General features: G+C 44.4%; 6 protein-coding genes across 7 annotated transcripts; 2 read left to right on the top strand and 4 right to left on the bottom strand.

Moving 5' to 3' along the window:
* Positions 1 to 23,927: 23,927 nt before the first annotated feature.
* RGR (retinal G protein coupled receptor) lies at positions 23,928 to 34,498 on the bottom strand (the record flags this gene model as incomplete). The annotated part of the gene is made up of 7 exons (XM_080693582.1): positions 23,928 to 24,059; positions 24,441 to 24,554; positions 26,522 to 26,639; positions 28,010 to 28,163; positions 31,507 to 31,628; positions 32,544 to 32,700; positions 34,420 to 34,498. The coding sequence occupies 7 exons, from the start codon at positions 34,496 to 34,498 to the stop codon at positions 23,928 to 23,930; spliced, it is 876 nt and encodes a 291-aa protein (XP_080549708.1).
* Positions 34,499 to 36,021: 1,523 nt separating this feature from the next.
* On the top strand, positions 36,022 to 46,567 carry LRIT1 (leucine rich repeat, Ig-like and transmembrane domains 1; the record flags this gene model as incomplete). Its single annotated transcript, XM_080695265.1, has 4 exons — positions 36,022 to 36,143; positions 40,569 to 41,035; positions 44,001 to 44,306; positions 45,591 to 46,567. 4 exons carry the CDS (start codon positions 36,022 to 36,024, stop codon positions 46,565 to 46,567), a joined length of 1,872 nt encoding a protein of 623 aa, XP_080551391.1.
* Positions 46,568 to 53,955: 7,388 nt separating this feature from the next.
* LRIT2 (leucine rich repeat, Ig-like and transmembrane domains 2) lies at positions 53,956 to 58,181 on the top strand (the record flags this gene model as incomplete). Its single annotated transcript, XM_080694789.1, has 3 exons — positions 53,956 to 54,065; positions 54,346 to 55,127; positions 57,424 to 58,181. 3 exons carry the CDS (start codon positions 53,956 to 53,958, stop codon positions 58,179 to 58,181), a joined length of 1,650 nt encoding a protein of 549 aa, XP_080550915.1.
* Positions 58,182 to 72,306: 14,125 nt separating this feature from the next.
* Positions 72,307 to 93,632, bottom strand: CDHR1 (cadherin related family member 1; the record flags this gene model as incomplete). 2 transcript variants are annotated; one of them, XM_080694265.1, is made up of 17 exons in its annotated part: positions 72,307 to 72,915; positions 73,678 to 73,941; positions 75,583 to 75,811; positions 76,710 to 76,777; positions 77,209 to 77,373; positions 79,375 to 79,527; positions 80,228 to 80,431; positions 82,602 to 82,702; positions 83,950 to 84,028; positions 85,845 to 85,988; positions 86,972 to 87,088; positions 88,300 to 88,386; positions 89,667 to 89,756; positions 90,808 to 90,858; positions 91,882 to 92,027; positions 92,908 to 93,003; positions 93,578 to 93,632. In XM_080694265.1, the coding sequence occupies 17 exons, from the start codon at positions 93,630 to 93,632 to the stop codon at positions 72,307 to 72,309; spliced, it is 2,658 nt and encodes an 885-aa protein (XP_080550391.1). The 2 variants fall into 2 exon arrangements, with proteins under 2 accessions (XP_080550391.1, XP_080550392.1); XM_080694266.1 differs by having other exon boundaries at positions 72,307 to 72,843; positions 73,684 to 73,941.
* Positions 93,633 to 97,833: 4,201 nt separating this feature from the next.
* Positions 97,834 to 103,209, bottom strand: GPR15LG (G protein-coupled receptor 15 ligand; the record flags this gene model as incomplete). Its single annotated transcript, XM_080694788.1, has 3 exons — positions 97,834 to 97,919; positions 101,335 to 101,415; positions 103,140 to 103,209. 3 exons carry the CDS (start codon positions 103,207 to 103,209, stop codon positions 97,834 to 97,836), a joined length of 237 nt encoding a protein of 78 aa, XP_080550914.1.
* A 12,304-nt stretch (positions 103,210 to 115,513) lies between these two features.
* GHITM (growth hormone inducible transmembrane protein) lies at positions 115,514 to 126,153 on the bottom strand (the record flags this gene model as incomplete). Its single annotated transcript, XM_080693984.1, has 8 exons — positions 115,514 to 115,650; positions 118,272 to 118,443; positions 118,849 to 119,037; positions 120,652 to 120,760; positions 122,596 to 122,737; positions 123,185 to 123,296; positions 124,972 to 125,071; positions 126,028 to 126,153. The coding sequence occupies 8 exons, from the start codon at positions 126,151 to 126,153 to the stop codon at positions 115,566 to 115,568; spliced, it is 1,035 nt and encodes a 344-aa protein (XP_080550110.1). The 3' UTR covers positions 115,514 to 115,565.
* Between the last annotated feature and the right edge of the window lie 18,026 nt (positions 126,154 to 144,179).

Here is a 144,179-nt window from a genome sequence, read left to right as displayed (position 1 = left end):
CAAATTTTTATTGACTACCCCCAAATGATCTTCAGTTCTTAGATAGATTAAAAGTCTGTGGTGATGTTGACTTCTTTTGAAATAACAGAATCTGAAATGTAAGGATCTGTCTAGGTGCAGTGGCACACACCTGTAGTCCTAGTGACTTTGGAGGCTGAGGCAGGAAGATTGCAGATTTGAGGCCAGCCTGGGCAACTTATTAGGGCTCTGTTTCAAAATAAAATACAAGAAGAGCTGGGGATGCAATGTAGCTCAGTGGTAGAGCACCCCTAGGCTGGATGCCCCCACAAAAAAGTGTAAGGAGCTGGTGCTTTGGACAGAGAGACCTGGAATTAGATTCTTTCTCCACTGCAGATTAGCTGGGTGACCTTCAGTGAGTAATTTAAATTCTCTCATATCCTTCATCAGTAAGGAAAATGTCACATAAGGGTGGAACAAAGTGCATAAAGCAACTAGATCAAGGATGAACATAAACTATAAGCTCTATCAGTGTCTATTATTTTCTATCTCCTTATTGAACAGAGATATGGCATTTCCCAACAGGCCAGAAGCCCTTGACTGTTTGGGTTTCATTTCTGAATTTTTAGGAACTTCTTGCTCATCGGGTCTCCAGTTTTGCTAGCCATTGTTCCCTGTGGTCCTTGGGAGGAAGTTGACTCCATCTGCTGCTGGTGGATAGAAGTCCAGCCCCTTCCAGGGGACCACTGAAAGCATTCAACACCGAGCACAGGGACAGTATGACTCCCAGCATTCCCTTGTTCCAATTCTGGGACACAACTTCTAGCCATGGTGCTGAAGGACAGATTCTTTGGCTACTCCCCGTCTCTTGGTGTATGCATGTGTGGTACTGAAGATTAAACCCAGGGGTATTCTACCTCTAAGCTAAACCCAGCTTTTTTATATTTTGTATTTTGAAGCAGAGTCTTACTAAGTCATCGAGGGTCTTGCTATGCTGCTGAGGCTAGCCTTGAACCTTTAATCTTCCTGCCTCATCCTCCCAAGTACTGAGATTACAGGTGTGTGCCACCATACATGCCTCTTTGGACTCTTAAATCCACTGCTTTGGGTCACATGGTGGCTTTCAAGTTTTTTGGCCTGGCTTCTGGTCCATCCCCACAGCTCTTCATCAGAATCATTTGCCAAATTCAGGAAGATGCTGAGTCAGTTTGGACATTGGGAGATAGGCCAGCTCTAACAATTTCTGATTCAGCATTCACCCTTAATGACCAGCTACCTGCTCAGGAATGTATAAGAATAACAATGCTGATAGCTAGTATTTATTGAATGCCTACTATTTTACCTGTATCATTAAATTAAGTAATGACATCTAATAAGCTCAGAATCTGCCCTGATATATAGTAAGCACTTAACTTGCTCTAGCTGTTGTGATTTTATTTAATATTCTTGCAACTCTGGTGAGCAGATATTACCATCTTTATTTTACATATGAAGCATCTGACACTTTTCATCAATAAGTAGTATATATAGAATCACTCAGCCGGAAAACAGCAGACACAAAATTAGACCTCAGGTCATTTAGTGCTAAAGCTATTGTCAAAACATTCCATCCCTTTTTGGGATGCCTCTGGCTACCTGAGCAGAGGTGAACATGACTACCCAATTGTATCTGTTTCTTCTAAGCTCAATTTAATGGTGCATCTGAGCTGGCTCAGATGGACTTGAAAGAGATGATTGGTGCATTTTTTTCCTAATTCTGTGTTCAATGACAACACATTTGTAGCATGAGATTAGCTATGGTGGGAATATTTACTCCATAGAATTGGGTGAATATGACAAATCAGAGCTTTCTGAGTTTTTCTAGAGATCTGTCTTACTAGTACACATCAGGTTTATTAGAATAAGACATGAACAATGTCAAGGACTATTATTTATGCCTGTGGTTTTATGACTATGAAAGGGAAATGGGAATTAGTGTGATTGGCATATTAGTTGTATTAGTTATTCATTGCTGCATAGCAAATTATCCTGAAACTTCATGGCTGAGAAATGACAATAAATACATATTATCTCTATGGTTTTGGTTGTCGATGATTTGTGAGAAACTTAGCTGAATGGTTCTGCTTGGAGTTTCCTATGGAATTACAGGCAAGATACCTGCCAGGCCTCCAGTCATCTGAGCAAAGTTGACTCATTCACACAGTTGGCAGAGGCATGCAGCAGCTATCAGGAAGCCTCAGGTCCTGGTCAAAAGGGACTTCACCCCAGAGACACTTGGGTGTTGTTTTAGTTAGCATTCTCATTGCTGTAATACAAACAACCGACATGCAACACTTAGAGGAAGGAATATTTATTTGCTCACAGATCTGGAGATTTCAGTCCATGTTAGGCCAACTTGTAAGCAGGAGCTAGGGGTATGGGTCTTCAGGGCATCATAGTGAGAAGCAGAAAGGAGAAGAAGGGAGTTTATTATGAGCTTATGGTGACAGGGGAGACAGAAGCAGAAGCTGCTGCAGCAGTGCCTGGGAAAGCACAATCCTTTGCCACGCTCTTAGGGAACTTTCCCCAACAACCAAGTTTCTCCTCCATCATGGCTGCCTTGTCTACCACATGAGGCATAGGGGAACATTATATATCCAAATTATCAGAGGAATTTTCACAGAATGGCAGCAGAATTCCTTCTGGATAACTAACCAAAATAACAAGGTAAAAGCAGCAATGTGTTTTATAATCCAGCTTCTCAAGTCAAATTCTACTGTTTCCACAGCATTTTATTGACCACAGGTCACCCCATCCAGTGTAGAAGAGTATACAAGGGAAGGAATTCCAGGAGGTGAGAATCATTGGAGGAACCTTGAAAGCTGGACAAATGTCTAGATAAATTGTGGTTTGTTCATCCTTCAGGGCCGATTGCAAACCATTCTCTCCTGCATCCCAGGGCTAGCTGCCTGATAGCTGTAGCAAACAGCTTTTTTTCTAAGCAATAAAGGAGGATGGCTGTTGGCTAGGCAAATAAATGATAGTGTCTGCTACAACATTGTACACACCCCAGAAAGAAACTCTTCTTGTTCTCAGCAGACCGTTGGCCTGTGCATGTTTTCTCCCAGCTTATTAACCAGAATAAATCACTCTTGTGTCTTTCATGCTTGGTTTGAACAAGCCAACATTGTGTCTCTCTAATTGGATAGACAGCCTTTTCATAGGGGTGGAGCTGGAACCAAGAATGGATCTCAGGGCAGTGAGTTAAGAGAAAAAATGAGACTACAGAGTTAGTGTCTTTGAGTCTGAGGAGACAGAGATAAGGAATGCCTCTGCCTTTTTGCTCTCATCTTGGGTGTGTAATTCTGAAGCTGCTGCCTGCTGGGTGAGTGTCCAGAATGAAGGAGACTGTCATGGGGCTGCTCACAAGGGAGCTGTCTTTGGAAGTATTTAAAACATTTCCAGAAAGCATATGATGAAGGAAAGAGAAGAGGGAGCAGTTTCTATAATAAAGTTTTGATGATCATTAACATTTTATTTTTTTCATGATGTTAATAGCAGGAATGAGCTCCAAAGAAGGACAATATTGTCACCTTGACAATCTAGTCTGTGATTCTCACTCAGTGTTTTAATGCAAGAGGCTCAAAAAAGTAGCTAATATATCTTTACATTATAAGAAGGCTAAAAGCAGACATCACAAATTCCCCCTCTTTATTCCCACCAGCCCCTAAATGAAAGGTTAAATTTGAGGGGTCTCAAATAGAAAACTTGTTTTCCTAACCAAGAGAGTTGGATATGGGACAAAATGCTTTGAATTTAGCTTTTCTTACTAGATCAATTTCCATGTCCTCCTAGAATGTGTTCTATGTAGAAAAATAATACTAGCATAAGACTCAACTGAGCCATTTGTGATGGGATCATTACACAGCCAGATTAAGGAAATACTTAGAGGTATCTGAACTTCAAAAATCACATGGTAAGTGTCTTCTCATTACTATGAGGACAGAGTAGGAATGGGGGCTGGACAGCAGGATTGTGGAGAGAGTCTCCATCGTTTCCCAAAGGTCTCAAATGACTATCTCTACCAACCTGAGGTGGGATTACTTTTTTCTTCCTAAGTAACTGTTAAATGTGTTCTTGTCAAAACTCCTACCTCTAACAGTAAAGGTTCAATGAGAGAAGCAGACACTATGCCACTATGTATAATAGTGCTTTATGTTAAGGATTTGACTTATGCAGGCTGGATAGTTTCTATGAGGCTGTCATCTGCATCCCTGATGCTGAGGTTTGAAGTCTTTGTGGCAAATTAGGAAAGGAAAGGCCGGGCGTGATGGTACACGCTTGTAATCCCGGGGCTTGGGAGGCGGAGACAGGAGGATCGCGCAGGTTTGAAGCCAGCTGTGCTGGCTTAAAAGACCCTGTTTCAAAAAAAAAAAAAAATAGGTCTGGGAGTGTAGCCTAGAGGTAGATGGGCTTCCAGGAACCCCAGTACCACCAAAAAAAAAAATAAATAAATAAATAAAGGAAGGAAGAAAGGGAAGGGAAAGAAAGATAGATGTAAAGTTGGAAAGAACAAGGACAAATTGGTGCCCATAGGTGAGCTGGAGTACACACAGAAAGAACCAAGTTAGTATAGCACTGCCTCCAAAGCTAAATATATGGTGTCCTCTAAGACAAACTGGTGCCCTTCTTCATGGAGCTAAACATGTAACTGTCCCATGAGTAGACGCTGAAGTAGGGTGCAGGGAAGGAGGCCACAAGCCTGATAGGTGTCCCCAGACAACAAGGTGACCCAGCAGGTAAAGGACAAGTGTATGAACTGCCTGATGCCCTTCACAGACCTTCCAGGCTGTCAGTGAACCATGACTATGGTTTCATTTCTGCTCTCCAAACACCTTATGATTACAACATTTTTGGCATTGTTTTTTCTTCACTCAGCAGAACTCTTTGGAGATACATTCAGGTCATGTGAATTGATGGTTTATTTATTTATTTATTTATTTTTACTACTGAATAATATTCTAGGTATGGATGTACCACAGTTTCTTATTATACTTTTGAAAGATAGCTATAGTGATTCCAGTTTGGAACTAATTCAAGAAAAGTGAGCAGTTGTGTGTATAGTATGTTTGCGTGTGCGTGTGTGTGTGCGTGTGCATGTGTGTTGTATATGCGTGTTAACAGAAATCTTCAGTTCTCTGGAACAAATGCCAAAGTTTCTTATAGTTACCCATTCAGTTTTTAATTTTTCTTTTAACTCTTTAATGAGACAGGGATCTCACTATGTTGCCCATGTTGACCTCAGGCTCCCAAGTAGCTGGAATTAAAGGCATTTGCCACCACACCTAGCACAAGTTCAGTCTTTAAAGAAATTCCCTAGCTCTCTTTTAGAGTGCTGAACAATTTTATATTCCCACCACCAAGACATGAGTGATGTTATTTGGATTTTCAGCATTTGAACATTGGCTCTACTTTTAATTTTAGCCATGTTGACAACTGTGTGGGACAGTCTCATTGTGCTTTTAATACTTTTTTTTTTTTTTTTTTGGTGGTACTGAGGGTGGAACCTAGAGGCTTTCTACCTCCAGGCTATACTCCCAGACCTATATTATATTTTATTTGAAAACAGGGTCTCACTAAGTTGCTGAGAGCCTCACCAAGTAGCTGAGGCTGGCTTCAAACCTGTGCAGTCCTCCTGTCTCAGCCTCCCAAGCCCAGGGATTACAAGCTTGTGCCACCACGCCTGCTTTAAGTATTTTCTTTTTTATATATGTTTTTTCTTTTTTGGTGCTAGGGATTGAACCCAGTGGCATTTTACCTTCAAGCTATACCCTCGGCCCTTATTATTGTTATTATTATTATTTTTTTTTTACTTTGAAACGGGTCTCACTAAGTTGTCAAGGGTGTCATTAAATTGCTGAGGCTTTGAATCGCATCCTCCTGTCTCAGCCTCCTAAGCTGGGATTACAGGTGTGGGCCACCACCCTCAGGTAGTAAGCGTTTTCTTAGTGGCGAATGCAGCTGAATATCTTTTCATGTGATTATCTGACCTTCTATGCTTAGTCCTCAGTAAAATAGGACTTCTTATGTATTTTCCCACTTTCTAGTTGCATGTTTTTGTTTTGTCTGCTCCCTTTCTGGAGCCTGTCTTTTCTTTCTCTAAATAAAGCCTTTCACAGAACGACAGTTTAGACCCCACTGAAGTCCAGTTAGTCAAGTTTTCCTTCTGGTATGGCCATTCTGCTATCAGATCTAAGGATATGTTACCTGGCCCTATAGCCCCTAGATCTTCCCCTACGTTTTTTCTTCAAAAACATCTAAAGCTTTACAGTTTATATTTACGAACCATTTTGAGTTAAATTTTCTATAGCATGTGAGACTTAGGTCAAGTTTTGGTTCTGTTTGTTGCTTTTTATTTTGCCTTTGGGAATCCATTTGTACCATCTGTTGGAAAGATTACCCTTCCTCCACTGAATGGCTTCTAAACTTGTCAAATACCAGTTAGACCTTTGGTCTGGGCTTACTTCTGGGTTCGCTGGTTGTTCCTATGATTGATGTGATTGTCCTTCTGTCAATACTACAAGTCTTGGTTATTGTGGCCCTGTGAGTCCTAAATTTGGTGAACAGATTCCCTCTATTTTCTTTTTCTTTTTCTAAAAAGTTAAGATATTCTAGCCCCATTGCCTTTCTGTATAAATTTTAGAATAATCTAAATCTACTGTTTTTTAATAGTAACTGCTTTGCAGATGCACATCAAATTGGGAAAACTTGTGTTCTAACTGTATTATTTCTTCCAATTTGTGAGTGTGCCATGTCTCCCTGTGTGGGGCATTCTACCTCTGAGTGACACCCCAGCCCTATATATATATATATTTTTATTCTTTATTCTGAAACAGGGTCTCACTAGGTTGCGGAGGGCCTCACTAAGTAGCTGAGGCTGGCCGTGAACCTGTGATCCTCCTGTCTCAGCCTCCAAAATACTGGGATTACAAGCATTTGCCACAATGCCCAGCACTAATCATTTTCTTTAGCAATTGTAAGTGGCATTGCATTTTTGATGTCAGCTCCATGTGCTAGGTACTAATATATAGTTTAATTATTTCTGTATCTTTCATCCACACTGAACTCACTTATTACTTACAGAAGTTTATTTGTAGATTATTTGGGAATTTCTATGTTGAAAATTATGCCATCTGCAAACAGAGACAGTTTATTCCTTCCTTTCCAATCTATATGACGTTTATTTCTTTGTCTTACTTTAACCATATGATCTAGAACTTTTAGCACTATGTTGAATGAAATTAGTGAGAGTGGGCATCTTGCTTTGCTCCAGTAGAAGGAAAGCATTCAGCTTTTCACCATTAAATGCAATGTTATCTGTAAGTTTTATAGATATTCTCTATTAAGTTAAGGAGGCTCCCCTCTATTCCCACATTTTAAAAACTTATTTTCTAACAATCTCTGCCTTCCACTTGATATGCTTAATTCAGTTACATTTAAGGTAATTACTAATAAATAGGATTTATGTCTTTTATTGTGCTATTTGTTTTCTTTTTTTTTCTTCTTTTTGATATTGGGAATTGAATGAAAGAGCATTCTACCTCCAAGCTGCACCCCTCGCCCCTTTTAAACTTTTTTTTTAGACAGGATCTTACTAAGTTGCTGGGGGCCTTGCTAAGTTTCTGAGGCTGCCCTTGAACTGTGATCTTTCTTTCTCCATCTCTAGTCCTGGGATTCCACGTGTGGGCCGCTTTGCTTGGCTATTTGTTTTCTTTATTTGTTTCTCTTTCTCCATCACTGCCTTCTTTTGTAGAGTACATATTTTCGAGTCTGTCATTTTCCTTTGTCATTTCTTTTACTATATGTTTGTAAATTATATTCTTAGTGGCTTCCCTGGGCATTACAATTAATATCTAATTTGTAATAAGTTCAGATTAATACCAACTTAATCGCTTGTAAAAATTTGTCCTTAATGTTGTTTGAGTCTCTTCCTCCATTTTCTGTGGAAATTATTTTTGTGCAAAGTGCATATATTGGAAACCCATCAACGTAGATTATTATTGCTCTAGCAATTGTCTTTTAGATCAGCTGGAATGAAAGGTTACAAAAATAATATACAATAACATTGTCTTGTATTTGTCTACATAGTTACCTTTACTGGTTGCTATGAACTAGATTGTATATCTTCCCTCTCCCCAAACTCATATGTTTAAATTATAACCCCCCAAATGTGATTTGGATACAGGACTTTTATGAGGTAATTAAGGTTAAATAAGAAATGAGGTCATGGCTATGAAGTCTTTTTATTTTATTTTTACTGTACTGGGGATGGAAGCCAGGTGAGCACTACCACTGAGCTATGTCCTAGCCGTGTGTGTGTGTGTGTGTGTGTGTGTGTGTGTGTGTGTGTGTGTGATGGGGTCTCATTAAGTTGCTCAGGATGGCCTCACACTTGTGAATCTCTTGCCTCAGACTCCTGAGTTACTGAGATTATAGGCATGTGCCACCACGCCTGGCAGTAACTTGCTTGAAAAAATACTTCCAAGATTGTTGCAATGTTTTGGATAATTTCCAGGATTATGAGAACATTGATTTTTTTGACTTTTGAAAATATTCTCATTAATTTTATGAAAGAGAAGATTTTCAATGGTCCTTACTCTATCATCTCTGATAACATCCCATGGTAGTTGTTTTTTTTTTTTTTTTTTTTTTTTGTGTGTGTGTGTGTGTGTATTACTAGGGATTGAACCCAGGAGCATTCTACTTTTTGGCTACACATTCACTCCTATTTTGTTTTGTTTATTTGAGATAGGGTCTCACTAAGTTTGAGATAGGGTCTCAACTGAGTTGCTGAAACTGGCTGTGTACCCACAATCCTCCTGTCTCAGCCTCTCAAGTACTGGGATTACCAGTGTGTGGTACCACACCCGGCTGTTTGTTTTGTTTTGTTTGGTGGTGGTGGTGGAGGGGGATGAATAGTACTAGGGATTAAACCCAGGGGAATTCTACTTCTGTCCTACGCCCTCAGCTCTTTGAAAAAAAATTTGTTTTGTTTTGAAATATCGTCTTGCTAGGTTGAGGTTTCAATAAATTGTTCTGGCCTCAACCCTGTGAACCTCCTGTCTCAGCCTCCCAAGTACTGAGACTATAGGCATGAACCACCATGCCCAGCCCCCATGGTGCTTTGAATTATCTTCTATTATAGTAACTGTAATAAGGGGCAATGCAAGACCTAACTTATTCTCCTGTTAGGCTCTGAGCTTCTGTAGGACAGAGACTATGTCCTATTCTTTCCTTATTCCCTGTAGGACAGAGACTATGTCCTATTCTTTCCTTATTCCCTCTTTCTTTTTTTTTTTTTGTTCTTTTGGTCTGAGGATGGAACCTGGGGCATTCAATCTCTGAGCTACACCCCCTGCCCTGATTTTTATTCTTTATTTTGAAACAGGGTCTCACTAAGTTGCAGAGGGCCTCACTAAGTGGCTGAGGCTGTCTGTGAACCGTGATCCTACTATCTCAGCCTCCCAAATTCTGGGATTACAAGTGTGCGCCACCACGCCTGGCTTATTATTCCCTCTTTATACAACAAAGCAATATGCTTGGTAAATAGCAGACCATTGTTGGAAGAATAAGTTATCGAACCTCCAAAGAAGGCAAACTTTAAAAAGTCGTTGTATGCCGGGCGTGGTGGCGCACGCTTGTAATCCCCGCACTTGGGAGGCGGAGACAGGAGGATCGCGCAGGTTCGAAGCCAGCCTCGCTGGCTTAAGAGACCCTGTTTCCAAATAAAAATATAAAAATAGGTCTAGGAGTGTAGCCCAGAGGTAGAAGGGTTTCCAGGAACCCCAGTACCACCAAAAAGAAGAAAAGAAAAATCGTTGTGATGTCTTGGGATCCTGGAACAAAACTCTTTTTGCATTTGTATCTAGAGAGTTCTGGGGAGTTCTATCCCAACTGCATCACTTATTAATAGGATTCTTTAAAGCATATTTAGAACCTCAGCTTTTATATCTGCAATACAGATAATAAAACCTAAGATCATAATATTGTGATCCCAGCATTGCTCAGAGGATTCGATGTGTCGATACATGCCAAGCCCATAACAAAGTGTCAGGCACTGCTGCTTCATAATTATGAGTATGCTTTTCCTAACTTCAGGGAGTCCTTTAATTAGTTCCTGTTTAACCTGAGTGAGGGTTTGGAAAATGCACCTGCCAACAGCAACGATGAACAATGGTGTCTGTGGTTTTCTATTGTACGCAAGCTTCCATAAAGGCCTCCTCTGCAGCTCAGGTAGTCGAACAACCAGAGGGTTCCATCCACAGGGCTCGTGCACTGACAGAGCTGCAGAGAACACCAGTCCCCTGTGACTAGGCCAGGTGGGAAGAGAGGGAAAGTGTGAGGTGGCTTTCCCAGAGCAGGTGGTAGGCACTCCTAGGGCTCACCAAGAAAGGGAAAACACTCTTATAAAGCAAAGCAGCGTGGGCCTTAGACCTTCAGCGTTTGGAGTCATGGAGAAGAAGTGTCTCTCCATGCCCTTCTAACCTTATCTTACCTTTTCAGGAAAATGGATCTGATATTTGTCCTAGTCTCCAGTTGTCAATGGCCAGATTAGTTTAGATAAGAGTTACTGGAACCAATGGCTGAAAGGTGGATGACATTTTCTTAACCTCATCAATTTCTGTGAATCACTGCAGGGATTGACAGTCATCTGTTGCTGTTGGCAGATTATCTTTTCTTTTCTTTACCCTTTCCTTAAACGCCTGATAGGTGAAGTTATACTGAAACTATTGAAACTATTCTAATGTATTTATACATCCTGGAATGTTTCTCCCCTCAAAGAAAATGCTTCACTTTTTTTTGGTGGTGGTGGTACTGGGGTTCCTGGAAACCCTTCTACCACCGGGCTACACCCAGACCTAATATATATATATATATATATATATATATATATATATATATATATATATTTTTTTGAAACAGGGTCTCTTAAGCCAGCAAGGCTGGCTTCAAACCAGCGTGATCCTCTGTCTCTGCCTCCCAAGCACAGGGATTACAAGCATGCGCCACCACGCCTGGCTTCTTCACTTTTTTTAAGTTTGAAAATTTCTAACTCCTCAAAAAAAAAAAAAAATTCTAGCTTCCAAAGGTCACACAGGAAGGGAGGAGCAATGCCGGGATCCATAGTACGTGTCTGTTGTGACTAGGAGTCCAGGGTTCTTTCCAACACACCCGCCACCTCCCTGCTAAGCAACCTCCCACAGCACCTGCAAGACATCTTAGCATGTGCTGACGTGAGTCACAGGGCATCCTTGTTTGTAGGTACACTGCCTGCTATCTAGATTTATCTGACCATGGATATTTGAGTCTGTGGGGCTTGGGAACTAGATTCAGGCTCTGCTGTGAACTTAGGTACCACTTAACCTCTGAACTTTTTGCGCTTCTCAGTTTTCTCATCTGAAAAAAATAAAAATGGAACTCTGGATCTGCTTCCTCCTTGCCTCCTTTGGTCTTTCTGAGGAGCCCTAAAACAAATGCGGTGAAGAGTTTTCATTGTAATTTTCTTCAGGTCACAGTTCCATGAAAACCCTTGTCCATTGCTTTAGGAGCAGAATGTTGATGTTCATAGCCTTATTTGTTTCAGAGTCACCGCCCTGGGCCTCTCATCTGAGGATTATTCACATTCTCATTCTGAGCCGTCAAGAGTGGCTAGGAGTGTGCCACTCTGTCATACACCTAGAGATACCACTGGTGTGGCCAACCTCACCCAGCACAACCTGCTTCACCCCCTGCTAGGATTTCCAAGTTCTCACTGCACTCAGATACTCACGTATCTAAGAGGCATCTACACTTACCCCTCTCCAAGACTGGCTGTCTTCCTCATCTTTGCAGTGAGAAAGCTGGATGCATTGGTCTGAAGCATCCTGCAGGCGAGGGAGACAACAAACAGCCTAGCTGGCAGCTTGGAAGTAAAGGAAAGGCAGCTGGGATCACAGACTGCTGCTTGGACCCAACTGACCACGACTGCAGCAGCACTGGCATTACCTGGCAGCCCCATAGAAACCCAGACTCCTGCCCCTCCCAGACCCAAGGAACCAGAGTCTGCATTTAACAAGAACCCAGGTGATTCCTGTGCCCCATTCAGTTTATGAAGAGCTGCTCCTTGCCCCCCTGGACATGTACTGTCTGCCCTGAGATCTGAAACTCCCGGGGTCCAGGAGTCAGGAGCCATGCTTTTCCATTTATTGTATGACCTCAAGCAGTGTTTTTTTTTTTTTTTAATCCTCTTTGCTGCTCTGCAGTCTCTCTATGGCAAGACGTGACCCTATCATCTTATAAATGAGACCAAGGTGATAAAACAGAAAGCCTTGGACTGAGGCTATCCTGCTGGCCTATGAGCTTGGGAATTTTGGAAATTAGTAAGTGAAAGATGGGGGCAAGCCAATGCCAAACGGGGGTGAGCAAAGGGGAAGTGAACTTGGAGAGGGAAGTGTATGCACAGGTATATGTGGCATATGAATATGCGCGCATGAGTGCGTGTGCGTGCGCGTGTGCGTGCGTGTGCGGTACCCAAAATAGCAAAGAATAGCTCCAGAAATGACTCAGAGTAAATCGCAGCTAACTTACACTGCATGAAAAAGACAGATTCCTAAAACCCTCCAAAGCAATGGGTCTCAAACCTAGTGGCATACTAGAATTCCCTTTGTACTTTATTTTTATTTTATTTTGTCTTTTTTTTTTTTGCAGTACTAAAGATTGAAACCTAAGCATTCTGTGTCTGAGCTACACCCTCCGCCCTATTTTTTAATTCTTTGTTTCAAAACGGGGTCTCACTAAATTGTGGAGGGCCCTGAGACTGGCCATGACCTGCAATTTTCCTGTCTTAGCTTCCCAAGTACAGGGATTACAAGCGTGTGCCACCACACCCAGCTCCCCTGGGTACTTTAAAGAGTCCTATGGCCAGCCAGTTCTCTGACCAGCTATATTAGGCAGGACCTGGATAGCTGTCATCCATATAGCTCTGTGGTACTGGTTGAATTTTAAGGTGCACACAAACTATGTGGGGGTGAGAGACAGGAAAGTGTTAAGTTCAGATTCAGGAAGTTTGGGGTGGGCCTAAGAGTCTACCTTTTTTTTAATTAAAAAAAAAGGTGCATTGTAAACATGCATCATAGTGAGATTCAAAGTAATACATGCCAGCCATGCGTGGTGGCACATGCTTTTAATCCCAGTGTTTGGAAGGCTGAGACAGGAGGATCGGGGTTCGCAGACATCCTCAGCTATTTAGTGAAGCCCTTTGCAACTCAGTGAGACCCTGTTTCAAAATAAAGAATAAATATTAGGGCTGGAGGTGTAACTCAGAGGTAGAATGTCCCCTGTGCTGTAAAAACAAACAAAAAAAACCCCACAAAGTGATACAGGCCTAAATGCACACAGCACTTGGCAGGGGCTCCAGGTGAGGTTGATGCTTCCAATCCAGGGGCCAGAGCCTGGGGATTCTAGTGTGCACAGCAGGCTGAGGGTGATGCTCTGGAGGTTGTGGTAGAGGCTAACTGAGCTAGCCATAGGACTCAGGTTGCATGAGATTGTCACTTCACATCACAATTCTACCACACATCCTTTTCTTGAGTGACTAATAAAAAGTTCAGCGGATAGCAAAAAGTAAATGGTAAGGTTCTCAAAGGGGGATATTCAATAATTATTGACTACCTACTATGTGCTATGTACTTTAAAATATGCTTCCCTAATGAGTTCATTTTTGGGAGAGTGGAGCAAACTCAGAGATAAGATTTCTTTTGGGGGAGGTATTTAACTCATGGGTGTTCTACCTCAGGGCTACATCCTAGCCTTTTTAATTTTGAAACGGGGTCTCGATAAGTCGTTGGGGCTGGCCTTGAATCTGCGATCCTCCTGTCTCAGACCCCGAAGTACTGGCATTACAGGTATGAGCACCATATCCAGCTCAGTGTTAAGAAATTTGCTCTACCATGATCACACATTTGTTAAAGAAAAAATCAATGATGCTTGTCAAAGCATAGAAAGAGGAAACATCAGGAGTAAGGGGGATTCTGACTGAGCCGACTCTGTTGGTTTTTTGTTACTGTAACAAATACCTGTGGCAATCAACTTATAATTAGGAAAGGTTTTGGGAGTTTCAGTCCTGTTGCTTTGGGGCTGTGGTGAGGAAGCACATTACGGCGGGGAGCATGTGATGGAGCAGAGCTGCTCACCTCTTGACCCAGAAGCAAGGAAGAGAACGGGGCCAGGCTTCCACAACTGCTTACCAGCAAACCCTGAGTCACTTGACTTTATTCCACTAGGCCCCACTTCTCAAAGGTTCCAACACTTCACACGGGGCCTTTGGGGGACATTTAAAAGATTCAAGCTAAGCCAGGCACGGTGATGCATGCCTGTAACCTTAGTACCTGGGATACTGAGACAGGAGGATTGTAGGTTTAAAGCCAGCCTCAGAAACATGGTGAGGCTCTCAGTAATTTAGTGAGACCCTGTTTCCAAATAAAAAAATAAAAACTAGGTCTGAGGGTGTAGTTTGTCAGTAGAATGTCCCTAGGTTCAATCCCTAATGCTAAAAATAATTCAAAACTATCTCACTGATCTGACAGAATTCTTGCTGCAGATGGGGCAGGGTAATGAGACATATCCTGGGGGCTGCTGGAGGATATGGGACCTGCTCATATATTGAGGGTGTTGAATGAGCTGACTTAGCAGGGTTTTTGTAAAAGCTGGATTTTTCAAGGAAGTACTCAGATGAGTCTAGAAGGTTCAGGAGTCTGGCTAAAGTCTGGCCAATCAGCAACTGTCACGTTGAATAAGCAGTAAATCCTGGATTCGTGCCCAGGTCTTCCCGACACCAGGGCCCAAGTGCTTTCCAAGCTGTCAAGCGTCTCTTACCTAGGAGGGGAGGGCGGAGGAGTGAGTGCTGGGCAGCTGCAGAGGGAAGGGCAGCTGAGCCCAGGGTGCTGCTCAGGGAGACAATGGAGGCCATTGTAAGAGAGCTGGGTGGACAGAGAGAAGAACAGGTGTGCGGTGTTGGGGCCAGGGAGCAGCCTAGAGGGGAGGGAAGACTTGGGGATTATGTCTCTGGATTCCACCCAGGGCTTTTCATCACTCATCACTTTAGAAACATGGCTCACCATCACTAATGCTGTTTACAGCGCACCCGCAAGAGCCACTGTACCCAGAATGTCCTCCAGTGCCGTACCTCACAGGTTACAGTGTGTTCACATCACAGATGTAATTTCAGCATAAGGGGTTAGCATCCCCACTTTCCAGATGAATAATATAAGGTCAGAAAAATGCAGGGATTGCCCCAACTTCTCACGTGTGTGTGTGTGTGTGTGTGTGTGTGTGTGTGTGTGTGTGTGTGTGTGTGTGTACTGGGGGTGGTCCTGCACTGGGAGCCTTATTCTATTTTTTTATTTGGAAACAGAGTCTCTAAGTTGCTGAGGCCAGCCTTGAACCTGCCATCCTCCTGTCTCAGCATCTCAAGTAGTGGGATTACAGGCGTGAGCCACCACACCCAGCAACTTCTCAAATTTAAACAAAGGGAAAACCCAGACCCAGACCTTCTAACCAAGTCCTGGGGTGTGTGGGAAGATGTTGGAGTTTTACATCTGGCTGGACTTTCAACAGCTCTTTTATAGGTAGAGAAAAACACTCCATTGGAACTGTCTGGGACTCCTCTGAACCTCTGAACAGGCATGCAATTCTGTTTCTTTCAAGGAGAAACGTAGAATCATATCATCCCTTGAGGTAGAAACGGTTAGACATACGGTTTTCATATCAAGAATAGACAAAGGACAGCTTGTCAAAGATCCTGAGCAAGAATCAGTAATCCCTCTCCTCTGCCAGGAGACTCCCAGGCTGGTGGCCCAGAATGAATTTATCACTGAGCCAGCACTGCCCCCTGGTGGCAATAACTAAGCACTGCATCACTTTAACCTGCCAGGGGAATATTAATGCTTATCAGATCTTTTCGGTTTTTTCCCTCTTAATTTGGCTTATATAATATTACAGATAGCAACAATAGTTACTTTGACAGGCAACATAAGAATCTAGGCAATTGTGGTAGAAAGGAGAGACCGCTTGTATTCCAGTAAATGCAGATTGAACCAGGAGTGCCTATTACAGCTACCATCAATTTTATGGTAACAAAAATGTATAAGTAAATTAGATTAACTTCCTTACTGTTTTATAGGTACATGTAATTTTTGTGGTGCTGAGGATTGAACCTGGGGGTATTATACTTCCAAAATACACTCCCAACCCTTTTTTATTTTTATTTTGAAACAGGGTCTCATTAGGTTGATGAGTCTCATTACTTGCTGAGGCTGGCGTCAAACCTATGATTCTCCAGTCTCAGCTTCCCAAGTACTGGGATTATAGGCATGCATCATAATTCTAGGCTGGCACATATATTTTTTATATATAGAAAATTTTCAGAATTGAATTTCCCTTTATATAAGAAATATAGCTTAGACAATATCTAATTACTATTTCCTTGTTTGCTAATTAGTTGGATGTAGGATAACCACCCCAGGGGAAGTCTTGGGGATGCACCTATCCTTTACTTTGAAGGCAACTTGCTAGTTTATTCATGACTGTAATTCAAGTCCATTCCGTAAGTTAGAGCAATCCTTCCCAACAAGAAGATGAGGTGGGGAGAGGAAGAGTACTTGTCAGTGCTGACATTTCTTTGCTAAAACATTTGAGCATATTCTAGAATTAATGACTCTCAGAATATGAGGAGATCTTAGCAGCCAAATTCCATGTCTTTTTAAGTTGGATTCCATTGAGTTCAGTTCTGCACAAGTAGCACTGTGTGGGTATTCCAGGGGACAAGGAGCACTCACCAAGCTCTTGGTCTCCTCCATGGTCATCTATCTTAAACAACAAACTCTGATAGTGTTGTTGTATTTGTTTGCTAGAGATGCTATAACAAAATACCATAGTCTGGGGGCTTAAACAGCAGAAATGTAGTTTTGCACAGTTTTGGAGGATGGAAGTTTAGGCGGGGTTGAGGTATGATGAGGGGTTTCTTCTTGGGGTGCCGATGGCTGCCACTGTACACTCAAGTGGACTTTCTTTGATCCTTGAGTGTGGGACAAGGAGGAAGAAAAGATTTAGTTTGGTTCCATGGTTTCTCTCTCTTTTCTTCATTCTTTCTTTCTCTTTCTTTCTCCCTCCTTTCTTTCCTTGCTTTTTCCTTCCTTCCTTCCTTCCTTCCTTCCTTCCTTCCTTCCTTCCTTCCTTCCTTCCTCTCTCTCTCTTCCTTTCTTTCTTTCTTTTTTTCTTTCTTTCTTTCTTTCTTTCTTTCTTTCTTTCTTTCTTTCCTTCTTTCTTTTCTTTCCTTCTTTCTTTTTGTGGTACTGGGGATTGAACCTAGGGGCATTCTACCTCTGAGCTATACCCCCAGCACTAATTTTTATTATTTTATTTTAATTTTTTGCGAGTCTGGGGATGGAACCCAAGGGCGTTCTACCTCCAAGCTACAGCCCCTGCCCTATTTTTATTCTTTATTTTGAAACCAGATCTTACTGAGTTGCAAAGGGCCTCACTAAGTAGCTGAGGCTGTCCGCGAACCACGATCCTCTGGTCTCAGCCTCCCGAATGCTGGGATTACAAGCGTGCACCACCATGCCCGGCTTTATTTATTTATTTATTTTTTAATTTTGAAAACAGGTTCAAAGCCAGCCTTAGCTACTTAGTGAGGCTCTCAGCAACTTAGTGAGACCCTGTTTCCAAATAAAGTATAAAATAGGTCTGGGAGTATAGCCTGGAGGCAGAAAAGCCCCTGGGTTCCACCCCCAGTAGCACGCACACACAAAAAACAGGATCTCACCAAGTTGATGAGAGCCTCACTAATTACTGAGGCTGTCCTCAAATCTGTGATCCTCTTGTTTCATTCTAACAAGTACTGGAATTACAAGCATGTGCCACCACACCAGCCATGGTCGGTCTCTCTTCTTCTTCTTCTTCTTCTTCTTCTTCTTCTTCTTCTTCTTCTTCTTCTTCTTCTTCTTCTCTCTCTCTCTCTCTCCTTTCTTTTTTTTTTTTTTTGGTTGTACTGGGGTTCCTGGAAACCCTTCTACCTCCGGGCTACACTCCCAGACCTAATATATATATATATATATATATATATATATATATATATATATATATATATTTTTTTTTTTTTTTTAAACTGGGTCTCCTAAGCCAGCAAGGCTGGCTTCGAACCTATGCGATCCTCCTGTCTCTGCCTCCCAAGTGCAGGGATTACAAGCGTGGGCCACCACGCCCAGCCATGGACTTTCTTTCTATAAGAATACTTTGTTATTAAGATCAGGGCTCTACCCTCCAACCTCACAGACCTTTACTTCTCTTGTAAGTAAAGATAAGAGGCCTTATATATCCAAAACACAGCCAGGCAATGTGAATTTTGGGAAGTATAAATATTCTGTCCATAACAAACATCTTGTTTAAAAAAGAGAATTTTGGTAGAGTTTTAGAACTTCCTGCCCTTGTCAGGACCCACTGAGACTGAGGAGAGAAAGCATGGGCCAAAGGGGGCTTTCAGCTCCCATGGACACCTAGCCAGGGTGCGGCAAGGCCACGGTGCATGGATGGGACCTTTCTCACTGGTGGGTTACCTTTTAGGAAAAATGGTTCTTAGAAATAATGATGTTTTTAGCAGGGTGTGGTAGCGCACAATTGTAATCCCAGCATTTGGGAGCCAGAGACTGGGGGATCACAGTTTGCGGACAGCCTCATCTACTTAGTGAGGTCCTCTGCAACTCAGTGAGACCCTGTTTCAAAATAAAGAATAAAAAATAGGGTTAGGGGTATAGCTCAGAGATAGAATGTCCCTGGGTTCCATCCCCAGTACCAGAGAGGGAGGGAGGAGAGAGAGAGAGAGAGAGAGAGAGAGAGAGAGAGAGAGAGAAAAGAAAGAAGAAAGAAATGACATATTTTAGGTTCTTGGGTCAAACCTAAGAAAAACATAAAAAAAAAACAGAATAGAGGCTGTGCATTAAATGTCAGAAGGGACAATTCTGTTGGACATGCAATTGAACCAAGTACACAGTGAAGCTCAGAGTGTGTGTTTCATTTACCTGGACTGAGAGAAAATGGTTTAGTTTTTAGGTAAGTGTTACAGAGTGATCACCATAGAAGACCGCTCAGACTTAGTTTAAGCCAAATAGAAAGTCTTTTATTAGCCAGCCAGTGACTCGCTGCAGGGTGTTTTGTCCTGAGTGCAGCCCCGAGCCATTTTTCAGGGCTCCTTTTATACATCAAAATCACAAGCTCAGGAGTAAAGAGTTTAGGTTTCTATAGATAATGACAATTTCCAACAGGTTTTGTTTAGTGGGTGTGCAAAGCAAGCAGAAAGTATGGAAACCAGAAGCAGCATTGTGCAGAAGCACAACAACCCACGCCTGTCCCTTTTATGGTCCAGCTTTTGATTGTTTTAATGATAGAAAGTTCCTAATGGCCTTTGTTTTTCTGTTTTTCTACAAGTGCAAGCTAAGCAGGAGTTACAGAAGCCAAACCGGCAGTTATGTATGACCAGCAAGATACCTGGTGGTGAACATTAATTCACAGGCTGATGAACATTAGTGCCTTGGGGTCACCTAGGGTAACATCATGGCATTACTGAAGCTAAGGCCTAGGCTTACCTGATCTCATAAGGACTTAGAAAGATTCTGGATTAGCATGAAACTCCTTATGAAGCCTAGTTGCACTTATTTTTGAGCACAGTTGTACCATAATTTCTACTTTTGACTGCCTTGCCATTGTTAGTATATTTCTCTCTCTCTCTCTCTCTCTCTCTCTCTCTCTCTCTCTCTCTCTCTCTCTTTCTCCTCTCTTTTTTTCTCTCTCTCTTTTCTTTTCATACTGAAGATGGAATCTGAGACATTCTACCTCTGAGATACACTCCCCTATTTTATTTTTTATTTTGAAACGGGGACTTGCTATGTTGCTGAGGCTGGCCTCAAACCTTCAATCCTACTGCCTCAGCCTCCCTAGTACTAGGATTATGAGTGTGTGCCACCACACCTTACCTGGCTTACCTTATGCCATGATAAGGTAACAAGGTAATGGACATTTTCTCGAGGTGTCTAGAAAGGATCTTTGCAGCATGATTTCATCTCATTGCTCAGTGTGTCTGACACACAGCAGCTGTTCATTCAATATATATTGGACAAATCGATGAACAAGAACTAAGTGACAGAGACAGGGATCACGGGGGTCAAGTGGATGCCAGCTTGCAAATGAGGAGGTTATTGCGTGAGGCGGCATTAGCTCAGGCAGTCTGCCTGCCTCCGGGGTCTGCCGAGCGTGGATCGAAGCCAAAGGGCTTGGAGCACAACGGTGCCTCTGGGGAAGTTGGGGCTGGTTGCCCAGGACTCTGATGAAGATGCTGGAGCCCCCAGGTTCTGCCGTGAGGCTCCAGCACAGTCTCGGTCGCTTCCACCTTTCTTTCCTGACTTCTCAGGGCCTGAGTTGGCTTCCAAGCGCTTGTCCTTTCACAGCGTCACCCCAGTCCTCTTGGGGCAAGGGAACTTAGAGAATGTGGAGGAGCCAGGGATGGGTGATGTGTGCTGGGGCACCTTGCAGGTGTGGCGGCTCTAGAACCATGTGTCAGCAAGTGGGGACAGGGCATCGTGCTAGCAGGTGTCAGTAAGAACACTCATGAGTGGATGGAAGAGAGAGACCCAGGAGTCTCCAGGAAAGGACCCCACACTACCTCACAGAAGCCTGGGGGGAGTGTGGGGGTCATGGGGGACTTTAATCAAAATCGAATGTGGAGTAAATGGCCAAGAAAGGAACTCTCCATGGAGGTAGAAGCTGTTTCTTTCTTTGTTTTTCTGTTTCAAAAAGAGATACGTATTCATTGAAAGTTTACAGACTTGGAGGGCTGTGAATCCACCCTGGCGGGAGGGCAGAGCAAAGCCAGCTGAGGAAGCTCTGAGTCTTTGGGGACAGGGACCATGGCCACCACCTGTCAGGTCCTGGCCGAGTGCCAGCAAGGGCCCAGGGTCTGTGCCAAGGGCCTGCAGGGGGTGGGCATCCTGCAAGACTCAGCCCCCTCCTTCATCCCTCTTTCTCTAGAGTCTGTTGAGTTGCTCTGTGGAACAGCAGAGTGAGGCTGGGGTACTTAGCAGAAAGGAGGGCAGGAGAGGCCTGCTCACAGTGTCTGTCCACGGAAGACTCGTGAACCTGAAAGTGCTTTATAGCATGGGCAGAAAAGCCTCGAGGTGCTGAGGGCCCCTAAGGCCATTCTGTGAGTAGGATTGGGGTTGAGGGCAGACATGGGGATCCAGAAGTGGCTAGCTTCCGGCAGAGCTTTGACCATTCCCAGTGGATATTGTTTCAGTCCTCTTTCCAACTGGGGCCAGGAAGGATTGACCCACGGGTGCTCTACTAATGAGCTATACCCCAGAACTTTTTTTTTTTAATTTTGAAAATCTTACTAAATTGTCAAGACTGACCTCAATTTGCAATCCTCCTGCTTCAGCCCCCAGAGTACTAATTCCAGGCGTGTGCCACCCACCACGCTCAGCTGACACAGTCTACTCTTGCTGTGTCTTCAGCCTCTTGTCTCCCTCCCTTCTTTCCCTGAGTACAGTCATCTCCTCTCTTCTCTTCTCACCCTGTCCCCTGCTAGGGTTGGGGGAGTATTAGTGCCTCTATTGTGGAGTGAAGGGTGGGTCCCCAAGGGAGGCATTCCAGGACAGATGGACTGAGGGGGGCGGGGTCAGCATCTCCCCAGCCACTTTCCTGGTCACCACTCTGTCCCTGTGTGAGCTGAGCTCTGACTCAGGCACTGGGATTTCTCTGCACAAGTATCCTCTGTCAGCACTGTAGAGTGGTCAAGTGGCATTTTGTCTCCACAGCACCCGTCCCAGGACATGGTTTAGGAATCAGCGCTATGGAAAGGCTGCCTCCCCCCTCCTCCCTTCCCCACCCCACCTGGTTTTGCAAAATGATGGGACCAGCCTCAGTCCTGCACTTCTCGGGTATCATGTTTATGTGGTCTCATTTCCTGTGTCTGCGAAACTGATAGACAGATCCTGGTTCACAGCGACCTCAGAAGCTGTTCATTCACCACTCCCATCCCTATCCCTGGAAATGTATCTACCCATCTCCTCAGTTCCAAGGAGTTTCTGGCCTCTATACTACCTGAGCCAGCTGCCCCTCCACCATTAGACTTCTGAGATGGCCTTCATTACCGTCTCAATCATCTCCACCTCCTTCCAGGGCAACAGGTCCTGCTCAGGACTGTGTACCTGCTGCACCTCGTCCCTGAAGTGCTGACTCTGTGTGTGCAGGAGGCGGGTGCACATGTGCATCCAGGGATGAACAGGGGTCCCTGAATCATGTCACAAACCCAGAGACACTTGGCTCTGCAGGCAGCATATGAGCTGCCACTAATTGGCAAGTACATGTCCCCTGCAAAGGGCAGAGTCAGCCCGAGCTCTGAAAACTGTCACCACAGAGGAAGGCAAGCTGGTGGCACTTCCTCTTCTGACATCTAGATTTTTTTTTTTTCAGTACTGGCTGTTGAACCCAGGGGCATTCTACCTCCAAGCTACAACTCCAGCCCTATTTTTTATTCTTTATTTTGAAATAGGGTCTCACTAAGTTGCAGAGGACCTCACTAAGTAGTTGAGGTTGGCCATGAACCTGTGATCCTCCTGTCTCAGCCTCCCAAGGATTACAAGCATTTACCATCATACCTGGCTGACATCTAGAATTTTAAACAAATAAACTTCTGATTTTTAAATATTGGTAATTAATCCCAATCATTTTTAAGCAACTGAGCTCCACCTAAGCAGGAAAGGCTCTTGTCATAGGGTGCTGGTGGCTCATTCTCAAAAGAATGCAAGATGTGTCCTGGTCCCTCTGTGGACAGCCAAGTCATCATCTCTGTCATTTCATCTCACAAGTTGGGACATGGATACAGGGGGCAGAATAAATAAGTTATGGATGCTAGATTATGCTTTGATGAGTGGGCTTAGAATTCTGGGAGGCTGGATTGAGCTCCCACAGGAAAAGTCCAGGTCTTTTTCTCCTTTATTTATTTATTTATTTATTTATTTATTTATTTTTTGGTGGTACTGGGGTTCCTGGAAGCCCTTCTACCTCCAGGCTACACTCCCAGACCTATTTTTACATTTTTATTTTGAAACAGGGTCTCCTAAGCCAGCGCGCGCGGCTGGCTTCGAACCTGCGCGATCCTCCTGTCTCTGCCTCCCAAGCGCGGGGATTACAAGCATGTGCCACCACGCCGGGCTCTTTTTCTCCTTTCTACATAAGACTCTGAGTTCCAGGAAGACATGGCAAAAGCTTATATCAGTAGTTCTGTTTTAGTGAGCATTCTTTATGTGCTGGGTTTGCACAAATTATCTTGTTAAAGTCTCACAACTCTGGAAGTCCATATTTGTGTGTGTGTGTGTGTGTGTGTGTGTGTGTGTGTGTGTGTGTGTGTGTTGCTGGGGATTGAACCCAGGGGCATTCAGCCTCTGAGCTACATCGAGTCCTATTTTCTTTTTATTTTGAGACAGGGTCTCACTAGGTTGCTGAGAGTCTCACTATGAGGCTGAAGCTGTCCTAGAACCTGCCATTCTCCTGTCTCTGTCTCCCAAATTTTGGGACTATAGGCCTGTGTTCCCATGCCTGGCTTTATATTACTATCTTTCATTAGAAACCAAGTAGTTTGGGTTAGAGACAGTGACTTTCCTAAGCTTTCTCAGCTTCTGTGTCCAGGGCTATAAAAAACATTATTTCCATGTAGCCTGATATCCTTCTGCATCCATGTGTCCGGCATAAGACTAGGCTCAACAGGGCCACTGGGCTGGTGGGTAAGTGTCTGGGGCTTGGCTTCCAAGGCTGCAGGGCAGGATGCTGGGACAGCCTCCCAGTGGGGGGCTCAGTCCAGACTGTCAGGGATGGCCTGGGTTTGAGCAGCCTCTCCGGGAGGCTCACTGGGCGGTGTCCCTCTCCCTCCTCTGTGGTGAGAGGCACTGCCAGATGGTTCTGCGGACCATCTCGCTGTGCAGGGCATAGTTGATGGCGTTAATTGTGGGCATTGTTTTGGCAACGAGGGCAGGCACCTGTGGAGGCAGAAAAGTCCAGGAAAGATACAGTGAACCCTCAGCTCCTCTCCCTGGTCCCACTTAGTGGCCCCAGCCTCCCCTCTCCATGTAGCCACCAATTATTTGTCCTTGGTTTGGTCCTGCAGCGCATGATTTATGGAGCCACACAGGAATAAACTTCCACCCAGACACACCTGCTCCCCACCTGGGCACTAATTTTACCATCTGGCTGTCTGTATCATCCCAGCCTGCTCTGGCCCAGGAGATAGGCATGATGAGAATTCAAAGGAAGAGAAAAAGAGGGAGACTGAGGCCAGAAAGCCAGAAGAAGAGGCGGGTGAGACAGAGAGATGCAAAGATTGAGAATGCCCTAGATTTGGGTTCTGGAAGAAGCCATACCATCTGCAGTTTGGGAGAGATGGAGCTCACATCTGCTATGGCTGCGTATAGATAGAGGATGGCATAGGGGCCCCAGCCAAGTAGCAGCATCCTGGCTGGCATGGTGGTGTTCACCTGGGGAGAAATCATCACAGGAGGCATCAGTTCACTTTTGGTGGCTGCAGCCCCACAAGGAGACCAGATTTGTACCCGGCAGTCTAAGCAGCCTAAATAGGCTTCGGGAAAGAGCTGAGCTGCAGAAGAACTTGGGACCTGATGGACCTCTCTGACCTTTAAGCCTGTGTGCCCCTAAGCATGTTGCTTAAGTTTACTTGACCTCAGTTGCATTGTTTATAGAATGGCCGAATAACACCTTACTTGCCAGGAGGTAGGCACTCTGGAGGTGAGGAATGGAGAATAATGAACCTCCTCCCAGGTTTCTGCTCTGTAAGAGAATCCTGAACTCCATGATCATGTGAACATGGGTTCCTAGGCTGAGCTGTCCTCAGATTTCAAGCCCAGCATCACCATCAGCAATTGCAGCCACCTGGTGATATCAAGCTATCTGGGATCTAAGGTTTTGGACCAGAAAGCAGGGCACACCTAGTGGGTGATGCTAAAATACCACCTGGAGCCACGAGGGGGCACACAACTCGAGCTCTGATTTCAGGGTGAATTTGCCATCTCCTTACTCCCTGCATTCATTCCAATACTAGGATTTTGATGCAGAACTTTGCTGCCTATTTTCTCATTGGCATGCCTCTTTTTAAAAAGGTGATGATTTAAGTTGGAAGAGGGTACGTTTTCATTAATGCTGTATTTTTAAAGTATGTTTGTTGATTGGGAGACCTATTTTTCTCTTGTCCCTCTATCTCGGGGATGATGGGAAAGAAAGGGTGTTCAATATGGATGGAGAGTCTCCCGGGGAGAAGCTGAGGCTGCAGGAGAAACTGGCGCCCAAATGGGAGATGATATCATCTCCTGAAACCACTCCGCTTAGGCTGAGGTCCCTGAACCCCTGCATGGCGACCTTTGCTGTTATCATGTGACCTCTCTGAGGTCATGGTGGCCCTTGGCTCGGTTATGATGAGTCTGTGTATCCAGGCAGGGGTTGAGGTGAGCGGGGTGGAGGGCAACCTTGGAGGCAGGGTCTGTACTAGTGCAAGCTGGGGGCCAGGAGTCAGGACTCTGGTGTCAGCACAGCTCCTACCCTCTCCTGTGACCTCAGAGGAATATGGGTCTCCTGCTAAAATCAATTTTTTAAAGTCCTTTTCTAATTCATAGGAAAAATAATTAAGTGGCAGATTAAGTGCCTTAATAAAGAGAGTGTTTCTTTTATGTACTGTAAGTGAGCACTTGGGTGGTAGAGCCCTAGACCTAGATTTAGATCTATGTCTGCTATTACGAGGCGTGTGCCTTGTGGCGAGCTGCTTCATTAACTTCTCTCTGCCTCCGACCTCCATTTGGTCTGTGACACAGGGATAATAAAGCCTTCCTTCCCCCGAGAGTGCTCACAAAGATGAAGTAACAATGCACATAAAAAATACTGATATCTTTTAAGACAACTATGCTCTTTGTTATGACTCATTTGCTAAACTATCCAGGTAAAGAGTTAAAAGAAAACTGGGACACATGAATATCAATGCAGAAATGGCCGGGAGGGTTTATTTCGAAGCATCGTTTTTCTTGGATGAATGTGCTTGCAGGTGTGACTTTATGTTGTGGGTAACAGCCCATGACTGTGATTAAATTAAACATCTCAAAGCAATTTAAAGGCGGTACTTAAAAAGCCTGTAATTTTGTGCTAAGCCTCAAATCCTTGGGAAGAACTGAGTGTAGCAGTGTGGATGGTGGATGGTGTACCACCGGGAGCGCTGGGCTCTCAGAGTTACAAGGTCTGGGTTGAGCCATCCTGGTCCTTGATCCCAGGGAGAGTGTTTTTCACCTCTAACGGCCAATATGCTACACAAACTGCATTTTCTCCTGATCATTGCAAACAAAGGAAACCCCTGATCGGCATTGATCACACCATGGGTGCTTCCTTGTATTCCTGAAAGGGACTGAGAGATGTCTGTTGCCCTAGTCGCTGGGTGGGTCCTTACCTGGAGATGGCCGCTTCTTGCTAGTTTCTGTTCCATGAGGCAGTAGGATGTGAATGTGATGAAGAGGGGGATGAGGAAGTTGAAAAAGGCCATGGTGAAGAGGAAGCTGGTGAAGTTCCTGCAGGCAGAGGGGTGGAGGAGAGGGAGTAGGCATCAGGGATGGCCAGCTGCCCTCTCCAGCCCACTTGGCCTCTGTTTGAGACAGTCAGGGGCGGGAAAGTAACTGGTCCCGCCTTTGGTGTTCAGAGTGTGGTCACTCTTGGCCTCAGCTGAACTCTCCTCCATGGTCAAGGAGCTACAGGGTCCTTGGCAGCCTGGAGCTGACATGAGGGAGGGGCCTCTGTCAAGTTCCAGGGCTCAGCCTTGCTCACCTATCTGGTCTCCAAGCCTAAAGAACGGGATGCTTTAGTTTGGCAAATATGTTTACGAATGGTGGAGATGCCAATAAATGAGGAGAAAGAAATATTCAAGGATGTTCTGGGATCAGGGATTTGAAAGACGCCTGTAGATAACAAAGAGTCTGTATGCTGTGCTGCTGAAGGAATGTTGAAGGGACCACAGAGGAACCTGAGGTCTCAGCCAGTCACAGGAGTGTGCGAGCGCTGACTCGCAGGTGAGATTCAAGGGTGGTAGGTTCCCATTTCATGAAGAGAAGACCCTCCAAGGGACCCTTTGGAGCTGTCCACTCCCTGGCAGGGAGGAAGCACTGTCAGGAGAGCTGGGCCACAGCTGGGGACACTTGGAAGAAACTCAGGTTCTCAAGTGGGTTTCACCTATAAGTTTGTCACCAGGTGCAGGTGCTTTTGAGTAGCTATCACATGTAAATGTAAAATGTAGGTCTGGTTTGTGGAGGAGGATGGCAGACAAGACGGCAGAACTCATGTGACTGCTTCCCAAGGTAGCCCCTAGAGGCTTCTCTAAGCCCTTTTCTCTCCAGAGCCATATGGAGGGGGCAGTACCAGAACACGGCCTCCGTGACAATGGGCACGGCCATGCACTTAATCCTGTCCCTCCAAAGACCAGCTCACACTTAGGGAGTTCCTACGATTGATCTCCATGCCAGAGAGGTCACTCCCAATATAAGAAAGTACCATTCTTTGCATCTATGAAGGAAGGTCACTGGTCCCTCTAGAAATCAGTGAAGTCTTATCCAGGACATCTTACTATGCTGAAGTTGATCGAAGGGTAGGGTGAAGAGCCCCACCACTGTTATGACCCAGCCAAGCCAATGACTTTCTGTACAACACCCCTTTTAGGGCTTAATTCTGGGCTGCCATCGGCATAACATTGCTATCACCTGGTCAGTCTTCAGATTGGGCTTTTCCTAGTCCCAGGGTCAGCCTAGGAGTGGCCAGCAGGACCACTCAGATTAGTCTGGCAGACGTTGACATGTCCTTATTTAAATTTTCAATGGGAACATCTTGTCATAGGGGGTTCAAGCTCACGATCCCCATGGAAGGAGCCTGGAAGCTGCCCCTATAGCCTCACCTGTCCCCTCTGGAGTAGTCCAGGGTGCAGCATGTCCCCAGGGGCTCGTAGTCATAATGACCCCAGCCCAAGAGAGGCAGGGCTGCCCAGAAGGCAGACGATAGCCAAACAAAGAGCACCAGGTTGATGGCCGTGTTCCATGCCAGCTGACTGCCTGCATGAGACAGAGGAGACAGAGGAGGCTGAAAGGAAGAGACATCTCAGCCAAGTGGAAAAGCACAGGCTTCCATTTCCAACCTGATTTTTTGTTGTTGTTGTTACTGGAGATTGAACCCAGGCACACTATCTTTGAGTTACATCCCTGGCCCTATTTTATTTTTTAATTTGAAACAGGGTTTTACTAAGTTGCTGAGATTGCCCTCCAACCTGTGAACCTCTTATTACTGCCTCCTGAGGACTGGAACTACAGGCACGCAGCATGGTGCCCTGCCTCAGCTCTGCTTTTTAATAGCTTGTGCCTCGGGCAAGTTAAGTGTTTCTCCGAATTTCAGTTTTCTCCCTGACAATGGGAGTGATAACCCATTTCAGAGAATCTTTATGAAGAACCAGAGGTCACATATGGGAAGTAGTAGACACTGTACGGTCTTCTTCAGAGAACAGAAGGAAGGAGGGAGAGGCAAGAGACAGATGTGCTTCCAAAGCCAAGGTCAGGGCTGAATTGCAAAGGCTTGGGGCAGGAGAATGGAGCAGGAAGAGGAAGCCTGACTTACCACCATCCTCAGCTCTTGATTGGAGGAAGGCTGTTTCTGCTTCCAGGAGACCCCCTGAGAACATTTGACTGGGGGATGGGGTGTCATCTTGGTGCCCTCGGCAGAGGCCAGGCCCCAGCAGCATTTCAGGATGTGATCCAGCCCATGTCCAAACATCCTCCTGTTCCCTCCACCAGACCCTTCTTCTCTGTGGCTGCATCACCCTCCCCTTCCCGTGGCTCCTCCTGGACCTGGCTTTGTACCGCCTTTCCCAAGTGCCCTCCTTGTCATGTTCCTTTGTAGACAAGATGCCAGAGCAGAGGACAGGCATCCAGATGGGGTTCAATCAGTGAGAAGAGCAGGTCTATGACCCCCTCCTCAACCAAAACTTTGCTTCTACAGTCATGGCTGAGATGGAGTTTGCTTGGGGGTGCTCCCTTGCTAAGGATTGAATGTTTGTTCATGTCCCCCCAATCCATGTGCTGGAGCCCAAATGCCATGTGATGACATTTGAAGGTGGGGCCTTTCAGGGCAGTTATGGTTAGATTAGTGCCCTTATATGACGGGACACGAGAGGTGATCTCTCTCTCCTCCCGATGAGCAGGTAGTAGGAAGGTGACTTCACCGGAACCTGCCCACACTGGCACCCTCATCTTGAACTTCCAGCCTCCGGAGCAGTGACTTAACTTACCCACTCTATGACATTTTATTGTAGTAGACACCCTCTACCCTAGCTGGAGGCATAGCAATTAATTCTCACACATGTGGCAACAGTATTTTCTGGATCAGAAACAGATGACCAAGATGGTTCTCCTGAGGCCACCCAGTAGCAGGGCAGATAAGTTTAGACTGCCTCTTTCTCCTTCCTTGCCTTTATCCTGCAGGACAGGCTCTGATCCCAGGCCTCCTGGAGCAGCAAGCAACTACTCTGTATTGAGTCAGAGAAGCCGGTTACTTTCTGAGAAGGAGTGTGTGTGTGTGTGTGTGTGTGTGTGTGTGTGTGTGTGTGTGTATGGTGGTTAAATGGAATTTTGGGGACTGAGACGGAGATGTAAGTGGTGGGAGAGGAACCCAGGGCCATATGGGCAGGAGAGGTTAGCCCACCACCACTGGAAAAAGTAAGGACAAAAGGACTGAGGCCGTTGTTTGGCTTAGAGAGAGTCTCGTGACAGGAGGCATTTGAGTGGCTCAGTGATGCTGTCTTTAGATGTGTCTACAATAAGGTCATGCCTGCCAGTTTCAAAGAAGCCTTCAGGGCTGAGGCCATACTGGCCACGGACTCCACAGTGGCTCCTTGCGGAGCAAATCCACAGCTCAGGACTTGGGGCTCTGCTAACAAAGGAGCAGCTGTCTCTGAGGGCATCTGGGCCCCTCCTCATTGTGTGGCTCAGGGCAAGACGCTCAACTTCTCTGTGCCTCTGTTTTACAGGCTGCAAAGTCGGGGGTTTACTGCAAGGGTTAGCTGAGGCAGATTCCTCAAAGCATATTTATATACCTCTCACAGAGAATGTGTTTTAATTTTTTTTAATTTTTTTTTTTGGTGGTACTGGGGTTCCTGGAAGCCCTTCTACCTCCGGGCTACACTCCCAGACCTATTTTTTATACTTTTTAAAATTTGGTAACAGGGTCTCTTAAGCCAGCGTGGCTGACTTCGAACCTGCGCGATCCTTCTGCCTCCGCCTCCCAAGTGCGGGGATTACAAGTGTGCGCCACCACGCCCAGCTTACAATTTTTAATTTGTATTAAAATTATAAGAGCATTGCAGGGCGTGGTGGTGCACGCTTGTAATCCCTGAGCTTGGGAGGTGGAGACAGGAAGATCGCACAGGTTAGAAGCCAGCCGTGCTGGCTTAAGAGACTCTGTTAACAAATAAAAATATAAAATAGGTCTGAAAGTCTGAAAGTGTAGCCCGGAGGTAGAAGGGTTTCCAGGAACCCCAGTGCCACCAAAAAAAAAAAAAAAATTATAAGAGCATTAAACCCTGATTTCACAGATATTACTAGGTTTATAAACGTGAAAACGAGTCACATTTTAGAAAACATATCAAGTAAAAATAGGACAGGTTGTGGTAGATTATGATGACAGCATTTCACCAGGCAGCCTGGGAAATCTAGACCTGTAGCTAGTCTTTGTGGGGCCAGGCATGGCGGAAGTCTGGTGGAAGTGTGAGGTTCTGGGGCACGAACCCAGTTACACACACACAGTCTCTCTCTCCATCTCCCTGTGTCCCCTAACACTGCCAATCTGCAAAGACATCTTCTGTAGTCACAATCTCATTTAATTTTCAAAATGAAACCATGAGGTTGGTTGTTAAAATTATCTTGTAGAGGAAAAGACTAAGGTTCAGAGAGGATCCCTGACTTGCCCAAGGCCGCAGTAAGGGCAGGAACAGCCTTCCCAATGTGTCTTGAAACTGTTCTCTTGCCAGCTCCCTACCACTCTTTCTTTCCTAAAATGAATGCCCACATCTTACATACACGGCACCCCTACCTGTTCACACTTCCCTTTGCTGAGAAATGGAACTTAGTCCCCCTGCCCCATTTTTGTACTGGGGGTCAAACTCAGGTGTTCTCTACCACTGAGCTATAGCCCCAGTCCTCATAAAAACATTCTGAGACAGGGTTTCTCTAAGTTGCCCAGCCCGGCCTCCAACATGCAATCATCCTGCTGCAGCCTCCTAAATCACTGGGATCATAGGTGTGCACCTCTGCACAGGCCTAGAACTTAGCTCTGTCCATTTCACTTGTCTCTTCCCCTCCATCCCACCCCGCAGGCCTGTCCCTCCACTCCCGGAGCCCTGAGACATACGTGTGCAGTAGTGGTGATAGCGCCCCCAGGCAATGGCTGCGCTGCCGCTGATGCTGGCCAGTGCTGTGGCAAAGCCCTGGAAGCCGTGAGCCTGGCAGCCCTCGGAGCCATAGGGCCAGCTCCTGTGGGAGACACTGGGCACAGTGACCCTGCCCCTCCACCCTTCCTACCTCGCACCTGCACAGCAACAGCTTAGAAGGTTTCTGAGGATTACTCAGCTCCTTCAAAGAGGACCCTATTATCAGTGTTTTTCCTAAGAGGAAATGGGGCTCAGAGCACAAGTCTCTGGGCAGAAGTGAGGAGCAAACTCTACAGGCAGCTTTTCCCAAAAGGTCTTTCTGCATGATCATATGGCTACCCCGTAGGAGAGATCATGCCTTTATTCTATGGGTGGGGAAACTGAGGCTCCGAAGCTGAGCCACATTACACAGCAGATTAAGGCAAAGTCAGTGCATAGACCCCAGGCCTCCTGAGCCTCTCAGACCTCTGCCCCATGCATTAAGCAAAGTAAGAAAGTCAGTTCTTTGAATGAGGTAGAATGCTCAACAATTTCCACCCCACAGTCCCAAGCCTTCACACCCAGCAGCTCAGTCCCAAACCAGTAGGGGACAGTCCAGTCTGCTTAAGAAAAGCTTCTGAAGGCACTGGGAAGACCCTGAAAAGCATTGTTTTTAAGTTATTTGCAAATAATTAAAGTCAGTACTTCTATTCACCCATGTGAATTAGGTATTGATACCCAATTTGCAGAAGCAGTCCAGAGCTGGAAACGCTGGAGCCAGGATTCCAGCCTAGACCACAGGGTTACAGGGGTCTTGCCCTCCATCCCCACAACCTGCCATCTCTTTGAGCAATTCCTGTGTTCCAGAAGTCATCTGTGGTTCTTCTGTGGGGATAATTAGGAATTCAGGCTTAGCCTAGTCCAGCCACCCCTACCCTTGGGTCGGTTTCCATAGGTAGGTAGGAAGAAAGACTCTGGACTGGCTTCCCAGTGCCCCAGCAGGTCTGCAGGGCCAGTTGACTGGGGAGGGAGGTGGTACCTGAGTAGGCTGGATATGGCTGCAATCAGGGCATTCAGGCTGATTCCACTGTCCGCTAGAGCCAAGCTCAGCACCAACAGGTGGCTAGGAGTTCGCAGCTCCGGGGTCTTGCAGAAAGAGAAGATGGTCAGGCCATTGAGGCTGAGACCAGTGAGAGCTGAAAGGAAGGGCAGGGGCTGGCATCGGGGCCAGAGAGACCCATCGGGGCTCAGAACCAGGGTGCAGGGTTAGGTGATGCTTCAGCCGCCTCCCCCCTTCTTTCTCAGCAGCTCTTCCAGTGCAGTTCATCAAATGCTACCGAGGTGGGGTAGCCTTCATATACAGAAAGCCTGGAGATACATACCTTGCCCTCTACCCACGCCCAGTCTAACAGGAGACAGATAAGGAGGACATTGCAGCTATGATGATCGTAATCATGGACAAGTGCTGAGCAATGATCAGGTACCAGTTCCCCTGATGAGCACTTTATGTGAACTACCCCATTTAGTCTGCTCTTGGATGCTCTTTTCCCCTTTACAGTTGGGAAGCTGAAGCTCAGAGATGCTAGCTAACATATCCTCAGTACAGTAAGTAAGTGATGGAGCTAGGACTCAGATTCCAAACACCTTCCCCAAGGGCTGTAGAACAATGTCAGGGAGGAGTCAAAGCCTAGGGAGGAGTCAACATTAGAGCCAGGAGGTGATCAGGACAGCAGACGGTGGTGAGGCAAACTTGAGAGAGGTGTTTTCTGATGGCAGAGAGACTTGAACTTGAATTTCCCCCATCAAAAGTGGGTAACCATGGCTGGGCATGGTGGCACACGCTTGTAATCTCAGCATCCAGGAGGCTGAGACCGGAGGATCGCAGTTTGGGAACAGCTTCAGCTAATTAGTGAGGCACTTTGCAATTTGGTGAGACTCTGTTTCAAAATAAAGAATAAAGAATAGGGCTGGGGGTGTAGCTTGGAGGTCGAATGCCCCTGGGTTCCATCCCCAGTACTGCAAAAAAAAAAAAAAAGTGGGTAACCAAGAAGGATCCTGATTTGAAAACTGTGGGAACCATTATCTGGACGACAACCCTTGGAAGGGCATACCATAGGAGAAACAAAATATACAAAGACATATGGTGGTAATGTTTCGCAGCATGTTTGAGGACCTAGAGGTGCTAGATTGTAGGGTTCCCAGAACAGGAGGAAATGATCCAAAGCCACTAGACCCAGGACCAGTCGGATGGCTGTCACTCCCTCTGATAAATATGAGAAAATGTGCTCTCTAGCTCCAGCCTCATGGAGCATTTTAGGGATTCTGGGTGGAGGTGGGCATCTCATGGGCCCAAGCAGTCCCTACAAAGGAATGTCTTGGGTGTTGGAGCAGACTTGGTGGCAATAGTGGTGGCACTGGAGAGGATGAAAGTTAATTGACTTAAATGCCCTGGGCATCTATTTAGGCTAACATATTATACTCGTGACCCATTAACCTTCACAGCCAGCCACCCCTTTGGAATGTCAGACAGAGAGAGAAAGAACAGAGGTGAATTGGTTCCAGTCACACAGAGAGCAAGCAGGTGGCAGAGCTGTCTCCAGAGCCTTCTGGGAGCCTGATCTCATATGGGATTCTTAGCAGGATTTTCAGAGGGACTGGATTAAACTTTCTCCTGGACAGCTGTCCCCAAACTCCAAAGTTTCTCCATCTCTACCCCACCCCCATCTCGCCTGGCTTCTTTTTCTTATTCCTAGCATGCACCCTGAATCCTACAGGGCTTGCCATGAGAAGACCTCCTGGGGCTGGGTGACATGATATCTGTGAGCTTGGGGACCTCTCCTTGCCACTCCACAGCTGTGGCCTACTTGCTGAGAACCCACTGGGCCCCTGCTCTACCCAGATCCTGCCTGGCTCACCTTCCAAGAGGAGCACCATCCCCACAGCCAGGACCTCGAGCTCTCTGAAGCCGGCAGGCAGGGCTGCAGACGCTGCCATCCTTGGCCTCCCTGCCAGCCAGCAGCTCTCTTCTGACTCCACAAAGCCAGCCCCTCCCTTTTAAAGGGCTATTTTCCGTGATGCCTCATGCAGGTTATTATGCTGGGCTTTCACCTCCTCTGCCTCCCCACTTTAAATCGTCTCTTGGCCCAAGCAGAAGAAACTCATTCACCAGTGGGACAGTGCAGCCTTTGTGAAGGCAGAATGGAGCCCTGTCTCATCCATTTCAGCCTCACTAGGCAGGATTAAGGTCTGGGAATCCAAATGGTGTGTGGCTGAGAGGGGAACTGGAAAGGAGTTACATAACCAAGGGAGGGGAGTGGGAGGAGGATTTGAGCTGCAGCTGTTCCTGAGAGCTGGGTGGGAGCCAGGCCCCTGCAGACAAGCTGAGTGCTTGTGCATGTGTGTGCGTGCATGTGTGTGCGTACCTATACCTGCACACGTGTATATACCCATATGATTACGTATATGTGATGGCTAGCATTGGAGAAAGTCCAAGGTTTGGGAAGTCACCTGCTTCATAAGAAGACTCTTGACTGGGACTAGAGCCTGCCAGGGGTTCTGGTTCTGATTCTGCCATTAACTAGCTACATGTCCTGGAGCAGGACCACTGACGTCTTCTTAATTCCTCCTTCAGTGTTATGAGCAGTGTTTATCCCTGGCCTGGCCTGGCCTGTCTAGGGCCTGGTTACCTGGTGAGAATGTATCATGGATATAGACTTCAGGGCTGTACTTTTCTTTCCCCCATAAAGCCTGAGGAAGCATAAGAAATCTCCCAGGACACTGGCTTGGAATGGTGGGGCGCCATCCAGGACTCACTACGAGTTTTGGCTTCTAGCAGATAAGGTTTTGGTATAAGTTATACATGGGATCATGGTAAGATCTGCATCAGGAAACACCAATCTGGTGCAAGTCAGCTCAATTTCACGTAAAGAAACCAAGCCCTAGAGGGCTATTAGCAATATGGCTAAAGTTTATTGAGGTCATGCCCTTCTTTAAAAAATCTTTGAAGATTCTTAAAAGCAGTGTTATGATTAGATGCCAGTATCTTTTCCATTTCAGATGAGGCTAAAAGCAGTTATGAATCAGCCTGATTCCAAGAAGTTCAATTTTTTATCTTCCTGGATCAGGCACTTTTCATTAGCACCTGGCCAAGCAACTCATTCCATTCTGAGAAGGTCCATCTCCCAGATTTTCTTGTTGTTTCCCCTTATGCGTGAGCCTCATGACCACCGAGGGCTGAGCCTGCGCTCACATTCTCTACAGCCTTTCCTGTTCCTTCTCTATTGCTATGAAAGAGATCCTCCACCCCGCCCTTGGGCCTGGATGATTCAGGAAGCAATAAGCTGCTGGGTGCTGGGGCTGTGGCTCCCCCTAATCCCCAGCCTGTCTGTGCTTATCCGATAGCCTCAGATGGACGTGTGGGGGGAGCCAGCAAGTGGGCAGCTGCTGGGCTTGCTGGGCCGGCAGGACGGAGCAGTCTGGGGACAGGCCCCTGGCGGGCCAGAGAGGAGCCAGGAGTCATGTGGGCAGTGGAGGGCATGTTCTGGCTCCTGGCCCTTGGGGGTCTGCGCCAGACCTGGGGCTCCTGCCCCTCTCAGTGCAGCTGTGGCCTCCACATCCTGGGAGATGGCAGCAAGGCCAGGTATGGCACCGGGGTGTGGGATTGGTGGCCTGGCCCCATCACTGTACCTGCTAGGCTGGGTTGGGAGGGGTTGGATGCCAGCAGCTATTCACTTGCTAGCTTCTCTCATACCTTCACCTGAGCCCCCTGCTAAATATGGGCATGCAGGATACAGGGCCCTTGGACCATGGCTGGGCAAGGCCCTATCTCTCTGGCTCTTGAAACCCAGGGGTCCCATAGGGTGATCTGCATTGGGTTATCTTCTAGCAAGCAGGGCCTTTGTGTATCCAAAAGATACCAGGTACCTTTACTATAGGTAAATGTGGGGCAAAGATGTGCCTGTTTGGAGAAGTTCTTCCTCCAGGATCTTCATAGGGAGGAGCCATCTTTAAGGGCCCAGGGAATTTTCTCCTTACTTTTCTTTCGCTTGTTTCCTTCTATTCCTTTCTATATCTCCCAGCATCTTCCTTCCCAAGTAGATGCCACGCTTGCGGGTGACCTCCCTGGGATACCCAATTACATCCAGGTGCTTTTTGCTACTGCACCATGATGGGGCTACCTGCCCTCTCATGCTCCTCCCCCTCTGAGTCTTTTGACAACCCTTCAGAGCCTCTGCCTTGACCCCTTTCAATGGGCATTCTGGAAGACCAGACTTTCCATGGCAGGCACACTCCCTCCATCCTTGGCCTTGTCCATTTCTTTCCCTCTTCCTCCCTCTGAGGGCTTAGAACAATCCTTTGCCCCTTTCATGGGACTTTCCACAGGTGACTATGGCTTGTGAACCCTTGTTCTTCCAAAAGGCTCATTTTTCCCCTCTCTTCATTAGTCTTTTTTTTTTTTACACTAAGGATTGAACCCAGGGGCATTCTATCTCTGAGTTACATCCTCAGACCTTTTTATTTTTTGCTTTGAAACAGGTCTTGTTAAGTTACTGAGGTCAACCTCAAACCTGCGATCCTCCTTTATTAGCCTTCCAAGTCCTTACCACCATGCCTGACTTCTTCGTTGGTCTTTAAGCCACCGTTTCAATTTCCTCAGCTTGTTCATTAAGGACCTATGCATTTCCTAACTTGCTAAGGATTTCATTGCCTGGCTCGAGGTCTTTCCTATCAACTTTCTTACCTTCTGTAATTATGCCCTCTTTTTATTCCTTGTCTTAGGGTAACTGAGGAGCTACTGATGGTTTCTAATCAGAACAATGTTACTATTACTGTCCATAGGAGAGGGGAGAGGAGGCTGGGATTTATCACTTATTATACTCCACAACTACTGGGAGTCAGATCAGCAGGAATTGTGCCCAGTTGGATCAAACTGCATAAAATTCATTTCCCCCCTTCCCATTCTTTGTTTATGTCTCTGTGAGTGCTGAGTCTGGCCAGCTGGGATCCAGGAAGTATATCTGGGCCAGGCAGGTGGTAACCTTTCAATGATCATGGCAATGGGGGCTGGATTGCCTGGGGGTGAGAGGATGGAAAGGAACCCCAAGAAAGAACCCCTGTATGGTCTGATGAGCAGGAAGAGTTCCATTTTGGGCTTAAGTGGCTGATGCTCTTACTCACATGACTGTGTGTGTTAGGGTAGGAGGGGTATAATTTTTCTCTCATTAAGGGATACCAGGCCAAGCACTAAGCAGCCTGGGAAATAACCCACAGCCAAGGGCAGTGAAATCAGAGTGACAAGCTTCTCCAACACAGACACACAGAGGCACAGGCCTCAGAGGCACATAGCATCAGTGGGAGAGCTGGTTCCAGGACTCAGCACTCTTACTCTTTCTAGAACTCTTCCCATCTGGAGAAGCTGCCATGGGTAGGGTCAGGAGAAAGGCACAGGTAGTAGAGCTAGCTTCAGATGGAAAGTGAAATTCCGAAAGCAGTTTTTAGGAGCCCTAATGCCAACTACTAGCCATCCCCTCCTCTGAAGCCAGAGCTCTTACGGTTGGTTCCACCTGTCAGACAGACCTAGAAAGATAGGCCAGGGCCAACGTGCACCAGCCCATCTGCTTTGTGTGTCCTGTGAGGAGGATGGAGCTGTGAAAGGCTATGGAGGGCCTCCAGGTCCCCGATGGCCAGGGACATAGATCATGCACTTAGACCAGCTCCTTCTGCATCTCAGAGCCCCCCTTCAGATCAGCTCTATAGGGCCCCTGAAAGATGCCCACCTTGCTAATCTTCCTGCCCACACTCCTGTGCTGTAAACAGTTCCAGTCCTCCTTGCTAACACCCCAACCTGTATTATCACCTGAACATACCATGGCCATCAGTGTTCTTCCTTTCTTAGGTCAGTTAAACAGGAAACTGGAACTGTGACTCGAATTCTCTTCTGAGTTGCCTACCACTTAGTAGCGAGTACCATTCCTTATTTTAGGAATATGAGTGGGTGAGACTATGCATTCCTTTTATGGGGCCATTAATAATAAAACACTAGCCAAGCTTAGCCACCTTGAAGTTTTGTGATCACATTAAGCTGGCAGATGCCAATGGAGTGCATGTCTGACACCTGATTGGAACAATACACAATGACATTACAAGAAAATAACCTCTTTTAGCTTATCAAAACAGGACATCCTCCTTTCAGCACAAGCAGAGAAGTACCCTTCAGATGAGACCAGCTCTCTAGAGAACTGGCTCCCTGATACCCAGCCACCACAGTTTACTGTCTTTGAGATATTTTTCCCCTTCCACCTTACCTCATGTGAGCTCCTGTAATCTTAGTACTTGGGAGGCTGAGACAGAAGGATTGCAGGTTCAAGGCCAGCCTTAGCAACTTAGAGAGGCTCTTAGCAACCTAACAAGATCTTATTTCAAAAGGAAAACCAAAGTAGCTGGAAGTAGAATGCCTTTGGGTTCAATCAGAAGTGCACACAAAAATAAAATAAGACACATAGAGCCCTGCATTGTAGACTCCTTGAGGACATGGGCTGCTTCTTGCTTCCTCTCTCTCCTCCCCCTGTCCCCTCTCTTCAGCTTTATATTCAAATAGAAAAAGGCCTAGGCAGTCACTGTGGGCAGGAACACTGAAGTTGTTCATGAGACCACCCTGATCTGCCTGCAGTGCTGGATACAGAAACTCATATGACAGTTATCCATATCGTTGGGCTTTTGTGGGCAGCAGGCAGCATATTGAGCTTGCATGTTATCTCATGTAAATCCCAAAACTGTCCCATGAGGCAGATTTTATAATGGGGAAAATGAGGAAAAGAGAGGTTACATGATGCACTTAAGGACACAGCCCACAAGAACCCAGTTGTGAATCCAGCCGTGGAGCTGCCAAGTCCCAGCTCTTCAGCACCTGGACCTTCCTATGGGCTCAGACATTTGCTTTTTCTTTTCTTGTAGGCATTCTACCTCTTAGCTACATCTCTAGCCCTATTTTTTTATTTTTGTTTTTTTTTATTTTGAGGTACTGGGAATGGAGCCAAGGGGCATTCTACCTTCGAGCTACACTCCCATCCCTATTTTTGATTCTTTATTTTGAAACAGAGTCTCACTAAGTTGCAGAGGGGCTCACAAAGTGGCTGGCTGTATTCTCCTGTCTCAGCCTCTAGACTGCTGGGATTACAAGCATGCACACCACTATTCCTAGACACACACACACACACACACACACACACACACACACACTGACACAGGGATTCACTAAGTTGGCGAGGGCCTTTCTAAGTTACTGAGGCTGGCCTGGAACCCTAGATCTTCCTTTCTCAGCCTCCCAAGTACTAGGATTACAGGCTTGCAGCTGGCTGAGGTATTATTCCATCTTTTTCTTTTTGTGGTACTGGGGATTGAGCCCAGGGGCTCTGAGTTACATCCCCATCTCTATTTTATTTTTTATTTAGAAATATGTTCTTGCTAAGTTGCTGAGGGTTTCACTAAATAACTGAGGCTGGCCTTGAGCCTGTGATCCTCTTGTCTCTGCATCCCAAGTATAGGGACTACAGGTCTGTGTATCCACGTCCAGCCGTTTCCACTGTTTGATGCCCTTGGTGTGTGTGTGTGTGTGTGTGTGTGTGTGTGTGTGTGTGTGGTATACGTATAAATATGGTCCAAACTGAAAGGCCCAAATGGTTATAGAAACCGAGATATAGTTTAATGAACACTTTTAATAGATTCTGCAATGCTGAGGATGTATTAATGCTGTTTAACGCTGTTCATGCTTGGCGCACTGCAGGTGTGTCGGACAGAGTGAAGTAGGTCTTTCAGGCCAGTGAAAGCGAAATGGCCCTGCCTGGCCCTTGTAAAAGGCTTTGCTCTGAAAGCACTAGCCCCCAAGGGAGACGTGAGGCTGCCTGTTCTAGGGCCCCTTTCAGAGCCCTTCACAGTATGGACACTGAAGTTGAGGTCCTGTGTTAACAAGCGTAACAAGCAGCTCTGGAGGTCTGATAAAAGAGGTGGTGGTGTTGGTGGGGAAACCCGACATGATAGAATCCTTATCCCTCATTTCTGTGAGCAGGACTGTGGTGTGCAGCGACCCCGACTTGACCCTTCCCCCAGCGTCTATTCCTCCGGACACCTGCAGGCTGCGCCTGGAGCGGACCGCCATCCGCAGGGTGCCCGGGGAGGCCTTCCGCGCGCTGGGCCGCCTGGAGCAGCTGTGGCTGCCCTACAACGCGCTCAGCGAGCTCAGCGCACTCATGCTGCGGGGCCTGCGACGTCTGCGTGAGCTGCGGCTGCCCGGGAACCGCCTGGCCGCCTTCCCCTGGGCCGCGCTCAGGGACGCCCCCCAGCTGCGGCTGCTGGACCTGCAGGCCAACCGCCTGTCCGCAGTGCCGCCAGAGGCCGCGCGCTTCCTGGGGAACCTCACCTTCCTGGACCTCTCCAACAACCAGCTGATGAGGCTCCCGCAGGAGCTACTGCTTACCTGGGCTCAGCTGAAGACCGGACCCTTCCTTCTCAGCCCCCACGCCAGGCTGGTCCTAGGTAAGCGATGGCAACACCCTGGAGAGCCCGGGGGTCTTGGGCAGGTTACCAAGCCGCTTTGAATGTCGATTCTTTATCTGGAAAATAGAATTCATACCTACCTTCCACGTTGGCGGGAAGGTCCAGTGAGATCCACACAGGCTTAGGAGCTCAAGCCCGAGCCAGATTGCAGCAGTTCAAATCACAGCATTATGAATACGGCCCAAGATCCAGTTCCCAACGTAAGGTTGAATGCTTCGCAGGATACAATGGCTTGACCCACTGTTTCTTCTATTCCTTCCTGCTTCTAACAAATCCAAGGCGTGTGTACCAGGTAAATAAGTTCCTTCTCCTGCTCAAGTCACCTGCCTAGTCTCGAGGATGACAGGTAGGGCAATAATGGGAAGATCAGCTTGAATTATCAAATTCATACATAAACATATGTAAATATTTATAATGTAACAGAAAAGGCTAAGGACCTTTCTTTCTCCCCTTCCTATTCAAGTTCCTTTTCTGCTCCCAAAAGATAGCCACTATTATCATGTTTATTTGCAAGTTCCTTTTTGCAAAACATTTGCATATGTACACACAAATAAAATTTATGTATGTGCTTTATAAATTTATATGTGTGTGTGTGTGTGTGTGTGTGTAAGCATTATCTTTATTCAACAATACATCTTGAAGAGCTTTCTAAATTACTGCAAATAGAGCTTTTTTTTTTTTTTTGGTGTACTTGGGATTGAACCTAGGGGCATTCTACCTCTGAGCCATCTGAGCTACACCCCCAGTTCTTATTTTTTTATTCTTTATTTTGAAACAGAATCTCACTAAGTTTCGAAGGGCCTTACTGAGTAGCTGAGGCTGGTGGTGAAAATGTGATCCTCCTGACTCAGCCTCCCAAGTACTAGGATTACAAGCCTGCTGCCACCACATCCAGCTACATGTTAATTTTCTAAAACTAAGGCACAGTATTCCATATTATATCTATGCTATAGTTTGTCTAGCCACTCCCCCTAGGGGACCTTTAGACTGTTTCCATTATTTTATTAATACCATGAGATAACAGAGTGCATTCTCCACAATGTAATCTTATGTGCATATGCAAATATTTCTGAAGGGTAGAAGCTGAGAAGTTGAATTACTAGGTTGTGGATTGTGCACATTAGTTTTAGAATCAACCTGACAGTTTTAAAGTAGTTGGTACAGTTCTCACCCCTTTCTAGTAGTATGTGAGACCACCCACACATGGTCAGTCAGCAAGTATTTTTGAGTGTCTTGCAGTTCTAGACACTGGGGATATAGAAGTGAACAACAACAAGAAATCCATTCCCAAGCTGGGCTGTGGTGGTGCACCCAGCATTCAGGAGGTTGAGACAGGAGGATCGTGGTTCGCAGGCAGCCTCAGCTACTTAGTGAGGCCTTTTGCAACTCAGTGAAACCCGTTTTCAAAATAAAGAATAAAAAATAGGGCTGGGGGTGTAGCTTGGAGGTAGAATGCTCCTGGGTTCCATCCCAAGTACCGCAAAAAAAAAAAAAAAAAAAAAAAGAAAGAAAGAAAGAAAGAAAGAAAGAAAGAAAGAAAGAAACCCATTCTCTCGTGGAACTAATAATTAAAATGGCCATAATATTTAACCTGCCAATTTGATGGGTGAAAGTCTCATTGTTGTTTAACTGTCATTTGCATTGATTCATTTGGGACCCTTTAATAACAGATGGAAACCAGGTAGCTCACCACCAGAATGGGGGAATGGGGAAAGTGATAAATCTTGAGTTTCAGGTAGATCTTAATCAGTAACACAAGACAGCAGGCACTGTGGGGCAGGACCAGGGGGAGTTGGGAGAAGAAACTGGCACCCTCAGATAGTGCTCAAAAGAACCTGAGAATCATGGGTGTGCAATGAAACAAGAACATACCCTCCCCAGCTCTTTGACATGATCCTCTCCAAATATATCAAATGTACATAAATGTATAGCAATACAATGGATTATTAGGCTCACTGTCAAATTTAATAGCAATCTTTGGGGGATAAAAATGACATCATATTCAATTTCTTTATCTTGTATTTGAGAAAAGCAAACATAAAAAGGAATTAGGTCCAAGCATTGAGGATACATGGCACCTTTTTGACTGAATGGGTGGAGTGATCTGCTTTCAGTTCTTTAAAAATGTTCAACATTAAGTCGGGTGTGGTGGCGCACACTTGTAATCCCAGATCTTGGAAGACTGAGACAGGAAGATCCCGGTTTATGAACAGCCTCAGCTACTTAGTGAGGCCCTTTGCAACTCAGTGAGACCTTGTTTCAAAACAAAGAATAAAAAATAGAGCTGGAAGTGTAGCTTGGAGATAGAATGTCCCTGGGTTCCATCCCTACTACTGCATAAATAAGTAAGTAAGTAAGTAAGTAAATAAATAAATAAATCCAACATTAGTGTAAATGGGTCTGGGGATATATCACAGGGTTTGATCTTCCAGCCTCCTCACCCCACTTTTCACCTCATTTGATTCTATGTCAAAAAGAACCTTTACTTTAAGCAGCCATTCTCTTATTACTGGGGTGATGCTGAAAGTGCTACTTACGCAGGGAGAACTGGGTTCAGGTCAAGGGTCAATTAGGCATTTTTAGAAATGATTTTGGCATATTGAAATTGTTGCAAAATTTCTTCCTGGCCAGTGGCTTGAGAGAGTTAGTCTAAGTATGGCAGCAATAATCACCAACTTTGTCAATATGCTGTATGGCCTACCCAGTACTTAAGGATGTATCTTTACTTATGTTTACAGCAACTCTGAAGGAAAGTAATGCTTTCATTCAAGACGAAGAATCAAGTTTAGGGTATACCGATAGAAAAAGGCAAAGACCTGGGCCTGGAGGCCAGTTCTGCTAACTCTGAGCTGAGCACCTACCTCATTCACCCTTTAGAAAGGGGTCAGGTCTAGGGACCTGGCTGTCTAGGGCTTATCTGTTGCCTTTTCACTCTTTTCTGCAGGGCTTCAGGACAACCCCTGGGTATGTGACTGCCGACTCTATGACCTGGTTCATCTGCTGGATGGCTGGGTCCCTGACTTGGTCTTCATCGAGGCCAGACTGAGGTGTGCCAGCCCACGCAACCTGGCTGGAGTGGCCTTCAGCCAATTAGAGCTGAGGAAGTGCCAGGGCCCAGAGCTCCGTCCAGGGGTGACCAGCATCCGGTCCCCTTTGGGCAGCACAGTACTGCTACGTTGTGGAGCCACTGGGGTCCCGGGGCCAGAGATGAGCTGGAGGAGATCCAACGGGCACCCACTCAATGGCACAGGTGTGTGAGCTATAAGACTTCTGTGCCGAGCCCCTGGACTGGGTCAGGTGGACTGGCACCACAAATAGGAAGTAGGTGGGGTCAGAAGGAAGTAGTCTAAGCCAGGCTGGGTCCCCATCTGTTTGAATGGACTTGGCTAGGATTTGACCAGAGGTAGGGGATAGGGGCAGAGGACTTCATGATGCTAGTGGTTCTCTTTCTGTTCTGTTATATTCTACTAGCCAGTGTTTGGAAAATTAGGGTCCATACTGGGAGGAATAAAAAGCTCACTTTTTGGTAGAAGGCACTCTCTTATTGTATTTAATAATATTCACGATAAGTTTTCTAGTTGTAAATATTAATCCAGGAGTAATTAATTACATGGATGGGTTGCCATCTATTGTGCTCCTCATGTGAGGCTATCACTGTAGTAAGTGAATTATGCCCATCATGTCATTGAACTTTAAAGTGCAACTCCATTGTCCTTACTTTGCACAGATGTACATGGAAGGTCTAAGAAGCTAAATGCTTGGCCTACATCAGTCATCCAGTCCATGTAAGAAGGAGCCGGAATTCCAACACATTCTAGTTAACTCCATGGCGTGTACTATTTTGGCTAGGCTGTGCGGGCAGAGATGGCTTCTCTCTGTCTCAGTGGCAATGGGGAAACGGGAGTTACAGCCATCCCCAGGCAGAGAGAGGTTGAGGAGAAATGATTTCTTAACACCTAACTAGAAAAGCTCATGCTTCCCCCCAGCTTTCTTGGGTGTCTCCTTGAACTAGCTGGCCGCTGTTGCCCTAGATGAGTGGCTCCAGAATCATTTATAAACAAAATGGTACATAAAGTTCCACTGTGTAAACCAGGAATGAGAAGATGCTCAGGCTATAGCTGCAGTGGGATGAGCAGGGCACTCCTAGCAGGCTCTCTGCTTCATGTCCCCCCAAACCCACCTGCCCCCAATGCACCTGCCTGCTACCCCTGAGTGTCACGCTGCAAAACCCCAGAGTCCTGAACAATACACACTGAACATCTCTGATGTAGAAGCAGCTTAATACTGGGCTCTGCCTCAGCCTGGAGCTCCAGGGGCTCCCCCAAATTTAAGCCTAGGTAATCTTGATCCTCTCGGCTAGTCTAAGCCAAGGTTATACCATCAAGGCAAGGAGCTAGGCCTGCCAGTGTTTCCTGGGGATGGCAGGCTGGCCAGTGCAGCTTGTGCAGCCTGGGGCTGTGAGCTTGGCCTAGGAAGGAAGCTGGGGGCAGGACGAAGATCTCACCCCCCCCCACTGTGCCTCTTCTTCCTACAGTGCACCAGGAAATCTCCAGTGATGGCTCGAGCTGGACTCTGCTGGACCTGCCTGCTGTGTCTCACTTGGACTCTGGAGACTATATCTGCCAGGCCAAGAATTTCCTGGGGGCCTCTGAGACTCTCATCTCCCTGGTTGTCACAGAGCCCCAGACCCCCACAGAACACAGCGGGAGCCCAGGGGCCCTGTGGGCGAGGACGGGCCAGGGGCCGGAAGCCGCTGCTTATAATAGCAAGCTGGTGGCCAGGCACATTCCCCGTGCTCCTAAGCCAGCTGTCTTGGCCACGGGACCCCCTGTATCTAGCATGAAGGAGGAGCTGGCCCTCCAGCACTTCCAGTTGGGTGCCCCGGGAGAGCTCTGGGATGGGCAGGCCGAGCCCCAGGACACTCGGATGGTGAAGTCGCTCAAGGTGGTGGGGGACACATACCACAGCGTGTCCTTGGTGTGGAAGGCCCCCCAGGCTGGGAACACAACTGCCTTCAGTGTCCTCTACGCCATCTTTGGGCAGCGAGACATGCGGCGTGTGATGGTGGAGCCTGGGAAGACCAGTGTCACCATCGAGGGCCTGGCGCCCGAGACTAAGTACGTGGCCTGCGTCTGTGCGCGCGGCCTGGTGCCGCGGAAGGAGCAGTGCGTCATCTTCTCCACTGACCAGGTGGTGGACGCCGAGGGCACCCAGCGGCTCATCAACATGGTGGTGATCAGCGTGGCCGCCATCATCGCCCTGCCTCCCACGCTGCTCGTGTGCTGCGGGGCTCTGAGGAGGCGCTGCCGCAAGTGCAGAGCGCAGGGCTCCTCCGAGGCCCCCGGCGCCTATGTCAACCTGGAGAGGCTGGGCCACAGCGAGGACGGCTCGGAGGAGCTGTCCCGGCACAGCCTCAGCGAGGCGGACAGGCTGCTCTCGGCCCGCTCCAGCCTGGACTCGCAGCTCCTGGGGGCCAGGGGCGGCAGACGGATCAACGAGTACTTCTGCTGAGGACAAGCCCCCCTGCTCTACCTGCCTGGTCCACTCTTCCTTTTCAGCTCTCCAGCTCTCACTCTGACACCAGACTGTGGGCTACCTGGTCATATGGCTTGGTTTCTGCTTAACTCATACACTCCCGTCAGCAACTGCTTGCACTTTCCTTGTGCCGGGAAGTGTTCTGGATTCTATGTATGCATTAACTCATTTACTTCTAACGACCATCTGTAGCAGAAACCACTCTGCTCTCCATTTTCCTGGACGAGAAGCGGGGAGGTTAAGAAATTTGCCTGTATCAGTCAATCTTTGCTTTTTGGTAAATGATAAAGAACGCTTGTGTTCACACTCATGGGTCTGTAGGTTCTACTTTGCGTGCCCCCTTTAGGCTGCCTGAGGCAGGCTTTCCTCAGTGAGGGCAGATGACATCCAAGAATGAGCAGAATCATGTGACACCTCCTAAGCTCTTAGTTCAGGACTAGCGCACTGCTGCCTGGTGTGGTGGGTGGCACATGCTGTAATCCCAGTATTTGGGAGGCTGAAACAGAAAGATCCCAGGCTCCAGGCCATCCTCATGAAGTTAAAAAGACCCTTGTTAAAAAAAAATTAAAGGGCTAGGAGTGCAGCTTGCAGGTAAAATGCCCTTGGATTCAATCCTCAGTACTCCTGTACCCCAGAAAGAATTGGCACACTGCCACTTTTGCCCATATTATACCTGCCAAAAAAAATTTCATGGCCAAACTCAACTTTAACAGGCACATAAGGATACTACTATCTCAGAGGTGATAGTGGAACATAAAATATCTGCCGAACAGGAATCTAATTTACTGCATTGTCCACAATTATAGGCAGTGGCAGCTCTGGAACTGGACCAGGCTGTTGACCTCCACTGACAGTAGTTCCTACCACTGTCCTGTATTGTACCTTCCTTACATTTATGCAAAATCAAGCTGGGCGTGGTGGCTCATGCTTGTAATCCTAGTACTTTGGAGGCTGAGACAGGAGAATCCGGGTTCATGGACAGCCTCAGCTACTTAGGCCCTTTGCAACTCAGTGAGACCCTGTTTCAAAATAAAGAATAAAAAATAGGGCTGAGGGTGTAGCTTAGAGGTACAATGACCCCAGCTTCCATCTCCAGTACCACACAAAAAAAGAAAAAATCATAGTCACTCACACTACAGTGTCCTTAGCTATGTGTGTACACAACACTAATACACACTGTGCCCTACTGAATTCTAACTTTTATTCTATGAGTGCTGTTCTGCCTAGAGATGGTCGTTTGATTTTCAATAAATCCTGTGTATTTGTATGATGACTAAGAGGCCATGGCCCATTTGCTCTCAGGATGCTGGACTGGAAAAATTGGAGAGACCCTCTGTGGCAGAGGTCACTTCATACCCAGTGCTGTCTGGCATCCGGCTCAGCGCTGCCCTCATGTTGAAGCCTTTGTGATCTTCTTGAAATTAGTCTGGGTTTCTGAGAGTGTCTCAGAGCATTCCTGATCATCCAGTAGGCCACTCCCAAGAGGGATTCTTGTTCAGCTTAAAAGCAAGACACTACTGAGATACTGTCTCTATGCACAGGAGAAAGATAATGTTCGCAACAGAAGGCTCAGTTTCTTGCTTGTCTACAAAGTTGGGCTCCAATGAGGGAGACTTCCAAGGTCACTGGTGTCAAGTCTTTGGGGTAATAACTGAGGACATTTGGGGACAGAAAGTTATCTGAGGAAATCATTTTGCTACCATCACACAGGAGACTCTACATCATTAGAAAAGTCACTAGATATAATAATACATCTAGTGATTTCTAAAGTTATTGTATTTCCACTCATACTTACAAAGACTTTATCACATGCTTCCCTCAGTGTTCACAATTTGATACTGATGACAACCAGCAATGGAGGCTGGGCTATTTGATTTGATGGATGAGAATACTGAGAATTAAAACATTGAATGATTTTTACAGAGAAGTGACAAATTCTCTTTTGGAATCACAGCTTTTGACATCTTTCTAGCCAGATAAGATTCTTTATTCAGTACGGATCTCTGCAATGTAGTCTACAGCAGGTTCACTATCAAAAAAAAAAAAGTCTTGTGGTTTTTTTTTTGGTGTGTGTGTGTGTGTGTGTGTGGTACTGGGGTTTCTGGAAACCCTTCTACCTCCAGGCTACACTCCCAGATTCATTTTTATACTTTTTATTTGGAAGCAGGGTCTCTTAAGCCAGCATGCTGTCTTCGAACCTACATGATCCTCCTGTCTCCACCTCCCAAGCATGAGGATTACAAGTGTGCACCACCACACCCGGCTAATCTTGTGCTTTGGTAGGGAAAACCACTGAAACCTGGGAGCCAAGTCAAAAGAAACCTGTGCACATGAGTGTGGGGTTTCCATCTTTAGATATTTTTCCACCATCATCTGGGGAGGAGATGCATTTGATATAACTTGTGAGATATAGCCATTAATAAGAGAAATCATTTGGTTGGACAGTGACAAAGACACTCTCTATATTAGGGATCAACACACCTTTTCTGTAAAGAAAACCAGATAGCCAATATTTTTAAGACTATTGCTGCTACTCAACTTGTTGATGGAATGCAAAAGCAGAAACAGACAGTATGTCAATGAATGGGTATTGATGTGTCACAATAAAATTTTATTTAAAGAAAAAGTGAATAATCCAGGGGAGGTGGCATATGCTCATAATCTCAGCATCCGGGAGGCTGAGAGTGGAGGATTGCAATTTGCAGACAGCGTCAGCTACTTAGCAAGGCTCTTTGAAACTCAGTGAGACCCTGCTTAAAAATAAAGAATAAAAAATAGGGCTGGGAGTATAACTTGGAGGTAGAATGCCCCTGGGTTCCATCCCCAGTACCACAAAAAAAAGGAAAGGAAGAAGAAAGAAGGGAAGAAAAAAAGAAAGAAAGAAGGAAAGAAAGAAAGAAAGAAAGAAGGAGTGACTCGCCAGATTTGGCCCACACCTAGATTTGTATAGGCATTTCTGCTATGTCTTTGGAGACTTGAGGCTCATTTCTAATTGTTTGATAAATAAGGGTGACAGCAACACCCCAAATTATAATAAATATAAAGGGAACAAAGGAGAGTAGTCACCTGTTGAAATGATCATGATGCTATCTGAGTCAATTGAAACAGATTGAAGAATTCTCTGAGTCAATGAAGATTGAACAATTATTGACTCAAAGACAACTAACATCCAGCCAGTTTTGCTGAGCTTTGTTTGAAGAAAAAAGTCAGGATCTTGAAAGCAAGAATTTGTTAGTATATCTAAAGTAGAGAAAAAGTTTATACTACCCAGTGATGCATTAGGGCCAACTTCATGGTCTGGTTGGTTATCCCAGCACTTCCAATGCTTACCTGTCAACTTTTTTTAATGTATTCTGTTTTCTCCTGAAGGGAAGACTCATTCTGAAACTTGCTTGTGAATAAGTCACTAAGCAACAACAACCACAAATTTACATGACAAAGAATAAATGGTGTCTGGTTTATATAATTATCTTGGCATATGAGTCTGGTTAGTATGAATTAGACCCTGAAAATTGAATGACCTTTAAGTGTTCGGGAAAAAAGAATTTCTGGTCTTCCAGTTCTGAAGACCAGCCTGGACTACAGTGATCCCACAGTGTGCTGCCCTTGAAAACCTAGTTTGGAGGTTGTTTGGAATCATAGCTTCCTCTTGTTTTCTTCCCCCTGAAAACAACAGGGTCATATTTCTCTTCCACAATGCCACTTATCTGTAGTTGCCTAAGTTGCAGAGTACAGAAAAGCCAAGAACAAAAATTGTCTTCTGGAAAGTGAATGTGTGTTATTGAAACTAGGCTCTCAGCCAGGCACAGTGGCACATGTCTGTAATCCTAGTACTTGGAAGGTTGAGACAGGAGGATGGTAGGTTCAAGGATAGACTCAGCAACTTAGTTGCTGTTCAAAATAAAACTGGAGGTAGAATGTCCCTGGATTCAATCCCCAGAACAACAACAAAACCATAAACACCACCACCAACAAAACAAAATAAAAGAAGAAGGAGCTCAGTGAGCACTGTCCAGAAGATTAGAGTTGAAATTTTTGGTTTTAGCTACCTTATAATGTAGCAGAGACAAACATCAATTTATAAGTACTTGAACTTATTTTATTTAGTTGCAAGGGCATTGTAGGCAGGATAGGTTAGACTTATTCAGTAGTGAAAATTCACACATTTCATCAGCTTAACACATAATAACGTGTTCCTGCTCTTCCAGAGTTGACTGAGTGAGTGGGAATGTGGATGGAGGGGGGCACGGGCTCTGTTTCACTCAAGGACTCCGTTCAATGAAGGCACCACCATCTGGAATATCAATGTTTGTCCCCACAGGGAAAAAGAGAAACTGGAAAATCATGTAGGGAAGTCTTGAACATTATTTTCTCTAACATCTCATTAATCAGAATGTGGCCTTCTGGGTATCTACTACAGACACACCACTGTGCTTGGTGGTCCACAGAACCACATTGTTTCTGTTTTGTAACAGATGGAGGGGCCGAGAAAGAGCTCCAGTTTGAGAGAAGGAGAGGACAACATGCCTGCTTCCTGATTGTCTCTGTCTGGACAATCTGAAAGTTTTGCTAATAGATGGTTTCAATAGCCCACACCTGTAATCCCAGTACTTGGGGGCTGAGGCAGGAGGATCATAGGTTTGAGGTTATTATGTGGTAATGTAGTGAGACCTTGCTTCAAAGTAAAAATAAAATAATAAAATAAAAAATAAAATAGGTTCGGAGTATCTCAGAAGCAGAACACCCCTTGGCTCAATCCCTAGTACCATACATATACCCAAAAGATTTTCTATTTTTTTTTTTGTGTGTGTGTGTGGTATTGGGGATGGAACCCATGGGGCTTTCTACCTCTAAGCTACACACCCAGGCCTATTTTATATTTTATTTAGAGACAGGGTCTCACTAAGTTGCTGAGAGCCTCACTAAGTAGTGAGGCTGGCTTCAAACCTTTGCAATCCTCGGCTGTCTCAGCCTCCCAAGTGATGGGATTACAAGCACGCACCACTGCGCCCAGCAAAAGATTTTCTAATATTGAGGAAATAGCTAAACAGATAGTATAATCTCTTATTTAGATTCTATTAAGACAAGCAAGGGGGCTGCCTCCCAGTAGCCATTTATATCTAACTATTTCATAAACACAGAGTAAGTCCTCTCCAATGATTGTGTCTCTGCTAAGAACTCTTTAAGAGCCAAGTTCTTAAAGACATCCTGCAGGATGGCAGATGGAGTTGGTAGGGACTCGAGTTGAGGGATTACACTTAGCTATAAGTTATTTAAGATAAATGGCATGGCCCGGGCTAGCTTTAATTATCCAAGTCCCCTGCTGAACTCCCAACATAGCCACTCCCTGGACTAATAAGGAAACCTGAGGATGAAGTTCTGGAGAGGAACGGGGAGGAGATGTGACCTTGATGATTCCAGACATAGCATGACAGTGGGTGTTGGTTCTCTATGAGCTGCCAGCAAACTTCTGAAAACTTGGGTAGAGTTGGAGTCACTTGAAAAAGGTTAGTATAAAGTGGACAGAGAAGACATTGCAGGGGAGGAAAATTCTTTCAGCTTTTATGTTCTGGGGTAGGAGGAAAGAAAGGGATACACTAGTGGTTTTGTATTTCTGTAAACTGAATCACATATTTCCTACATAAAGCAAGTTTAATGAAGCCTTGAGAAACTGGGCAGAGGACTTTGGGGTGAGAATTGCATAGCAGAATTGTCCCCATGAGACCATAGTGGCCAGGCTCACTGCCCTCTGCACTGGATGTGGGTTGCATTGCAGGTTTGACCTCACACAGCATTCCTTTGCATCTTGGAATCAGCTCATCTCTTGCAAGGAGATCTGGGCAGTATATCTCCATGCCCATCTCAAACATCATGCCCATATCCCACTGCTTGTTTTGAATTTTCACTTTAAGGGGAACTCCAGAGATCTATCTGGATTAGACAGTTAGACTGTTCTTGGAACTCCAGCAAATATATCTGGCATGAGTGGAGAGCCTGCAGTGTAATCGGCTTAGATGATGACCCATTTCCTTCTCACTTGTTAGCTACTAAGCGGATTTTTTTCACTGAGGCTTTTGTGGGGTATAATGTATATCATGAGTCTTACAGGAACCCATGGAATTTCAGTATACATCCTTTGGTGTCCCAGTTATCAGGGAAACAAGTATTTCTGTTTCTTGAGAGTCTGAGTCTGTTTACTGTTCTTGGAGGTGAACAATTAAATACCTAATGAAAGCTAGATGCTTTATTTTATGTGATCTCAAAATTTCCTAGAAACACTGAGATATTTATTAAGATTCTTAATCTTCAGAGGAGAAACTGAGACTCACTGAGGTTAAATGACATACCCAAAATCTCAAGACTCAGAAGCCTAAGCAAGAGGGCAGACTGCATGGGGCAGGGTCTGTAATAATTTCCCCTGCCACTGTGCTCTTTGCACCTAGAAAGCATGTGGCTGAGAGCATAATAATAATAATGTATTGAATGAACAAAGAGTGGTATTCAAAATCACATATATCTTATTATAAATGTAGGTCTTTCATTTTTAAGATGTGAAATACACAGCATTCAGGAAAAAGAAAAATAAAACTTTTGCTTTATGAGAAAATACCATCTTTCCAGGTGTGGTGGTGCATGGTTGTCCTTTTATCTATTTGGGAGGCTGAGGCAGGAGGATCACAAATTCAAGGCCAATCTAGGCTTCATAGGGAGATCCTGTCTCAAACCAAAACCAAAACCAAAACCAAAACCAAAAAAACAATATCGCCACACTGTGGTGATGTTTCTCTGACTGGTATTTAAGCTGCAGATGCAGCTGTCTGCTGTGATGGAGAGCATGACTGTCTATACAGTCCAAGGCATCAGGGAGAAAGCGAATGACAGCATGACCTGACAAATGACAGAATTGTTTTGTTACTTGTCATCTGCTTTCTCTTTGAGAATATGGTTAGAAATTCTGGGTTTCAGGGGCCAACTGTGAATACTGAAATATTAGAATGATCCTGTCCAAATCTCCTGAACCATAGTCCCCAGAGTAGCATTACCCACTTATTTACCAGACATTCTTGTAAGAGGCTAAAGGACAGCAGGACCAGGATGGAACTGGATCTGACTTAGAGTTTGCTTTCAGACTCAAGAACCATAAAAAGGGTGAAATTTCTAGTGTTAGTTAAAAGACACATATCCCTTTGTGTGGGTTCTGCCTGAGCCTATGATCTGAGCCATAACAAACCTCAGAGCATCCAGGGGCTTTGCTGCTACTGTGCTGACCTACATCACCATGGATTACCAATAATAGGATTGGCCACTCGGAAGCTGGGACTATGCTTATTCAAAACACACAAGCCTGTTTCTCGCAGAGAAATATGGCTTTGGTTTTTCACTATTTGTTGCTAGTACTGGTATTTCTAGATATTTGTGCAGCTCAGCCTTTCTGTCTGCCAGGATGTACCTGCTCAGAGGAGAGTTTTGGCAGGTGTGCTATGCTGACAAGGGTGATAGGGGATGGGATTTCACTGGGGATGATATGGATTGGACACATGCCTAGAATTGGCAGGAAATTAACAAAATCTATGACACTCATCTTAGTTGATTTGGTGAATGGAGCATTTTTTATTAACAAAATAAGTCTCTTTTAGTTCTTCAAGTGAATAACGTATTTGCACCTATTTTACATGTCTAATAGCAGGTTCCACTCGATACCACTTCCAAGTTCCCTAATGTTCATCTTAAAGCTTTTCTGGTTTCTTGTACAGGACTCTGCAGTGCATGTCTCTCTCTTTGGGCAAGATTCCAGGGAACCTTCCTGAGGAGCTGAAGCTAGTGAGAATTGAAAATGCACCTTTGTTGGAACTTCCCCGAGGGTCTTTCGCCAACATGAGTACCTTGGAATACCTTTGGCTGAATTTTAACAATGTTACCGTGATCCACCTAGGAGCCCTGGAGCATCTGCCAGAACTGAAAGAGCTGAGATTGGAGGGGAACAAACTTCGTTCAGTGCCATGGACAGCGTTCCGTGACACTCCACTCCTACAAGTCTTGGATCTCAAACACAACAAGATTGATGTCCTTCCAGAGCTGGCTCTTCAGTTCCTGGCTAACCTGACCTACCTTGACCTATCCTCCAATAGGCTTACTGTTGTATCCAAGAGTGTCTTCCTGAACTGGCCAAACTACCAGAAACATCAGCAGCCTGGTTGTGGGGCCAAGATGCTCTCCAACATGGTACTGGCCCTGCACAATAATCCTTGGGTATGTGACTGCCGTCTAAGGGGACTTGTCCAGTTTGTCAGGTCCACAAGCCTCCCAGTCATCCTGGTTAATCCCTACTTGATATGCCAAGGTCCTCTCTCCAAGGCAGGGCAACTTTTCCATAAAACTGAACTCAGTGTTTGCATGAAGCCACAGGTCTCAACCCCCACTACCAATGTCACCATCCAGATAGGACAGAATGTGACCCTGAGATGCTTGGCCCAGGCCAGACCCTCACCTACCATTATATGGACTTATTCCCTGCACATGTGGAGAGAATTTGATGGTAAGCCATATGTACCCTAACAGGGTATCTGGGTGGGGAGGAATGGAGAGATCTGTAGCAATCCTACCTCATAGATGAGGCTCTAAATTAATTCAGTCATGAATGACAGGCACAGGGAAGGTTGAAATAAACCAGGTTTATATTGACCAGAATAGCAAAGATTCCAAGGTAGTTTTCCACTACTGGTATTATTTTTATATTTTTATCATTCTTGTGGTGCTAAAGATGAGAACCAAGGCCTTGTGAATGTTAGGCAAACCCTGTAACACTGAACCACAGCCACAGCCCCCAATTAATAAGTTTTCCAAGCAATCCACCAACTTACCTACAGTGAGAGTTGTTCAGAAGCAACAATTGGCCTGGACCCTGATTCTTTTATCTTTAGAAGACCACACTCTTTCAATATCACTAGCTACTCCCATTTTAAATGGTTGCATATAGCTCTTCCTAGAACATATATACATGCATATTTAAGTACAAATATTAATGTTGAATAAAGTTGAGTAAGAGTTGGAACAAAAATTTTTTTTTGGTGGTACTGGGGGTGGAACCCAGGGGATTTCTCCCTTTGGGCTATACTCCCAGACATAATTTATACTTATTTGGAAACAGGATCTCACTAAGTTGCTGAGAGCCTCGCTAAGTAGCTGAGGCTTGCTTTGAACCTGTGTGATCCTCCCGTTTCAGCCTCCCAAGCACGGGGATTAAAAGTGTGGGCCACCATGCCCAGCTTATTCTTTATTTTGAAACAGGACCTCACTAAGTAGCTGAGGCTGTCCACAAACTGCGATCCTTCTATCTTAGTCTCCTAAAAGCTAGGATTATAAGTGTGCGATCACACCTGGCTAAAATTTTTTAAAATAAATATGAATAATAAAGTTGATTTAAGATATTGTATAAATGTTATAGAATTATATACAAACAATATATTCTTTAAGAGTCTTCTATATGAAAGACACTCTATTGTGAATTTTAGAATTCTAGAAATTTCCAATAGGACTGATTCCTGAGAACATCTATTGCTTATCTCCTAAACTCAGCTGAACAGAATCACTTGGGATGCTTATTTGAAATGAGATTTCCAAGCCTTACACTCTGGAACTTTGAATTCATTAAATTCAGGGGTGAGGATATATATTTTAGAAAGTGTTTCTTACTCCTTCATCTCCCTACCCCCAGTTAATACTTACTATCTTGTAAGAATAGGAAGCTTAGAATTATAATACAGGGGTCCCAGGAGAGGCAGTGATCTCCAATGACCCCAGCATTGGGATTCCAGCCTCTCCTACTTGGACCTCTGTGCTGTGTTCTCACACCTCAGCTGGCATCCCTGTAAAGTTGGGCATGTCATAGAGCCAGGCATGGCCTCCTCAGGAGTATATTGTGAATATAAGGATATTTGCACATTTTTTTCTTTCTCTAAAAGACAATTTGAAATATCAGGGCAAAGCTTGGGGAATGTAGTTAGCCATCTAGCCATTTGTCATACATGGTAATAAACCTCCAGATGCTTTAAAAAAAAACTAACCAAATTAACTGATTTTTTCACTTTTCCCAGGAGAATCAGTTTTATCATACCCTGTTACTGGGGGTTAAATGTCAATGGAGAAGAAATTTATCATTATAGTAGTATTAAAAACTAGAAAATGACCCAGAGATTGATGGTCATGATGCTCTATACCCACTCTTGTAACTGTGTTATATCTAGTCTCTCAGGAAAAATAACAGCTGAGACTTATTAAACACTCCAACTTGTGGGCTAAATGCTATTATCATCCCACTGTATTGAAAAGGAAGTTGAGGACAAGAAAATTTAATCATCTTGCCCAAGACAACATACTTAATAAGAGATAGGCAGTCAGGCTTTGTCTCCAGGCTCCGAGGCACTGCACATCTGGGAAGGTAAAAAAAAAAAAAAAAAAAAAAAAAAAAAAAAAAAAAATTTCTTGGAGCTCACAAGCAGAGCTCAATCACACGCTGAGGAGAAATCTCTTGAAAGCCATTAAGCTCAGCAAGACTGAGGTGTTTGGTGGGAGCATCTAATGATGTTGAGTGTGATATTCTATAGATAAAAGATCTGGGGTCCAGATCAATTGCTGCTTCTGAACAATTCCTAATGTAGGCAAGTTGGTGGATTGCTTGGAAAGTTTAATGATTTACCCATCATTCTATATGTAAAAATAAGGTTCTAAACTTATAGGGTTTTTAGAAGGTGAACAAAAAATCTCATTGCTGGAACTTTCTAGCCATCCATCAGAGAAACTTGCAGCCATTTTTTTCTCCATTCTCCATCCAGTGTTGACTTCTTCCATGGCAGAAGACACTGCTCTTTCCCAGCTGGTCATTCCCTCTGCTCATCTGGTGGACAGTGGTAATTATACCTGTGTGGCCGTCAACTCCATCGGCAGGAGCACCCTTATCATCTCCCTCAATGTCCAGCCTGCCCAAGTCTTGCCTGCATCCCCTTCTCTGTCCATCTCTTCCGAGGGTAATACCTACATTGACTTGCGAGTGGTCAGGCAGACAGTGCGTGGGGTTTTGCTGGAGTGGCTTGCGGTGGCCCATGTGCCTGAAGAAGAGTGGTTTACCCTCTACATTGCCTCGGATGAAGTACTGAGGAAAGAAGTGGTCCACATTGGCCCTGGAATCAACATGTATGCTGTGGAGAACCTCCTTCCTGGCACAAAATATGAGGCATGTCTCAGCCTGGAGAGCCAGCCCCCACACCAGGGTCAGTGTGTGGTCTTTGTGACAGGCAGAGATGGCAGTAGGCTGGAGGGTCGCGAGCGCCTCCTGCACATCACAGTGGTCCTGTGTGCAGTGCTGCTGGCTGTTCCTGTGGCAGCTTATGTCTGGGCAGCTCAGGGCCCCTGCAACTGTAGTGAGTGTGACCTGCACTGCTGTCCTCTCCACAGGAGTGCCCCCAGGTGTCCCCGCCCAGTGCCCCAGTGCCAGGACAGCTCCTTTAGGGATCATCTGGCTGTCTGTGAAGATGGCAAGGGGCCCAGAGACATGGAGGGGGATGAGGAGAAAGAAGAGGAAGATACTAACTGACATCACGGGCTGTGCAGAGGAAATGGTGGGAGGGAAAAAAATTTTTTTGTTGTTGTACTGGGGTTCTTGGAAACCCTTCTACCTCCAGGCTATACTCCCAGACCTATTTTATATTTTTATTTGGAAACAGGGTCTCTTAAGCCAGAGAGGCTGGCTTCAAACCTGTGCGATCCTCCTGTCTCCACCTCAGAAGTGTGAGGATTACAAGCGTGCGCCACCAAGCCCAGCAATTTTTTCTTTTTGGTGGTACTGGGGGTGGAACCCAGAGGCTTTCTACCTCTGGGCTATACTCGCAGACCTATTTTATATTTTATTTGGAAACAGGGTCTCACTAAGTTGCTGAGAGCCTCACTAAGTAGCTGAGGCTTGCTTTGAACCTGCACGATCCTCCTGTCTCAGCCTCCCAAGCACTGTGATTACAAGTGTGCGCCACCACTCCCGGCTTTTCTTTTAAATTTTAACCAACACTTATTATCTACAAATCCTGATATAGAATGTGCACAGTGGACATAGTAAGGAAAGTCAGTCTCTGACCCTATTTGAGGAAATAATGGGATAAGTCCTCTTTTGAGAGCTGCCTTACCACCTACCAGAGGTATAATATTGGGAAAATCCAACCCCTAAAACCAGATCTCCAGCTGGGCGTGGTGGCGCACACTTGTAATCCCTGCGCTTGGGAGGTTGAGACAGGAGGATCGCAAAGGTTCGAAGCCTTTCTTTCTTTCTTTCTTTCTTTCTTCTTTCTTTCTTTCTTTCTTTCTTTCTTCTTTCTTTCTTCTTTCTTTCTTTCTTTCTTTCTTTCTTTCTTTCTTTCTTTCTTTCTTTCTTTCTTTCTTTCTTTCTTTCTTTCTTTGTAGTACTGAGGATTGAACCCAGGGGTATTCTACCTCCAAGCACACTCCTGGCCTTTTTGTTTTGAAACATGGTCTTGCCAGATTCCTGAGAGTTTTACTAAGTTGCTAAAGATGGTCTTGAACCTACAACTCTCTTGTCTCAACCTCCCAAGTACTGGAATCACAGGTGTGCACCATCACACTTGGCTTAAAATTGCTTATTAATTATACAAAGTGTTTAAAAATTAATGCTATTTTTTGGTTATGTATATATGTGGAACCCAGAGGATTTCTACTTCCAAACTATCCTCCCAGACCTATTTCATATTTTATTTGGAAACGGGTCTCACTAAGTTGCCGAGAGCCTCACTAATTAGCTGAAGCTGGCTTCGAACCTGTACGAACCTCCTGTCTCAGCCTCCCAAGAGCAGGGATTACAAGCATATGCCACCACGCCCAGCTATAAGCCCTTTAATAGGTGAAAAAACTTAAGCCTGCAAACTTCTATGGTTTGCCTAATATCACACCTTCCAGTTTCCTTCCATAAGATCAAGGATGGTCTGCTTAGGGTCATCATGGTGCAGTTATCAGGAAGTAGCCTGTTCCTACCATGTATGTGGGAATGGATGTTCTGACCTTTATCTCAGAGAAGGGAGCTTGGTGGTAGACACAGACAGAGTGGGAAGGAGAAGGAAAGGGGCACAACAATGGAGTGAGGCTGACAGTGGGTCAAGAGTGTCTTGGTGTGCAAGGCTGTGTTCAGCTATTCCTGTGAACATGGAAGTTTAGGGAAAGAAAATTGGGTTTAGAAATTCTGAGAATGTGGAAATTTGATACCTTCTATGAATCCTGTGTTGTCTCTTGAAAAATCTTAAGAAGAGTCACATGAGAGATGGTCCTGAACTCGTGAAGGTGTGACTTAAAATTTTTCAACTTTATGACAATGCAACAATGAGATGCATTCAGTAAAAACCACAATTCAAATTTTTTTTTTAATTTTTTTATTGGTGCATTCATCTTTTTATTTTTATTTATTTTTTTTATATATAACAATTTTTTTATTGAACATAAATAGTATACATTTACACTATATTTGGTGCCCTCCCCCCCGCCCACATTTCCCCCCCCACACACACCAATGGTTGTCCAGGTTAACCATGTCTTATTCATAATTTTACACATGTTCAAGTGTAGACCCTTATTAATCGAGACCGGCCTTCCTCCTCTCCTATCTTACCATCCAAACTTAGCTAGTATTTCCCCTTCAATATCTGGAGTCCCTCTGGTATTCTTTGTGTTTCCTAGTTTGGGCATATTAGAGGAAACATATGTATCTTCTTCTTCTGTGCTTGGCTGATCTCACTTAACATAATGTTCTCCAGGGCTTTCCATCTTCTTTCAAATGATATAATTTTGTTCTTCTTTATGGCTGAATAGAATTCCATTGTGTGTATTTCCCATAGTTTTGCTATCCATTCATCTGTTGATGGTGATCTGGGTTGGTTCCATATTTTGGCTATTACAAATTGTGCTGCTATGAACATAGGTATGCATATGTTGCTGTAGTTCTCTGAATTCAACTCCTTTGGAAAGATACCCAGGAGTGGTATAGCTGGATCATATGGTGGATCTATTCCCACCTTTCTTAGGAATCTCCACACAGATCTCCATAGTGGTTGAACTAGTTTGCATTCCCACCAACAGTGTAAAAGAGTTCCTCTTTCCCCACATCCTCGCCAGCATTTGTTGTTATTTGATTTCTTTATGCTTGCTACTCTGACTGGGGTGAGATGGAATCTCAGTGTAGTTTTGATTTGCATCTCCCTGATGGCCAGTGATGAAGAACATCTTTTCATGTATCTATTAGCCCTTTGTATCTCTTCTTTTGTGAAGTGTCTATTTAGTTCATTTGCCCATTTCTTGATTGGGTTGTTTGTTTTGCTAGTGTAGAGTCTTTTGAGCTCTTTGTATACTCTGGATATTAGCCCCCTATCAGAATGGTGGCTGGTAAAGATCCTTTCCCATTCTGTAGGCTTCCTCTTTAGGTTATTGATAGTTTCCTTTGATGAGAAGAAACTTTTTAGTTTGATGTTATCCCACTTGTTTATTCTTGCTTTAATTTCCTGAGCTTTGGAGGTTTTGTTGAGAAAGTTACTGCCTGTGCCAATATGTTGTAGTGTTGAACCTATGCTTTCCTCTACTAGCTTCACAGTCTCAGGTCTAATTTCTAAGTCTTTGATCCATCTTGAGTTGATTCCTGTGTTTGGTGAGATATAGGGGTTTAGATTCATCTTTTTACAAATGGTTAGCCAGTTCTCCCAGCACCACTTGTTGAAAAGGCTGTCTTTTCTCCAGCGTATGTGTTTGGCCCCTTTGTCAAAGATTAATTGACTAAAGATGTGTGGGTTTGTTTCTGTATCTTCTATTCTAATCCACTGGTCAGTATATCTGTTTTTGTGCCAGTACCATGCTGTTTTTACTACTATTGCTCTATAGTATAGTTTGAAGTCTGGGATTGTAATGCCTCCTGCGTGTTTCTTGTTATTGAGAATTGCTTTGGCTATTCTAGGTCTTTTCTTTCTCCATATGAAATTCATGATTGATTTTTCTAGGTCTCTGAAGAATGTCACTGGTATTTTAATGGGAATTGCATTGAACCTATAGATCAGTTTTGGCAGAATGGCCATTTTGATGATATTTATTCTGCCTATCCATGAGCACGGGAGATCTTTCCATCTTCCAAGGTCTTCTTCAATTTCTTTCTTTAATGTTTTATAGTTTTTGTTGTAGAGGTCTTTTACATCTTGGGTTAGGTTTATTCCTAGGTATTTTATTGGTTTTGAGGTTATAGTGAATGGAATTGTTGTTTTTATTTCTTTCATTGTGGATTCGTTGTTGGCATAAAGAAAAGCCACTGATTTCTTTAGGTTGATTTTGTAACCTGCGACTTTGCTGAATTTGTCAATCAGGTCCAGAAGTCTTTTGGTTGAGTTCTTTGGGTCTTCCAGATAAAGGATCATGTCATCTGCGAATAAGGATAATTTTAATTCCTCTCTTCCTATGTGAATTCCTTTGATTTCCTTCTCTTGTCTGATTGCTGCAGCAAGAGTCTCAAGGACTATATTGAAAAGGAGTGGTGATAGTGGGCATCCTTGTCTTGTTCCTGACTGTAGCGGAAATTCTTGCAGTTTTTCCCCATTCAATATAATGTTGGCTTTGGGTTTGCAGTATATTGCCTTAATGATGTTGAAGTACTTTCCTTCTATCCCAATTTTTTGCAGTATTTTTAACATAAATGGGTGTTGGATTTTGTCGAATGCTTTTTCAGCATCTATTGCTATGATGATGTGGTTTTTGTTCTTGGTTCTATTTATGTGGTGAATAACATGTATTGATTTGCGTATGTTGAACCAGCCTTGTTTTTCTGGGATGAAACCGACTTGGTCATGATGTATTATTTTCTTGATATAGTTTTGAATGCGTATAGCTAGTATTTTGTTTAGAATTTTTGCATCTATGTTCATTAAGGATATTGGTCTGTAGTTTTCCTTTCTTGAGGTATCTTTATTTGGTTTGGGGATTAATGTGATACTGGCCTCATAGAAGGAATTTGGAAGAGTTCCATCTCTTTCAATTTCCCGGAACATGTTATGCAGTATTGGTATTAGTTGTTCACTGAAGGTTTTGTAGAATTCAGCTGGGAACCCATCTGGGCCTGGGCTTTTCTTTGGTGGAAGAATTTTTATTGCCATTTCTATTTCTTTGGTTGTTATTGGTTGGTTTAGGCTTGCTATGTCCTCTTGGCTAAGTGTAGGAAGGTTAACTGTGCTTAGAAATCTATCAATTTCTTCCAGGTTTTCAAGTCTATTGGAGTATAAATTTTTAAAGTAGTTTCTGATAATATTTTGAATTTCTTCACTATCTGTGGTGATATCTCCTTTTTCATTTCTAATTTTGATAATTTGAGTTGATTCTCTTTTTCTTTTGGTTAGGTTGGCCAGGGGTTTATCAATTCTATTAATCTTTTCAAAGAACCAACTTTTTGTTTTATTGATTCTTTGAATTGTTTTTTTGTTCTCTATTTCATTTATTTCTGCTCTAATTTTGATGATTTCTTGCCTTCTGCTGGCTTTGGGAATAGACTGTTGCAGAATTTCTAGATCCTTGAGCTGTGTCATTAGGTTCTTTACTTGGTGGTTCTCCGTCCTTTTTATGTGGGCACTCAATGCAATAAACTTTCCTCTTAGTACTGCCTTCATGGTGTCCCATAGGTTTTGGTAGGTTGTGTCTCTGTTTTCGTTTGTTTCCATAAATTTCTTTATTTCTTCCCTAATTTCTGCTCTTACCCATTCATCATTCAATAGTGTATCATTCATTCTCCATGAATTTGAATACTTTCTTTCGAGTTTCCTGTTGTTGATTTCTACTTTTATTCCGTTGTGGTCTGAAAAGATGCAAGGAATTATATTACATTTTTTGAATTTGCTGGTATTTTCTTTGTGTCCCAGGATGTGATCAATTTTGGAGAAGGTTCCATGGGCTGCTGAGAAGAAAGTGTATTCTGTAGTTCCTGGTTGAAATACTCTGAAAATGTCTATTAGGTCCATTTGGTTTATGGTTTCCCTTAGTTCTAAAACGTCTTTACTCATCTTTTGCCTTGAAGATCGATCCAGTGGTGTGAGAGGCGTATTAAAGTCTCCCAGAATTATTGTATTTGGGTCTACTTGGGATCTTATGTCCAGAAGGGTTTGTTTTACAAATGTGGTTGCACCCATATTTGGGGCATAAATATTTACTATCATTATATCTTCTTGGTATAGTGTTCCTTTTAGTAAAAGGAGGTGCCCTGATTTGTCTCTTTTGATGTGTTTTAGTTTAAAGTCTGTTTTGTTGGATATTAGGGTTGCTACCCCTGCTCTTTTTTGGTCACTGGTGGCATGGTATATCTTTTTCCATCCTTTCACGTTCAGCCTGTGAATGTCTTTGGCTGTGAGGTGTGTTTCTTGCAGACAGCATATATTTGGATTATGTTTCCTAATCCACATTGCCAATCTATGTCTTTTGATTGGTGAGTTAAGTCCTTTGACATTAAGAGATATTATTGATATATGATTTTTGTTTTCTGCCATTTTGTGTTCTGTCTACTCTTGGGTGGTGTGATCTTTCTTCTTTACTTAAGTGGCCCACTTATTAACTTCCTCTCTTCTCTGATTCTGAAGTCTGCTTCTTTTTTCTTCCTTATGGTTTATTTCTTTAAGAATTTTCTCTAGTGTTGGCTTTGAATTCATGAATTTTTTGAGATTCTGTTTATCGTGAAAGACTTTGGATTCACCATTGATCTTGAATAGTAGTTTTGCTGGGTAGATGAGCCTTGGTTGGAAGTTATTTTCTTCCAGGGTCTGAATCACGTCATACCAGTCTCTCCTAGCATTCAAGACCTGGGTTGTATAGTCTGGGGTGATTCTTATTGTTTTGCCTCTATATGTCACCCGTCCTTTTGTTCTCGCTGCTTTTAAGATTCCTTCCTTGGCCTCTATATTGGTCATTTTGGTTATTATGTGGCGTGGAGTGGTCTTTCTTTGGTCCTGTCTCAGTGGAGTTCTGTATGCCTCCTGGACTTGAAGATCGAAGTCTCTTTCCAAATTTGGAAAATTCTCTGAGATTATTTCCTTGAAGATATTACAGATGCCCTTGGTCTGTACCTCTATCCCTTCCTCAATGCCTATTATCCGTAGATTAGGGCGCTTCATATTATCCCATAATTGCTGGATGTTTAGGTTTTGTTGCTATAAAGATTTCTGTATATCGCTGACTGTGTTTTCGGTTTGGGATGTACTGTCTTCTAATATTGATATTCTGTTTTCCATTTCATCTAATCTTCCAGAGTTTCTTTCAATTGCTGTCTTCATTTCACTTATTGCCTCTTTCATTTCATTCCAGACCTCTTTCTGATTCTTTTTTAGTGTTTCTAATTCACCTTTAACCTCCTCTATACTTGTTTTGAATCCTTTCATCATATTGAACAACAAGATTCTGAACTCCCCTTCTTGCATTTCTAGTAGGTCAGTATTCGTGATTTCTGCTGTCTCTTCGTAATTCCTGGTTCTCATATTTGTAGCATTCTCTGTCCTGTTTTTCTGGTTTCTACCCATCGTTCTTGAGTATTATGCTTAGTCAAATCTTAATATTAGGAGTTGGGGTATCAGTTAGTCAGCAGAGCCTTTCCAGTGTTGAGGGTGGGTGATGTGGGAGGAGCTGGGGTGATTAGTAGAGGAGTCAGATTAGGTAGAGGATATGTTTAGGTTGAGAAAGACTTTGAGTATCGTAAGGTGAAATCTTGCTAGGAATGAGAGAGAGTTAACTACTAGGACTCTTGTCGTTCGTGGAGTAATTATGAATGTAAGAGATACTTAGAGTATTAGACCAGGAGGTATATTATGTGGAAAAGTTTTTGGGGGGAAAAGTATGTAGGGTTAGTGTGGGAAGGTTTGTAAATAGGGGTGATAGAAGGAGCAGACAGACACAAAAAAAAGAATAGAAAAAAAAATCCACACAAGATACCAAGACTATTATGTAATCCTAGAAAAAGGGAGGAAGACCAATCAAAGGAGGAGAATGAAAATAAAGGAAGGAAAGAGGAAGAAAGAGGACAAAAGAACAAGAATAAAATAAAAGGAGCTAGCAGCTGTGTGAAATAAAAAAATAAGGCAAACTATCCAATATATATATATAAAAAACAACATGTGAAAGTAAGAGAAGTATGGGTTGAAAGAAAAAAAAATAACACAGCAATAACCATACCAAAACAAAAGCACTGTAAAAGCAATATAAAACAAAACATCCACATTAAAAGTAAAATAAACAGTCCTCCTTATTTACGCATATGGGGTCAGGCCTATATAATATGTGCGTATGTGATTGCTTTAGTAACTTTCAGAATACCATCCAATGTCTCTTAGTTTTCTTTGTACTCTATTTTTTTATCTTCTTAGGTCACTCTGGGTGTTTGGACACCTTCTCTCCTTTAGCTGCTTTAGGTTTATGTGTCCGGATGTCTGGTTTCACTTTTATTTGATTCTGTACAATTCACAGGTTCTGCGAAATTCTAACCTTTGGTCAGTACCTCTGCACTCACCACCCTAGACTCCAGCCTGTGCTTCCCTACGACACAGGTGGAGCATGACCAAGGTATAATTAGAACCTCCCCCTGAGGTCCTGTGCAGATATTGTGGCCCGATGGATTTTCCTGTGTCTCTGGAAATTCCAGCTGGGTTAGCCGGTGTGGTCCCAAGATGTACCCTGGGCAAATGGGTGCTGGTTCCTGGGTGCCCACGCTTGCTGCCAGAGCTCTGCCTATTCCAAGGGTGCAGGCTGGGTGTGCTGCTTTTACTGGACCCAGGAGTGAGTGGATGCAGCTGTCTGTTGCTGCTGGTATGCTCTTCCAAGGTGTATTGAGCTGAGTTCTCGTTCTCGCTTAGAATTAAGCCTCTGGCTAGCAGGAGGGTGGGAACACCCAGCGGTGGGCCAGGAGTGCAGGATAGGTGCTCAAGGATCCAGTGCGTGGTGCCCAGTAAAGGCCTCTGCCTCCCGCGGGACGTAGAAACTGGGGGTGCCCCAAGGAGATTTCCGGTTTACACAGGGCTTTCGGAGCCTTGAAGGCAGTCTCTGGCAAGGTGGCGGGGGGGGGGGGGCTAGCCACCCAGGTAGGCTCCAATTTAGTGGAGAGAGTGGGACAGGCAATGACTGCTAGCAGGGAACCGGGGCGCCGACAAGGTGCGCAGAGGGGAGTGCTCGGGTCTGAGGCTTGGGCGTGCTGGGGGGTTGGAGTGCAGCGCACACTAGGGTCCACACTTCCCGTTGCCCGCAGGTACCTGTCTTCCTTGGTTCAGGATTCGTGGGAGTCTCTATGCTGTTGTGATCCAGTCGCTGATGGGTACACAGAATTCTGACGTGGGAGCTGCTCGCTGTTTTCAGTCCCGGATTATCTTGCTGCGGGACTATCGGGGCTATCGGGCAGGCAGCTCCGCGGGCCCGCGAAAGCAGCCCGCGGCCGCCGATCAGCGTTTGCAGCTGGTCCGGTGTCCGGGTCTATGTTCTTCTTCTTCTTCAAGTTCAGAGTTCCCCCGAGGTACCAGGATTTGTTTTGGTTCCTGGTATGTATTTTTTTTGTTGATTAAGACACAGCTTTCTAAGTATCTGAAGTTTTATTTGCTTCACCTACTGAGGAGTACTGTGTCCCTCAGTCGCCATTTTGAAAAAAAAAAAAAAACCACAATTCAAATTTTAAATTTTTATCTTTTCCTGGTCTGGCAATATGAAATAGGAAGATGGTGGGCAGCAGCAGTGAGCCAACGCTCCCAGCCAGCCACATGAACACATGGGAAACCGGTGGAACTCTAGCAGATGTTCCCAGACTGATTTGGCTAACTGTATACTTTTCAAAAACAACTAATCACTGCACTCCTGGAAGTCTGTTGTCTTCACGTGAATAAACAATAAGATTCACCGACAAATTTGTTCTCTTTTATGTTTCTATATTTCATTCCAGCACCCTCCCTGGGAGATGGAGTGGGAGGCAACATCATCCACTTTAAGAATCTCTGTCACTGTTCTGTGTTGCTAAGCTAGGATGTTCAGTAAATCAGGTATGTTAAATGAATGTTTTATTTAAGATACTTTCAACTTACAATGAATTAATTTGGAGGGGCCCCATTATAAGTCAAGGAGCACCTGTATATATAATGCCACGATCTATGCTAATATCCTTTGGATCTGTGTTTAATTCATAGGTGCTATAGTTTTAAATACACCTGTAATGCTCTTGGGAAGCCTGTCAATACAGAATTTGGATCATGTCAGTTTAAGACAAGTGTCTTTGATTCAGGAGACATTGATGAACAGGGTTATTTGATTTCAGAATAAAGCCATCTCTGATCCCAAGGCGTAACTCACAGAAGTTTTTTATTTTTGTTTTGGTGGTACTGGGGATGGAACCCTTCTACCTCCGGGCTACACTCCCAGATGTATTTTATATTTTATTTGGAAACAGGGTCTCTTAAGCCAGCGAGGCTGGCTTCAAGCCTGCGCTATCCTCCTGTCTTCGCCTTCTAGGAGCGGGGAATTAGAAGAGTGCACCACCACGCCCGGCGAGAATTTTTTTTATCTTTCTTCTGTCTTTTTAGAGCCTGTCTAACGAACACCTAGAATAGGGCCTAGCACAGATGATAGACTCAGAATATGGGTCTCTATGGGGATGAACAGATAAAGTATTCAGGATAGAGAAGTAACTGGACCTTATTCAGCCAGAGGAGCATCTGTATAACTTCATAATGTCACAAAGATGTCCCCAACATAAGCAAGTTACTACTCTATTTTATTAATCATACTATGATAGTTTAAGCCTTTACCACCTTATTCTGGAAACCAGGGTGCTCCCCTCCTAGTTATTACTAAGTCTCCATAGGATCTCCTGATGTCCATGAGCCAGTCTGCCTGTCTTGGTCCTCACGCTGCATCTTCTCCATTATCCCTATCCACCTCCCATGACTAGAGACCTTGAACACTGTCAGAGAAGCATCACTGCTTGCCAACTGATACCAAGATCCATGGCAGGTGTGCTGGTCCTATATGTTCTCAAACCCTCCATTGTTCTGGGTGTGTTGGCCTATGTCTATAGTCTTAAATACTCAAGAGCTTGAGACAGGAACATTTCTCAAGACCAGGAATTCAAGACCAGACTGGGCAACATAGTGATACCCTGTCTCAATAAAATAAAATAAAATAAAATAAAATAAAATAAAATAAAAAGCTGCCATTCCTCAAAGAGATGGAATCTCTGAGGTCTTAGAGAAGCAGGGGATGATGACTTGTCCCCAGTTCTTGGCCAGTTGGGCTCTGTTTCAGGACAGATTCTCAACGTTGTCCTAAGGATATGTCATCAATTCCTTCCTCCCTTGAAATGTACATCTGAAGGCTGCAGGCTGCACAAGTCACAGATGCCTGGCCTACCTCCACTTCCTGCTGTTTCCTATCTTCTGTTAAAAAGAAAAGGTTTCAGCCAGGCGTGGTGGCACATTTGTAATCCCAGCCCTTGGAAGGCTGAGACAGGAGGATCGCACAGGGTCAAAGCCAGGCTCAGCTACTTAGTGAGGTTCTCAGCAACTTAGTGAGACCCTGTTTCCAAATAAAGTATAAAATAAAATAGGTCTGGGAGTATAGCACAGAGGTAGAAAAGCCCCTGGGTTTTGAAAGAGAGAGAGAGAGAGAGAGAGAGAGAGAGAGAGAGAGAGAGAGAGAGGAGGTTTCTAGACCTAGTTATGGGTGGAGACATCCCAATACATCCCAAGGCTGCATTATTGAGGGGTCTTCTCCTTTTGGCTATGTGTTCTCATATGTGAGCCATAGTCAGTAATGCTTGGCTCTCAAGCTAAGAATGGCAGCTGTCTACTGAGCTGGCGTCAGTAGCTATACAGCCAGCACTAGGTGCTTTATATACAATAACTCTGTCCTCTTTGCAGCAACAAGTCTTTACACCCTATATTGATGAAAATGAGGCCCAAAGACTTAGTCTCTGGCCCAAAGTCACATGTCAGTAGTAGCATCCAAATTTAGACCCAGGGCTGTCAGACTGTAAAATAATTTTATTATTTCATATTATTAAAAAGTCTGAGCTCACCCACAGGGAAGAAAAAGTAGCCACAGATTCCCTTGAGTCACTATTAATGTTCCATGAGGCAAATGCTCCATTCTTGGTTCGGGAGTGGGAATCCCTGCTCATATGTTGTTCCTGCCCCCCCCACCCGCAGCTTTTTTCCTGGAGGCCTAACATCATACCAGCTTGTAGGTCTGGGCCTATCCCAATGTGACTGAGCAGAGAGCTCCTCACCCCACTATTCCCTGATGCAGTGGACTTGGCTGGTCCCACCTGTTGACAGAGTCTCCCCCAGTGCTGGCCACCTTTGCTGGTCCCTTCCCTTTGGCTGTATCCTCCTCCTCTGTCCCAGTATGGTGCCTGCTGGCTACTATGCCCTTTTGCTTTTCATGGCTAGTTCCATGATCAGTTTTGCCTTGCTTTAAGTTTTTGGACTTGGCCAGGAGCCCACCTCCCTCCCAGGGCACCTGAGCTTTCAGCCCAGAGATGTTCATGACTACCTACCCAGAGACAAACTGTTTTCCAAGCTTTCATGCCCTTGCCAGACCTCTCAATTCCTGCCTCTGCCAGGCTGCACTGGGGGCAATTATCTCTAGCCCTAGATCTTGTTCCTCTTCAAATGTCACTGCCTGGAAAAAAAAAAACCCAGTCCAAGCCCAGAATGAACTAAGATCAGGTAGACAAGTTTGCAAATGTATGCATGTATCTATGAGATACATGCAGGCAATTCAGGCAAAATTTCACAGCCTTCATCAGTCAAATCTGGGGGCAGGGATGGAAGCTCCCACTGAAGGAGGCGGAAGGCAGGCTGAGCTCAGCCATGGCTCAGAAAGACTGGTTTCATCAAGACAGTAACACTAATGTAAGCAGTGGCAGAAGATCAGCTTGTCTTTTGGTTAATAGATTTTATTTACCATTTACAAAAAAGGTTGATTGCATGCATGTTGTAAGAATGCTGTATTCCCTGTAGAGGGCAAACAAGATCCATCCCAGCCCTTTCTTGAAACATGGGCTAGAGAGCACCTGTCCAGCATGAGCTCCTGGCATGCTAGAGCCCACCCCTCACTTAATACTGTCTGGGTTGGGGATGCAGACGCCCTAGTAAGGACTCTGCACACTGGCACATCTGAGTAACACCTCGCAACACAGGCTCATACATCAAGAAACCACAAGTGAGGATAATCCGTTCACATGAAGTCACTGAGATTCTAGAGGGCTTTTTACTGAATGGAGAAAAATGCAAAGAGCGGTTCTATTTTTCTCTCTCTGTTACACATCTAGATTTTCTTAGAGGTTCCTTAAATAGGGCATAACTTCCATGTATTAACCAGAGAGGCTTTGCAGGACTTCTCACCTGGGGGAGATCATCAACATTGATAAGGTGTGCCCTGGCTAGAGGAAAATGCCCTTAGACGAGATCCTTACTCTCAACTTACTGTGTGACATTTGTCAAATCACTCCTCTTTTGAGGGCTCATTTCCCTTATTCAGCAAAACAAAGGCTTGGATTGGATGATACTGCCAGCAATGGTTCTCCCTGAAAGTGTCATGGAGTGAGTCAGGCGAGATTGGTGGGGGGTTGAGTCAGAGAGGGGCTAAGCTGTCATCCAGCTTTGGCTGCCAGGGACCAGTGGCAGCCCCCAACTCAAAACAGAGCCTCCTGAAAACACTCAGCAGAATACCCACAAGGCTCTAATACTTTCAGAGAACTGGCCTGCAGAGAAATACTTTGCATTATTCCACTTTGTACTTGGTTATACCTTCAGCACAACTATTTTCTTGGGGCTTGCTTTTTTCATTTGACAAGGAAGAAGATGATCAGGGAGTTTAAACAGCTGCCCTGAGGTTACACGATGTGAGCAGAGGAGCTGGATAAAAGTGAGAGTCTCCCCAGGTCTCAGCCCTGATATTCATCTACCATCTTGCACTGTCTCTTCAAGGAGGACTGGTGGGGGGGAGCTCTGTACAGAGGAATCCTTATACTCTTCTGGATGCCTCTAGAGCTCTCACCCTGGCTCCAGCTTCTGGGTCAGGACAGTCTTGGTTGGGGACACCTGTCCTCATCCTAGGCAAGGCCCTTCTTGCATCTCTATGTCCCTGGTCCCATGTGAACACAGCAGGGTTCTGCAATCTCACCTGGGTGCCAAGCCCCATTGTTAAAATGGTGTCAGGCACAGCCCTGCTGTGAATACAAGCTTTAAGTACATCTCTGCCAGCACTTGCCTACATCTGCTCTCTTTAGACAGGGTACACCTTCTTCTTCTATAGCTTCAGCTCTTAGAAATAGGCTTTAGGATCCAAACCTTTGGCCCTGCCTCATGTGGCCAGCTCCTGATGATGAGATCCCAGTGGGGCCTGAGGGACTGTGAGGTTTGGGATTAGTGAGTAGAAGATGCTAGGGCTAGCTCTTAGTACCTCGAAGCCTCTGAAGGATGAGGAGCTTGGAGCTGGGCCATGGGAACGTATTTGCCAACTGTATCCCCTAGCCTGAGAAATGTCTCGCCCCGGGGCCTGTCCAGAGCCCTGTATATGGAGGTTGCATCATTGCATGAAATGGGGGTGACTTTCACAAGCAAAGGGTGGGGAGCATGGTCAGAGAGGCAGGTGTTAAGGGAAAGGAGGGAGAGGCCACAGGACACACTCTAGAAGCGAGCCTTGCTGCCAACATTCTTCTTCTCAAACTTCTGTTTGAGCTCAGACACCAGAGTCGACTGGATGGGGCTTTCCACGACCTTGGGTTTGGGTGGCTGCTGGGGCTTCTGGGGGGTGAGGGATCCAGAGACTGTAGGCACCGTCCAGTGGGTGGCTGTGCTGGGCTCTGTGCTGGGGGGTGGAGGGAGAGCAGGAGCTCTGGGGGGCAAGGGTCCTTTTGTGTCACCATCATTGCCGTTCTTGCCAGGAGGATCCTCTTTGAGTATGAACTTGGTGGCGGCCTTGGCCCGCCTGAACTTGAGCCACTCGAAGCGGACAGTGTGGGGCGTGGGGCTGGGACGCTTGCGGAGCACGCGACGCACGGGCAGGACCTTGTTGGACTTCTTGTTGCGCCAGAAGGTGGCGGTGGAGATGAGGACAGTAATGGCCACGACGATGGCCATGATGCCGGCCAGCACACCCACGGCCTTCATGGGGTTGTCCTTGGTTTGCATCAGGAAGGCAGCCATAGGGCCTCGCGACAGCGTCTGGAAGAGAGCACCACCCACTGAATAAGCTGTTCCCACCTGATCCCTGGAGGATGGAGTGGGCTTTTGCGCCTAGGTTTAACTAAGGCATATAAGAAGTTAAACTAAATGATATAGAAGTGCTAACGCTATCTGCAATCCTAATTCTAAACTTATGTGAAACTTCTGCAATACACTGAAATTGAACACTTCTGCACATTGATATATCTACTAAAACACTTTTCTGAGCTTTTACCCATTGCTGCAACTAACGCCTATTAGAAGTTAATCTAAATGATATAGAAGTGCCAACGCTATCTGCAATCCTAATTCTAAACTTATGTGAAACTATTGCCATACACTGAAATTGAACAACTTTCACATATATATGACATGTAAAACACTTTTCCCAGTATTAGGGAGGCTGAGACTGGAGGATCGCGGTTCTCAGACAGCCTCAGCCACTTAGTGAGGCCCTCTGCAATTTCAAAATAAAGAATAAAAAATAGGGCAGGGGTTATATTTCGGAGGTTGAATGCCCCTGGGTTCCATCCCCAAACCTGCAAAAAAAAAAAAAAATTATTTCTACCTTTCAACACCCATGTGAAGAGGCATCATTGCTCCAAATGTATGGGAAAGGTAATAGAGGCTTAGCAAAGCCCAAAGACAAAACATTAATAAGTACTGAAACTAGAATTTCAATCTGATTCCCAAGGCTCTGGGTTTGATGGCACAGTTAGCCTTGGATGGCACTAAGTGTCTTTTGGAGGAAGCTGGGAGCTACTTCTCCCTCTGCCCATGTGGCAGAGATGCCTGGGCTCGCCCGCTGGCCCTTCTTTCTGACCATGGCTTTACACTCACCTCAGTGTCTGTGATGTCAATTTTGAGTAAGGCCGTGGTGCTGAAGGATGGGAAACCCCGGTCCTTGGCCTGCACCTGGAGGGACCATGTGCAGTCCTCGCTGGATGTGATGTTGTGCAGGGCATCCAGGGAGTGGATGGAATTCTTGAGCCGGATTTCTCCTGTATGTGTGTCAATGTCAAACACGTTGGCTGGCTCTGCATGAGTGATGGAATAGTCTACCAGATTGTTGGGTTCCTCTGCATCCTGGTCTGTGGCCTGAGCATATGGAGAGACAGACAGAGCTGAGCTTGGAGAAATACACCTGTACACACTGTGATAAATAACAATATAATATGGAGCTGAGGCGGGTGTGGTGGTGCATGCTTGTAATCCCAGCATTCGGGAGGCTGAGACCAGAGGATTATGGTTCGCGAACAGCCTCATCTACTTAGTGAGGCACTCCGTAACTTAGACCCTGTTTCAAAATAAAGAATAAAAATAGGGCAGGGGATGTGGCTCAGAGGTCAAATGCTCCTGGGTTCTATCCCCAGACCCACAAAAAAAAAAAAAAGAAAGAAAAAGAAAAAAAGTATGGAGCTCACTGAGTTCATAGAAAATGATCCTGAAGTTTTGGGAAAATATAGGACCAAGGTCTATGCTTGGTCCTATATGTGTATTATATAGTTCCATTCTCAGAGCAAATCTAGGAAGTAGGTATTGGTGAGTCCATACTATAGATGCAAAAATGGAAGCTTTTGGAAGGGTCTGGGGTGCATGCCTGTAATTTTAATATTTAGGAGGCTGAGATAGGAGGATTACAAGTTCAAAAACAGCCTCAGCAACATAGTGAGAGTCTCAGCAACCTAAAGATACCCTGTTTCAAAACAAAATATAAACTGGAGTGTAGTTCAGAGGTTGAATTCTTTGGTCTCAATCCCTAGTACCACCACAAAAAAGGGGAAGCTTATAGCCGGGTGTGGTGGCACATGCTTGTAATCCCCATGCTTAGGAGGTGGAGACAGGAGGATCGGGCAGGTTTGAAGCCAGCCACGGTGGCTTAAGAGACCCTGTTTCCAAATTAAAAAAAAAATATATATATGTATATATACATATATATATATGTATGTATATATGTGTGTGTATATATATGTGTGTGTGCATATATATGTGTGTGTATATATATATAATATACATATGATATATATATATATATGTATATGTATATATGTAGTAGGTCTGGGAGTGTAGCCTGGAGATTAAGGGCTTCCAGTACAACCAAATTAAAAAAAAAAAGAAGCTTATATACAAAGTGGCTTGTCACTTGTCTGAGGGTAGAGATATAAGGAGGGGAGCTGGGATTCAAATTCAAGTCTGTGGGGCTTCAAGAATTCATGCTTTTTTTTTTCCCACTGGGAAAGCACTGAAGCAGAGTGGGGAGTAGGAAAAGTTCTGAAGACAGGCTGCTCGGTGTGCAACTCAGGAAAGCCTGTCAGTTCATCTGAGCTTCAGGATTTTCATTAGTAATGCCTTCTTTCTCAGAGAAATTTTATTTATTTATTTACTTAGGATTGAAGTACACAGAGAGCTATATCTTTAGCCTACATTTCCAGGCCTGTTTTTTATTTTTATTTTGAAATAGGATTTCACTAAATTGCTGAGGTCTTGCTAAGTTGCTGAGGCTGGTCTCGAGCTTGCAATCTTCCTTTCTCAGCCTCCCAAGTACTGGGATTACAGGTATATGCCTAGCTCTCAGGACTTTTCTGAGCTGAAATGGAGATGAGGTTTATAAAGCATCTTAAAATACATTGCTTAGGGTGGGAATTCAATACATTTTAAATTGGATTCTTATATTCTTAGGGTCTCTCTCATTTGCTAGAACCAGACTTTTAGAGGAGCTTAGCTGCTTCTATAACCCACCTCAATTTTCACTGGGGTTCCCAGCACCATCGTCCTCTCCTGGACGCTCTTTCCAAATTGGGGGTAGTGATCATTGACATCCAGCAGAGTGACCAACACTTCAGCCAGGCTGTATTTGCCCTCCATGTCCTCTGCCTTCACATAAAAGTTGTATCTAGCAGTGGCCTCAGCATCCAGGGTGGCCCAGGGTTGGGTGTAGATGAGTCCAGTGGACTGATGAATCAGGAACCTGCCAGGCACAGAATCCAGGCACAGGTGTGCACCTGTACATGCATGCACACTCATGCACACAGGTGTACACATGCACGCACACCCATGCCTGTGATGATGTGGGGATGGCCACCTCCAGGAAGCAGCAGTGAGCTTCATGCAGCTCCTCTAATGTGTCACACCTGCTCCCGCCCCGTCTTTGCTGTCTGAGTGGGCAAGTGGATTCACAGCTCACCTACCTAAGTCAACTCACCCATCTCGCACAACCCATCTTTCTGTCTATCACAGTTCTTCCATCTACAAAGAACCATCCATCATGACTCATCCACCTATCACCATTCAAACATCAAGACTCACCCATCTATCAAGATCATCCATCTGGTACAACCCATCTATCTAACATGACTAATCTATCAAGACTCATCTACCTATCACAACTTACCCTTCTTACAAAACATGACTTATCTACCTATCACAATATATCCATCTATCATGACTCCTCCATCTATCACAACCAATCCCCTCTCATAGTTTATCCATCTATCAAGACCCATCCATCTATCAAGACTCATTCATCTAGAGCTATTGAGATTAACTACCTGATTTACAGTCCTTCCTTCTCCTATGGCCTGCTCCTTCTCTATGCCTCACCCTGCTTGCCTGATTCTGAAATACATGAGCCTAAATCCAGACTGTGACCATCCTGGCTACCTCATTGAGACTGTCCCCCCAGACCTCTGCCTCGGGCTCTCCACTGCTTCTCTCTATTCCTCACTCCCACTTTGCACCTCAGGAATGCTCACCTTCCCAATGCACTTTCCTATCCTTCTAGATCTTTCTTGCCTTTGGAATACCCTCCTCCACAGCCTCCCAAATCCGCTGCCTGAGGCTCTGTCTGGGGTTCTGGATTTACTTACAGGTCTGCTCCAGTCCCATAGATAGAGTATTTGACTTTGCCCCAGGGTCCTGTGTCTGGATCCACAGCCTGGAAGACAGAAAGCTCCCATTGGTACTAGCCCTGTTGTCATGTAGCTCCTATGGCTGAGGGCTGCTTTTAGTGGAAAAGCAAAGGAGCTTAGAATTTTCTCAGCTGGTGAAGAGTTGACAAGAAGGCTGTACGAAACCCTAATTTTTCTTCAGGGAGGTATGAAGCGATAGAGAACCAAAAGGTTTAGATCTGTAAAATGGATGTGTCCCATGCCTTGTGCTTGGGGTTTACACATAGGTCTTCAGTACAGACCAGGAAGATGTTCTAATCCCTATTGCATAGATAAAGAAACAGAAGAGGCTCAGAGAGGTCAAGAAGCTCATTCAAGGCCACTGCTAATGACTGTGTGCTTTGTGATTTGAACTGCGACCGGTATTTGTCTCATTTTGGAAGGCCCCAACTCAGTCCCAGGCCAGTCCCCAACGTACCGTGACAGCCACCACATTGGAGCCCCCTGGGGCATTCTCGGGGATCCTGGCAGTATAGTAGTGGGAGGTAAACTTGGGGACATTGTCATTGGTGTCCAGAAGCTGGATCACAATATCTGCTGTGGAACTGAACTTCTCTGGAGTGTTCACTTCAATGGCCAGGAGCTGGGGAGAGAAGGAAAACCAGAGGCTCATCTGGGTGGACAGTCGGTCTGCCAAGAGCCTTCTCCCCACCTGCCACCCCCCAGCACTCATGTGCCTCATCTCCAGTTCTTACTCTCAGCTGCCAGTCGGCTATTCCTGTCACATCTGCAGGGCCTCCTATCCCTTCTGGGCTGTCAGCGTAGCCTTTCCATCACTCCCATTTGTATTTGGGTCAGTTTCTTTAGTTCTACTGATCTGTATATTCTTTTCCAGTTCCAAGTTTCCTGACTACTCTTACACATTTATTTCTTCAGATAAAAACCAACATAAGCCTTCTTACCACCTCTCCTAAGGAAATTATATGTGAGAGTTAATCGGGGGTGATGCTGAATTCTTTAGTAACTTAAAGAGAAATCGCTTTTTTTTTTTTGGTGGTACTGGGGTTCCTGGAAGCTCTTCTACCTCCGGGCTACACTCCCAGACCTATTTTTATATTTTTTATTTGGAAACAGGGTCTCCTAAGCCAGCGCGCGGCTGGCTTCGAACCTGCGCGATCCTCCGGTCTCTACCTCCCAAGTGCGGGGATTACAAGCGTGCGCCACCACACCCGGCAGAAATCGCATTTTTAAAACCAGGTACAGCCCAGTGTGGTGGCGCACGCTTGTAATCCCAGCATTTGGGAAGCTGAGACCGGAGGATCGTGTTTTGTGGGCAGCCTTAGCTGAGGCCCTCCACAACTCAATGAGACCCTGTTTCAAAATAAAGAATAAAAAATTGGGCAGGGGGTGTGGCTCGGAGGTTGAATGCCCCTGGTTAAAAACAAAAACAAAAACAAAAACAAAACCCCCAAAACCAGGTACACCTTTGCATGTCTTGATTTCTTTATATCCCTTTGTGAAAATTTGCATTTTTGTCATCTAAATACCACCTATTTCTTGTTATGGTAATTCCTAGAAATTTTATCTGTTGGTTGTTATTGTAAAAAAATCCCTTGATTCTATTATATTTTCTTATTTTTATATGTAGTAAAACTGTTGGATTTGGGAGCACTAACAATCAACCATGTTAGTGATTTGTTGTATTTCTAAAAGCTTTTCAATCTCTCTTGGGTTTTCTAAGAAAATAACCACTTTCTTTATAAATAATGGTAATTTTGTGTTCTCCTTTCTAATGTTTGCAGCTTGTATTTCCTTTCTTTATCCATAAATAATGTTCTTCCAAAAGTCATGTTAAATAATGGTGATGATGTCAGAAATTCATGCTTTATTCTTGATTTCATAGAATGTTTTTAGTATCCCCCTTCCCACTTTTTTGCAGTACTGAGGATTTAACACAGGACCTCAAGTATGCTAAGCAAGCTCTACCCCAGCCTAATATTTCACTTTTAAACATGAAGCTGGCTATAGGTGTGTATAATTATGCATAATAATATTTACAGAATATTAATAAAGCATTTATGCTTTCTTTTTATTAACATACTATATGTTAATGTGTAATACACATTACATATATATATATATATATTTAAAATTTTGCATAATTACAAATGACATCAGAATTTTTTCCCCTCTTCTGCTAAGGTTGTTATCAGAATAGGTGCAAGATGGCAAAGTTCATGAGAAACTATCCTGATCATCAACAGTTTTTCTCTCTATGAACGCAGCATATTATATAACTAGTTTTCCTCTGACTTCCCATTCCTGGCATTTCTGGGGCTAGCTGTGGTTCAGAAGCTGGGAGGCTATGCACAATCTGCAGAAGGCTGTGTGCTAGCCTCTCTTCTCTCCCAACCCAACCCACCACCTTCCCTCCAAACCCCCTCAGCAGGAAGGGCTGAAAGTCAGGAAGGAAAAGAGTAGAAAAGGAAGGACAGGAATAAGGGTGCCACCAAGAATGAGTCAAGGTGCTGGAGTGAGCTCCTGAGACCCCCCCAACACACACATACACACACATACATACACACACACACACACACACACACACACACACACACACACACAGGCAGGGAAGAACACCACCTACCTTGAAAGTTAACACCTTGGACTTTTCAAAGTCAATGGCGGCTGAGTTTTCTACAATAATGGTGACTTGGGCTTCATTCAGGACTGTTTGGGGGACCACTCGAAAGATGCCTCCGGGTCCCACCAGCCGCAAGTTGAACTTGGCATTGGCTCCCTGAGCAATAGAGTTTGGAAAGAGGAGACAGGGAAGAGAAATGAGAACAGAAACCCAATGTATAGCTGCGAGAAGGGAGGAGGCACTGTGTGCTGCCCCTAACCCTGAAAGATGAGCAGTCATTCTTTCTAAAGACCAGCTGCCTGAAAATAAGAAAGACTTAGCAGGATGCGAGGATTAAACAATATTAACAAACACTTGGGCCCGGTCCTGTGCCCAGCATGGGAGGTGACAGGACACATTTACAAACACCTGCTTTGAGGGTCAGGCTGCAGAGGAGTTTTGTTTGACTGACTTGCTTTTTAATTGATTATGCATGCCTTCAGGCTAAGAAAATAGTCTTTTATATAATTTTTGGTACTAGGGATTGAATTCAGGGGCGTTCTACCTCTGAGTTTCACTTCCAGCCCTTTTTATTTTTTATTTTGAAACAGGGTCTAAGTTACTGAGGGTCTCCTTAAGTTGTGAAGGCTGTCTGCCAACCTGGGATCCATTTATCTCAGATTCTCAAGTATTGGAACTATAGGCGTGTACCACCATGCTAGGCTCAAACAGATAGCCTTTGATTGGCACTGTTCCTTTCCTCCATCCTGGTCACAACCTCTCGTTTCATTCATTTTGTGATCTGTTGGTCCCTGTTCCATTAGCTGTGACAGTTGCACAGACCCCATTAGTTTTGAGGGCGCGTGGGACCACGTACCTGGTCAGAGTCATTGACAGTGATCTTGAGGCCTCGCAGAATCTCCCCCTGAGGTGGGTGTTCATACATGGACAGCTCAAACCTGTTCTGGGGCCCGCTCTCTCCGTAAAATGTGGGTGGATGATTGTTGAGGTCCACGATCCGGATGGTGACAGGGACCACAGCCTGGGCAGCTGGGCTCCCTGCAGAGCTGACCTCTGTCACCTGGGGTGGGGAGAGGTGACTTTTGAACTCTTTTGAGTCTCAATGATCCTCCCCCCTGGTATCCATGCCCTGTGTAATCTCCTTCTCAAGTGAGACCTGGCCCAGTGGATAGCACTTCGTGGTTAGATCACGAGAGACTGTAACTCTAATCTTGCTAGCAGAATTTCCCTTGCTGGCTTGGATGAAACAGGCAGCTATGTTGGAGAAATTCATCTGACAAGAATTAATGGTGACTTCAGTCAACAGTCATAAAGGAACTGAATCATCCAATTACCATGTGATCTAGGAAGCTAGTTCTTTGCCAATTGAGCCTCCAGAAGAGACCACCACTCTTGGCCATAAACTGATTACATTCATGACAGACATCTTGAAACTAAGGACCAAGTCCTATTGAACCTAGGGCAGTTGATCTACACAAACAGCAACATAGGAATGTGTGTTGTTTCATGCCAATAGCTTTGGGGTAAATTTTTTTATGATGCATTTGATAACTAGTACAGGCTGCAAAGCTAGGGCTGCAGGTCCACAGGTACCTCTTGAACATGTGGCAAATATCCTTTTCCTCTTTCTGGAAGGATGTTCTAGTTATGTAAAGATGCTCTCCTGAAATGACCCTTCCTGGCTCCACTCCTCACACCCTGGCTGCTGTCCTAACCCCTCCCTTCTCAGGAGCCTGTGCTTGCTGTCTGCATTTCCTCCTCCCACTCAGTTCTCACCTGTCTCCCATTTAGATGCATCACGCTGACTTCTCTGACACTGCCACCTCTGCACCCTTCCAAGGGCTCTCTTCCCTTGGCGAATGTGACTTCACTCCTAGCAAGTTCTCCTTCACTCCTCTCATCCCTCCTGGCTCTCCTTTGACTGTACCTTTCCTCCTCTCCCTCACTTAGCCTCGGGTGCTTCTTTGGATGTAGGTCTGGCAGACAGCTCCTCTCTCCCCACAGTTACCTTCTGGGTGATCGCATTCCCCTTGGTGACTTTCACAGCTATGCAGACACTTCAAATCCCAAACCTTTATGCTCACGTAGGGACATTTCACCTTGAATGTCCTCAGATACCCAGACTCATAATTTCTCTGCTACTCCTGGTGGCATGGTGTCACTGCGGGCCTCATCCATCTCTGGCCCCTCACAGCCGGACAACTGCCATGTTCTGTGCGATCTGCCTGCTTCATATTTTGCAAATTGTCCCTTTCTGCCATCCCACCTCGTTACTTCCACAAGCGCTCTTCTTCTGAAACCTTGACTGAGTGTCTCTGCCTCCTATCCAGTTCCCTTCAAACCCAAGCAGAGATCAGAAGTCTTCAGTCCTTAGCTAGGAATGGTGCCAGGATCTCTGGGGTGCTCATAACACCCAGAGCCCTGGGGCTACCCCAGACACACTGACTTGCCATTCCTAAGAGAAGCTCCTGGGAATTTTTGTTGGCCATAGTTTCCAACTTGGAGAGTTCCACTGGTAAATGAGCAGCCAAAATGAGCTTTACAAGGTATAATGATAATTCTGCTCAAAACCTTTCAGGGGCTCTTTATTGCTTTTGGGCAGGGCCAGCTACATAATTGACAGGTCCATGGAAATATAAAAATTTAAAACTTCAAGACAACCACAGAGCATTAAGCCTAGTTTGGAGACCTTCAAACACAGTCTCTGTGTGACTGCACTGGTCACATCCCCTGCTCTAGGGAAAAAGCCATACCTCACATTAGGGCCTCGCTCCTTTGGCCCCAAGCCTGGGGTTCCCACTGTCCTCCTTCTGTAAGCTGCCCATGGACTCTGCTCCAGTCTCGCTCGACGACTCTTTGTTGATTCCTTACTATGTTACATGCTGCTGTTCCCAGCCTGGGATCCCTGTGCTTTTTTTGGCTTACAATACTTTCACTCCATCCCAGGAGTTTCTTCCATCCCAGGGGTTCTTCCATCTGTTGGAACCTACCTATGCTGGAGGCACTACTGCTCCTTCTGTGTTTTCGTGATTCTTGCTCATGAATCAATGTCTCCCTTCACTGTGAGCTTTGCATGATCTTCTGAAGCCTAATGTAGGTGCTCCCTAGCAACATTAAGCTAGTTCCTCCCAGACTGAGCCCTGGGGAGGGAGGAGGGCTTGGGCCCCATGGCCTCTGTAGTCTCTCAGGGCTGGAGAATGAGCAGGAAAGGCTATGATAAAGGGGGTTACCTGTACATGCAGCTCATACACCTCTCTCCGGAGCTGGGCAGGGCTCTGCAGAACCGAGATGGCTCCAGATGTCTCATTAATCTCAAAGGCTCCATCGCTCCCTGTCAGACACATCCCATGCAGTTCAGCACAGGGCCACAGGGGGGAGCAGAGGAGTTGTGCCACAGGCTCCTCAAGCATAACCTGGGGGAGGTCTCCTCCTGGAATGTGAGGCTGTTGCCATGTGTGCTTTGCCACTGAGGCAACTGGGTGGCAGAGGGGCTAAGTCACTTGACTAAGGGGATACACTGAGTGCAGATCTTGGACTTGAACTTGCTTCTGTTTGGCTCTCAGAGAGAACATACTGGGGATACATATGGTACAATTTGTGTCCCTTTTCATGCATATTACTGTGCCTGTGCGTGAGTGTGTGTGTGTGTGTGTGTGTGTGTGTGTGTGTGTGTGTGTGTGTGTGTGCAGGAGAAAGAATGCAAAAAAGGAATACAGAGAGAGGGAGATAAGGAAGAGGAGAGAGCAGGAGAGAAGGGAGGGAGGGAAGCAGGAGAGAGCAGAGGAAAGGGCCTGGAGAGGGAGTCTGGTGTGCAGGAGAGGGGCTGGAGCAGTGCCTGTAACTGGGTGGAAACTGCAATTGGGAGGGAGTGCATGAGGGCCTACGTGCCAGGAAGGAGCTGTGTGCGCTGGTGGGCATGCTCTTTCAGGCATGAGCTGCTGGAAGGCAAGTGGGTGGCAACCTGTCCTCGGGACAGGGCCTGGAGGCAGTGGTCTTGGGTGAGAGCTTGCAGACACGTGTGTGTGTCTGTGACCAGGCTCTAAAGGAGCCGATCTGGCCTCCTGAGAGCCAAAGAGCCCACCGCAGGGACACTGCAGTCGCTCAGTTGCTGCCCAGCTGCAGAAAGTGCATACTCTAGAGTCAGGAGACTCAGGTTGGAATCCCGCAGTAGGGACTTGGGTGCCTGTTAGCTTCTCTGGGCCTCAGTTTCTCATCCATAGGTAGGGCTGGTGCTTAGAAAATGGCATATCATCAGTGCATTAATTTATTCAATTATACACTCTAGGCCAAACAATTAAAAAGAATAAGAAAAATAAAGCAATATCATGAGGGTAGAAATGCTGCCGTTCATTGCCATCAATGAGCGTGTGTCCAGGGTGAAGGGGATGTGGATGGGCACAGCCTATCTTCCCTGTGGCTGGTAGAATGACACACCTGTCATCTTCTGGGAGGCCCAGCCCATCCCCACCACATCTGTCTTCTTAGTCTCACAGGTAGGGGAACCAGGGCCTTGAGAGGTGGGAGAACCTTGCTCTGGACACCAAGACAAAGTGGTAGCCCCAAAGCTGCCCGACTCACCGTTCACAAGGCTGTAGAGAATGTGGTTGGGTTTGCCCCGATCTCCATCCATGGCGACCACTGTCAGCACCTCCGAGCCCTTGAGGGGACAGGAGCAGCTGCCTGAGGCTGTTGGTGACCCTGGGGGACCCTGTTCCCTAGACACTGCCCCATCCCAGAGCAGTGGTGCTGCCTCCACCCAGGAAAAGAGCCAGGCCTCTGGGCATCCTGGTGAGTAACCCTGCTCTGCTCTGCTGGGATCTCTTGGTGCCCCTGGCCTCCCTCCCAGGGCTGGAGGGACAGCAGAGCTCACTGCCCCCTGGCCCATGGGGTCAGAGAATGGGCTGCCCAGAGCTCCTCAGCCTCCTAACTCTTGTGCCATTCTCAGCCTCGCTACTGCTTCTCAATCCAACCTCTCCTGCTTCCTTCATCTATAGCTTCCATTCCACCCTAGGTGCATGGGGAAAGAGGTCAGAAGGGCTGGCCACACGGTGCTTCAGATGTGAGGTCTTAGAATTTTATCCCAGGGCACCCAGAGTGTTGTTCAAAACATTTGACGGGCACAATTTGAGCTTGCCCTTTGCTTGAAGGACCTTTCTAAGCACCCTACTTGGGCTCCCTCCTCTGGCCTGTCCATCCAGGGCTGTGTCCTGGCCTGGCTAGCTGCACCCACCCCCTGAACCCTGCCCTGAGTCTTGACCCTCAGAACCTCTCTCTGCCTCAGCTCCTCAGTGGGAGGGGCTGGATCTCCCCAGGCCATCTCACAGACCCATTTAGGGCAGTGAGTCTCGATCTCTCCCTCCCTCTTTGCTTGTCTCCACCTCTAGGTGCTCAGTTTCTTCTTGTTTCATGATCAGAAAGAACTGGGAAAGGGGGAAGTGGTAGCTGGGAAAGAAATCCAATTCCATTAGGAGAGTTGTTGTTGCACCATGGCCAAGTGAGGTCTGGCTCTGGCCTGCTTTTTTTGTGTGTGTGTGGTGGTATTGGGGTTCCTGGAGCCCTTCTACCTCTGGGCTACACTCCCAGACCTATTTTATACTTTTTTTTTTTTTTTGAAACAGGGTCTCTTTAGCCAGCACAGCTAGCTTCGAACCTGCGCGATCCTCCTGTCTCCGCCAACCAACCATGGGGATTACAAGCATTAGCCGCCACTCCCGGAGCTCTGGCCTGCTTTTACCTGCAAGGAGCTCATGGTCTTGGCATACCCCAAGGAAGGACAAGCTCAAGGTGGGGTGTTCACTGCATACTGCAGGAGCAGAGAGGAGGTGTCCCCTGCTCCATCACAAACCAAATGTGGCAGGGAGAGCAGAGCCTGAGCTGAAGTGGGAGGAAGAGGTGCGTGGAGTGGGGTGGGGAAACAGGGTGCGGGGCACAGAGGCTGTGCCCTACAGGCCAGGCTGAGGAGTGGTGCTACTGAGGATTCACCAAGCGGCCAGAAGATAAGGAAGGGAGGTGAAACACCAGGGGCTGTAATTCCACTGAACCCGGAGGGAAGCAGAGTGGGTCCCCAGGCTGTAGGGCCGGGGCTGGGAAAGCACAAAGGAAACTTTGCCATCCACAGGAGGTATAAGAAAGGCCCCAAGGGAACCAAGCCTGTCAGCCCTGCCCCCTCTATCCCTCCCCACTTTCCAGGGTCCCACATTGGCAGCTGGGTGAATAAATTAAAAAATGCCTGGGGCAGCCTCAGCACCCAGTGGGTGCTCCACATGCTGCAGTGGGCTTCCTTGTTCCCTACTTTAGGAAGGCAAAGGAACTGGTTTCTGGCCCGAGCCTGGCCAAGTCCAGAGCATGTCTCTGTGGGAGAGGTGGCCCTGGCAGGGTGTGGATTCAGCAGTCCTCAGCATGTACTCCAGGAATCTCAAAGGACAGGTCAGGAGGCATAGGGAGGGTGCTGGGTAAGGGGCACAGCCACCCACCGGAAGGGTGTCCTCATACACGTAGCCATAGTAGGGTGTGCCCACGAAGACAGGGGCCATGTCCTGAACGTCCTCCACGTTGATGGTGACAGTGGTGGTGGCTGAGAACATCACGTCGGCCCCTCGAAGTTTGCCCCCACCATCCTGGGGAAGAATCAGGGACACAAAATAAAGACAGGCTCCAGAGTAGAGCAGATCCAGTGAGAATCCAGCTTCTTCCTGCCAGTTTATGTTCACTTCTGTGGTACTAGAGCTGATTCTCCCTCACAAGAGAGTTTGGAAAAACTAAACAAGATGATGCATGAAGGTTTGTAATTGGCGCCTGGAGTTATAGGTTCCTTTGGACACAGAATTACTTATCTTTCCAGGGATACCTTTTGGGCAAGTACCAGAGGAGGAAGTCAGAGTTAAGTTCCCACTCATAGGCAAGATCCCGGCCTCAGAGACCTCCTAGGGCATGCCTGGTGACTCTTTTCCTGAACGGGAAGTGTGTGTGGAGCCCCGCCCTGACAGACGAGCCGGCAGGTGGGATGTCTTGGGCCTCCTGGCTCAGGCTGTAGTGGGATAGATGGCCTGTCCTAATATGTGATCTGCAAAGGGCACAGTGATCTGCAGAAGGAACTGCTAGGTCTAGAATGATGGCTATTATTTTCAGGGGAAGAAATTTGGCCAATAAGCCCCTGCTGATTCCCTGCATCCTGACCTGGCCCTTTGGGAACCTGCAGAATGTAGTTAAGCTCCAGGGTGGGCAGATGAGAAAGTGAAGCCCAGGGAGGAGGGGTGGCTGGGGAGATAGAGGCACCTGAAGGCCAGCTTGTTGAGAACACAAGAGGCACATGAGTTTCGGCGCTATGGACATCTGGTCCTCCCTAGGTGACCTGGCCCATCAGTCTCCCCCAGAGGGGCATGTGGCCTCTCTAGCCCACAGATGCCAGCCTCTCTAGTAATAATATGTCCAGTTAGAAAAAAGGACTGACAGCAGCTGCCTCCATCCCACTGCCTACCCTGGGCGCCCACTGTGCCTTCCGCTCTCCAAACTGTCCCCTGCTTCATGGAATCTCACTGTGCACCAATCCAGAAAGAGCTAGGGAGAGACTGCATTGCCCCTGTTCATCCCTCTCTGTTACCTTGGCGACCACCGTGACAAAATGGGCCCGGGACTTCTCGTAGTCCAGAGTGGCTCCAGCTTGGAGACGCAGCACACCACTGTGGCGGTCCACGGAGAATTTGGAGGAGTGTAGGTTCTGTAAGAGTTGAAGAGCCACTGGACCTTTAGAAGGAGCTCAGGCTGGCCCAGGAGTGCCTTCTCTGCTACTTAAGGGGACTGCAGGGACCCTCATCTCAGGAACTCTGGCCTCAGGTTTGAGGCTGCAACCTGAGGGCACTCAGCCCTCTCGCCCCAAGGCCTGCTCCATGCTCTGCTCAGGCCTTTCTCTTCCACATTCTCAGACAAAACCAGGATGCCCCCCTCCCAATAGGGCCTTAGCCTCTCTCTCTTGAGCTGGATCTGGAGCCACCCTAGGTCAGAACCCTGTCAAAGTGCTCTGGCCTAGAAAGAGCTGGGGCTGGGGAGTCATGGTGAAGAAGAGAGACTTGGGGACCTTTAAACCACACCAGCTAAGTGGCTGCACACATCCCAGGCAGCACCTGCCATAGAGTGAGAGGGCAGTGGGACAGGGAGGCCGGCAGGAGCACCTGCCCCTGTGGGGTGCTCAGGGCTTTCCAGTTGGGGTGGGTTAGGCGCAGGTGCAAAGTGCTGTACTCGGAGCTTTATGCATGTTTAGTCCTTACAGGGATCCACTGAGGACAGGTTTTATACAGGAGGACACTGAGCTAGGAAAGTAGGTAACATGCTGAAGACATGAGTGCTGAGCGAGGGACCTCTTCTGTACCCGTGGAGTCCAGGGCATTTTTCCAGAACCTGTGGTTTTAGCCACCAAGCTCTACTGCTTGGAAAATCATGAGAGGCGGTGACCGGATGTGCAGAGCAGAGGGAACGGTATGGAAAGAGCAGCGTATGAGGGCTAATAGCTGCTCCCAGGGTACAGGGGAGGGCCTCTGTCTTTGCCAGGGTGGCACAGATGGTTCAGGACAGGGTCAGGCATCATAGCACTTGATGTGAGTGTTGCCTCTTCTGCTCTTTTTCCTATTGATGAGTTCAGGCCTGGTCAGATTTCTTCCATCCCATGGGAATGCAAAGTGCCCAGGCCTTCTCCTTGGAAGAGGCTGGGGAAGTAGAGGGTCCTGGGGTCCCCAGGAAGAGGGAAGGGGAACAGGCCAACTCAGAGGAAGCCAGCATGGGCCAGTCAAGGGAAAATACCTTCTGTCCTTTTCAGGTCCCTTGCCCATGAGTATACTCTTTGAGAACAGGAGAGGACCTGTCCTGAGAGCCCTGGTGATGAAGTTGGGAGTACATCCAGGGGTCCCCTGCAGCATTTTGTGTGTCCCTCCTTACCTGCAGGAAGTAGGTGACACTCCCTCCTGAGCCTGTGTCCTTGTCCACAGCATGGACCTTGAAGATGCTGCTCCCCGCAGGTATGTCCTGAGGAGCCACAGCCACAGGGAAGGGTCAAGGCATGGCACTGATGGGAACTGGAGGCATGGGGCAGGGAGTGGTGGGGTCAAGGGCTAAAGGGCTAAGGGTGACAAAGAGTTTGAGCAGCCTATGGGAGAGTGACAGCTGTGGAAGGAACCTATCAGACTGGATGTAGGATTGCCTGGGAGAGAAGGAGGGGGAAGATATGGCAAGGGGCTGGGCGATGCTCTCAAAGAGAGGGAAGAGCAAAAACCAAAACCCAAACAGATAAAGGGCTTAAATATAAAGCAGAAATTTCCAGCGAGGAAGTCATGGTTCATAAACATGGATATATTTAGGATCACCAGGGACCACATAAATACATTTTAAGCAAGAATGAACTAACTCTCTCCTACTTAATTAGCAAACATTTTAAACTTTGAGGATTTCTGGTGTTGGCAAGGGTTAGGGGAGGCAAACTCTCCTCTACTTGGCAGGGCAGGGTGCCAAAGCAGGTGATCATCTAGAAGTATTCACATTCTGCCTCGTAACCTCAAATCTTGGGTTCTACCTTAAAGAAATAATCTTTCTTTTTATGTTTTTTTTTTCCATGCTGGGGATCCAACCCAGAGTCTTGAGCATGCTAGGCCTTACCACTGAGCTATGCCTCCAGCTCTTTAAGGAATTAATCTTAATTAAAGAAAGAAAAAGTTATGCTCAGAGATTGATGTTTCTTATGACAGCAAAAATTTAAAGCTTAAATATCCAAGCATAAGGAAATGGTTTGGTAATGATAAAATGTTTCTTTGATGGAAGCTATTAAAGTGATATTTACTTAACTTTATAATGAATGAGGGAATGCTTATGGTAGAAATAAAATGAAAAAGAGGATACAGAAAGTATACCTTACTATAAATATAATTACATCAAACAAAAGAAAAAACAACCCTATACTTAAAAAAAAAAAAAGGACTGGAAGGAAATTAACCAAAATTTAACACAGTCTCACTCAAGTTGAAGGATTGAGGATGATATTTAAAATTAATTTTTCCTATTTTTCTATATATTCTATTTTTACAATAAACATGCATTTATTAGAACAAAACATTGTAAACAGGTTTTATTTAATTAAAAGGAATACATGAAACACTACAGGAGGATGCCCACCGAGATGAGGGCCCTCCTGGGAACAGTGAGTCAGCAAGGGGCTCTCCAGGCCCTGGTGCCCTGGGCCAGGTCACTAGGCAGCTCTGGGGGCAGGCCGGGGCTCAGTGGGAGTATCTTCCCTCTCAGGCTCCCCTACTCACCTCAGGAACCAGGACGACATAAGGCTCTTGGATGAACCTGGGCGCCTCGTCATTGGCATCCGTCACCAGGATCACAACTTTTTCTGCCACCTGAGAAGGGACAGAGGGGTCAGGAGCCGAGGCAATGAGACCATCTGGGGGATGAAAGGATGGTAGCCTCTAAAAGCCCAGGCATATATTCCTTCCCTTTCCTTCTCTCTTCCTTCCTTTATTCTTTCATCCACCTATGAAACAAAAAAATTATCAGGCAGCCTAAATGCCAAGCACTGTGTTCCACCGTGGAGGCAGAAGACAGTCTGCTGGTACATTATTTTACAGTGTCCCTGGTGGTTTAGACACAGGGCAAAGAGCAGCATATACCAGAGCCCAGAGATACCCTTCAGGGGGACAATGGTGGTATGCCAGGTCCTGCGAGCAGAGCCCTGTCCGGAACCACTGCAGGGTACCATGCCCCCCATGGCCTGTCTAAGAGCATCCAGAGGCCCTGAGAAGAGGCATCCAGCCAGGCAGTGATGGGCAGCAGGGGGAATCCTGGAGGACTGAGCATAAGGCCCTGAGCAGCTTTACCAGAGGAAGGAGGTAGAAAGGTGGGCCAGGAAGAAGAGGCGACCTGTGCATGGGCAAAGAGGAGTGAGCTCTGCAGTGAGTTCAGAGGACAGGAGGTTTCTGGCTAGATGGTCGGGTTGGTGGGTGGGGAGAGAAGCTGAGGGAGGCTGCTGGTGCTGGGCCTGGAGGTCTTAGGCTGTAGTATGCTGGGGGAGCTTAGATTTCATCCTTGGGGTGGCTGAACACAGCTGTGAGCATTTGGAGCAGGAGCGTGGAACAGTGAGGACTATCTCCTGCCACACTTTGGGGTGTCCAGGGAGCCCCAGGACCTTCTGCAGTAATCTGGGAAGCATGATGAGGACTAAGTGGTTGCTGTGGGGCAGAAGAGAGGGAGGATACCAGGGAGGCTCCTTGTTCAGCTCAGTTCACGGTAGGAGAGAGGGTAGATGAAGCGGAGCAGAGTTGAGCTTGCCGTCTCTGCCCTCCCCCTTCCTTCCATCCCCTCTGCTATGGGCACTTCGGGCAGCCTTTCTGGGTCCCAACCAGGGTTACAAGGGGGCCCTTGGTGGCCAGGGGAGGAACTGTGCAGACTCACCAGGTTCAGGCCGTCAGAAATGCTGATGATGGCTTCAATCTCATCCTCCCTCTGTGGAGCATAGGGACTTAGTGAGCATCTGGGAACCTCAGTGGACATTTCAGTGTCCATCCTCAGTGGACAACCTCAGTGTCCACCTCAGTGGACAGGCCACTGAGACCCTGAGGCTGGAGGAGCTTTCCCTGCCCTGGCAGGGAGACCTGGGTACATTGAGGGAGCCCTGGAGCAGTGCACCCAACGTGGCTCAAAACTGCCTCCTTATTTGGGGGCTGCAAGTGTCAGGGGTGCTCATAAAACCAGAGGGACGGTTGGGGCTTCAGCAGAAAATGCTCTTGTGCTGGAGCGAGGGGGAAGAGTTGTCTGGTGTGCTGGAGGAGGATTTTCTTTCTTCCCCTTATCTCTCTAGGCTTCTCTATGCGCCAGTGTTCTGCAGCGGGCCATGCCTGGGGTGTCTCAAGTGCTCCCCCACGACACAGTGGGACCTCTTTGAGGTCACTAGGTACCCATGAATGCCGTGGTGCTGTGCCCCATAGCAGTCCCTGAGGCCTCCTTGTCCCTTTCTCCACCCTGTCCTGTGGTGAGTAGATTCTGCCATTGATCCAGTTGTGTGGCCAACCAGCCTGCACAGAGGTCTCTAGAGTGGAAGGAGCCTGCGCACCTAGCACCCACAAGTTCAGAAGTGTGCAGGGGTTGAGGGAGGATTTGCCAAACTCTCTCAACTACTCTTTCTGGCTCCATCTGTTCTCTGAGTTTCCCATGGTTTACAGAATCTCTCCAAGGACAAGCTGAAAACCCCACTTTATGAGATTTCTTTCAGAAACCCCAAAGTGCAAATAGATTTCTCTTTAATTGAACGTGCTTAAAAGATTAGCAGGGCTGGCAGGGGAAGCCTCCTCAGTAATGGGTAGCAGCCCAGAGGCAGAGCTTCCGTGTAGGGTAGCACCCCTGGGTCCCCTGCCCTGTGGGGAGGGCCTAATACACACCAGTGTGCTCTAGAGGACCTGCCAGCCCACAGAGGTGTCTGCACGCCCAGCAGGCAGCAGCCCCAAGTCCCCTCCTCCGCTCCTCTCATACCTCTCTGTCCAGCTCTTCAACCAGGGTGATGTTTCCAAAATTGGGGTCCACGGAAAAGACGCTTCTAGTGCTGGGGTCAAAGCTGATGTGGTAGGAGACTGGTTCTCCCTCAGGGTCTGTCCCATTCAAGGTGTACACGTGAGAACCTGGATGAGAATTGGGATGCAACTGGTCCTGACTGCAGCAGTTGTTCACAATCAAGGATGTGACCATTAACTGAGCAGCGGCTATTCCACTGAGCACCACAGGAACCCGCCCCGAGCTGGGTGCTCCCAACTGGCCTCACCCTGCTGGCTGCTCCCCACTTCTTATCTTTAATCTTCACAGCTGCCAGGTGTCACTATCAGCCTCTTTCCAGATTGTAATCTGGAATACAGATTACAGAGGCAGTTCAGGTGTGCTGCCTAACTAAAGTGCAGATACTGGGTTCAGGACTGGGGCCTCCCTAGGATGGGAGAAGAAAGGGGAGAAGGGAGCAGCACTTCAAGGCAGGAGGGGTGCCCCAGGGTGCAGTGGTGCACCCGTCTCTGGAGTGGCTCTTCAGGGACTTCTGAAGGCAGAGGCCTATTCAGAAGCACTCAGGGTGAGGGAGAGGGGATGAGAATGGCTCCTTTTACACCTCTCCATCTCTCTGTATCTCAGCCAGTTAGAAGTTTGGTTCTTTTTAAAGCCTAGACAGCCTAGGCTCAGGGAGGTAAATATATTTGCTCAAGGTTGCACAGCCTCTAAGGAGCTGTGCATTAACTTCAAGTTGCAGGCTGCTGTCAGCCACCTGGGGCCATCGGTCTGCTGGCTCCCCTGCTGGTCTCCAGGACTGGCCCTGCTTGGGTCCCCAAGGCAGCGGTGACCTCCTTTCCTGCCATGCCCCTGGGGAATTCGGAGCACAAACAGTGAAGCTCCCAGGGGCACACACGGCCTGGGGGTTAGGTACCGCCCTTAGCTCTGAGCACCCCTGTGACCACAGGGCTGCCAGGCACCCTGCCCCGGGGGAGGCGCAGAGGGCCCATGCCAGGGCTACATACTCACCTAGAGGGGTGTCCTCCGGGAGACTGAACAAGGCCATGTTGCCATTAGTGCTGCCCACTCCGTTGTCAAAGAAGTGGGGGGCGAAGTTGGCTTGGACTAGGAAGAAAACGGACAGGTAAACAGACCCCAGACACCAGGAGAGAGCTTCGTAGTAGGCGGGGCATAGTCTGCTTCCCCAACTCCCCACAGGAGGGTCCCCACTGGGGCGGTGGAGAGGGTCCCCCACCCGCTCTACCTCCTGTGGGCTCGGACTCTGACCAAGCCCTCAGGGACACATACTATCTGGAGCGCTCTTGACCAGGTGGCCCCCATCCCACTCCATCAGCGCAGACTGGCCTTTCAGGGAGGGGCAGGGCCAGGCCAAGGTCACACTGCGGGACAGGACGCCCCCCCTTGCCCAGCGCAGACATCTGAAGAGCCGCGGAACCTCGGGAGAGCAGCTAGGGTCTGTCTTAGCCCCACACTACGGGGCTCCAGTGTCCCCAACTCTGGAAAAGCACCCGGGAGCGCCCTACTGCCGGATCCATCGGGCCAGGCAGCTGGAAGGATTTCCCCGGTTCCCGTCCCGTAGCCCGGGTCCTACTGTGGAAGTGGCCGGTCTAGGACCCGGGTCTGCCGCGCCCCTCTTCCCACGCCCTCTGGGCGGCGGGGGGCCCCAGGGATCACTCACCCAGGCAGAACTGCAGCAGGCCGAGGGCCAGGGCAACCGGCAGCCCGCGCCTCATGTCTCCGCGGGCAGGTAGCGGGCCTCGCCACCGCCAAGGTCCGGAGCCAGAGCACCGAGCATGCCCTGGGTGCGCGAGGAGAGAGCGGGCGACCGTGGGGGAGGTGCGGCGGCAGCGGCGGGAGGGGGCGCGGCGCGGGGGCGCCGGGCGGTGTGAGGGCGCTAAGCGGATGACTCCGCTGGGGATCTGTGTCGCTGGAGCGCTCCTGCCCGCCGCCGCGTGATGGGACCAATTAGTGGGTACCAAGCTGAGGGACTTGCTCCTAGCTGTGGACTGAGGGCGGGACAAAACTTCCCCTCCCTCCTACCAGGTCCCCTATGCCTGGAGCCAGGGGGCCTCCAGGTTTAGATGGAGGGAAGAAGTGTCTTTCCCCCAGATTGCCCTTAGTAGGCTACTGAAAACTTGTGGGCTCCCCTGGGTCCTCAAGTCCTGTTGGGGCTCTGGCTCCACACAAGATTTCTTCTCATGAACTTTTTGTGACTTTCAAAGAGTCCCAGTATCTCTCTGGGCTGAGTATTCATGGAGATAAAATAGTGGATCCCTGGAGGAAGAATGAAAAGAGAAAAAGAGGCTTGGGGGTGGGGGCAATGCCTTTGCAATTCAAATAAGTTCCAGGAACCATGCCCCTAAAGGCTAGGAAGATGGTAGCTGGTGGAGAAGGGCTATCAGGACCCCCTCTGGGGTCTCAGCCGCCTGCTCTGCCTGCAGCCAGGCTAGCACTCTTTCCCAGAGGTTCTCCTCACATTTATAGTGGACAGAGGGACAGCAAAATCACTCTCCAAGCTGGCCAAGGGAGGTGAAATGGTTTGAAGGCAGATTTAAGCCCCATCTTCAGATGGACTTGCACAGAACTGGCCAACACAGGCATGTAATGCAAGAACGAGAAGGAGGGGGGAGCTTTCCAGTGCTGTCCGTAGAATGTCTAGGCAAAGCAGATAAGAGCAGTAGCTTTCCTGGTTGCTGGTCAGACTTCCCCGGGCTGGACCCTTGTCCTGTTGATACTGAAATGTAAATGAAAATGTAGCCTGCCTCCCTCTGGCTGGTCCATTTATGGATTGGAGGGGAGGATGCAGGCCAATCCCATCAAACCAGGCTACTTCCCAGCACAGCTTTTTCTCTGGTCTATTTAGGGTAGCTGTTCCAGCCATAGGTGTGTGAGAATTTCAGTGTCAACTGCCAGCCTTGGCACACATGTGTGTTCTAGCTCAGTCTGCCAGTGCATCAGCCCGGACTTGTGCGCTCTTCCACACCATGACTTTTATCAGTCTCTTTTCACAAACACACACACACACACATACACACACACGTAAGTTCTAGTCCCATATGCAGAACCATTTGAATAGATATCCATCGTTATCATTGGCTGTGAACTTGCTCACATCTTATCTCTACATGTAAACATGCATGCCTAGCATTTGCAAACATACCTGTCTGTCCATAGAGGTTGGGCCAAGGACTCTCCAGGCGTCTTGTAGTGTGAGGAAATGCTGCGCACCCACTGCAATTCGTCAGGCTGTGTTCCCCACAACCCTGATGGAAAAGGGCCAGTCAAGAGTTATGACAGGTCTCCAGGACCCCTGCTTCTGCCCCAGTTGCCAGGGATGTGTGACACTGTCATGCAGACTGAACTCTGCCCTGATATATTGGTATGCTAAGCTGTCTGTCCAGCCGCCAAGTTTCCACTCATGATAGGGAAGCCCTGGTCCAGGGTGGGGTTCGGTGTTGTGTATGATGGTGTCACTAGGTTAGGGGTTCTGTGAGTCTGCATGTGTCAACACTGCACTGGGTACCTCTGCTATAGACACAAATCTATTGTCTATCCCATCCAAATGAGGTCCTGAGGGCCATTCTCTGCAGATCTGCCAGGGTGCTCCCACATCGCTGGAAATTGGGACTCGCTCCAGCAGCACTGGGCTCTGGAGTTGCAACTCAGCTGTGGGCTCAGTGCAGCTAGGGAGCCCTGGATACTATCTACTCTGAAATGTGGTGTCCCCAGACCCCTCATGCGCCTAGGACAGGTGTCAGGTGGCTGCTTCAGTTTCCTCTAACCTGAGGATGGGATCCTTTCCCCATCTGTCAGAGGCCTTGCCTCTTATTCTAATTGAGGTGTTCTGCCACTGCTCCCTGGTACCCACATAGCCCCTAGAACCATTTTACCCATGAATTGACTTCTGGATTGTTTTTATTTTGTACATGAATAATACTGGAGATTGAACCCAGGGCCATTCTACCTCACTTCCTGAGGGGCTCTCCTCAGTGGTAGGGTACACAGCCTCTGGATGGGTGCTTCTGGGTGACTCACAAGCACGTGTCAGATTTCCTATGTGTGTGTTTTCTTGGCCTTTTAGGGGAAATGTGTGGAGAGAACGGAGAAGGTCTGGAGACAAGGACACAGGAGCTGCCAGCTCTCCCACTGCTGGCAGGCAAGGCGGATGTCTGGCCAAGGGAGGGTCTACTTTAGATCTGTCACCATGGCCCAGCCAACTAACAGTCAGCAAGGCCTCCCCTTGGTGCCTCATCCACTCCAGCCCATCTCTCCTCCAACACAGCCTGGCTGTGCCCTACTCTCTCTGCTCAGCATTCCTCTCCCTCTCCTTCTCTCTCTCCCTCTCCTTCTCTCTCTCTCTCTCTCTCTCTCTCTCTCTCTCTCTCTCACACACACACACACACACACACACCCTGCATATATTACACATACAATACACATAACCCAACAAACACACACATCACACACAGTATGGCAAACATAGAACACATAAAATACACACACACAACACATCTCATACACACACCCCATGCACATGGCACACAGCACAAACACAGCAAACACACAGAACACACACTACACCATCAACATATACATCACTGTGCACACAGGACACACAGCACACACCCCATATACATGGCACATAACACATATTCTACACATAAAACACACACAGACCGCATACACCCTCAATACACAGTGCATACAGCACACACACACACACACACACACACACACACACACACACACACAGGAGCCCCTTCCCTAGCCGGGCGCTCCCTCCTGCTCTCTTGGGCGGGCATCAGCCCTGGGGTTTCTGTCCCCTACACCCCCAGCCTCAGCCCTTCCCTTGGCGTTCACACTTCTGTGGAGCAATGGCAGTCTCAGATGCCCAGCACAGTCTGACGATTGCCTGCTGAGGAATGGGTTCCTGGTGATGTGAGTCTGAGCCCATTAGGGACATTTCTGAAAGGAATGTGAAAAGCCTGGCCGGTGACATTGTTAAGAATTCTGACAGGCCTGGCATCGCTGGCCCCAGGCCTGCACTCAGAACACAGCCACACACACACTGGGCCTGGCTGCCTCACCCACGCCTGGGGGTGACGTGGGAACGGGCTTCTCACCTTGCTGAGAGGATTGGATTAGAAGGAGCTTTACTGAGAGCTGAGCCTCTTAGACCTGAGCCATCTGTCCCTCAGAACCTCAGCTCCAGGGTTCTGTGCTCACTGTGGACATAAACAGCCCCCCAGGGTGGGGCGGGAAGGCAGGGGCATTACCTGTCTGCTTGCCCTCCCAAGAGGTGCTGTAGGCTCCATTTTACACGAAAGGGAATTGTCATGCTCAGGTGACATAATAAAGCCTGGGCAAAGTGTTAATGTCCTGATGTGTTGGACACAGATACCTGGCTCCTGTCGCTATTATTCAAGTGGTCACATTGTGCTGTGAGGAAGAGGTGGCTGCGGGTTTCTCAGGGACAGTGTCCTCTCCTCAGAATGCTGTGTCACAGGTTCTATCACCAACCTTTTCAAAGACAACAAAGACACTCAATGCATTTGGTCTGTTCGTTTATTTGTTTGTTTGTTTGGAGGTACTGTCCAGCAATTGGGAAGAGGTTCCTTCAGGGGACACTGGATGCCTTGCTGCACTGAACTCTAGCAAGCTGGGAAGCCCCTGGATTTGTAGCTGCTGCAGGCCACAGTGAAATCCTTGACTACCAGCACCAGAGGGGCCACGTGGGGACTGAAGCCAGGGGGGCTGAGCCTGGCTCACGATAACCGAAGGCTGGTGGCAGGATCGGTACCAGGACCTGGAGTTCTGGAACTTTCCAGGGTCCTTGCTGTAGAGATGATGTTCTCCAACATCACAGCTCCTGTGTTGAGTGGGGCACACGGAAGCTTCCGGACATCTCTGTCCTGGGCCTGGCTTTCCCGAGAGCTACACCTGTGGGAGAGCCCCAGGGACCACCCAGAGGCGCGGCCTTGGCTTGGTCTTGCACAGTCTGCAGATCCTTGCGCGGCTTTCTGGGGAGCAGCAAAGGGCAACAAGGGAACCAGGACAGGAAGGCAGAAAAGGGTGTGGAGAGAGGGAGGAGAGCTCAACTGACTCATCCCAAATACAAAGATCTTTTAAAAGTAAAAGCAAGAATCAACTCTTACACACCTCCCTGGAAGCCCTGAAGGGGTTTTCATGGCAAAGAGTAGCTGAGACTTGTCTATATCAGCTCTGTTAGGGGGACTCTTGGCCACATGTGTCCCAAAGCTACATTTGTATCATTTGGCAAAATAGTCCCATTTATGAAAGGGTAACCCACAAGAAATAAAATACTGCAGGCATCAGACAACTTTTCATATTTCTTCTTCTTTGAGCTACATCTCTAGCCCATTTTTAACTTTATTTTTTTTTTAGGTTGAAACTAGGTTTGGTTAAATTGCTGAGGGTCTCAGCAAACTGCTAAGGCTGTCCTAGAACCTGTTATCCTCTTGTCTCAGCCTCCCAAGTACTGGGATTATAGGCAGAAGCCACCAAGCCTAGCCATATTGCTTTTAATAATAGGAAAAATATCTGCAAATAGACTGAATATCACACAACAGATAGATGGTTAATTAGTTTTGATCCCTCATGAGGATAGAAACATTTCATGGTGATAAAATTCCAGACTATGTGGCAACATGAGGATAGCATTCCTAACTGAGCTGCAGACTCATGTCAAATAATAGATACTGTTTTGGGGTCACCAATTGGGGTGGTTTCTAGTATTGCTATGGCTAATGGATATAATTACTAGGAATGAGACCACAGCTCAGAGGCCCCTCTGATTGGCCCGCTGGGCAGGAGGAGCTGCTGGCCCTGTTCACCTCCTCCTTTCCAGGGTCTATTGTTTTGGTTCCTCCTACCCACCCTAGTACTGTTGCCAAAGCCTGTGGTTCACAGGGGGTAACCTTTGTCCCTACAGTCTGAGACAGAGACAAATGTATGATGAGAGAAGAATCTCTCTATATCCCTTCTACCCGGCACCTCCCACGGTGGGTACTCACTCTGCTGAGCTTCAAAGCAGAGAGGGTAACACAGGGCTTACAAGGCCTGGGCACATTTTCAGACTCCAGGGGCTTTGCCTCCTGAATCCTAAACAGCCATTCGTCTGGCTCCAGTTTAAGCCTGAGTGGACCCTGGGGTCAGCGCCTGGTTCCCCTCAAGAGCCAGCAAAGTCAGTCTGCTGAATGTTCCTTTAAAAAGGTGCTATGATAGTGCTGCTATACAGGTTGCTAAAAACTTTCTAAATATCTTAGGAAAACCTTTTTTTTTTCAGTAAATTGGTAAAGGTGGTTGATTCAGTAAATCTGCTGTTCATTATATTAATCTTGTTTTTTTCCCTAGTACTGGGGATTGAACCCAGAAAGTTTTATTTTTTTCCAATGGAATTTTAAAAATATATACACAAAAAGAAATCCAGTCTAAACATAGTAGTTACGGACCTGAATTGTTCTCCTGAAGTATTGTGTGACTAACATAACGACAGTCTTTGTACTGTGTACAAGGAGTGAACCTGACCATGTTTCCTATGAACCACGTATGTTTGTGTATGTGTATATTATGTGATGTATTTGTGTGCATCTTTGTGTGTAGCATTTACATGTATGTCTATGTACATATCTCTGTGTGTAGTATGCATCTATATGTGTGTATTATGTGTATATTTGTGTATTTGTCCATGAATCTGTGTGATTATGTGCATATAGGACATATGTCGATTTACATTTGCATATGTGCTCATGCATCTATGTCTGTGCGTCTGTGTGTGTAGTATGTATATGTGTGTGTTTGTGTATGTGTCCATGTGTCTGTGTATTCTGTGTCTATTGTGCCTGTGTAGCATGTGTGTGTCCCTGTGTATAGTGTATTTGTCTGTATATGTTCATGTGTGTGTCTGTATGTGTCTGCTTTTGTCTGTGTGTGCCAGTGTATGTGCAGTGTGTATTTTGTGTGTCTATGCATGGTTCTCTGTATAGTATGTTTGTATGTGCTTGTGTGTGTAGTATAAGTTTGTGTTTGTGTACGTGTTCATGTGTTTGTGTCTAGAGTATGTCTATATATGTCTCTATGTGTAGAGTTAGTATGTGTTTGTGTGTGTAGTGTGTATGTCTGTCTGTGTCTGCGTGTGCCTGTGTGTAGTGTGGATGGTGTATGTGAGTGGGCATGCCCCGCCTTTCTTTCTCCGTGGCTCTGAGCATCCTGTGCTGGGGCAGGCTGAGGGGAGAGGGAGTTGGGAGTTTTCACCTCGTTCTCTGCAGCCTCCTCCTCCGCAGCCCCAGGGAGCAGAGTTGCAGCCAGCCTAAGCCTGCCTGCCTGGCCCAGCACCTCACACCCTGTTGTGTGTGTGAGAACTGGTTATTTTTACTCAGCCCCAGCTGGGTGTGATTTCAGGGAAGGAGGGGCTGTCATGTCTCGAGAGAAATGGCTAAGCTGGAGCCATCCTGTCTCTTCTTGTCTTGTCCCTCAGTCGCTCCTGACTGGTCCCAACCCTGGGCAACTTGGGCCACTTCCCCAGAGAAACAAGCAGGGCTGGACTCCCAAGAGAGGGAGTTGAGGCCACAGAGAGTCCAATAGTGGCTGTAGGTGGTTGTCAGGTCTGTCTGGTTCCAGGCTCTGTGTCTCCCTTTCCAATCCTCTTACCCAAAGCCACAGCTGTCCAGAGTCCTGACCTCACACCCAGGACCAGTGGCTTCAGTGTGCTAGTCTACCCTAGCCTGGACGTCTGCCACTAGGAGTGGGGTGTGCACAGCCCTCCAGGGCCGGGGCCTGTTGCCCTCACCTAGGCCTGGGGCAGGGCAGTCTGTCTTCCAGGCCCCACCTCTGTGCCTCTGGCCTGCTGCTTGGGCCTGGGGCCTGGATCCTGGCTGCCTGTGTCTTTGGGGCTGCCTTGCCCCCACCAAGCTGGAGCTCTCAGCACCTTTGCCTCACCCACCTGCTGGGCCTGTACAGCTCACAGGCAGGCAGCCTCTCACTGTAGACTCCCCACTCCAGGCCCTGTCTGCCTTCCCACATCCCTCCTGCCTACCTCAGGCCTTCACCCTTGCTGCCCGCACAGCCCACCTCCTCCATCCTCCTGCAGGCTTGACCTTCCTCAGGTCTCATCGATAGTACCTTCTCTGACACTGCCTACTCAAGGGACAAGCACTCCCTGCGTCAATCTTTAAGTGCATCTTGCCTTTTATTGACAGAATGTATTTGGTTTGAAATGATTAATTTTTTCTCTCTCTTGCCTTCAAGGTCAGTTTCCTCACTAGACTCTGAGCAACACGAGGTGATCACACCCATTTGTAGCCCCCTCTACACCAGAGCCTCATGCCAGGCTTATGTTGATCAGCATGTCTGTCTTGTCCATGACTCCCCTCCCCCCACAAATCGGGACAGAGTGTGTGGTGTGTGTGTACTTACCTTTCTGGGTTGTCAGGTTGAGGTTAGGGACCCGGTGGCAGCAGGGCCTGGGTTTCCAGGGCTTGGCATGATGTCTTTTTCCTGAAGGTGGACACAGAGAACAGACTCTACCTTAATGGTTTTGGGGACACCAGATATATAATGCAGTGAAAAGGTTTGTGTCATCTAAATATCTAAGCACGTAAATTCATAATAGCACACTTGATGGCAGGTTATACATAAAAATATTACTTTTATCACGTCACTTTTGGAATCTGCCAGAAATAGTCTTGGAAGAAGAAGCTCTGTGGAGAAAGAGATTCATCCTTGCTGAGTTGTCATCAGAGTGACATTAGCGACCTCTAACACATCCAGAAATAGAGGTCTGAAAAGTGACGTGCTATAGACTGTGCTTCTGACGCATCCTAATCACTCTTTCCTTATTACGTATGTGGTGCATTTTCATTGTAGGAACATCAGCAATCAAATACACCCTAGAATACCACTGTTCAGAAATAACATTCTAGTATAAATGAATAACTTCAGTGTGGGATATTCTGAGTGATTACAATAATACAGTGATAAATAAGAAAGATAAAACACTAAATGTATAAAGATGTGTGTGTGTGTGTATAAATATACACATATGCATATTTTGTGAGGTGCTGGAGATTGAACCCAGAGGTGTTCAACCTCTAGGGTACATCCTCAGTTCTGTTTTAATTTTTATTTCGAAACAGAGTCTCATTAAGTTGATGTGAGCCTCACTGAGTTACTGAGGCTGGCTTCGAACCAGTGATCCTCCTGTCTCAGCCTCCCAAGTACTGGGACTACAGGCATGTGCCACCATGCCTGACTACCAGTTATATTTTTGAAAAATTATGTGTGCAAGGTTGAAAAGAAATAATTTTTTTTTTTTTTAGTACTGGGTTTTGAACCCAGGGACATTCCTCTAAGCTATACCCCAGTCCTTTTTATTTTCTGTTTGAAACAGGCTCTTGCTACATTGCTGAGAGTCTTGCTAAGTTGCTGAGGCTGGTCTTGAACCTGTGATTTTTCTGTCTCAGCCTTCTAAGTACTGGGATTGTAGGTATATGTCACCAGTTCTGATGCATGGCTATTCTTGACTTATGAAATTATGGGTATTTTCTCCCCTGTGTACATTCCTATGTCCTGTGCTCAAATAAATATTAAAATAAACAGAACCATTAAGACAAAATTAAAAAATAAAAGTAGGCAGTTTCTAGGGCATAAAATAAAGAGAAAATACCCCAAATAGCTATTTGAACTAAGAAAGGCAGGAGAGCTATTTACATCCATAGGGGTGAATAGGCATGTCTTCCACTTTTGAAGACTTGCCAACATGCCCCATATCACATGTATTCTCATCCCATCTGCCTGTGGATGCTTTCCATGTATGAGTTTTATGATGTTCATATTCAGATAGTGAACCAATTAATTTATGAATTTGCCCAGCATCGATTTGCTTTGTTCTAGCCATGATACAGGTGCGACAGAACAGCTCCAGAATTCCTAGACAAGGGACTTTTGTGTAGCTGTCTAGCTGAGCATACTTACTTGGTTGCACAGTAAGCACGTTTCACCCAGGCTATCAGGGTGTTTGGGAGAACTAGGGCTGTGGATAGGAGTCATGGGACCTGAAGCCCCCAGTCACCTATTGGAATGCTACTGTGAACAGGTTCAGGAGAAGCGCCTGCCTTGCTCAGGACTGCTTGCCAAAGCTTGCCCACCAAGAGATCCTGTTTGGCCCTTCCTAGACACTGGAATTCATGCTCCGGTACCAGCACCCCCAGGAGCTACCCTACCTTCTGCAGAGAAGATGGACAAACAGAGAAGCAGGATGCAGAACAAGCCAGAAAGGACTAGAAGTCTCATAGTTGATGGCTGGAGTCTCAGGTCCTGGGAGGAAGCTGTGTCTTAGGCCTCCCTCAGGGCCATCATGGGGATTTATAGAATGACAGAGAGGCGTTTCCCAGTGGGCAGGGCACCAGCAACCCTGAAAGTCTTCAAGAGTAGACCCAGCTCCTCCCAAGAGAAAAGAAACCAGCTTTTCAAGAAGTCAGGAGCTTTGGGTGACCTAGAACATTGAACTATAAATGCCCAACCCCAAGAGCTCCCTGCAGAGACTTCAGTGGTAGAAGCAGGAAACTCTTGCCACAGAGGACGGCCCTTGCCCAGGGTTAAACATTAACCTTTTTTTTTTTTTTTTGCGGGTTTGGGGATGGAACCCAGGGGCATTTCACCTCTGAGCTATACCCCCTGCCCTATTTTTTATTCTTTATTTTGAAACAGGGTCTCACTGAGTTGCAGAGGGCCTCACTGAGTAGCTGAGGCTGTCTGCAAACTGTGATTCTCCGGTGTCATCCTCCCGAATGCTGGGATTACAAGCGTGCGCCACCACACCCTGCAAACATAAATTTTTTTTTTTTTTTTTTTTTGGTGGTACTGGGGGTGGAACCCAGAGGCTTTCTACCTCCAGGCTATACTCCCAGACCTTATTTTTTATATTTTATTTGGAAACAGGGTCTCACTAAGTTGCTGAGAGCCTCACTAAGTAGCTGAGTGTGGCTTCAAACCCGTGCGATCCTCCTGTCTCAGCCTCCCAAGCGCAGGGATTACAAGCGCGCGCCACCACGCCCGGCTACAAACATTAACTTTTAATGTCAGTAATAATTCCGTCAGTTATGGATCTTCCTGGTCATTTCTCAGATGAGGCTGGGACGAGGGCCATAAAAACTCTTTGCAAAGCCTTGGTGACTGTCCTACGACCCAGGTTTAAGTCCTTGCTTTGTTGCTTACCAGCCCTGAGACCTTGAACTCGGCATAGGGAGTCTCTGCGTCTGCTGCCCCATCTGCAAATTGGACAGGATGCATACAAGAAGCCGTCTGCCCCGAGGAGCAGTCCCACCTCTTAAGAGCTGCAGTAATGAAGCGCTGTCAAGTCCAGGTCCAGACTGCATGGAAGAGTGGAGCATCTGACCAGGACAGACGGGGCAAGCTGGACATGGACAGACAGGGCAAGCTGGACATGGGCATAGGAGGCTGTCATCACCCATTCACTGGACAGGTGCCCTGGGGTAGGTGGTGTTTTCAGCCCCTTGAACACAGAAGACACTGTGCCTGGCCTCAGGCGACTTCTCTTGGCAAAAGCAGCTGTGTAGACAGGTGACTGCTACACTGTGTCCTAAGTGCTGTCCACGGACAGAGGCCAGAGTACAGTGGGAGTGAGGGAGGGGGAGGTTTTATGGAGAGAGGCAGAGTGGAGTGGGTTTGGGGGCAGGTGTGTGGCTGGAGTGGGAAGTCAGCTCATGGTGGGCTTTCTGTACTAATAGAGGAGTTGGATTGACCAAGATAGTAAAAAAATAAAGAGGCATGGATGTCCTTCATCTGGGCAGAGACTGATGACATGGACACTTAGGGCTCCATTTCCATCAGGAATAGTTTTCGGGTGTCCCTTCAGTAATGGTGCATGGTTGCCTGAGCACATGCAGGGCCCTGGCATTAGGGGGTGCAAGGACATTGGGTGCCCCTGGGCCTATGAGAGATGGTCAGTGGGTGTTTCCCATTTACCCTGCTGGCCCCTGCCTGGGCTATACTCCAGCACCACTCCTGAACCAGTTCCTGCTGGACCCAGCCCAGTCTTCTCTTCCTGAAGCTTTCCTGTCCCCTGGTATAGGTAGTACCCACAGGTGCTGTGACTCTTACCTCTCATCACGCTGCTGTTTCCCACTGAGTGCAGAGACCCTGGAGACACAGGGCCTGAGCCCAGGGGGGTAGGGGACAGTAGGATTCCTGAGCAGTGTGGGATGGTTTGTATGTGGCTGAGTACCGATGGGGGTCAGCCCTGGTTGAAGAAGGAAGGTGAACTTTGTGTGGATGGAGAGAGGAGCTCCTTTCTGGAAGCCAGCAAGAAAAGACATACACAGCTTGCATGCTGCATGCGTGCACATCTGCAGAATTTGTATTGTCCTGTAATGGGTGGCCATCTGTTCTTTGCCTTAATAAGCAAGCCTGTCTAAACAAGGCTGGTTCCCAGCCTAGTGGGGCACACAGGAAAATGTCAGCATATGTTTAAGTCTCTGGGATCTTTCTGGTTCCTGGCTACCAAGTCAGATCATTCTCTGCTGCTGGAGACTGGTCCATGGTGCACTTTCCTGGCCCACTTCTTTTGCTAAAGATTAGGGAAGCTATTTAGTCCATGTGCTTAATAGTTCAGTGAACAAATCAATGGCTAGGGGACATTTTGACAGTCATCCTATAAATGTAACATGTTTGTGAAAATTGAAAGTCAATCCACACCAAGAAACTGGTTGAGGCAGCTGGTTTAAGGGGTTACATGTCACACCATACTGTTAATCACTCACTGCAGCCCCAGCCTGATGCCCTTTGTGGGCTGTGATCTGAGTCTTGATGTCTGTGATGAGTGTCAGTAGCCATGGCAAGGAGTTGGGGCAGGAAGGCCCTGGGAGTCTACCAGGGACAATTCTGTTGTTGGAAGGAGGATGAGGCAGGAGTTGGGGCTTCTCTTGCAGTTGTTTGCTAGTCAGTACATTGTTCTTAGATTGGATATGACATGTGCGTAAACTCAGCCACGTGTCCTGAAGTTGCTTCATTAGGGTTGTATTCATGATCTACGTCACTGACAGTACTGCTGTTTTATCTTCATCTGGGGCCCTTTGGGAGTGTCATTTGGGTTCTCTGGGCAGCAGCATACCTGGGGCTCACCTTGTTACCTGTTATAGCCTTTGTCCTGAAATAGTTCCTTGTTGCTTTTGGCAAAGCATCATCAGAGGGAAAAAGAAGAGCCAAGCTGATAGAGGGGCAGGGGCAGGAGCCGAGCCCAACTCTAATTGCTGAGCAGGTACAGGAATTAGAAGTGGATGCCTAGGTGAGAGGAGAGTGGCCTGGATCTACTGACCAGTTAAGCCAGGACTTTGATGATTTCCCTAGAAGTCCTCAGTTACTCTGCTATGGAACCAGAAACGGACTTCTGGTTCTCAGGAGAGGTTTTTTTTTTTTTTTTTTTTTTTTTTTTTCCTTCCTTATGGAACAGCTGTGAGGGCATAACCTTGATCACATTGTTGAGGGCAGGAAGAACCACTTGCTGTAGGGGGTCTGGTCCTTAGACACTCTCATGTGCCATTCACAGGTTAGCTGGTCTTGCTGGGACCACATGTTTAAAGGGAAGAACAGGATTCCACCTGCTTTTTAAATGCGCGCGCGCGCGCGCGCACACACACACACACACACACACACACACACACACACTGAGGCAATTTGGGCCCGCATTAACTTAAATAACATAGGATATAAGGCATAATTTTAGGCTCAACCCCTACTCTCCAGGGACAATCACTGTTCACAGCTTTTCACCTGCTTTTAACATTTCAAAGATAGCTGTCAACTTCTTACTTTTAAAAAGGAAGAAACACCTCTGGCTCTATAGAATATTCAAGAATCTCATGTTGAGCTGAGATGGTGTGAATGAAGAGCATTTTAACAGAAACAGCTGTTAGTCTGAAGCACATGCAGTTTGGGTACAAAAAGAAAATTATTCAAATTGGACACTTTGAATGATTTCCAAAGATGATTTAAAAAGCTTGGCACTGTTCCTGAGAAAAAATTTCCAGGGACACAAGTTAGGACATGAAGAATTTTACAAGGAAAGAAAATGCTTCAAGTTACTTTGCCGTTTCTGAGACCATTGAGGAAGCTGCCCGGTGTCCCCACCCTTTATGGTTAGAACGTTCTTTGCCCTGTGCCCCGCACTGCTCCCTCGGGTGGAACATTCTTCTTTCAAGAGTGTTTTATAGATCCCAGAGTTGATCAGAAATGACTCTCCCTCCTTTGTTTGTCAAACTGCAGACCAGCTCATAATGGAGGGCGGGCCCAATGCCCTGGGCTGCCTGCATCATTCTTTGCTCACTGTTTTCTTCCTGTTGAATTCCCTATTTCAGTGAGGCTGGAAAGCACCTTTTAACCTTAAGGGAAAGTCAAGTTTCCCTTCACTTAGCAAAAAAGGTCATGGGAGCTTTTCAGTTGCAACCAGGTCTGTGTGGTCCAAAGCTGCAGCTCCTGGGGTACACAGGGATGGCTGGGAATAGCCCAATACACTGATGTTCAGCGCATACTCCACCTCAGATTGTATCCCCTTGAATGGTTTTGATGTAGGATGCAAGAAATAAATAGGTAAAAAGGAGAAAGACAGTAACAGAAAGAAAAAAGTGAAATAGAACTTTAATATACAAACCTGGTGCTAAAGTGCCTCAAGCTTCACTCCCTAAATCAGTTCTTACCAAGGCCTGTCTCCCCCAAATTCCTGGGGAATGTGTAGATCCTAGAGTTAACAGAAACTATGATTGCCCTATGCACTTTTAACAAGACAGATACGATCCCTTGAGAAACATATAATTTAGGACACTCTCCAGCTTATCTGTTAATCAGACTAAAAAAGATCTCAGTCAGACTGAGGACCCTAAGGAAGACCAGAACATCACCTCGGGACCACCAGACTAAGGTCATCCTCACCTACCTCCCCTAGCCCACCCCTCATGAAAGTCCCCTGTGAGAAAAGAGCCTGCACTCTCCAAAATCTCTCTCTTAAATGGCCCACATTCACCCTTAAATATGCATTTCCTACTTTCCTAAATAAATCCCTGGGTCTCTAAATGGGGTATGCTGAATTCTTTTCTTTTTTTGGTGGTATTGCAGGTGGAACCCAGGGGCTTTCGACCTCCGGGTTATCCTCCCAGATCTATTTTTATATTTTACTTGGAAACAGGGTCTCACTATGGTTACTGAGAGCCTAAGTAGCTGAGGCTGACTTTGAACATGTGTGATCCTCCTGTCTCAGCCTCCCAAGCGCGGGGATTACAACCGTGCGCCACCACACCCGGCTTGCTGAATTCTTTTCTGTCACATTAGCCAAGGACCCCCATCAATTCTGAGTTGAGGAATCGACCCATCACCCCAACATCTTCCTCTACTTTTTACAGTTAACCCAAACTTCCCCTGATGAAAATGGCTCCTTAGCTTTCATTCTCTCTGGAGCTTTGGGCCTTTCTTCTGTCCCTCACTCTACCCTGTTTTCACCTGGCCTGGGCACTCAGCACACTGTTTTTGTCTCTCATACTCTTGTTCAAAGCACAGGTTCTAGGGCCACGTTTCAGGTCTTACCAGAGCACTGTTGGGTTTTAACTGATAAGAGTGTAACGCTAAAATACGTTAGAGGGACATAGCTACTGCTTTATGTTACCTGGTTAGTTTCCAGAGGGAGGTGCAGGGCTTTCTCTTCCTGTCAACCTCAAAATGTTTATTATGATTATCACAATAATTAAGGATGAAAGACTTGGGCATCTCCACTAAGTCATCCCGACCCTGAAATGATAACAAAATTATATTTAATGCCTATCCAAGATTTAATATAATTTCAAAGTTTTTTTTTTCAGTGTTTGAGTATTTTTGGTTCACTTGCTTCTGAGGAATTCTCTTACAACACACTAATGTGGGTTTTCTTATTTTACAACAAATAATAGGTGTATGTAATTATGGGGTACAGAGTGAGTGTATTATGTGTACAGTGTGGAATGATTAAATCAAACTAGTATGCCGTCACCTTAACTTATAAATTTCCCCTCCTCAATTAGCCAACATGTCAACATTTACCCCCTTCTCTTTCTCCCTAGTCCCTGGCAAAAACCATTCTTCTTCCTGCTTCTATGAGATTGTTTTAGATTCCACATAGAACATGTGACTTTTGTCTTTCTGTGCCTGGCTCATTTTGCTTAACATAATGTCAGTCTGGTTTTTCATTTTGTGTATGCATGTATATATACAATATATATTTATGTGTATACATGTATGTGTACTCTATTTTCTTTATCCATTCACCCACTGGTAGACAGGTAGATTGATTCCATATTTTAGCTACTGTGGATACTGCTGCGATGAACATGGATGTATAGCCACCTCATTAACATACTAACTTCAAGCTCTTAGGAGATATATCCACAAGTGGAACTGTGGGACCTCACTGCCTTTTCCAGTGACAATCTGTCTCCAAAAAACACCCCCCCCCCAACTTGTATTCAAGGGTATCTAATGCTTCTTTAATGAGGAATGTCTGCCTTGCCACAGTTAGGGGCAAACACACTGAAATTTAGGCCTAAATGGCTGTTATCACTTCCAAATGTGAATCTTTTAATATTTTTATCGGTTCACTGTGGTCATACATCTTAATGGAGTGCAGGATGGTAGAGACATACATGCACACATCACTCATTTAGCTCTTCCCCAATCTCCCCATCCCTCCTTCTCGTTTGGCTTACTGATTGACTTTGATATGTTTGTGAATGTACATCATGTACATTAGGAAATTTCCCTCTTCCCCCTTTCTATTACCCTGTTAGTTTGCCTTATTTGCTCACCTAGTTTCTCATTCTTCATTTAGAGTTCCTCCTATGACCCATTTTCTCCCTAGTTTCCACATATTAGGGAGAGCATCCGATTTCTTACTTTTGACTAATTTCACTTAGCATAAATGTTCAATTCTATCTATTTCCCTGTAAATGACATAATTTTGTTCTTCTTTATGGCCGAGTATAATTCAAAAATACAAAGACCAGTGGAGCACAATAGAAGACTCAGAAACAAATCTGCACACTTATAGCCAATTGATTTTTTTTTTTTTTTTCATTTGCAAAGGGCCTAAGTAACTGAGGCTGTCTGTAAACCCGGATCCTCCTGTCTCAGCTTCTCAAGTACTGGGATTACAAGCATGTGCCATCATGCCTGGCTAGGCCAAATGATTTTTGACAAAGGGGCCAAAAACATACACTGGAGAAAAAGCCTTTTCAACAAATGGTGTTGGCAAAACTGGTTAACCATATGCAGAAAAATGGAAATAAACTTCTTTCTTACTCTGCACAAAAGTCAATTCAAGATGGATCAATGACTTGGTAATCAGACTAGAGATCTTTTAGCTCCTTGAAGGGGGTATAGGTCATAGGCACAGGTAAAAACTTACTCACCAAATGTGGATCTTAAAAAAAACAAACCTACATTGTTTGGGTGTATTAGTATTATATATAATAGTGGATTTTATTGTTACATATGTATACATGCAGAAAATGTACTCTGGTTGCTGTTATTCCCCAGCCAAATGTGGGTTTCTATTGTGAGAGGTAAGAGGACAGGTAGAGTGAGCAAAACAGATCCCACGGGAGGGGGAGAGCCTGCAGGAGCAGCAAGAGTGCTGAGGGGCTCTGCCTTTGCCAGTGCTCAGGGCTGGAGATCAGCAAGGCTTAGGATGGATCCAGCTTGTCAGCATCTGTTCTGTGCCTTGAAATTTTGCAACAGATTTCCCAGAAGGTGGTGCCTTGCTTCCTTATTCTCAGCCCCACACCAAGCACTACCACCATAGCAGGGCGGCCACGAGTGCAGGCCGCTGCAGGAGCTGTGCAAACCTGGGGTGAACTTAGCTCAGCGGGAGGAGTCAGGCTGGGAGGACCTGAAGGCCCGCCCTGCAGTGTCACAGGGTGGGGTGACTTCTTGCTTTCCACGTCTTTCTCAAATTTTAAGCTTCTTGTTAAGCACTTCAATGATTTTTCTCTCATGTATTTTCCTTTTTACAAAAATTACTTATAGGTAGATATACCACACTGAAAAAAAAAATACCTAATTTCCCATTTTTTTAACCAAATGTTTTTCCTGCCACTTTACTTACATCATTTCTCCAACTATTCTACTTACATGAGGCAGTTGGCCATACAACCTGAAGCACTCGAGGGTAACCTGATATGACATGAGCAGCCTTATGGCACTTGGTAGCCTTTCAAGAACTCCTAAATTGGGAAGAGGTCCGCAGGTGGAGATTGAATGCTCTGCACAGTAGGTCGGGACACTCCCTATGATGCTGTTCATGAGGCTGAGCCACATACCTCCTCCCACCAAAGTGCTAACTCAACTTTTCCCTTCCAGCTTGTGTGGACACGCCATGTTCCCAAGGGCACTTGGCACATTTGCTCATTCCCTTGGGACTCCTGTTCCAATTACTCTGGATGCTCCTTTTGTAGTTTCTGAATGACTCTACCTTCAGATGTTAAAAGTGTTATTTTCCAGGATTTAACTATTATTTAAGAGTGCCTGCTAGGTGTGGTTACACACACTTGTAATTCCAGTATTTGGGAGGCTGAGACCTGAGGATCACGGTTTGTGGCCAGCCTCAGAAACTTACTGAAGCCCTCCGCAACTTAGTGAGACCATTTCAAAATAAAGAATAAAGCTGGGTGTGGTGGCACACTCTTGTAATCCCCACACTTGGGAGGCAGAGACAGGAGGACTGTACACGTTCAAAGCCAGCCTTGCTGGCTTAAGAGACCCTGTTTCTAAATAAAAATATAAAATAGGTCTGGGAGTGTAGCCCAGAGGTAGAAGGGTTTCCAGGAACCCTAGTACCACCACCAAAAAAAAAAAAAAAAAAAAAAAAAAAAGGGCTGGGATTATAGCTCGAAGGTAGAATGCCCTTGGGTTCAATCCCCAGTACTGCAAAAGAAAAAAAAAAAAAGTGCCTAATAAAGATGTTGACCTCTTGTAGTGACTCACTTAAACTATTAACAGTATTGCATTAAGGAGGAATACCTGACTTAGGTATGGCTGTGTCTAGCCCTGCCTGCTCAAAGTTCAGCAGGGCCAGGTGTGTGGATGCACACTTATAATCCCAGTACGCAGAAGGCTACGGCAAAAGGACTGCAGGTTTGTGGCTGGCCTCTGCAACTTAGTGAGACCCTGTTTCAAAATAAAAAATGGAATATAGCTGGGGGTGTTGTTCAGAGGTAGAATGCTTGAGTTCAGTCCTCAATACTGAAGAAAAACAAAAAGTTCAGCAGGGTCAGCAACATCTCACTAGTAGATCCATCCATTACTGCCCACCAGATACGTCTAGACCCATGTGTTTCCCTCTATCCTCCCCTACGGTTGGCACTAATAATCCCTTATGAACCGATTATATTTCTTACACTCCTTTTGAGTTGTCAGGCCATATCAAACCAGTAGCACTTTCTCACTTCTACTCACATCCCTGTGTGGGAGTCTATTCAATATATGTATAGGCCTTTATGCTTACAAAATACCTTTCTAAACAACCAGAAGGCCCTTTATAGTTCATGTGGCTTTAAAACCACGCAGCCTTGCTGGGCGTGGTGGCGCATGCTTGTAATCCCAGCATTCGGGAGGCTGAGACCGGAGGATCCCGGTTCTCAGACAGCCTCAGCTACTTAGTGAGGCCCTTTGCAACTCAGTGAGACCCTGTTTCAAAATAAAGAATAAAAAATAGGGCAGGGGGTGTAGCTCAGAGGTCGAATGCCCCTGGGTTTCATCCCCAAAACTGCAAAAAATAAAAAAAAATAAAAAAATAAAACCACGCAGCCAGTAATCCTTTAACACTTCAGACAACATCTAAAAACATATGGATATTTGCCTTTTTTTTGCCTAAAGCCTATAAATAATAAATAATTGCTCATCTGTAGTCCACTCTGTAAATGATATGGGGAAGGGGACAAAAACTGTGATGTTAACAGGAGTCAGGAAAGTAGAGATTCTATTATTTTAGAACTATTATATAAATAATACCTTTATATAACTTTTTTTTTTTGGTGGTGCTGGGGTTCCTGGAAACCCTTCTACCTCTGGGATACACTCCTAGACCTATTTTTATACTTTTTAAATTTGGAAACAGGGTCTCTTAAACAAGCGCGGCTAGCTTTGAACCTGCGCGATTCTCCTGTCTCTGCCTCCCAAGTGCGGAGATTACAAGTGTGTGCCACTACGCCCAGCTATAACTCACTTTTATATAGTCTTATCTTAGGCAAATCAGAAAAAAAATGTTATTGTAGAATAGTTACTAAGCCAGGAATGGAGGCACATGCCTGTAATCCCAGTACTTGGGAGACTGAGACAGGAGGTTAGCAGCCAGTCTCAGCTACATAGTCAGGCCCTCTGCAATTTAGTGAGACACTGTTTCAAAGTAAAGAATAAAAATAGGGCTGGGACTGTAGCCTGGAGACAGAATGTTGGGAGTTCAACCCCCAGTACCACAAAAACAAAACAAAAACCCTTATTTTTGAGATCAATTTTTCCTGTTATCACCGTTGAAATTACACCATTTTCTTTTATTTGATACCATCCAAAAATAAATATGAAATTTAGGTTTTAGAACAGACTAAAGACAATATAGGCTCTTTACTACTTCACTTTAAAATCACACTGATGAGCTGGATGTGGTGGTGCATGCTTGTAATCCAAACATTTGGGAGGCTGAGGCTGGAGGATCCCAGTTCGCAGATAGCCTCAGCTACTACTTTGTGAGGTCTTCTGCAACTTAGTGAGACCCTGTTTCAAAATAAAAAATAAAAAACCGAGCTGGGGGTGTAGCTCGGAGGTAGAATGCCCTTGGGTTCCATCCCTAGTACTGCAAAAAGCAACAGCACCCCCCCAAAAAAAATAAAAAACAAAAAAACGCCCAACACACTGATGAGTGTGGTGCAGATCCATGGTAAATATTTGCCTAACATGTGTAAGGCCCTGAGTTAAACCTAACCCAGCACCACAAAATGAATGATAAAATCATCCTGATATCAAAATCACTGTGCTACTGTATGAAGATCAAGATAAGGTAGTGAAAGATAGAAATTTGACATTTACATCTTTTCGTTAGAGAAAGAACCACTGGCTGTTAAAACTTACATACTAAGTGTGTGTAGTTAACCTTAGCCCTATGATGTGAGGTTTTATTACCTTCATTTAACAGATGTTAATACTGAGTGAAGAGAGCTCAAGAAACTTGCCCGAGGTCACATAAGAAATCAGAATATAATCGAGGTTCAGAAAGACTCTAGTTACAAGTACCACTGTATTATCACATTGTGTTATGTTGGAAAGAGCCCAAGATTCTTTTTAAACAATTCCTTATTCAAATGGTGTGCATATGGTACAGATGGAAAAAGACGACCAATCACCATCTGGCTTGGACCTTTATTATTTCAGATATAAGCATCCTATGTTCTTTGAAATGGTTAAAATAGTTATTTCTGTAATATTATAATAAATATTTCTCAAAAATAGCAATCAGCTTAATAATCACAAACTTCTTCCCTTTCACTGATGACTTACAAAAACAATTCTTCTGTACCAAAAAACTTACAAATGTTAAAAGAAAGCGATTTCTTTCTTTCTGCTAGAAGAAATTAATGAAGCACATTACTGATTATACTTTTGACCGACATATCTCAAAAAGACAACTAGTTTTGCTTTGCTTTTTAAGTGTTTAGTCTTAGAGGAATGCAAGAAACCAAAAGTCTTAACAGAAAAACTGCTTGGCTTTTTAGACAAAGGCCTCAAAGCCTAGAGATGAGAAAAGCAGCATGTATTCAATTAGACACTCAATAAATATGCAACAAATACTCTGAAATTACAAACATCTTTTGTGTACTTGAGAAAAAGCAACAAATTTCATGCTCTGAATATTTTACCTTGAGAATAGCTTTAAAGATGTTTTATTTTAGAAGATTCAAAATAAAACCCACATATACATAATTCCATCAGTTTCTTCATATAATTTAACATTCTGGACTGTCTTAACAAGTCAATAATTCTATCTATACTGTAAAGAGAATACTGAGAAGCAGAGGAAGAGAATGAGTCCCCTGTTTCTTTGTTTTATAAACGGAGGTAAAACAGTTTGTTACCAAATACTCATGTCTCTCAATGGTTGCATCACCATCACACAAAACCAAGCCTTAAGTATATATATACAGAAAAGACTGCAGGTGACCTTTTAATTCTCTGATAGCTATACCAAAACCCATACTTATCCTGTGTCCCCCAAAATATGTAGGCAAACACAAGTTTGCTTATACTAACATAATAAACTTAAAAAAATACTTAAATTCTTATGACATAAACCTTGGATTTCACATTTGCTAAAGTGTTTTGGAATTTTAAAAATGAGAGTTAGAAATGTTATGTGCTTATTTGAAAGAGAACTACTGAATTTATTTTCTAGAAGGAAATGCAGATCTGAAGGATCACATTACTGGGGTATTTCAAACACGTTGACGTATTCTTAACTTCTATGCCTCAACAAAAGCTGCTTGTACAAACTAGATAATGAGTATCTGCTCCTGCTAAACAAGCAAGCGGGCGATGCAGGAGTAGAGCAGCCAGAGGCTGTAGCTTCACTTCTTTTTGTTGCCACTAGTTGCTAGCATGGTTGCAACTCGCATAAATATATTTAGTGTGTCCATGTAGATTCCCAACATCCTAGAAAAGAAAATTACATCCATCATATGTAATGCAATTCTAATTATAACACACTAATATAAAAAAGCAATATCCATTATTTGCTGTCACTGTATGAAATGGAAATCTATCTCTAGATGAAAATGGAAATCCTATAGAGGCGCAAACAAGACAACCTAAAGGAAGAGAGAGGGGGGAGGAAGGAAAATCTCTAAATCACACAATGTACTTGAACATATCGAAGTCAACCACTAAGCCAAGCAAGGGAAGGAGAGATGGGGAGGGAATGGGGTGGGAACTGGGTAGGGGTTAAAATCAGTGACGTGTACATGTATGTACACACGAGTTTTTTACCCCAATATGATGAATATAATGCACCAATAAAAAAATAAAAAAAAAAAAAGATGATTAGTAGGCCAACTACAGAAGTTCTAAGCTGAAAAACAGTCAAGATTCCTTCTGGTAGACTGGTCTCGTAGATGTTGAAGAAAGTTTCAAGCCAGGCGTGGTGGTGCACGTTTGTAATCCCAGCGCTGGGAGGCTGAGACAGGAGGATTGCACAGGTACAAAGCCAGCTTCAGCTACTTAGTGAGGCTCTCAGCAACTTAGTGAGACCCTGTTTCCAAATAAATATAAGCGTATAGCCTGGAGGTAGAAAAGCCCCTGGGTTCCATCCCCAGTACCACCAAAAACCAAACCAAACTAAACCAAACCAAAACAAAAAAAGACAGTTTCAAAAGCACTGTTCTATTCTGACACTTTACTATGAGTAGAATTACCCTGCAAAAAATTCTAGGTGATAATAAGAGAAAACCAAACACACCTTTGTAAAAACTTGTTAGACACAAGTCTGGCATTTTTAAATATATCTGTTTCACCTCTCTGAAGAACACTGGTACCAATCTGTAAGCTTTAAAGCAACATTTTTTTTGGTGTGTGTGTGGTACTATGGATGGAACCCAGGGGCATTCTACCAGTACCACCAAGCTAATCCACTGGCCCTATTTTTATTCTTTATTTTGAAACAGGGTCTGAGTTGCAAAGGACCTAAGTAGCCGAGGCTGTCTTTGAACCACGATCCTCCTGTCTCAACCTCCCAAATGCTGCTTGAGACTACAAGCATGCATCACCATACCCAGCTCAACAACATTTTATAATTCATTACATTTTTATTTTTATATAAAGAAAAACAAATTACTTTAAGATATGTGACAGATACCATGAAATTCTAGAATATTGAAATTAACCTACTTTGGTAGAATCTGAACAAAGGGGAAAAAAAGGCATTATTATATAATACCAAATGTCAACTGAGGTTGAATATCTCCAAAATATGATCTTTATAATAAAAAATTTCAAATTTTTAGAATTATGTGACTTTTTCCTTAAAAGCTCAGTGAATTATTAACATTCACCAATGAACAGTACTTGATTAATACATATCTTTTCTTCAGTTATAAAACCTACCAAATATATGCTATCAAAAAAATATATATTTTTTTCAGTATTGGAGCATTCTACCTCTGAGTGACACCCTCAGCCCTATTTTTTATTCTTTATTTTGAAACAGAGTCTCACTGAGTTGCAGAAGGCCTCACTAAGTAGTTGAGACTGTCCATGATCCACGATCCTCCTGTCTCAGCCTCCCAAATGCTGGGATTATTAGCATGCACCACCATGCCCGGCTAGCTATCAAAATATTGATCAGGAAGACCACACACCCTAAGACTAATTTAAAAAAACAGGAAAAATGCTCTGAATTGAGTGTATACCTAAATATTATACTTAGTTGCAATATAATCAGTGGTTTTCTGGAGATATATGTATGTATATATATGAGTAAGGGGGACAAAAGACTGAATTGTAACAAAAATAAAATAGTAAAATTTGATAAAGCCATTGTGGCAAGTTGAATTGTGTCCTCTCAAGTTATGTCGAAGATCTAATCCTGGTACCTGTGAATGTAACCTTATTTGGAAATATGTTTGGAAATATGATCTTGGCAGATATAATTAGGATATAAGTTAGGATGAGATAATACTGGAGCAAGATGAGCCTTTACTCCAATGATTAGGTGGCCTTTTAAGAAAAGGAGGAAAAGCTGGGCGTTGTGGCGCTCGCTTGTAACCCCAGTTCTTGGGAGGCTGAGACAGAAGGATCGCATGTTCCCAGCCTGACTCAGATTCTTAGTGAGGCACTCTGTTAACTTAGTGAGACCTTGTTTCAAAATAAAGAATAAAAAATAGGGCTGGGATGTAGGTTACACACACACACACACACACACACACACACACACACACACACACACCCCAAAAGCACGAGCAAGACACATAGGGACAAAGGCAGGTGAAGATGCAGGCAGACTAGTGATGCACCTAAAAGCCAAGGAATGCCAAGGACTGCCAGCAGTTAACAGGAAGCTAAGAGAGGCATGGAGAGCTTCTCAGAGTTCTCAATTAAGGTGTCCCTGATGACACCTTAATTTCAATACTTTTGCCTTCTGGAACTGTAATAGAATATAAAAATCTCTTGTTTTAGCCACTTAGCTTGTGATACTGTTATAGTAGTGCCCTGGGAAACTAATAGAGCCATTAAAAAAAGTTATTAACAAAAACATAAAACAGAAAGTAAAGTTTACTTACGAATTGATAGGATCATATCTTTGAACGCCATACATGGGTGTTATTTCTGCACGCTTGATGACTTTCTGAGTATCATACAGAAGGAACATGCTGAAAAGAACTAATCCACCATACATTGCCACTGAGTACAGAGAGGCACCAGCCACAGAGGTAGGTGGGAGAAACATAGAGCCTGAAATCAAAATAGAAAAAAAATTAACTTTCTTTTTTGTAAAAAGGAATTTCCTATAACTGGGTTTATAATTTGAACTACTTAAAGAATCTCTTTGGTATATTGTACAGGTAATAAGACGTGACCATGTGTGCTAACTTATTTACATTAGTTAAAAATCTCAGTATTCATTCCTACAGGGGAATGAATTCCACTTGTTCCCATTACAGGAAGCATCAACACAACTTTTAGGTCCTTTAGGTCATTTTACATGTATTCTGTTAACCTACTAATGCTGACCAAATGCCAAGATTTTTATGATGTCAAATTATAAAACACTCAAAGCAGCATATATTTTCAAAAATGGCCATTTCAGAGTTAAGAACACAAGAATCAAGATCTAAGTGTCAAAGCAAAGCAGCTTACCCAGTGAGGACACAAAGACAAGGCCCAGGCCCACTCCCAGAGGTGCTCCCATGTTCAGAAACTTCTCACTAGGTGCACACATGGCCACAGTGGAGAGGCCTCCCACAATGCCAGCTGTGTACCAAGCAGCTCTGATGAGAAGAGGGCCCCCTATCATGGTCAGAGGAGCAACCACTGCACCCATCACACCTGGAGAAAGAGCAAAGGAAAAATGCCACTTTCAAAAGTGCTATATTACTGTACTGTACCTTTCTGTCAAGCAATATGATTATAGAAACTCTTCCCTTTAGATAATACTACTCTTAAATTCCACAACCCAATCCCATCACTGGATTGATTAACAGTACTCCTAGGTACATGGTCACAATTCACTAAAATGAATATAGAATTTCGGTAACTTTGTAAATTTCCATGTAGCTCAGATCCACTATTTGGATCTGAGCCCACCACCAGTTTTTACATTTTATAGATATAAATATTGGAGTAAAAAGGCTTAAAATAAATAATTCATGGTCAAAACCACAGCTTCCAAAAGGGAGTAGGGTAAAAAAAAAAAAAAAGAGTGGGCTGGGCGTGGTGACGCATGCTTATAATCCCAGCATTTGGGAGGCTGATATAGGAGGATCCAGGTTCGCGGTCAGCCTCAGCTACTTAGTGAAGCCCTTTGCAACTCAGTGAGATCTTGTTTCAAAAGAAAGAATAAAAAATAGGCTGGGGGGTGTCGCTTGGCAGTAGAATTCCCTGGGTTCCATCCCTAGTTAAAAAAAAAAAATAAAAAAAGTGTATGATGGTAATCTGAATACAAAGAAATTTGTAGAATACTGTTGTTCCTTTGCATTATGCTATCTAGCTTATAATTTTAGTTCAGATATTTATAAACATCTTTATAAAATTTATAGTGGAAAGCACCACTAATTTATTTAACAAAGGTAAATGAAAATCAACTGAGAAAAATAATTTTGGATAAGGTTTTATTTCAGTGCTGAGAACAAGTTACCCTTTTAAGTAAAATTTAATCCCACAGACCAGGCACGGAGCTGTCTTCATCCTGAATCTTCGGTACCAGCGTGCCTCCTATGCAAGAGTAGCAGCACTTCTACATCAAGTTATAAGGTACACTGTACTTAAGATGACATTAGCTAATCTGAAAATACCATTTGCTCTAGGAAAGATAGTGAACAGAGTTTTTACATGACATTTCTACTGGGAATCCCAACAGTTTTGCAACTGGCAGCAAAATATTTAACAACTTTTTCTTCTACTCTCAGTTTTTTCCTTTTCTTTATTGTGGTACTGGGGATGGAACCCAGAGGCATTCTACCCCCAAGCTACACACCTAGTCTTATTTTTTTTCTTTATTTTGAAACAGGGTCTCACTGAGTTGCAGAAAGCCTCACTAAGTAGCTGAAGCTATCCACGAACTGCAATCTTCCTGTCCCAGCCTCCCAAATCCTGGGATTACAAGCGTGTGCCACCACGCCCAGCTTCAGTTTTTTCTTTCTATATGCAGCAGACAAAAAACAATGGATAAAAGCAAGTCTCTAAATATCAGATCTAAAATCCTTCTGATATTCAACAAAATTGACAAAAGTACACATTGCATGCAATGGACTGCCAATGTCAAGTTCAACTTTAAGCAGCAGAATTAATTTTTCAAAGCAAAGGTTTGGCAATAATGAAACCAGTAATGACTGCAGAACTACACACCTAAGTTACTTCCACTAACTTAACCCATTTATAACTGTGAAGAGCCACTCAAAAAGGTCAGTGTTCAAGGCTATCCAAGAGTAAAACAGAACATACCAGAATGTAGCAACCAAGCAAGATGCTTTGGACCTGGGCTCTGCTCATATGGTATTGACTGTACCAGCATTCCAGCTCCAATCATGGCTGCAAAGGTTGCGCCAATTGTCTAAAAGACACAGGATTGTGAAAGACTCTTAAATAAAAACAATGTAGAAACTCCTGAGTTTCAAGCATAACTAGTCACTTCTAATAAGCCAGTTTTGGAAAGATAATAGTAAAATCCTGTATATATATATTTTTTTTTCAGCACACTGAAGACAATAGGCTTACTTCAGTTTGGTTAAGTTAGCAAGAGTGCCCCCTACTGCCAAATATGGAGTTTTGCAGACAGTTTCAAAGTACATGAGTGGAACCTGGCATCATCATCTCTGAACAATTTTATTGTTGGACAGAGGTGAAACAAAACACCTTCAAGAATCCCAGGATAATTATTGATTAAAATATATATTTTGGTTTAACACAAATAGCACTTTCTTTACTAGGTAATATTTCTCTATATATAATATTTCCTGGATTCCTTATTTCCTAAGTAATCCTGAAAAGCAGAAGGTAAAATATCATTTACAACACATAAAAGAGTATGGGAAATAAGACCCCACATTTCTATCTTTCTAAGTTTATGGATGACTTGGTCCTTGTTCCTTTTCTTTGCCTAACTTAGATTTCCATTGTTAAAACATTTAAATATTCTTTGTGCACGACAAGAAATGTGTACAATGGAAGAAAGGCAGTGACAGTCAATCTTCAAGAAACATTGGATAGAATCAAGTAGCAGATATGCTTTGTTTGGCTGAAACACTTGAAACTTAACTCTTAAAATAAGTCCCTTTTCAAATCAAGTTTTCCTACCAAGCGGTTTCCAGCTCAAGCTGTTTGGTGAATTCTGACTGCCCCTGTTTTCTTCTAAAGTAAAATATGTTAGCCTTCAAGAGATATAATGGAATAAATGCCTAATAGTCCAAGACAGAACAGTCTCAGCTGATTTTGCACTTTTTACCTCTTCCTGCACATCCTGTACCATGTACTCTAGTGAATCTCTCCTATTAGATAGACAATAGGTGCTATATCAGAAATTATATTTTCATATCTAGCAAAAATTACAAGTGTTTAAGAAATATTCATTGAGAGTCAGGCGTGGTGGCGTACACTTGTAATCCCAGCATTTGGGAGGCTGAGACTGGAGGTTCGAGGACAGCCTTGGCTACTTAGTGACGCCCTCCGCAACTCAGTGAGACCCTGTTTCAAAATAAAGAATAAAAAATTGGGCAGGGGATGTAGCTAGGAGGTCGATTGCCTCTGGGTTTCATCCCAGACTCGCAAAAAAAAAAAAAAAAAAGGGAAATATTCATTAATTTTTTTTTTTGGTGGTACTGGGGTTCCTGGAAGCCCTTCTACTTCTGGGCTACACTTCCAGACCTATTTTTTATATTTTTATTTGGAAACAGGGTCTCTTAAGCCAGCGTGGCTGGCTTAGAACCTGTGCGATCCTCCTGTCTCTGCCTCGCGGGGATTACAAGCATGTGCCACCACGTCCGGCTATATACATTGAATTTAAACCTTATATTGTGCCAAGAAGTTTAGGAATAGTGGCAACACTTTCTACTCTTTTGTTGTGGTTGTTTTGATTTATACTGCAGAGAGCTACATGGTCAGTCCTTTTTGTTTTGAACCAGGTTCTTTTCTTGTATCTGTGATTCTCCTGTCTCAGCCTCCCAAACACTAGGATTCCAACTATTTTACTCTTAATAATGTAGAATGCTTTATATTCAGCCAAGAATAGGTAAGAATGTTTTTCTCAATTTGTCTCAGTTCTAATAATTCATAAAAAGTCACCTGAACAAAAATTTGCTCAATATAGTTATTCCTCCATTTAATACCCTCCCTAATATATTACATCTAATCTTTTGATCTCTAGATGAAAAAGAAAACAAGGTGACTTACCACCCAAGAGCCTCTCATCATGAAGTTCATGAGAGCAGGAGTTCTAGTTACTGCCAAGGCAGATAAAGCTGTTAAGCCAATACTTCCTGCTAAGTACATGTAGGTAGAGTGAATTCTATCTTTCACATACTGAGGCCAAATTCTGTAAGAAACACAGCAGTTTATGGAATTACTGATGTGAATTTTGGTTGACTCATTCACTAGTTTAGGTAACATTAAGACAAATCACTTTAATGCTCTCAATCATGTATGTTTATCATAGTAATTTTGCACACTTTGGAGTTACTAAAAAGATTAAATGACACAAAACACAAACACATATAAAATATAAAACACATAACACTTGGTGCATACAAAAATGCAACACATTTTTTTCTCCTTGCTTAAAACATACAAAATCGATAAAAAAAAAAATTCTTTAGGTGTGAATAAATATATACCAAGGAAGCAAGAGAAGATTCTACTTGAAGATTCTACTTTCATGCATATACAGAGATGAAGACTAGATATAAAATACTCCAAATGTAACTAAAGATTAAAGAATAAGAAGAAAATTGGAGGTTTTGGAATCATTCAGGAATATACTTACACAGCCTTTTCAAGGGCTCCAAGCTCATTAGACATTCCTAAGCCATAGTAGCATAATGCACCAAGCCCAACAGCAGCTCCTCCAGCAACAAACCACCTTCCCATCTGATCAACTGCAAAACACAGGAGGAAATATGAATTAATACTGTCATGTCTTGATTATCTTATATCTTAAAGTGCTGGAATAAGGCCTTCTCAACATTTTTGAAGGAGATCAATTAATTCACTGTGTGTCTTCATGATTTTTAATACATGTGAAGATACAGAAATGTTCTCAGAGTAAGATGAATAAAAAGATACCCTAGAAACAAAGGTGCAATAATCACTACAGAAGGGAAAGATCAGGCAGCTCCAGCTGGTAATCATAGCTACCTGAGAGCTGAGGCAGGAGGATCACAAATTCGAGGTTAGCCTGTGCAATACAGTGAGACTGTCTCAAAATAAAATAAAATAAAGGGGGGGGGGGCTGCAGATATAGCTTAGTGGTAGAGTGTTTGCCTAGTATGCCTGAGAATCTGGACTCAATCTCCATTACTGGGGGGTGGGCTATAGGGGGAGAGGAGGCCAGATTTGGTAAACTTTAATCCCATTCTAACAATATGGGAGGCATGGTAGGGAGGCTGTTTCTATAGACATGGAGATACATCCATGACACACATTCCTTTATTAATATGATTTTGGGGTATGATCTCATGAAGTTTTTATAAAGTAAAAAATGAGAAGGAATTGTCAAGTCACACATACTGTGTCTAAAGTGGTATCAACAAATATGAAACTTTACATGAGGTCAAGACAAAGAACCAAAGAAAAATGTAACCAGTGTTTACAAGGCAGAGTTCAAGGAGAGGATATTCTTCATTTACAGTACTCAACTCTACCTAGAAAGAGGGAGACGTTTATCAAGACCACTGTACTTCCTTCTATCTGAATGTACTGAGAAAGTCACTATGCTATTACTATTAACATATGATTTACTCTTTTGGGTCAACCTACAATCAGAAAGAAATGCCCAAAGAACAATGATTAGGGCTCTCCAATTATTAGGGAACAGTGGTATTCTTTGATTAGCTTTGAGAAGATCAATAATCTAGTTTTTGAACTGGTAAAGTTAAAATCCAAAGCATGCCATTCTGTAAGCCCGAAATGGGCAATTTGAGAACCCTTCTTTGATGGCTAGACTTTTATTAACATCTACATTTTGGTGACATCTTCTTGATGTGAGATATACACAATTTTTACATGCTTGAATGAAGATCCTATAAAACTTCAAATGAACTTCTTTAATAAGACTATGCCTTTTAAAGTCATGTATAGTAAATGATGAATGTAAATTTTTACTGGATGAAATATAACTTGGAACCACTGAACCAAATCTTTTTTGAATCATCATTTTCCCGAAAACAATGTGGTCTTTCTTCTAAAAAATGCACATATACAAGCTTGCAGGTATTTTTAGGAGGGTGTTCATGGATCTCTTAAAATATCATGGACTTCTTCAGGTTAAAAACTAAAGACTGGCTGGATGTGGTGGCGCATGTTTGTAATCCCAGAGCTTAGGAGGCTGAGACAGGAGGATTGCACAGGTTTGAAGCCAGCCTCAGCAACTTAGTGAGACTCTCAGCAACTTAGTGAGACCCTGTTTCCAAATAAAATAGAAAATAGGTCTGGAGTGTAGCCCGTAGGTAGAAAGCCTCTGGGTCCCATCCCTAGCACCACAAAAACAAACAAACAAAAAACCCCCCAAAACCCCAAAAGAACAATAATAAAAAACTAAAGACTGCTACTTACTTTTAAATACTTTTTCCATTGATGGTTCCATTGCAGCCTCTTTGAGTTCTTGGCCAGTTCTTCCACGGCGGATACCAATTCTTGTCTTGGTGGCATATTCCTGATATAAATTCAAAGGCACATGTTATCCATGCCAAAAGGGTATATTTAATAATAAAAAAGAGGCTTTCTTTATGCTATAAAACTCTAATTAAAGAAATTTGGTAATAAGTATAATTTGATGTCAGTAAGAAAATTAGTAAACCAAAAATAGTATTTAGTAGACAATTGTGCTTCATCTTCATAGTGATTCACAAGTTCATTATATACATAATTTCTTAGTTTGAGTTTCAGAATAATTTTCTCATATATAAGTTATATCATTTATTTACATACCTAGAATTAATTTAAACAGTAACTGAGTATCAGGATGAGAATCTATTAATACTTTAAAAAATGTACTCAATAAACATTTGCTATGTTTTATCATCTAGGCAATGGACTCAAGAACACAAAGCCCGGGGAAACATTGGTGGTTTTGGCTTTTTTGATGGTTGGAGCTGTTGATTTAAATGGAAAAATGTCATCTTTTTCTGGCTATTGTATATTTTCCTTAATTACTTTGCATTTCAAAACTTATACTTACTCATTTGAATCTCAGAGGAAAAATTTGTTATAAAAGGAAATGGGCTCTAACCTGACAGATTTTATCGTTCTCTAAACAAGAGCTGAAATAATATCTTTAATAGCTTATTAATAAGTTATTGGCCAACTGGCAATATTGCCATGTTCTTAAGCATTTGAGTATAGGTCTCAATCACAATTTCTCTGTTGTACCATATTAACTCTCAATCACTTACTACTTACTCTCAGTTATTTGAGTAAGAAATCCTAAGTGCTGTAAATAAAGAGACTGCTATTATTATTTCCTGTTTCAGTAAATCACTTTAAAGTAGCAACCTTCATATTCTGGCAAAACTTCCCCAAATGCCCTCCCCTCTCTACCCAACACACAGTAGTTCCAGGGACACAAAGGGAGAATGACAGACAATATAAAAACATTCAGATTATCTTTACTCTGCTGGGCAAGAGCCATTGATTCTTTGTGATGGAATTTTTCACAACTGGAGAGGCCTTGGTGAAAGCTGGCTGGAAAACCCTGGAAGGTACTGTCCGGAGACACACAAGCCTTGCAGCCAGCATGGTGACAAACCAGGTTTACCAAGCAGATCTGAAATGCTAAAAAAGACAAGACAAAAAAAAAAAAAAAACTCATTAATTTAAAGAAGGACAGGGAAAAGAAAAAGGCTAGATGGAAATTATCTTTTTAGTAGACAAACAGAATAAAGCAAGTTCTTTAATTTTCAATGATTTTTTGAAATCACTGTTTTTTTTCTAATTTAAAAAATAAAACCTTTTAAAACTCAATTTGAGGGCTGGGATGTAGATCAGTGGCAAAGCGCTTGCCTGGCAATCCCCAGTCCAAAAAGACAAAAAAAAAAAAAAAAAAAAAAAATCCCCTTTAAAACTCAATTTGTGATGCAGCCACCAAATTAGGTTTAAATCCCAGTTTGGCAATAAAAGAATTTATGACTGCAACACAGAATGGATGTTATTATCTTTATATGATTACAGAGTTTGCAATAACTTTTGAGCACAGGAAAAATGTCATTCAACGAAAAGATGAGTAACTCTTCCTGGAAGGTCATATTGCATGACAAGGCTAAAAGGACATTAAGAGAAACCAAATATATAAATTGCAATTAAAGAGATCAAATATGACTTCCATTCATGGTAAGAGACGAAGACATGCAAATTAAGAATATATGTCATAAGAGATAAAGATATGCAAATTAAGAATATATTTCATACACCTTTCTACAACTACATAAAGAACATCCAATCTTTCAAAACTCCATGAGAAACCAAGCTTCCTTCATGTTAGACACCTTCATGTTGGACACCTTCAGTAGTATATCCCCCCAAATTTCGATTCTCTTAGCTCCAGGGCAGAGTACACCAGTTAATGGTTAACCATTAGTCAGCTTAATGTTTTCCTGTAATAACAAGGTGACTATGACAGGTAAGAATGTGTAACAAGTGTAACCCAATAAGCTCCCTCTGCCAATGGTTTGTACTGAATATTAGGCAAATGACCATCCTTTTATTTTCCCGGCCTGTAACATAAAAAAACAACAACAACAACAACAACAACAACAACAAAAAACTGGACTGAAACATCTCTGATCCTAGGACTACCTGCTTTCAAAGTGCCAAAGATATGTCTTAAAATGTGGACTCCTGGATCTTAACACTGCTCCTAATGAATTTATTTCTGGTAATGGAACCAGGAATGTGTTTTAACTAGCACTCAGAAGCTAAGAATAACTTTAAAATAACTGTCTCCGCCACTGGAACAAAGAAAGTTGTGCAATGCCGAGTAACTGGTTTGGGGGAGCATACTGAGCCCTTCTGGTACTTTCATGCCATTACATCATCTGAACCTGCACCTTCCACAGTCCTCAGCTCACTGACTGGGCAGAGGCCAAGCTCAGAGTGGCCTTAGGTCGAGTAACATCCCATAGTGGGAATCCATTCGGTCACATGTTAGAAGTGACCTTGTGTGGTTGCTGGACCTCTGAAACAAGTACCCTAGCTAATTTTACAGAAAATACTACCGGCCCTTCTGTAAGGCTTTAGGACTCGGAGCCTGTCCTTTTACCCAGCCCGCAGGACCACAGTGACCCCGGCGGGAAGTCTCGGGCCCCCCAAAGTCAAAGCACAACCCTTCAACAGCCTCTTATCAGCTAGGGCGACGGCTGCGAGGCGAGGCCCCGGGGTTGACTCAGCATTTTGCTGGCCCGGAGGCAGCAGCGAGCAGACGAGGGCGAGCCCTGTCCACTCGTTCCGGCCTCAGGGCTCTCGCCCCTTCCGGGGAGTCATCCACAGGACCGCGACCCCAATGAGCAGCCCGCCATGACGCAGCTAATGGCGCGCAGCCTCCAGCCCTCCCCAGTCGTACCCAGCGGCCCCGCGAGGTCCGCCGCTGGGGGTACCGGACGGTTTCAATTCGGCTTTGGAGAGAGAAGTACCTCAGTTCCCGGTCACCTCCACCACGCAGTTCCCCTTCCGGGCCTGCGAAACGCGTACGCGCCGCCTCCCCCGCCCGCTGCTTACTGCCGCTGCGCGCACAGCTCTTCCTGCTTACTGCGTGACGCAACCTCCGGAGAAGAGGTAAATAGCAGACACAGCCAATCACAAGAAGGTTTCTGACGGAAGGGCGGGTCCAGTAGAGGAGGCGGGGTTCCGGGCTGGTGGGGCGGGACCAGTGGAGAATAGTTGTTGAAAACGTCACAGTCAGCATCCATTTTGAGTGTGGGCTGCGAAGCCTTCTCGGCCATCTTTGCTTTGGGAAATGGAGCTCTTCTTCGCTTTTGTTTCAATGTTTTAGCTCGCAACATATACAAAAATTTAAAAATTGAAAGAGAATAATGTTACACTTGAAAGCAATTGCGTCGCCCTGTTCCTTCTCTAAGTCGTTTTTTGTGCCTTGTTTACTGTGAGATGAATAATAGTGCCAATCGTGGCAATTTTTGAAGGGATCCAACCCATTTCTTGGATCTGACATCAAAGGTTATAAGGTGAAATCTATGGGAAACATTTTTTAGAGTTTTTTTAAAAATTCCCTTTTGATGTTGCCACAACACTTTTTGTAACTTCAGGCTATACTTGTAGAATAGGGCATATACAAACACCGCTGCTTCTTACACAGGGTTTTTGTGAGGACCATTAAGATGTTTCCATTGGGAGTAAAATTTGTTATTGTAAAAGTCATTACACAGGAGCTTTTTCTATTTTTATTTTTCAGTTTTGATCTTTACTTAAATATTTACTGGAGGCTCACTTTGAACCAAGTATTGTACAAGGGATGTACACAAATTGATAGGGACTGAACTTGTATTACTTGTTAATAAGAGCTGTATTAATTGCTAATAAGTATAAGCTTTCATAACTAGGCAAAACAATAAAATTCTTTTTACTGCCTCTAAGCTGTCAGCCAAGAGCTGTAGCCAATACTGACCTTGGTCAGCTAAAAGTTGGCTTGTTAGCCCAGCTAAACACAGAATGTTAAAAAAAAATAAAATAAAAACTAAATTCTCACAGTAGTTTAAAGTTAAAAGAACCCCATATTAATTACTAATTGCATAAGTGTTACAGCCCAAAGATTCCATATTTTAAAGGACTATATCCCTGTATCTTTTTTTCCTTCATTATAAACCAAGTTTTCAACATAATAAATAACTTCTAGCAGATAAAGATAGAAAAAGTCTAAAAACTCACCAAGGACATTCGGGGGGCGGGTATTGGTGGTGTTTGTGTTACATGCTTTAAACTTCAAAGCAGGCATATACCATGTACCCTGACCCTGCTAATGAAGTAACATATCTTCATCATTAATCTAACACAAGAGGCTCACATCACGAAAATAATTGGCGGGCCTACACCTGCATTTGGAGGGAAAAGGAAAACTATGTGCTAAACAGGATGGGAGAGAGGAGATAATAAATTCTTATAAAAAATGTACGTGTTAAAAACTTCAGTGTTTTACTTTCAAGGCACACCACTGCGTCCCTCTGACACAGTGCTTTGATTGTTCTGTCCCTTCTTTCTACCTTTGTAATCATAAACTTTGCTTAAGCTTACAGCAGTATAGTTCTGGCTGTTTTTTCCAAACTAGCTAAGAAGAAGAACTCACAGCGACCTCTCAAACTGCTACATAAATGATTAAATCATGCGATATCTTTGTTTTGGTGAAACAAGAGATTTCACCTTGTGAAGACATATGTGTTAGGTGGCGTCAGTACTAAGACAAAAATCAGGATAAAGCTCTAGAGAGGGGATATTTTAGATAAGGTAATTAACAACATGTAAAATTCATGAGTTTTTTATTATCTCTCAAGCAATTGTTATTGTGATTTATGATCATCTCCTAGCCATGTAATCTTGACAAACATAAAAGTTTGCTTTTTATGTGGCTAATAAAACAGTATGTCATCAACACAGTTCTTAGCTCTTTACTCTGAGAATGGCAGGCAGACACTAGAGAAGCCTGTCATTTAAGATACTGGACAGGCTGAAGGAATGCAATTTAATCTCACTTTAGATCTTCACCTGGTTTGATTAGCTAGTAAATGAGATTTCTGTTTAGCTCCTTCAGTGATATTATTTTTTTTTCTAGAACTTCTGTAATCAGCAAAGAGAAAGGATTTGCCACACATGACCTAAATAAAAAGGTATCTTGAAGTCAATGACTCAAGATTCCTTCAGTTAATTAAATCTTATTCTCTTTGTATAGGAAGAAAAAGCTCTGATTTTCTGCTTTCCTTTCTCAAGTAGAAGGCTTGTATTGCTGTTTCCACTGGTGTCGAATATTTTGAAGTAGGGGAGGAAACTGACCTGATTTTGAAACAGGGTCGCACTAAGCTGCGAAGGGCCTCACTGCAGAGGGCCTCCCTAAGCTGAGGCTGGCCACAAACCCAGATCCTCCTGTCTCAGCCTCTCAAATACCGGGATTATAAGCGTGCTCCACCATGCCTGGATATGGTTTGGATTTTAAATGTCTACCTAAAGCCCATGTGAAAGTATCTTTCAAGAATGTAGGCTAAATAAAACATTCTCATATGAAATAATGCTAAGAGGACTTGTGCCATGGATATGCTCCGAGAGACATATAGGGAACTTATGAAAGGAAATGATATCAGAGACAAACCTGGAACTTCAGGCATGAAGAACAGCACAGGGAAAATAACTGAGGATGTAAAATTGATTGTTTTTATCTTCTAATGTCTTTAAAATATCTGTATGAGTGCTGGGCATGATGGTGCGGGCTTGTAATTTCAGTACTTGGTAGGCTGAGATAGGAGGATCACAGGTTCATAGCCAGCCTCAGCTACTTAGTGAGGCCCTCCACAACTTAGTGAAACCCTATTTCAAAATAATAAAAAGTAGGGCTAGGGGTATAGCTCAGAGGTAGAATGCCCCTGGCTTCAATCCTCAGTACCACAAAAATTATATATATATATATATATATATATATATATATATACATATATGTAATATATATATATACGTATATATATGTATATACACACACACATATGTATAAGTGTTAGAAATACAACTTATGATGTTGTGGGATTTTCAGTGGAGGTAGGTTTAGTAAATATGACCACCCTAACATAAAGGGGATGAGAGGGATCAAGAAACATATGATTCTTAATTTTATTTGAAGTAGTAAAATATTAATTCTAAATTAATTGTGAAAGTTAATCCATTATATGGTATAATCTCTAAGGCAATCATACCACCACCATCCAAAAATATAAGGAGATATAGCCAGAGTCGGTAAAAATTAAAATGGAATGCTAAAATGTAGTCAAATATTCTAAAAGAAAATAGGGAAAGGAGAACAGAGGAACAAAATTGGAGGGGACAAGCAGAAAATTAATAGTAAATTTATGTACCTAAATCCAATAGATTGATAATACAAGTGAGTGTAAATGGTCCCACTGATTAAGGATAGAGATTTTCATATTGGATTGGAGCAAAGACCCAACTGTATGCAATTTAGAAGAAACATACTTTAAGTAAAATAATGTAGATAGGCGAAACATAAAATGATAGAAAAGTAAAGATCATGCAAACACTAGTTTAAAAAAAGCTGAGGTAATTTTATTAAATTTAGACAATGTAAACATCAGAACAAGAAAAATTACTAGGGATATTACATAATGATAAAAGGTTAAATTAATAAAAGAGACATAATATTGCTAAAATATATTTGCTCTTATTACCAGAGGTTCAAAGAAAGAAGTAGAAACTGATAGAATGGAAAGATGAAATAAACCCACAATTATACATGGAGACATCAACTCTTCTCAGTAAACATTAGAGCAAATTAAAATCAGAGATGATATAAGAGTTCTGAAAACACTAAAAACAATTTGATTTATTTGATATTTATAGAATACTCCACCCAAGAATAGTAGAATACATATTATTCTCAAGTGTACATGGAAGATTGATCATAATAGACTATAGTGAGTATAAACCATACAAGGTATATTTTATGACTATAATGGTATTAAATAAGAGTCTATAACAGGAAGGTATCTGAAACATATCCAAATATTTGAAAATTGAACAACATACTACTATATAACCATGGGTCAAAGAAATCTCAAGGTAATATAGAAAATACTTTCAACTTAAATAAATTAAAAATACAGTATATATGAAACTCATGTGGTGTCGGGTGTGGTGGTGCACGCTTGTAATCCCTGCACTTGGGAGGCGGAGACAGGAGGATCACGCAGGTTTGAAGCGCAAGACCCTGTTTCCAAATATAAAAAAGTATAAAATAGATCTGGCAGTGTAGCCCAGAGTTAGAAGGGCTTCCAGGAACCCCAGTACCACCAACAAAACAAAACAAAACAAACAAAAAATTCATGTGGTGCAGCTAAATCAACGAGTACAGACATTTTTATAACACTGAGTATATAAATTAGAAAAGAAGATCTCAAATCTGTACTCTAAGCTTCTACCTTAAGAAACCAGAAAAATAAGTTATTAAACCTTAAAAAATAGAAAAAGAAAATTATCAAGAGTAGAAATAAACAAGATTGAAGAAAAAAACAATAGAAAAAAGCAATAAATAATAAGAAGCCTTTAATGATTAATTAATTTTTAATAAATTGTTATTGGTGTATTGTAGTCATACATCTCAATGGGATAAAAAAAGAACTTGTGGAGATATACATGCACACATCACCTGATCAGCCCCTACCCAATCTCTAAGCCCTTCTCTCCCCCTCCCTCCTACCCATGCTTGGCTTCCTGATTGACTCTGATATGTTTAAGTACATCATGTGCTCTAAAGAGTTTCCCTTATCCTCCCTCTTATCCCCTCAGATATGTCACCTTCATTGCTTCTCTATAGGGTTCCTTCTTCATCTGGAGTTCCTCCTGTTACCTATTTCTCCCTAATATTTTGCACATTAAGAAAAGCATCTGATTTCTTATTTTTTGTGACATTTCACTTTAAATGTCATAATTTTGTTCTCCCTTATGGCTGGGCAAAATTCCATTGTGTACATATAACATAGTTTTTAAATCCACTCATTCATTGAAGGACATCTTGGCTGGTTCCACAGTTTGGCAATGATGAACTGTGCAGCTATGAACATGGTTGTTCATGCATTTCTTTGGTATTTTGGTTTTCATTCTTTTTGGTAGATACCCAGAGGTGGTATTGCTGGATCATATGGTAAGCTCATTTTCCTTCTTCTGAGGATCTTCTCTACTGTTCTCCAAAGTGGTTGCACCAACTTGCAATCCCACCGACAACATATTAGAGCTTCTATTTCTCCACACTTATTCCAACTTACTGAAAACCTGAAAGCTAAGTGAGTAACTTTGACAGGGTGATCCACTCACAACCAATTTTTTTTTTTTAATAGAGGTCACTCAGATCGGGAAATCTTCTGAGAGATTAGGTGAGGCAGCTGTAGCTTCTAGTGCTTTCTGGCCACACAGTTGAAGAAACCCGCTGGTCCTTTGCTGTGGAGCAGGCCCCATTTCCAGGCCTGCCATGCAATAAGGTCTGGGCCCGGCCTTGCTGGCTCCAGACCCGGCCTCACCCTGCAGCAGGCTCCGGGCCTGGCCTCGTTGGCTACAGACCCATTAATGGAGGAAATCTAGTGGAAGAAAGGGCCCTATAGAGGAGCAATTAAGCTGACCAATCAGAGAGGATGGGATGGGAGAAGATGGAATCTCTTTAAAACACATGATGTATGTAAACAAATATATTAAAGTTAATTAATTGGGATTGAGGGAGAGGGAGGGTGTGGGATGGGGATCAGATAAAGGCTAATTGGACGATGTGTACTTGGATATCCTCACAAGTCTTGTATTCCATTGTGATGTTTGACTACAATACACCAATAAAAATATATTAAAAAATAAAAATGTTCCGGGAAGATGGCGACCGAGAAAAGCGGGGCTTAAGAGTCCCGCTAACAACCAATCTCCATTACCACAAAAAGAGCGCCTTTCATAGCCAGAAAACACCATCACCAGAAAAACAAAAAAACCACCAGGCTCCAGAGAGAAAGCGGACTGAGAACAGAGCTCAGGGCCACAGAGGAGACACACGCGCCCGAGGACGCGGCAGCAGCGCCATACTGCCGGCGGCAGCGGCGAACTCAGCGGACAGCTACAGCAAGCCGAGGTGAGCCGATGCGGAACAGCCAGGCTCTTTCGGGATCTTTCGGCGCAGACAGCATTTAAAGCTCCCAGTGGCTGAGCTCAGCACACGCTGCAGGGATTCAGAGTGGAAATCAAAACCAGAGAAGAAAAAATACGCCAGCCTCATGGCCGAGGGCGTGGCAGAGGCGCCATATTGCCACCGGTGGCGGCAGCAGCAGTGAATTCACCGAGTCCAGTACAGCTACATCTACGTACTCAAGAACAGTGAGTCAAATTGCGGGCCACAGAGGAGAAATCCCAGTATTGTGCCTCCTGGGACTTGACCCAGTGAGGGAGTGGTGGTGGCAGAGATATCACACCATAGGAGAACGTGCAACCTGGCAACCCCCACAGTCTAAAGCAGCCTCTATCGACTCCCTGGGTCGGAGACTCTGTGATACAACCCAGTAAAGGAGTAGTAGGGTCTGAGATAATACAGACTCGAGATCCAGAGCACCTTAAGTGAAGCCATAGTGACCCAAGGGAAGAACCCAGAGAAGGCACAAACCTCCGAAATCATGGGAAAGAGGAATAACACTGAAGTAATGAATGTGCACAACCCCACAACATCAGAACCTGATAAAACAGAAAATCAGAGATTTCTAGAAGATCAAATCAGGAAAATAACTGTAGAAATAATAGAGGTGCTTCGAAAAGAACTCAGAGAGAGCCAAAAAGAGATAAAGGATGCAATTAATGAAGTAAAGGCCTCAATTCAAAGCACAAACAACCGATTAGACCACATGGAGAACAGAATCTCGCTCTTAGAAGATGAGCAATCCAAAAATGAATGCATAGTTTCTAATCTAGAAAAAGATATCCAACAGCAGGAATCTGACATTGAAGAAATATGGGCCCATCTTAAGAGAGCTAACCTAAGAATAATTGGAATAGAGGAGGGAAAAGAAAGTGATACCAAAGGGATCAACAATCTCTTCAAGGAAGTAATAGCAGAAAATTTTCCAAATATAGAGCAAGAGGTTGATACACAGATCCAGGAAACTTATAGAACTCCCTTTAGACAGGATCGGAGAAGAGGATCCCCATGCCATATAATTGTCAAAATGACCAATGTGGAAGCCAAGCAGAGAATCTTAAAGGCAACAAAAACAAAGGGCCAAGTGACATTCAGAGGCAAACCAATTAGAATCACTCCAGATTTCCCAAACCAAGTCATGAGAGTCAGAAGGGCTTGGAGTAACATATTCCAAACTCTGAAAGAAAACAACTTCCAGCCAAAAATTTCCTATCCAGCAAAACTTTCTATCAAATTAGATGGAGAAATAAGAAGCTTCCATGACAAACAGAAACTGAAGGAATTTATGTCTTCAAAACCAGCGCTAGAGAAAATACTCAAAGAGATTAACTACAAAGAAGAAATAGGTAACACTCACCAGAACCAGAGAAACAAGAGTTTCCATCCAACAGACAACTAAGATTGGTTATCTGTGGAGATTCATTATTTATGTTAGTCTTTTACCTATCTCTAAAGGGTATTGTTTGCCTTTATTGTTGTTAATTTTTAGGATTTCTAGTTGGAATATTAATATACCTTCAGATATAGCATTTGGAAATATTTTATCCAATTCTATCAGTAACTTTTAACTCTGTTTACATTGTCTTTGGATATACAATATTTTCTTTTATTTTTTAGGGAGTTTGTATATTCTTCTGTTGCCTGTGCCATTGAAATCATATCCAAGAAATCACTGCCAATTTCAATGTTGTGAGGTTTTATGACCCAGATTTTCTCCTAAAAGTTTATAGTCTTAAGATTTATATTTAGGTCTTTTATCTAGTTTGAGTTAATACTTGTATGTGGGATTAGGTAAGGGTCCAATTTTATTCTTTTCCATGTAATTATTATTTTTCAACAATATTTAGTTAAAAGATTATTATTTCCACCACCAAATCTTCGTGGAAACCTTGTCAAAAATAACTTGACAATATAGGGAAGAATTTAGCTCTAGGCTTGTATTTAACTCCAATGGTCTATATATCTGCCTTTAGAACAGTACTACACTGTTTCAATTATTGTAGCTTTATATGGTTTGAAATCAGAAAATATACATCTTCCAGCTTTGAAAAAAAAATAAAAATATTATCATAATGATCTCTTTAAAAAGATTGCCAAAATGGGTAAACCACTATGCATATCACCCTGGAAAAGAGATTAATTACAAAAGATTAGATACAAAAAGATTAGTTTACAAAATATATTAGGAAGAGAAAAGGGGGCATTAAAGAAGTTAAAAGAATTATAAAAGCCGGGCGTGGTGGCACAAACTTGTAATCCCGCATTTGGGAGGCTGAGACAGGAGGATCGCGGTTAGCGGACAGCCTCAGCTACTTAGTGAGACCCTCCAAAACTCAGTGAGAGCCTGTTTCAAAATGAAGAATAAGCTGGGCGTGGTGGCACACTCTTGTAATCCCCGCGCTTGGGAGGCTGAGACAGGAGGATCACACGGGTTCGAAGCCAGCCTCAGCTACTTAGTGAGGCTTTCAGCAACTTAGTGAGACCCTGTTTCTAAATAAAATATATTTTTTAAAAAAGGTCTGGGAGTATAGCCTGGAGGTAGAAAGCCTCTGGGTTCTACCCCCAGTACCACCAAAATGAAGAATAAAAAATTGGGTAGGGGATGTAGCTCAGAGGTCAAATGCCTCTGGGTTCCATTTCAAGACCCACACAAAAAAAGAAGAAAAATACTATACCCCTAAATTGGGCTATATTATGAAATGAACAAATTCTTTGAAATTCACAAACTATGAAAATTAATTCCAGAAAAAAGAAGGAAAAATAGATAAGCCGAATGATTCTATATCTGTAAAATTGAGTCTTACTCAGAGACTTCTAGCAAATCAGAACCCAAACTCCGATAGTTAAGTGAATTCTACTAAACATTAAGAGAAAAAATAAGGACAAAGGAATACTTCTGAACTCATTTTTTTGAGGTTCTGATTACCAAAACAAAATAAAACCAGATAAAAGCCTTATAGAAGAAAATTAGATCATATAAAGAAAAATCAGAAAAAGTCATTACAAGAAGGAAAATTCGTCATCAACATAGATATATTCTCCACAAAATATTAGAAAATCAAATTCAGCAAACATATATTATAGCTAATGCTTTTTGACTAGATGGGATCTACCAAATAATAGAAAGCGCTCTCAAAATTTAAAAATAATCAGTGTAATTCACTATGTTAACAGACTAAAAAAGAAACACAGCCTAATCAATACTCTTACAAGAAACCTTTTATAAAATTCAATATCCATTAGTCATAAAAATTTTAGCAAAATAAGAATAGAAGGGAAATTCCTTTACCACAAAAAAGCATCTATAAAAAAACCCCTTAAGCTATTTCTTCACGTAATTATGACAGATTGATTGAAATTAAAAAGCAATACTGCTTTTATTTATAAACACTGTAATTATTTATGGAAAAGTCCCAAGGAAATTATTTAAAAAAACCTTAAGATTATTAAATGAGTTTGGCAAGATCACAGGATACATGGTCATAATACACATACATCAGTCACTTTTCTATATGCTTGCAACCAACAAATAGAAGTAAAAATTATAAAACAACATTTTTTAATAATATTAAGCAAATTAAGTGCAGGTTATGTGTGCTGAAAACTACAAAATACTGATGAAAGAAATCAAGAAGACCAAAAAATTAATGTAGCATATTTATGGATTGAAGACCCAAACATAGTAAATATGTTTATTCTTCCCATAATAATCTTTATTTTATATACTTATATTGGTACATTATAGTCTCAAATCATAATAGTTCAGAGTGATAGTGACATACATACACACAGCATTTGGTGAGCTTTAATCATATTTAGAAACAGCATTATTGCCCTAAAAATACCAGTATAAAAATTTTAGATATTGAAACAGTAATTCTAATGTTTGTACATGTAGAAATAGAAATGTATTAAATTAATTATAATATGTAGTACATTTTTTGAGGAAAAAGTTTGAGAACTTATCCTATCTGAATTTGACCATTCCATGAAGCAGTAGAACTCTCAAGACTGTAGCTGTATTGGTGAAACTAATAGCTAAATAAATCAGTAAAGCAAAATGGAGAATCCAGAACCAAAATTACATGGGCAATTGATTTTTGATGCTGGAAGAAGCATCGAGGTTAAGGAGAGCAAACCATAACACAAATATCTATCTAGTCTCTCAGAAGGAGAAATTGCTTCCCCCTTTGTTATAAAAGGTATCCACTAAATCACCCTGAGGATAGATGCTAGCTTGTCTCCTGAGAATGGTACCATGTTTGCAGTTCTAAAATTTTCTCTGCTATTGGAAAACTGGACACTTGAAAATAGCAGTCAGATCAGACACTTACTGGCCCATTTGGTGAGAAATGGGGTCCCTAAGAAAGAGACTAAATGACATCTACAGGATAGGTGTGTAGGGAAGAGTTAACCCAGAGGCCTAAGTTGCTAAAATCCTGAATATCCTCAGAAAAGCTGGCATCTATGATTGACCCTTGGCTGGTCATGGTAACTGAGTTTCCTATGCAGTTGATGAGAGTGTTGTGTATGGTCAGAAACTGAGCCACCCTGTACCAGCTCATCTAGATAGATAGTTTGTGCAAGCAATATGATTTGAACACCTTTTTTTTTAAAGGTCTGAAATTTTACAAATTGCAGTCTTGTTGTACCAGTACTTTGCCTCATGTTTTGCCTCATGTTTTTTCTTTTGATTAATCTTGATTTCTATCTTTTTTGCTGCAATAAATTATAAGTATAATGACTTCTGTGAGTCCTTCTAGTGAATCATTAAAGCTGGGGGTTCTGGCTTGAATCTGTAATGTCCCCTAAGCCTTCTGTGCTCCTAATAAATCAATATCCAGAAGTGGGGCTTTTGGAAAGTGATGGGATCATGAGGAATCAGACCTCACCAGTGGACTAATCCATCAGTGACTGAATGGACTACAGGGAGGGAGAACCTCATTGGAGGAAGGAAGTTACTGGGAGCTTGCCCTGGAAGGATTGATGTTCTCTGAGACAATTCTTCTCTTTCTTTCTGCTTCTCAGCTGCCATGAACTAAGCACCTTTCTTTTGCCCTTCCATCATGATGTCTGCCTCACCGCAGGCCCAGAGCAATGGTGTTGATAGACCATGAACCGAGTCCTCCTGAATTATTGGCCCCAAATAATCTTTCCTTCTCTAAGTTGTACTTGTCCTTGTTGGTATTTTGGTCATGGTGACAAGAATCTTCCTAATACACTGGCATTTGACTTGAGGACCACCAACATGATGGGACATCACTCGGCCTACTTATTGAAAGAGTCCTCTGCTGTAGATACCTTCAGTTGGGCTTTTACATGAAACATAAAAGTCAACATATGTTGATTTTCTTGATCAATTCTAGTAAGTCCACCCAATATTGTTATTCTAGGTCACCTTTACACAAAGCTTATTTTTCCAAACTCTGAACCATTGCCGATTCTGTTAGTTCATTGTCTGTGAATCACTGTAGATCTGTATTTCAGTCCTTATTTCCTTTTATGAAATCAAACTTCCAAATGCTCCTTGTCATAGTTTGGATCTGGAATGCCATGTGTTCAAGGCTTTCTCTGGACTTGCATTTCATTATTTGTCACTACTGGTAATAATTTGAGTAATTGCAATGGTGCCACATGTCTGGAAAAGAGAGCATCCGTGTTCTCTTCAAATATGTAGGCAATTTTAAAATTCTGTTTTCAGAGTCTGTCCTTTGGGTACCACTTATTGATATTATTTTTTTCAGCCATGTGAGGACACAGTGAAAAGATGTCATATATAAACCAGGATGCCATCTACAAGCTCTTCACACACTCCAACCCTGCTGGAATCTTGACTTTGAATTTCTAGCCTCCAAAACTGTGAAAACACATTTTTGTTGTTTAAAGTATCCAGTCTGTGGCATTTTGCTATGGAAGCCCAAGAAGACTAATATATTATCTATATAATGATCATCACAACATGTATCTCATGAGGTTCCTATGAAGATTAAATGAGGTAGTTAATATGTGTACAGATTCTGAGCAGTGGTGATACAGAATAATCTTATTAATAACTTTTATTATTTTTATTCTTGGTCTTAACAATTAAATAGGGTCTGTTTTAATGTGTTTTAGCTATTATTCTGTTTTTTTCCTGCTTCACTTATCTTTCTTGAGGTGAACCAAAGAGGCTTTCTTCATACATTATATGTTATGTGATTTAGGATGTTTTTTTACATTATATTTGTAAAATGCTCTTGTTAATGTCTTACTTCCCCACCCAGGTCTTTGTATCATACTGGATTAGCATCTCATTTTTAGCAGTTTATAATGTCTTCTTTAGTGGTTTATAGCAGATGGTTCTGAGCTCATTAGTCCATAAATATAGATTATATTAGTTTTTTTTCCCTGAGTGAATGACTTTGTACCAGTCCCTGATAAAGTTCACCTGCCACATTTCAAAATGTTCTTGTCAAACAACAGACCCAACACTATGCTCACTTTTATCTCCCATGTTTTACATCTTGCCTTAATTGTCTTTTTACCATATCAATGTTTATGGGCAGAAAACACTCATTTCATATAATCTTATATGTCATTTTCAAGCTCAAACATACCTAGTACTGCAAAAAAAAACCCTCAACAAACAAAAATAAAAACATACTTTTAGTTTTGAAAGATAATGGTTATTATTTTAGGTAAAAAATTTATAGTTCAGTACTTGACTAGGATTGGTGGATATAATTATAATAAAGTTCTGTCCTACATATTTTTAGGTTCTGGGCCACATGATCAGAACATCAAAGTATGGGAATGCATGGATCTTTAAAATGCATAATAATCATGAGATAGTTCATTAGTTATTAAGATTAGATCATTTTGAACTGGGAATGGTGGTATGTGCCTGCAGTCCCAGCTACTCCGGAGGCTGAGGCAGGAAAATCACTTGAACCCTGGAGTTTGAGGCTAGTCTGGGAAGCATAACAAGACCCTGTCACACACACAAAAAACATTATCCCTAAAATATTATGTTATTTTAGCAATAATACAGAAATCAAATACTAGTTTAATAATAGCTAAAACTTATTGAATTCTGTTATGGGTGAACATTGCCAATATGTTGGTCAATTCTCAATGTGTATTCTTCTGGATAATTCTAGAGGCTTGTTCTTCCCATGTTGAGTCCACCTCTGTAATAATTTAAATTAATTTATTGCATTTAACTAAGGATGGGGCTTTTCAGGCATGTGTGTAGGTAGAGAAAAGCAGGGCAAACTTGTTAATGGTTTCCACAGGAGGGGCTATAATGATGGACTGACTATAGGTTCTAAGCTGGGTCAAGAAGGAGGTGAGAAGGATGGAAGTGGGAAGCTGGTGTGATGAATGGACTGGAGGTTTTTGAATGTTCATAACTGTTAGAACTGGTGATATCATGGAAATGTATCCGCAGTAAAGAAAAATGTGGATGTGTGAAATTCAGATTTTGTACAAAGTGTGACTACTGGTTCTGACAAGCTTATGAGTATAACCATGGGTTGTTGGATGGATCTACCAATGAATGACAGAGCAGAGAAAGGTGACATGGGCCAGATGTGAGGATGAGGTGTGAGAAAAAGGCAAAGAGAAAATGGCAAAGAGGTAAAGGCAGATAGGATTATGTTAAGGCTCATCAGATGGGGTGTACATCCTGTCTGGAAAAGAGAGGCACAATTTAATCACAAAGCTCTTAAGCGAGCAATGGTTTAGAGTTAGAGATGGATTTGTGATGATGGAGGCAGAAGTTGGGGTGATATTGGGTCTTGGGCTGAGGAACCATACAGCCTCTACAAGCAAGGCTTGGAATTTTTCATTTCCAGAAGGTAGTGTCACAAGAAGGAATGCTGCCTGGCTAAAATCATTTAAGACAGCAGAACATAATAAATTTATATGTTTAAGCCAATCAATCTGTGGTAATTTATTGTAACCACAATAGATACTTGAGTCATTGATTAGGGTGAGTGTTGGTAATAGAGATGGGATGGGGTTGTAGAGGAGAGAACTCAAGAGACGATAACTGGTGAACACACCTAAAGGTTACAGGGTTTTAGAAGGAGGAAAGGATTTTCCAGGTGATGTATAATGAGCTCCAGGGATAAGGACAGAACATTTTGAAATGGTAGAAAATTGGTCCTTTCAGGGTGAGCCCAGATCACTATAGGATATTTGGAACTGGGAGAGTTTGAATTTCTGGTGGTATCTGGAGAAATAAGGAAGAGAAGTGTCTCTTAGCTCCAGGTAGTTTGATTTATTTATCCAACTCATCCAGACGGCCCCTCATTCATGATGGTTCAACTTAAGATTTTTTTTTTTACTTTATGATGGTGTGAAAGCAAAACACATCCAGAAAAAATAACATACTTCAAATTTTGAATTTGGATCTTTTCCCAGGCTGGCAATATGTGGTGGCATCTTGAGATGCTAGCAGTGACAGTGAGTGGCAGCTTTCAGTCAACCGTGTGACAGAGAGGGGAAACCATGGGGGTGCTATGTTGCTAAGCTTTGATGTTCAGTAAGTTAGGTATTTATTTTATTTATTAATTCATTTATTTTATTTTATTTTTTGTGGTACTGGGGGTGGAACCCAGAGGCTTTCTACCTCCGGGCTATACTCCCAGACCTATTTTTTTTTTTTTTTTTGGTGGTACTGGGGTTCCTGGAAGCCCTTCTACCTCCGGGCTACACTCCCAGACCTATTTTTACATTTTTATTTGGACACAGGGTCTCCTAAGCCAGCGCACACGGCTGGCTTCGAACCTGCGCGATCCTCCTGTCTCTGCCTCCCAAGCGCGGGGATTACAAGTGTGCACCACCACGCCCGGCTCAAGTTAGGTATTTAAATATATTCATTTCCTGAAGTTCTGGGGATTGAATGAAGAGTTGTGTGCATGGTAGGTAAGTGATGCTGAATGACATAATGAATTCAGCAGTACCCCATCATTATTGGAGAAGCATCTGAATTTATCAAACACTACAGTAAGAAGTCTCTGATAGGGCTCAGTGTTTAGTGGACTCTGACAGTTGCTGTGTGTTTTTTTTTCCTTCATTTCTTCGGGGTGACCTGGGCCAGGGGTAGGATCTGCTCACACCACCTCCTACTTGGTCCCTCCAGTCTCAGGGTGGCTATAAACATCCTCTCTCTGCAATGTCTGTGTTACCTTTTACCCTGGTGTGGTTTCTTGAGTTTTTCATTATTCACAGTTTTATTTTCCAATAAATTCCTTCTGCTCAAATGCATATAGTAATTTCAGCTTTCTTGTTGGGAATCTGAGTGATATAGATCTAGAAATTTTCAAAATTCATCGACTCAAGCAACTTATATCTGGCATATTCTGTCTTAGGAAGTTCCATAAGATACTCTAGAAAAACAAGGAATTAATTCAAGGAAATGGATGGATACAGGCCAAGAGGTCAAACAGGATCTGTCAACCCAATCCAAGAGGCTCATAAAGGAAAACCCATGTTAAAAGCCACAATACAGCCAGAGCAAAAACATTCCAGCTCAAGACAGCAGCACAGAAGTTTCCAAAAGACAATGGAAGACTTTGTTCCTTAAAATTAAATCCATGTAAAATCACAAGTCATTGTGATCCAAATTTGAAGCAAAAGAAAATATGCAGTCATTTTCAAGACAACTGATAGTGTATAGAGAACCCATTTTACTCTGAAGCAAGGATCCTTCTGTTCTTTATGGCCTAGGGGTTGACACTGGATGAGTAATAAGAAAAAATTAATTTTAGCATTATTCTTGACCTTGCAGCAAAAATATTTAGAATCATATTAATGTAAATGCTATTAATGTTTTTTAGCTTTTTCCTCCCCTTTGTACCTGGGATTTAATTCAGGGACATTCTACCCCAGAGCTATACTC

Source organism: Muscardinus avellanarius (assembly GCF_963383645.1).
Source record: "Muscardinus avellanarius genome assembly, chromosome: 4".
In the NCBI taxonomy this organism is placed as follows: Eukaryota; Metazoa; Chordata; class Mammalia; order Rodentia; family Gliridae; genus Muscardinus; species Muscardinus avellanarius.
Note: the sequence above shows the minus strand (reverse complement) of the source record. Positions and strands in the feature narration are given on the sequence as shown.